The 144179-nt window shown below is 39.5% G+C and overlaps 2 protein-coding genes across 7 annotated transcripts; one reads left to right on the top strand and one right to left on the bottom strand.

Moving 5' to 3' along the window:
- Nucleotides 1-37862: 37862 nt before the first annotated feature.
- Nucleotides 37863-65326, top strand: SLC1A2 (solute carrier family 1 member 2). 2 transcript variants are annotated; one of them, XM_041481178.1, is made up of 10 exons: nt 37863-37998; nt 39153-39305; nt 39930-40180; nt 43696-43855; nt 46818-46944; nt 49374-49607; nt 51893-52087; nt 56006-56140; nt 61529-61760; nt 65252-65326. In XM_041481178.1, exons 1-10 carry the CDS (start codon nt 37869-37871, stop codon nt 65324-65326), a joined length of 1692 nt encoding a protein of 563 aa, XP_041337112.1. In that variant the 5' UTR covers nt 37863-37868. The 2 variants fall into 2 exon arrangements, with proteins under 2 accessions (XP_041337112.1, XP_041337111.1); XM_041481177.1 differs by lacking the exon at nt 65252-65326 and having other exon boundaries at nt 37865-37998; nt 61529-62564.
- A 15303-nt stretch (nt 65327-80629) lies between these two features.
- CD44 (CD44 molecule (Indian blood group)) lies at nt 80630-129619 on the bottom strand. 5 transcript variants are annotated; one of them, XM_041481281.1, is made up of 12 exons: nt 129475-129619; nt 110832-110997; nt 107474-107610; nt 106005-106076; nt 105128-105370; nt 104161-104256; nt 94292-94453; nt 92982-93143; nt 91510-91743; nt 87361-87483; nt 86047-86125; nt 80630-84009 (listed from the first exon to the last, which is right to left on the bottom strand). In XM_041481281.1, exons 1-12 carry the CDS (start codon nt 129539-129541, stop codon nt 83793-83795), a joined length of 1758 nt encoding a protein of 585 aa, XP_041337215.1. In that variant the 5' UTR covers nt 129542-129619; the 3' UTR covers nt 80630-83792. The 5 variants fall into 5 exon arrangements, with proteins under 5 accessions (XP_041337215.1, XP_041337216.1, XP_041337218.1 ...); XM_041481282.1 differs by having other exon boundaries at nt 92982-93140; XM_041481284.1 differs by lacking the exon at nt 91510-91743.
- Between the last annotated feature and the right edge of the window lie 14560 nt (nt 129620-144179).

The following is a 144179-nucleotide window of genomic DNA, read 5'->3' as shown; positions in this document are numbered from 1 at the left end:
GTGAGGAAAAAGTGCAAGCTAGCATTTTTGCAGTGCTAAACAAATACTTTTAATAGATGCAAGGTAGGTATTCTGCTTCTTGGTTACTTTTTAGATCTTAACATTTTGCAACAGCAAATAAAAGTTAATTGCAAAGGAATGTGAGGAAGGTGGTGCATATTTAATTGCAGCTCTCTTGGCCAGCTTTGCGTCACTTATTTGGGTTTGCCAGTACAGATTGCTCTGGCTATTTTCCCTTGTTCTGGCAATCATTTCTCATCAGTTGTAATAGTGGAAAATTTAATTTCAGGATTGCTTTTCCTTCAGTGAGACTATTGCCATTGTGGCTGGCAGCAAAGAAGTGTGTCGGTGGAGTGGAAGATGCTGGTCTTTCTGCTCAAGCCCAGACTTTCATGAGATACACGATATGTGTCACATGTAAATTCTAATGCTTTGCTGGATTACCTGTTACCTGAAAGTCTTTCTTTAGAAGTCCTTGATTCTGTCTGGAAATGTATGGGCTTGCCTTCTGTGAAGCAAGTTATTTGCTAATGGGCCGTGCATGAGCTACTCTGCAGCAATTTCTCACACAGATATGATTCCTCAAAGCAAGGGGAAAGTAACTGACTATACCTTGAAAGTACAGGAGACCCAGCATGCTACCTTTGCCTGTACCACAGTGCATTGCTAGTGCAGGCAAGCCTTTAGAATGGAAAGGCTTTGCTGCCCCTTCAAAAAAATCACATCTTCTTTCAGTGCACTGTGTTTCAGCAGCTTTGTTTGCCTCGGCTTGGTCCTAAACAGGACTGGCCAGATGAGGCCAGGAGATGGGGTTGAAGAATTGATTTTGACTCTGCTTGTTTCTGACTACCAGCTAGCAGTACATTAGGCACTCTGCAAGTTTGAGCCTGGCAGCTAACAAAGCCCCTGGATGTTGTACATGAAATTAATTTGACTCATACTTGTCTTAGAAATAGTGTCAGAGCCACAGGCCTTTCTTTGCGTGTTTCAGATTTTGCTTTGGAACTCTGTGGCACAGTTCCCTTGTGTTGTGGATGTAAAAGAATCAGGACACTTATAAAAAATATAGTGCATGATTGCTTGTGATTCAGTGGACAAAAAAAAATCCCAGAGAGGTAAAGCTCAGTAACATTTTTGTGATATTTCCCAGTTTTCCCTTCACAGAGCATTTTGTTAACAGTAAATGCTGCCATACAGTAATGCATAACCACAAGGACTCAAAAGGCTGTATGGGAGTGTGTAATTAACACTAAAAAAAGATGACTTGAGAAAACCAAACCAAGCCAAATAGATGCTTCCTTAGTGAGGCTGTGAGGAAGGTGCTCACATATGTTAAGTGGATTTTTTTTTCTGTAATGAGATACAGTAAATAGGCAAATGAAACTCCATTTAGTAATACACTGGTAATACAACTTCTAAGTTGCAGTTGTGGAGTGAAATTTTCTTCCTGTCTTATGAAAATACAATTCTGGAATTCAATTCTGCTAGCAGATGGAGAGCAAAGATTCACTATATTAAAAAGATAGAATCCCTAATACTCAAATCTGCTTTATAATAGAAAATATTATATAGTTTGAACTTTATATATATGTGAATTTTTTTGTTTGCTTCCCAAAGCAGAATAGAAAGGTGGTTCATATCATCAAACTCAGCCAATCACATCTTTTAAGAAGAGGAGAAAGACCAGTCTCTGTTCCTCCCTGTTTGCTTAATGCTGCTGCTTTTAGGGTAACATGCTGGTAAAATGCAGATTGGAATGTATAGGTGGATGCTTGAGGTACAGCAAGAGGTGGGCTTGGTCAGAAATTAATTTAGAGAGATGAAACTTAGCTGTTGCCTCTTCATACAGTTAGCCTCAAGATGCAGATCTTTCAGCCCCTTGCTGTGCTGAGGTAGCTCTGCCTCTGCTCTGGGCTGGAGGAATGTAGGGCAATTCCAGTCAGGAGAGTTGTGCTGCTTCATTAGCCCAGTGTCTTGTCTGTCAAATGCGCCTGTGTGCGGTGTCATGGTAACCATTCTGGCCAGCCTGAGCAGGGGCAGTCTGTTTCTGCTTGTCTTACGCTGTGGAGCCCTGGGAGTCAGGGCTGGGGTGCAGCAGCCCTTCTGCAGCCTGACCCCAGAGCACCTTCTCTGGTGGAGCAGGAAGGATGTGGTTGTGCTGACCTGAGATCTGATCTCTGTTAGGCCTTCAAACAAAAGCCTGAACCCAAAGGCCAACCTGCCAAACTAAAATTCTGTCTAGACAATTAGATACTGTAGTGCACTTAAAACTTTTGATGTGGATTCTCATATTCTAGTGCAACATAAGAGATTATGAATTAACTTCTCCTACCTGTTATTCTCTGCTTCCTACTATCTTATTCACAGCTCATCAGAAATATGTGCCTGCCAAGCTTCTCTTTACTCTTCATTTGCCTTTCAGGTCTTAGTCATATGCAGTTTCTCTGAGTTTTGTTTCTCTCCTAGCCTTAGATTTTAAACTGAACCATAGTTACCTGATGGCTTTACTTCATGTTAGCATGCTTATTATCTCCTCTGGATCAGTGTGAATTCAGTGCTCATGAAGGATGCTAAATGAGCAACCCAGAAGATTAGATTTGGGTTGGTATTTCTCCATGGGTAGGAAGACCTCTGCTTTAGTACAGCCTTTTAAGGAGGCCTCCAAAAGTACAAGCATCTGATTAGTGTATGCTTGAAAAATCTCATCTTGCCCCTTGCAAGGAGTGAATCCAGTCCCAACAGACATTTATCCTTTGGCTTCTCCCTGCTGTGTGTGGCACAAGTAATGTTTTTGTGGTTTGTGGGATTGTTTCCTAGGGACTGAAATCACTCCTTTTACATATATCACAAAACTGCCATTCATGGTTGTATGTTTCGGTCACAGCTGAGTCAGGCTGGACTGAGGCCAAGAATGATCCCAATTCCCCTCCCTTAGGCATCCAGTTTCACTCAATTGCAACACCAACACCCTTGACTGTGTAAAATTGACTCTGCCTCTCCCAAAATAAAAGACATTGTGACATTGTGTGTTGCTCCATCCGTCATAGAGGAGTGGCCTTATTAGAGAAGCAAGGCTGACAACATGTGCACGACTCATGCAGTAATGAGTTATGTGTTGTTATAAATAATAATTACTTCAAGCTGGTAAAATGGCCTAATCTACAAGACACTCCTTCTGACATCGTGGTCAACACCACAAAGCAAACCATGTACCTGTCACCATTCCTTCTGTCTTGTTTTTATGCTCCAGGGAACTGAAGGAGCTGTGTAAAAATGTGACGTAGACTTTTCTGGCCAAAGGACAGAGACTGAAGCTGTTCTAACTCAACATTGGAGGTGGTTGTGTGAGTGCATTTGTGTCCTTATACAACTGGTCCTTCACTAGGAGAAACAGATCCTATTATAATGTTAACATGAAACCAAACAGCGCTTCTCCAGGAAGTGTAGTGAGACAGAAAATGGAAACAAAGGGTATTTCTTGTTACTTTCTCTAAGGCAAATGACTTTGCAGATAGTGAGATATATTTTCTGCTTGTGTCCACTGATCATGACTCTACTGACTTCAGTACAGTTCCATCAGCTTATGTCAGCAGAGATGTGACCTTATGCTTGCCTGCAATTCATAAAGACCATTCATCTCTCAGGTAGTTGCAGACTGTGTGTTTTATGGGGCAAGCTCAGCTTCAGTGTACACACATCTACCTGCCCTTTGTCAAGATATACACTCTTCAAATTATTAAGGCTTTTCAGCAGCAGAAAATGCTAAATTCTGTTCCTGATCACTGTGGAGTCGTGTATTTTAATGAGAAAATAGTGCAGGAGTTTGGTAGCACAGGGATTTCATAGTACATCACGTAAGCTGTAACATTTTTTTCTTTATGCATTTTATCCTGGAGATTTGTCTTCCGTTCTCAGGCTTTAAGCAGCTCTAACAGTTTTTCTAACCATTTAGAGACAGAATGGGTTATATTTAAAAGGGAATTTCTTCCTCTGGACTTCAGAATTCCAATACAAAATTTGCTTGGTTTAATTTATTTTATGCAAGATACCTCCTGACATTTAAAAAATTACTATTTTAAATTAAAATTAGGTGATAACTATAAAAATAAAATTTTTGGGGAATATTTCGATGCCCACTAGTTTTTGATACAGCTTTTCTATGCAGAATTGTCATGGTTGCAAAAGTACTGCAGAAGATTTTAAGGGGTTTTTTTGTGCTTTCAATAATCCACAAACTATTTTTTGACCAATACATGTGTAAGGAAAGATTGTAGTGTTCTAATATTATAAGAAAATGGAAGCCATATTGATGAGCTCTGAGATTCTGGTTTTGCACTATTTATTAAGAGTTTTCACACTGGGTTTTACTTGCTCAGATCTGTCCTCTCCTGAACATACTTCAAACATTTTCTTTTATAAAATTTCCTGGAAATTCTTTTTAGGGCTTAGTATGAAAATCATCATGAGCATAAGGGTACAATTCACTTGGAAATTAAATTTGCCAGTGGCATGATTTGAGGGCAGTTTTTTCCACCTTTAATAGCAAGATCAAGGTGTACTTCTGTGTTCTGGAATTGGCATGGACAGCAGCTGTTCTCCAGAGGGTCAGACAACTACTTTAAGCTTACAGAATTTGTTGACACAATGCTTATATTTTCAAAAGGCTCTGAATAACTGCTGTTGTGGGTCTTTACTTATTTAAAACCATATATTAGTGTGATCCTACTTACCAAATTTTGTCATTTATGTACAGCCATGTTTATTTGGTTATTCAGATTTGTCTTTAGTCTTTACTCACTAAGGGATTTGGATGATGACTCCAGATAAGAGACCTCTCTTTCCCACATGTGTAGCTGAGGTAGGGTGCAGTGCATCCCCCTTATGCCTTGTGAACAGGAATTTGTGGTTTTGAGTGAAATTCAGAGCTTGCTGTAGGGATATATGCAGCTTAATCAAAGTCTCACTCCAACCCCAACTTTTCACATTGAGATGTCTGGTATACTCAGACATCACTGTAGACTGGTAATTATTGTTGCAGTCTTTATTAGCACAGATTTTTCCACAGCTCTTCTTGTCCTTTCTTGGCTCTCCGTCTAGGCTTTGATATGCAGGAATGAGACCAAAGACAGGTTCTACACGCAGGGTTTGAAAGCCATATCTGATGGTCTAGAGCAGATACTATAACCTCATCAGCCAAACAGACAAGAGCTGTATCTGCCTGTCTGTCCATCACAAGCCCTTAATGAGGCCTTTGAAAAAAAAGATAGAAGCAAAGAATCAGTGGTGTGGGATGCTTCACTTTACCAAGACACCTGGCAGATGGTATTGATCATTTCTAGGAAAAGCAATAAACTGAAGAGTAGGCAATTTTCTTGCCAGCTATTCAAGTCAGATCATGCTTCAGTGCAGCTTTATGGAGGTAAAGGTGTGATCCCATTTCAGAGGGAATAAGGGAACTCATCTGTTCAACAAGCTGGGAGCAGATCAGGCCAACCAGCTGACATTAATGAGTGGCAGCAGCACAGCAAGTTTCTTGGATAAACTTACAGTTCAAAGCACAGACTCCTGCTCTTTGTCAGGTTTTTGTTAAAAATAAATTTTCTATCCTAGGCTACAAAATTAGAGGGAGAAGCAGAGTTGGCCATTACTGTTACTTCCATGGGAAGGAGAAATAGTGATATTAATGATAGTAAGTTGCCTGTGCTTATTAGAGGACATGCTTCTATATCTAGGAAAAGCAATAAACTGAAGAGTAGGCAACTTTCTTGCCAATTGTTCAAGTCAGATCATGCCTCACTGCAACTCTGTAGAGGTAAATGCGTGATCCCATTTCAGAGGGAATGGAGGAGTTCAGCTGTTCAGCAGGCCAACCAGCTGACCCCAAATGAATGGCAGCACAGTTAAGTTTCTTGGGAAAACCTGTCATTCAAAGAACAGACTCCTGCTCTTTGTCAGGTTTTTGTTAGAAGTCAGTTTTCTGTCCTAGGCTGACAGAATTAGAGGGAGAAGCAGAGGTAGTCTTTACCATTACTGCCATGGGAAGGAGAAATAACTGCTTTGATGTTTTAAGGAGGTGGCCTGTGCTTATCTGAGGACATTCTACTGCTGGGCTCTGAGCTGAGATGTAATACTGCTGGTTGAGACTAATATTTGTACTCTGAAGAAAGGAAAGAATTTATTTTCCTTGGTCCTCCTGAGATATAACTAGAAATATTCAGATTTTAAAAAAAAGGAAAACATGAACTTGAGTTTACTGAAAAAGAATCCAAATGTGTGCATGTATTTATGTATTAATGATGAGATTTATTAGACAGTTTGGGACATTTTATGGGGAAGCAGTGGAAGATAAATTCCCTAAAATTTTAGAGAGCAGGCTGGAAGGTGACTCTGATGTCACCTGAAGGCATACCACCTGAATTGCTCAGGAAGTGCCCAGGTAACCTACTACTTAGGTTATCTCTAAACCTATCTGGTTTAGAGCTTTATTTGGGAGAAGGAAGATCAAATTAAAAAAAAAAAAAATCCAGCTCTCATTTTTCTTCTGCAGTGGGATCCTATTGTCCCTAGGGTTTTGAGACCTTCCACCACACTTGACATATTCAGTGTGCACCATACAGAGGGGGGCACTTGCTTATCTTCAGTTTCTTCATCACTTCATTATCTGCACCACTGCCCCAAAGCCATCTCTTAGCAGGAAAGAAACTATTCCTTCCCATGTGGGGTGCAATCCATGGCTGGAAATGATCTCTTTACTAAGGCCAAGGAGTGACCCTGAAATGCAATCCACTGAAAACTGGATAGCAGGGAGGGAAGTAGGTGGCCTTTGGGGAATGTGTGGGGCCATAACATTAGTAGTGGGGTTGTCCTTAGCAGATATTTTAGCTATTCAGTAAACCCAGATAAAATCCTGATTCAGGAATATTCAAGGCAACTCCCTCTTGCTTGTGACTTAAAATGGAAACATTACAAATCAGGTTGAAAAAAGCAAAGTAAAGAAGAAAATAAAAAGAAAAAAAGGGAAAGAAAAGGATAAACAGAAAAAATAAAAATAAATATCAGTAAACCTTCCTGAAAATCCACAGGGTTTGGGGACAATATGTATTTTTTGCTCTGTGTTGATTACCACTCAGCCCACAGGGGCTGGCTGTAATAAACACATACTGGTTTGGACATAGTCATTGCTTCATGACCAAGTTAAAAATAGAGAATTACCAGAAACCCCAGAAGTTCTGATTGTAGCAAGAGCAATGCTGTTTTTTGCTAGTCTCCACCCATCCCTAACACTTGTATATTTTCCTCTGTCCTGGAGCCAGTTTAGCCATCCCTTGCAGACAGCTGATGGCCACCAGGCTCTCTGAATGTTACCACGTATTAAGCCGTACTCCACTCAGCTGATTTCCCTGCAGAAGCATTAGGAGGATTGGCCAGGGGATTTAAGAGCCAAAATTCATGCCCCAAGAAAGGCAAAATGCTACAGCTAGAGACTGGTTTATAAGATTTAGTCAAATATTTACAAAGACCTTTACTTGCACTTTCAAGGCATTTCACTGCCCAGATTTCAATAAACATCTCAAGCTGAATAGTACATCTAGGTGTCATTTCACCAAAAACTGAATGATCCAGTGTTTTCTTGTACTTGTATCTTAGCTCCCTCTGTGAAATGGAAAGGAAGTTACTTAAGCATGGGGCAGAAGAGTTCAAGCTTGGTTTTGCAATGCCTCCTCTTACAAGCAGTCCCTGTGAGATTACTTGGAAGAATAAAGGCTGCATTCTTCCTGTCTGCAGAGCACATCAGGAAGCTGAAGCCAAGGATTTTTGCTTACTGAAGAAAATCAGACTGTGGTCTGTGCCCTGAGACACAGTGAAATGGGGAGGTGCCTGCCAGAGCTCCCCTGTTTTCCACATGGCCATTACTCCAGCACAGATTAGGAAAACATATTTGGGTCTTTACCTCTACCCAGCTGGGAGTAATTCAGTGTCTATGTTGCCGCTTTCAGGACAGATGGAGTCAACTATTTGTCCTTGTCATAACTCTTTTAGTGTGTGAAATAGTTTTTCTTGTATCCATATGTCTGCAGTGCGTACATGTGTATTTCTGTCTCTGGGACCTCCCTCACACCAGAGAAATTCCTCCTAATTTTTATTGCATACTGTCCAGGTGACCCTTACCTTTATGCCACCTGCAGTAATCATTGCATCATATTACAAGTATAAGGGAAAGGGGCACTCAGAATTAGCAGCTACAAGGCTGTGAACACAAAAGAGGTCTCTCTGTGTGTCTGTTCATCTCTCTCACAGGCCCAGGCTGTGTAATTGCCAGTCACAGACTCCAGGAGAAAGATTTCTAAGACAGTTGGTGGCTTTGGTACTGTTTTTATTATATTAACAAAACTCCACAGTATCCAAAAATGCACCATTCTGTTAATTGAACTTGTATCTCCCTCAGCTGTTTTTTTTTTCTAACATCCTTTTTAGCGAGGCTAAGATAAAAGTAAGAAAATCTGAGCAAGTAAATTTGATTCATGTTTTCCTCTCTCTTTGAGATGCAGTCAGTAATTGCATACAGAGCTAACAAAATCATCCATTGTAGAACTGCTGAAAAGACTGTGGTAAGAAAGAGAATACAACTAAATGCATGTGGCTGCCCCATCTTTTCCAGGCTGCACTAGGATCCCAGGGAAGTGCTGCATGCTGTGTGGTTCTTTCTGTGTCTTCCTTACCCTCTTCTAAAGGTAGATATAAAAGAGGATTAACTGAAAAAGCACTTGGTGTCGTCTTGCTCAGCCACCAATCTAAGCAAAGATTTATCAAGAGATCAGCCTAGTCTGTGGTGCAGCAAAGATTAGTCAGGCTTTAAAATAAAACTGCTTGGAAAAAAAGTTCACTAAAAAGAAACTGTCGTGCTTTTGTCCATGAATAGGTACAAGGACAAAAGGTACAAATAGACACCAGTGCTTAAAACAACATAGAATCACAATCACAGAGCAAAGAAACAGCTGTCTTGTTTTGAGATATGATGAATAAGAATTTTAATACCTCTGCACTAGATGGGGTGTGGTATCCTGGGTTTTTGAAGAAATCAGGAATCCAGCATTAGTTTAAATGACTAAATGGCATCATGCTATTAAAGAAGCACATGTACAGACCTGTCAGTTGAAATCTTCCTGCTAATGAACATCACTGGAATTCTTGTTGCTTAAAAATGCCATGTTCTTTGAAAAGTGACAGGGTGTTTTAGATCCCAAACAACTCAGACACCACTGTTAGGGACTTAGCACATCAAACCTAGTTCACAGAGAGCAGCATGACTCCTTTTCCCAGCATAAACTGTAAAACACATTCACTGTCTGGGGCAGATGGATAATTAGTAAGAGATTAAATGCAATCAAGTAATCAAGGTCCTTTGATCACAGAAGCAAAGAGTGGTTGGGTTGGAAGGGACCATAAAGATCATCTCGTTCCAATCCCCGTGACATGGGCATGGACACCATTTGCTAGATCAAGTTGCTCAAGGCTCCATCCAACCTGGTCTTCAGCACTTCCAGGGATAGGGAATCTACAACTTCTCTGGGCAACCTGTTCCAGTGCCTCACCATTTTCACAGTAAGAAGTTTCTTCCTAACATCTAATGTAAATATCTCCTCTGCTAGTTTAAAACCGCTCCCCCTTGTCCTTTCACTATCTGCCTGTGTATTAAGTCCCTCTCCAACTCTAACTTTTTTGTTTAAACTAGAGGGTTAGCAAAGAGCCACCACAGTTTACTTCCCCAGCCTCCACAGTTTACTTCTCCTGAGTATAATAGTTTTCATAAAACCTAACCTTAGCCTCCTCACTAAACATTAAAGCTTTTTTCTTCAGTCTACTACAGTCACAGATAAAAAACAGTTTCTGTCGCATAGAGCAGCCTGTTTCATAATGGAATGCTTTTCCAATCCCCACTTGGTATTATATCTTAATTTAAATACCTAACTTTTTATGGGAAGAGTTACCTTTGTTATATTAAAGCTTACAAGAGATGCATTACAACTACAAAACAAAACTGATTTTTGTTCCAGTCATAATAAAGGTATCAGTCACTTGGGTTTATAATGTGGTATTTTCATGATGGTTTGCTATATTCAGCATAACCTCTTTCCATTTCACCAGCAGATTAGACTTAGGGCCTCTCTTGTGGGACATTTCAAAAAAAGCACTTGTTTGGTGAGAGCTCTACCTCAGCATCTCTTCAGAGAGCCTCCTTTAACTCCCAGCTCACAACTGGAAGTTATTTTGCTTCTTACTGAAAGATGTCAAGGTGTCTTTGGTGACTGGTCTCCTTGAGCTCTGTTATAGTGTTTATGTGTCTGGTATTTTGGACCACATGAGGTTACAGTCAGTATTCTTCACTGTGTGCTTTCAAAATCACCGACTTGCCTCTGGAGAGAGAAAAAGGAAAAGTGAAGAACTTTGTCAGAGGGGATGAATTGCACTGTTCAGTGGGTCAGGAAGTGTTCTGCATGCTCACCTAAGGGAGCATTGTCATTGGGACAGTAAGGCAAGTGATGTAGTTCTCTTTCTAGAAAAATCTTACTTAATTTGTCTTTCTACATTATAATAATATGGCTGCGTTTTGAGAAGAGTCTTGAGTTGAAACATGATGATTTTCATTGTGAAGGGCATGGCAGAGTCTAACTTCATTTAAGCTTTTGCAAATTTGGGTGGCATATTCTGATTTTCTAAGTTTCATTTTTGCTATTGTACTTAACCACAAATGGGATTTAATTTGCTAGACTGTCTTAGTTTCCTCTTTGTTTTCCCTCAGTAAAGACACCATTTGGGAAGTGTAATTAGAACTAAATAAGAGTTTAGTACATTGTCTGGATTAAAGCACTCTGGTTTTTGATGAAAGCTGTCTAGAATCCTACAATAGAAGGACAGTGATTTATTATGTCTGTGGTAAAGCATGAGAGGAGAATGTTTAGGTGATTATCCTTGGCAGCTAAGTAATCTAATTGAGCAAACAGCAAAATGCTGCATTGTTGATCACTTTAGTTTTATGCTGTTTTAACTCTCTTAAGCTGAATGGTATAACAGAATTTAAACAGAGGGAATAAAGCCTGTGGTAACTCTGGACTAAGAGTGCTTTAATTTTCATTTAGTGTGCAATCCCAGGAGGGAATCCAGTGAACTGATGGTCCATGTTCTCACTACAGAGCTCATTTGACTCCAGGATGAATCTCTGATGCCAGCCTAAGGAGAATTAGGCTTAGCAAAATCAAAATTCTCTAACACTGGTATAAGAAACCTGAGGGTCAGGTAATTTTTCTAGGGTCAATATTTTTAAACGTTTTAAAATGCATGAGAGAAATTTAAATGTCTTTTCTGTGCAAATACCTATGTATTATTGTCATTGTAACATAGTTCCTGCAAATAATTTCTGATTTTTGTTGGGATCAAGCAGCCTGAAACAGAAAATTCCGGATGGGTTGTCATGGAATAAAGTTACTAAGAAGTACATCAAAGTTTGCACTAGCTTCTTAGTATTGTGTCTAGGATTCTTTGGAAGAGAGCACCTAGAGAAGGCCAGGCCACATCTACACAATTGTGCAAATTAAGGGTGTACTGACACTTGCACACTCACTTACCTTGCGTGACCTTCCCATGTTAATGTTCTTTGAGATATAAGGAATGTGAGTCCTAACATTAACTTTGTAAAATTAATGTTACCTAGAACTGATGCCTATGTCAATTCCAACACAGCAGGTTGAGACAGAAGAAGGTGAAAAATGGAAAATAATTCATAAGAAACATCAGAAATTCTCACCAGCATATATTGATAAGGGTTTTTCTGTACAAGCCTTTAATATCTGTTTTCCCTCTCAAGGCAAAAGGTGGGTAGCATAAAAGAATTTGGATACAAATTTGCAGAGATCATACCTGTACTTGAAATAAGTAAGATGTATTTCAAGCTGATTTGCTTTCTGGAAGACTGCTGGGAGGAAGAGGAAGATAAAAGCAAAAACACACTGGCTTTTAGTTTGTGCAGCTAGAATTATGAAGGGATGCTATGCAAGGACCTTAAATGTTGTAGTGATCAGTAGTTGGAAAAGAGTCTGGAGAGAGCTCTGGGCAAGGTAGGGACTACTGAAACAAGTAACTATCACCAGCCCAAGATAAAGACTGTGCTCCTGTGCTTTCTCCTGGGTTTCTATTCTGAGGTTGTTATTTGTGTCATTTTCAGGCCCAGGAGATTGTCTGTGCGAGGAAAGTGGCAGAAGCCTTGAGGCTGTGCTGTGAGTCTCTCAGCATTTGGTGTGGCACTGGGCAGTTTGAGTCATTGCACTGATGGAGGCTGGCATTGTCCCCAGTGTGTGTGCTGCTGGCCTCCTCTGCCAGGGAGCAGCTCCTCCTGCACCCCTTCCATCACACTTCCATGTTGAAGCTAAAGTGAAACAGCAATGGAACCTCTGTAATTCTGTAGTGGCCTCAAACATGTTTCAGCATCTTAATAACACTGTTGTGGGAAGAATTCCTTCCATTTACTGTGCTGGCAGGTGAACGAAGGTACAGGAAATTTTGGCAATTCACCAAAGTAACAGTTAACTCATGACAGAGTCAAGGACAAGTCTAAAGGAGTTATAACTCTTCAAAATGCCACTAATTAACTAATTAATCATTAACTGGCTTATCTCCACTATTGCCAATAAAGCTGAGATGACTTATTACATTTAAATTTTTCCTTAGATATGCCAAATTGTCCTAATAGTTACCAGTAGCACTTATAGCCTGACTTAAATTCACAGCAGAGGAAAAACACTGTTAAAAGAACAGAGTGTATATCTGTGTGTGTTAGCAGATGTCGTGTCTCCTGGAAGGCAGTTGGTGATGCCTACAATGAACTGCTTTCAGTTAGGCTTTTGAAAGAGTTGCCAGGTGTCATAAAATTCCTGCCTGTGTTTCTAGTCCAAGATCAGCCTTCCTGTCAAGTCTGCCACACAATCTCTTTCTGGATGGTTGACATTTTTTCACAGGGTTCATCAGTTGTGAGCTTTTGTGTGGGTTTTTCTTTTTCCTTTGGCTAGATTTAAAAAGGCTGGGCTGATGGGCAGAGCTGCCACTAACTTTAAAGAGAAGAGGATATGATCAGGAATGCAAATCTGCTGCTTTTTTCCTATAGCCATTGTAGCAATGCCTTTAAAGCATGTTGGTGTAGAACATGGAACATTGGGTTATTTTTCTGAGACTGGTTGTTTTTATGTGTTTTTCAAATTGCAAATATACATATATATATATATATATATGTTTTTTCCAGATCTATTGAATTTTGTATTGTTTAATGAAAAAGAAACAAGTACAGAAATACTATTTGTTTTAGAAAGCCAGACTGGGAAATCTAGACAGAAAGAACATATCAGCAAAAAGCTGTGGTTAAAAATATTTCTAAAGGCAAATGTTTTGAATAACCTGCGCACTACATGTGTAACAACTAAATAGGATTTTTTCAGTGTTTGCGGCCTCCTCTTGTTCTGTTTGCAAGAATGCTCCCTGAAACAGGGGGACTGATGGTTCTTTTGAGTTTACTTCAGCTCACATTAATATTACATGCTTTAAAATTAAATCTGCTTCTTCATTTGAAGTTAAGCTATACATTCCCAAAAAGCCAGAAAATATTTAGCTTAAGGAAATAATTAGTTATTTGTTTGACAGGATTGTATGGAACCTTTTTTTCTCTAAGACACTGAACACTATTTTCAGTATCCCCACAAGGAACTTGTATAGCAGATTATTTCCATGCTCCAGTAACAAAAGTTTGGAAATAGAAATATTCTTTAATGGCATTGTAGATGCTAATTGCTGGGGTAAAATAAAAGGTTTCAGGCTCCCCTCTGCATCATATCAGTACTGAATAATGGCTTTTTTTGTTGCTTGAAATATTCATACTTGAGCTAGAGAAAACTGAGCTGGGGAATGTAGTATAAGTCTTTGGAAGATGTGTCACAGGGAGGAAAAGTATGGATTAGTATCTGTGAGATTGTAGGGAATAACTATACTAGACAGGAATAGAATTGCTGCTCCTACCGGTTTAGTCAGTCTAGCTTTTTGGACAGACATGTAATGAATGAGATCTACATCTACAAAAGCAGGAATGGCATAGCTCCTTCTTCCTATTCAGGGGAATCTTTCTGGGCATGTAGCTCAGAGCCAGGAGCCCACATCCTCCTATCAGGCAGCCCTGAGGTTTTAGTGCTTTCTCTGAAAATCACTAAAAGAAATAGGAATCCCCCATTAACTTGAGTGTGGTTTGGCTGAGGTTCAAAAGCATAGAGACTTAGAAGAGCAGAGGTGATCTGGGTTCTGTCTCAACTTGTCTAACCTTTAGCAAACCTCTGCTGTTAGAGCCCTGCAGCTCTAGATGATTGTGCAGTTCTGGAGAGCTGTATCCAAGGGAAACATGCTCTGTTCACCCCTGTAGGAGGGTGCATGCTGAGCTGCCTTCTACACCTGGTCATCTCAGCTGGCTGGTAGAATAATAGGGGCCTTCATTCTAGCTCCTTTCTGCTTCCTTTGAAGAAGATCCTGATTGAAAAAAAAAAAGAGACCTTGTGCAACTATAGCTTTAGATTTTTCATCAAAATATAATCTGATCATTGTCATGCAGCTGGCTGAGAAGGCAAATCAACCACTGTCAGTGCCATGATGGGGCTTGGAGGGGCCTAGCCCATCCCAGCCAAGGATGGCATAATCTGAATCTCTTATACTCCTATAATATTTTATAATATATCAAATGCCCTAAATCTCATACAGTTTTCGTGACAATCATCAATTCTGATTATTGTGGTATTCATTTACTTTTCCTGTCTGTACCCTTTTTATTGGCTGTGGAAAAGGGCTCCTGAGGCATCTGCAAAAAGGGATGCATCCATTGATAGCTGAATGACCTTTAAGGCAGTTTGGGTCAGGCTGGGTGACCAGACAGGCTCCTTTCTAAAACCTTTAGCATTATCATTTCTGACAAGCACGTGAGACCATGACACCGTGTCTTATGTACAGGCTCCAGCATTAGGAAGCTGCACAAAGCTCACAGCCCAAGGACTTGAGTCTCCACGTGCTGAGCTCAGTCTCTAAGGGCTGAGCATAAGGAAGATCTTTCAATTTTCTTTCTCCTTTGACACCAGAGTGAAACTCTGCTATGGGCATGAGCAGAAGTGTATAAAGTAGATAACAGAGCAAAATCAACCTAGTAAAAAGCATCTTTCTTGTAAAAAGCATCTCTTCATTCTTTGAATGAACCCACAGAGGTCTGTAGGAGCAAAATATGTCAGTTCTAGAGCTCACGTGGTCTGGACCTGGGCAGACTCAGACTTGAAATAGTTTACATCAACTCAGAGTTTCAGAGACTCTAGCAAAATATTTTCAAATAGCAGTTGTTTTCCCCTCATGTTTGTTTTTTCTGTTGTTAGTTTTGAAGTGTGAATCAAGGTTGTACCTATTTCTCTATGAGTAACCAAACAAGAGAAGAATCTGCAAAAACCAGCAGCTAAGCACACAGAGTGACCACAGTGAGGGCATGTTGTTTGCTGTCTGCTAACCTTTACCTGAGTGCCAGTCACAGATGCACCTCCTGAAGCATTATTAAAACAGGAGCTAAACCAATCATAGAAAACATTTTGTACTCTCCAGCACTTCTAATTGCACAACATTGCATGCTTTGTGCCCCTCAAAATTTGAGGTTTGAGTGTACCTAGGGAAGTTTGTTTTGGGGGAGTTTTTTTTTCCCCTTGTACATTGAAGTAAGAGAAGGTGTCTTTATGAGGTCTTGTCCTTATCTTTAGAAGTTAATAGCTCCCATTAAAATCTCCCTCTTTCTGTTTTCCTTGTGTACACTCCTTTTATGTCAGAATGCAAAGTTATGAAACTGGAGTTAGGACAGTCACATGCATTTGCAAAGAACAAAGGTGGTATTCATTCAAGTTGTTTGTGGTGTTTGCTTTCCTACTTCTATATTTCTTTATTAATAATCCCTCATTTTGAGTCTTTATCCCACATTTCATACATCACTTTGGTTACGGATTGTTTGGCATAGGTACAGCAGATTCAGCTGTTTAAAAAAATAATTTGACTCCACCACCACCACCTTTTTATGACTGATTGCAGTAAAAAATTAATGTTAATTCAGACCGTAGAGACATTAGGGTGGAAAAATCCCAAGCAAGGAGCAGGAATAATTAAATACATAAGCACTGTGAAACTTACAGGCAATGTAAGATCAGACCAGATGTCCAATCTTCCTTCAGATCTATGCAAATACAGAAGCCCTTGCTAGCCAGATGTTACTTTTCCTGCTTCAAATACCACCTCATATGCTAAAACTCCTCAGCTGAATGTGTCTCCTTATCATTAGGCATAGTTTCAGGATCATGCCTCAGTAAAAAGTTTTGTTTTTGTTTTTTTTTTAAAGCTTCTTTTAGCCTGCTTCTAGGTGAGTGGAAGGCACAAGTGAGCTGCTGCTGCTGCTCCTCATGCCGCTGTTCTCTCGTCTAGCACAGTAGGTGTGTCACAGCCCATGCCAGGGGAGACAAAAGGGAAGAAAACAGACTTTGCATAACTCCAGGGCCATACAGTTGCAGTGCTTCTGTAAGACCTTTCTCATCACTGCAGTGTCCTACATCCTCCTCTGGTAAAGGATTTTAGGAGCAAGCTCTCCTGCCCCAATAGCACCGCATGCAGGCTGATGTGACAAGGCTGCATATTGGCTCGTTGAAAATGTCAACAAACAAGAAAAGTCTGGTTATGAATTCTCTTTCCTTCACATACACGTTTTCTTCATACCACTGGCTGGAGCCATGCTGGCTTTATCAGCAGCTGGCAAAAGACACATGGGGGAGCTGATGTTCTGGACAAATTCACTGCAAGCTTTATGCTAAGGGTCACTTTCACAACACCAGTTGTCATTTCACAACTTCTGTGCTGGGAAGTGTGAATGTTTATTTTGTCCAGATTCCTCTTTAGAAGTTTTTTTCCCATTCTACATTTAAGGGAAGTAAGAAGCATTTCATATTCAAAAGAGGGCTGCTGGACCTGTGGAGGCAGGCAAAAGCAAACAGTGCATAAAAATACCGAACACTGTTTTTGTTAACTCTGATTGTTTACATCCGGCATGATCTTCTGTGTGAATTTCAAGTTGCTGGACTTACATGAGGTTTAACATATATTTCATTTTAAAATCTCAATTGCTATTGGCATTTTTGTTTTGGTTTGAAGTTCATAACTATTCTATGGCTTCAAACTAGTAAACAGAATGGATGCAGCATTTACTACAAGAAAACATATAATCCAGCACAATGACCATGGAATAGAATGGGTAAATGGGGTTCTTCTGTTGCCTTTCTGGCAAGCAGTGGTGGGCCAGGTGAAACCAAAGTTTTGGCTTTTGTTGAATCCCATTTGCTCTTCTCCACAGCAGCTGCTTAGAGAAAGACTTGAAGGACCCAGGTTGCCATTATGTAACTCAGTAGTGTGCTTTCAGTGTTCATTTCCTTCAGTTACGTATGGTGTATTTATTTTGCTTTACCTTTGTGTAGGAAATATGTGGGAAAGAAACTGCCTGCAAGAAGTCAGGGTCAAGTGCAATTGTAGGAGAGGTGGGGAAGTTTCACCATCAGATTGTAGTTTTGTGTTGAATAATTTTCTTGCAAATGAGTTTTCACCTTTGCTGTCCACAGTCAAATACTACTTGAATACAGCCCTATTACATGGTGCATGTAATTTGCATGCTTCTGTGAAAAAATTCCTATGGCCCTTTACTCTGCAAATGCAGAGTTTCAAAAGCTCTTAGAGAAACTGCAAATGCATTTCTGCATTTAAGAATATTTTCTAACCTGTATGCCTTTAATATTTCTCAACAATTAAAGATTTGGCTAGGGGAAAAAAATGTTAAAAGATGCAGACCTGGGACATTGTTTATTGTATTACATATGATTTGAGTTCTTCTATATGTTTGTTACAGATTACAAAGATGCTTATTAGTTTACTTTGGATATATTAAAATTCATTTTTCTATTTCTTCCTAAGTTAGCCTGGTTTAACAACTTCTAATACTATCATTTTTTATGTAACCATTTTTGTGTTAAGGGTGCTAAAACATTTCCACTGTTCCTTTACTTTTGTTTTCTAATAGATTTTGCTTTTGAGGGGAAAAAAATTCATAGGTTTTATGTGCAACCCTCTATATGGATGCTCATAATATGTATCTATAATAAATATGTATTAGCAAGAATAAAAAAAAAAAACCAGCAGCTGTAATTTTCTTTTTTTGTTTTAGTATAAAGATTCACATTTCAACCTTTGTAATAATTAAAGTGACCCCTAGTCAAGAATCTGCAGAGTAGAAATTGTAAATCTGCTGCTAGTTTAACTGCTCTCTGAGGTTATGCACCAAGGAGTGGTGGTATGAGTATGTATCTTGGCAAGTAGTGATGACATGTTTGTTTTGGTATTGCATGTTTGCATTTGATGGACCTCCTGGGATTTTTCTTGCTTATATTTTATTCAAAGAGCATATGAAGACCACATATATATTGCTTTATTTGTGCTGAACAGCTGAGGGGTTTATTTTTCAAAAAGAAAAGCATTAAATTGCATTAATGATGTTGTCACAAACTAAAACATAGGGTTTCCAGAATTCTACGATGTTTCATTTATTTCATACAAATATGGCCCAGGGATGAAGGAAGTTTAAGAAAATAGAGGTAATTTTGTGAATCTGATTTTATAGCAGATATTTAAACTGCCTGGAGGACCTGTCTGAGAAACGAATGTGCAGACAGAGATCTTGGGGCATGCTTTCTTTTCCTTGTATGGAAATCAATCACTTCAAGCTAAACTCAGATCAGAACTCGCATGGCTGGATTATCAAACTGTCACAATGTGGTATTGCTGCTGTCTTGCCAGAGTAGTTGTAATTGGGGTACCCAGATGGTTCCCCATACTTCTTAATAGCCTGGGCTAAAGCAAGCATCATGTCTGGTGATGGGAGGAGTAAATCATGTTAATGTCCCTTACAAAGATGGAAATATGTGTGGACCTTAGGTAATCAGAGACCTTCATTTTAGCATATCTAAAATGGGAACGTGTTCCAAACTTTTGCTGAATTTTTCTCAAGCCCTGAGTTTTGACTAAGCTCTGAATTAGGAGTACCTAGGCAATTGAGAGACATGTAATGTCCCACATGATAAATTCCTTTGTATCTGGGGAAAGATATTGCTAAGATTTAGGTACTCCTAATTTTGGTCATTCATAGAACCAGTCTTCTCCTCTCATATGTAGCTGTACAACCAAGAGAAAGAAATCTCTCTCCTGACAGAAAAAAAAAAAGAAAATAACCCAAGACACTTCCTAAGTGGGCCGAGGCCTTAAAAAAATTGTATAAATATATATCTCTCAATGTGTGAGAGGTAGCAGCTCAGAAAATAAATTAAACATAAGGAGATTAAAGGGACAGGCAAGTGAGAGACCAAAAAAAGAGATGTGCTGACCTTGCTTAACTTGGAAAAGCTAATTAATAAAGAGGAAAAACACCGTTCAGGATTCAGCATGAAGGTGAGCTTTCTTTTAGGTGATGCTTATTAACGGTCTGGGACATTACTGTACAGAATAATGGTCTAAAGAGCTACTATTTCTAGAAGAAGTAAGTGAGTCTAGACTGTAACATGCTAGTTCAGTAACTTGGTAGAAAACCTGTGAATTATTTTGTTCTTAGACTCTTTTAAGCAGAAAAGCTTTTCACTGGGAGGCGTGGAGGACCAACCTTTTATGTTCCAAGGTAAGAGTGAAGGGAGTTGAAATGTGGTCATTGGCATGCACATGAATAAAATAAGGGACATCCCATTTCAATTACATCTTTTGCAGTTGTAATGACAATAACACTTCTTTCATATAAAGCAGGAAATGAGAAAAGAAACAAAATAAGTAGATGTTACCAGGGACACTGAAATGAGTGACTGAAGACTCATTTATGGAGTAATGCATACCAAGTGTGTAGTTTTACCATTAAAAACTGTAGTAACATTCTGGTGAATTTCCCCAACTCTCACCTTCTTTTATGCTACATACACATAAACATTATTTGAAGGTAAAAACAATACTGAATTTAACATGTTTCACAAAATTGTGTCCGTACTATAAAAATATTGTGTTAACAAAGCAAACCAATTTCCATTTAAGGATTTAAAAGTAGATTTTCTGCTAGTGCAGGTGTGCATTTCATCATACCAGGCAATCTGTAACACACTTCTGCAAGTGCAATAACAAGCCTAGTTGTTTTTAACTCAAGGCATGTGTGAGAGGAGGGACAGCAATCAGAATAGTGTGTTTTTTCTTCATATAAACCACCCAGGAAACTGGGTAACAGGTTCTGGCATCCTGTGCCCTTTGATATTACTAGTGCTAAGCAGTGCTAGTAGAGTGGGTAGTCAAGTTCCATGATTCTAGAGGTGAGTAACTAAAAAAAGGAGGTGCTGAGAAGATTTTTATTTGTTAAAAATATGCAGTCAAAATGCACAGGTTCTATATTTTCATTCAAAGGTCAGATTTCATACATTAATAGAAGAGGTTAAGGCCTTGTTTTGTAGCTTTGCTCTCTTGTTGTATATTTTCACACTTACCTGCCTATACCGTATTTGTTCACCCTTTACTGTTCATGTTTCATGTTTATTTTTAAGCATAGGTGAAGAATGTGTTTTCTCATCTAACACCTATGTTTCCTGTTATAAATAATCTCTTGCAAAACACCTGTGAGTCATTATTTGTGCTACTAATAAATTAGCAAGCAAGGCAGTACTGAAATGCGGGGAAAAGTTACGTGTGTAAAAAAGTTCTGCAGTAGTCTTTGCCATGGAAGTGATCAAATGACTAAAACAGAGAGCCAGAGGCAAACATGCAGAGGTCATTAATTGTGGTTCTCACCAGTGCCTGCCTTGTCAAGGCAAAACCTGGTAGGAAACTTGGACTTGAGGCACCATCAGGAGTGGTGGTGTAAGGTGCTGCTCTGCCCAAGCCTCTGCTGCCTTCTGCAAGTCTGCACCAGCTCTCAAACCACTATGGGAAGTCAGGACAGCTTCAAGGAGTGTACCTCCAGCATAACCATATTTTCTAGCTCCTGTCATTCTAAAAGTGGGTATGTCAGATTACCTGGGTCATTTCAGATGAGTCTTCTTCCTTCCAAAATGGTGCCCTTGTGCTGTTCAGGTTACTAAAAAGAATCATGGCCTCCTGCATCAATTGAAGGTTTTGGTTTTTTTCCGTTAAGTGTTTTAAGCTTCAGTTGTTGAAGAGTTTAAAGCAGAATAATGAAGAAGGAGGCAGAATAGGAATAAATCCAAGGTTAAAATGAAGTAAAATGTTTTATAAAATTATTTCATTGCCACCTGTCAATTAAAGCTCAGAATACAAAAACTATAGAGGAATTAATGGGTGTCCCCAAATTTACATTAGTCTGGGACAAAATTTGAGCTCCATGAAGTTCTTAGGAAACTGGATTTTCTTTTATCCCAGTTTGCCTTCTGACACTATATATCAATTCATAAAGTCCTTGTTGTAGGAAAAATGCACCATTTTTTTACCAGCAAAAGGTGTGCCCATTCATCTCCAGTAGACTTCTGCTGTGTTGCAAGAGGGAGAAGAGATCTTTCTCTTTGTGGGTGGTGCCATAATTGCCAGGCAAAACCTTTCTGAAATCTGCTAGAAGTAAAACTTCATAACATGTTAGGAAAGCTGAAGACAATATTTGTTCCAATGGAATTTATCTTTGTGGCAGCTGGTAGGGAGAGTTTGCTGCAAGGAATTGAAACAAACTGTGCTTTTGCTCCTTGAAGGTTCAAGTGAACCTGTCAAGAAATATAATAAATATAATAATTCTGGTAAGAGGAATGATGCATTGGTTCTGGCTTGAAATTTTTCAAAATGTCACTCTTATACACTTCTAGAAGGTGACTTTACCTGAGTTCTGGGAAGCCTGCCTGCGTGTGCAGCATGGCGCAGCTGGAGTTTCTCTGCAGGCAGGTGGTGGGGGACAGCAAGGAATGGGGAATGGCCACCTGCTGCTGTGGAGGAGTGGGGACAGATGAAGGAGATGAGACAGGGAGAGGAATTGGTCAGAGAAAATGCTGAGGGCTCCTCTTCAAGAAGTTAATCCTTTGATATTTTCTCTGGAGAAAATACTTTAATTTTGATGAATCATCTGGTTTCCGTCAGCTGAAGGAACTTGCTCATAATTTTTGGGGATGGTCACAGTGCTTGTGTAAATGTCCTAAGGGACACTTCTGTATTCTGAAACATTCTCTGACTGGTGCCACGTGAAAGATGCAGTGGCCAAAAGGTCACAGGAGACATTTGCTTTGATACTCACTGAGCAGTGGGAGGATATTTGGGCTGCACCAATAGCTTAAAGAAGCATTAGCAGCAGAAGAATCTGAGTTAAGGGATTCAAGAACTGCAAGACTGAGCTGTTTAATTGTGTTAGAGTAAATGCAACTGTGAAAACCTGTAGTTTTAAATAATTAGAAAGTACAGGGTTAGTGTATTAGACTTGAGCTGGGCAGAAAGAGGGAGGGAAAGAGAATTGAACAAAAATATGAGATAACTTCAAGTCAGTGACTCTGTGATGCCTCAGGAAAGACACATGAACGCATGGTCACAGATTTTTCATTTCCAGAGCTTTTTAAATATTTCAGTAGTACAAACTTTGTGCTTTGATTGATGTTACCTGTTAATTAATCTGGCAGAAAAGTGCCAGAAATTGAACTGCAGGATACATGGGTAGGGCAGGAGAGTTTTAAAGAGCATTTGAAGAGAATGCTTCTTCAATTAGGTTTGTTGTGCAAAACATTTAAAATCTTCCCACTTAAATCTGTATACTAAATATGTAGCCAAAGACAAGCAATTAAAGTAGTACATACTGTATTGTTTGCAGGGATGCAAAGCTAGGTCATGTATTCTGTGGATTTTTAATAGCAATTTCTTCACAAACATTAAAGCACGTGCTATAAGGTGCTATATAAAACTTTGCATCATAATTTCAGTTCATGATTAAATGGACACAACCACAGCATTATTTTTAGTGTGTCCATTGTGGCTGCTTCTCCCCTTGTGTTTTTGAAGGAACAGTCTGCTGATGAGGAAGAAGCTGTAAATGTGAATGATCAAGACATGCACTGGCTGTACTGACAGCCAGAGCTTGAGTGAGAGTGCCAGGAATCAGCAGCAGTATGGCCAGCTGGGACTCCAGCTCACTGCTGGCTACAAACAGCAGGACAATGGCAATGAATCATTGTTTCAAGTGTCCTTTGCTATTAAAGCTTTGAAGCAACTAAATACAAATGCAATAAATAAAAGCAATATAAGCTAAAGCCTCCCTAAAGCCTCCTAACTAAATAGAATTTTCTAGATGATCTGCATATAATAAAAATAACCATTAGACCCTTTCAAAGCAGTATTAGTTTCAACGTCCATAAATACTTAGAAACCTAATATTGGGTCATCATTAAAAAGATAAGCTAGGGTATGTACAGCCATTAGTTATAATTTGATATTTAGGCATCAGTTGTTTGCAGTTTAAAACTCCATTTTAAATTGGGGGGTTTTTTTAATGAGAAGTTGCCTAGTAAATTCTAGAGCTGTATCTTCCTGTGGTTCAGTGGATACAGACCACTTCAGCGAACCAGATAAACATGTACTTAACTTTAAGGATGTGTGTAGGAGCTGCCAAGTTAACACACAGCTGTGTCCCAGGAGATCTCTTTTCATTAGATTAAAAGACCAGAAGATCGTGTTTGGGTGTGATATGTTGTAAAGTGAGCCTCCAGTGGTGTGCATTTCCTCTCATGTTGGCCTGGGGACGAGCCAGTGACAGCTGAGCAGTGTCATGCTTCACACAGCTTTACTATCCTGTTTCCAACTCATGTGGAGACATCCATTGCTTAGACCTTTAGTGGTGTGAGATTTTTTTTATTTCTTGGCAATAATTTCCTGCAAAAGTGAGTGAGATTTTCCATAGCTCCAACTTCAGGTAAACATTCAAGTGACTTTAGTAGAAATGTCTGTAAAAACTCAGCAGAAGCCTTAGGATTTACCTTATGGGAGTTCATTATGGGGCATAAAATTTCTGTTCCTTGGACTAAAGCACCCTGCCATACATCACCATTTTGCTGGACATGATGTTTACATAATATGCTTTGGAATTCACAATGGAAAACATAGACATAGTGCATGTGGTTTGGGTTAAGACCATTCTGTAATTTATGACTGGAGATGTAGATAAGTATAATTTAAGGTAAAAGTCTGCAAGCTTTCTACTTGTACAGCGTGTTCTACAGAGGTTCCATCTTAGAAAAGCCATTTTAGTCTTGGTCTCTCCTTAAGCAATCTAGATTATAAAGCTCACAAGGTAGAATGGGGAAAATTGCTTGTGGTATGTCCTTCTGCTTCCTTGTTCTAACTTTGTATTGAAGGAGTCATACAATTTGTGTTGGGATAACACTTGAAATCCTCAACCCAAAGACCGATGAACGCCAGACAGTAAGTAAACTTTGGTAAATACTGTGCTACCTGCTGGTCTTATAGTCATGTCCTGGGTATCTAGAGCTGCTCAGTGTCAGAGATTTCAAACCCAGTTAAATGACACCTCTAGTTTTACCTGCTTCACTCTTCATAACAAAACGCCATGGAATAACTGGAAAATTAAGCATTTTAAGTTTCCACTAACGGAAAAATTCAAGTTTCCATGTTTGAACTTGGCCATGGTTAGAAAATCCATCCTAGTTTTCAGAGAAGCTCTTGGATCCCTATGCAGTGGCAGTAGTTGTGTCATGCAGAAAACCAACTTCAGCATCTCACAGAAATGCAACCTGCTGTTGAGCCTCACAAGTTTTGGATATAAAGACTTGTCTTCAACACTTGCACAGTAACTGTGCTGCTCTGTGTTGAAGGTAAACACCTCTCTAAAAAGGAACCACCAAGTTCAACTCAGTATTTCAATTGAGACTGCTCCAAGTGGTGCTACAGTCCAGCAGACAATATTAAATAAGCAAGAAAAAATAAAGTGTTCAAGAATATGCTTTGTTAGGATAGAGCCTTTTGGAATGCCAAAAAGAATCTTGTTCCTGCTATTGATGAAATTCTCTCAACTCTTTTGCATCTATAGAATGAGTGTAAGCAGACCTGGGTGAGACAGGCAGATCCTTTGATGGAGTGATGCATGTCCTGAGGGTGTCACATGTATAAAGTAGAAAGCAACCCAATCACCCATCTTCAGGTCCATAATCCTAAATATATTCTACTTTCTGAAAGCTATTTTGTATTTGTGAGTTCCCACATTAATACTATGGGTTTTCTGGGTGTAGTTTCCCAACAGACATCTCTGATATATTGGTAAGAGGGAACAATAGAAGCAGATCACCCAAGCAACCTATTTATGTAATATCCATTCCATTTCATGCAGCTACTAGATTAAATTATTAGTTCATGTGAATAGGCAACTTTTCCCTCCTTTCACAAGATTGTGGTCAAAATGTGGTTACCACTCTTTTTCATTTATTTTAAAAGCACAGTATGAAAAAAAGGCTCCAAACCCTACTTACAAAGGCACATGAGACAAAGAAAAAGATGTTTTACACTGGGTGAAAGTCATTGCTGTTTTTAGGACTTCTTCTGTAAGAAGTCCTTTTGATTCCAGTAGATGGCATGCACTCTTCAAAGCTTGCTGTGTGTGATCACAAATACTGCTCCAAGGAGCACACGGAGCTCTCTTTTCAAACTGTATCCCAAGTGACTGTTATGCTACATGTGATTTCTGTAATCTCTTTAATATACTACGAGGAGTTAGTATGTCTTCAAAACGAAGTTTCTTCACTTTTTCAGGGCCCAGCCCAGGAAATTTTTGTTGAAATGTTTTTCAAGAGCATGAGCAGTTTGGCCAAAGCAATTTTGTTGGAGAAATAGTTGTGATGAAAGCAATCTGAATGTCTGGCTACAACAAAAGTGTATTTGCATTAAAAGAGAAGCAGTCATTCTAAGTAATAAAAGCTAAAAAATAAATAAAGAGAAAAGAATGGCAAGGAGTTTATTGAATGGGACACTTTTAAAGCTAAATATGACATAAGGTGAGAGAAAAAGCTTAAAATGTCTTTTTTTTTTCTTTTCACCCTGTGAGGTAATATTGTACTGGTGGACAAACACAATCTGTTTATAATGTTATGCCGTGAGACTTCTGCATTTTTGTAGAGGTTTCTGGCACTCAGAGATTGCAGTAATCAAATTACTAGCTTTATAGTTGTAAGTCAGATTTTGGAGAACAGCTGAGAAAGACCATTATCTGTAGTCAGAGAAGAATTAATATCCATCAGGATACGTAGGAGCAAATTGGGACTTTGAGTTTTCATACACTAATTCAAATTCTGACATTTTCTGCATAGAAGTTCAACTGTTTTCTTGTAGGCTTCTTTTGTGCTTCTTGTAGGCTTTTCTTGTTGCTCTTTGTGCAGTTTCTGACTCTATCCACAAGAGTTTCTGGAAGAGAGCTTTTCCCCACAGGAAGCACTGAGGAGTGTTTTCAAACAGAATTAGTGCTGGATACACTCTTACAGGCTGGCTCATTGACAAACATATCGTGGAAATGAATGCATTTTTTAGTGCGTTTTCGGTTGCTTTTTGTTATCTGAAGCCTCAGATAATATGTACTTGTACCTACCTGTGCACTTTGCAGGGTTTTGAGGAAAATATGGAAATGTGAAAGGTCAGCTATCTCAGACCTTTGCCACTGGCTGCTGGGGAGTAGCTCTGATGGTTGGGATTTTAATCTTGATTTTTCTAGTCTTCTGATTGAATGTGCATAGCAAACCTAGCACTACTCAGTCACTTCTCAGATAACATTTTAGTACTTCGAGAAGCAATTTGTTGGACATATAACTTCTAAAGCATATTAAAAGAAATAAAAAGTTTTAGCATGAGAGGGAGCTCTTGTTTGCAGGTTAAAGCAGTAACACCTGTGGTCACTGTTCTTAGCTGGAAAATACTTTGGAACTGTTTTGAAATCACTTGGAATTTTACAGCACAGCAAGAGTAAGACTCCTCCTGAGGCATTAGATGGGTAGATGGGCATTTTCGTGCAGCTATGAAAACTGTAGGGAATTTTCAAAGTAGATAACAACAGTCATGATGGGATGGGCATAGAGGGTTTTCCTAATTTTTTATATTTTTTCTTCTCATTAATACATATCATACTTTAAAAATAAATAATTAATACACAGATTTGGTGAAAAAATAAACTAAGCAATTGAGATAGTATCCTTTTATCACCAGTGATGTCTAGATGACTGGTAATAACTGTTCCAATTTAGTTAAGACTTGCTTAGTTGTAGAGTTCTGATGCTTAGTGGCCATGGCGAGGGGGAGTTACATGGCCACTAGAAACTTGTCCTGTGTGTGTGACGTGGTCAAAAATCACTGGTGTAGCCACCTGCAGTCACAAACCTGTGACAATTTACTTCAGGAAAAAAGGTGTTTCAAGAGCCATTACTCAAGAAATAAATTAATAGGAGAAACTGCATTTTTTTCCCCTTGTCATGACAAATTAATTCTTACTGTCTATCTCAATCAGAGCTCCTCGATCAGTCTCTCTTTCTGTAGACTATTCTGAATTATACAAAACCCCCCACTCTTCTACTCCTTTTTGTCCCTAGCCAGCATGTCTAGGAGCTACTCCATTTCTGGTCTTCTCACATTCTCACTTGCTTAATCTTTGCTCAGTACCCTTGAAAACTATGCTAATCCCCAGTAATTTCGTAGCCTTTTTCTTTGTGCTGCCTGGCACAGCTCAAGCAGAAGCAAATGCAAGGTCATGATTTTACTTGTTTCAGAGTCTCTGAGGATGTAAGGAAAGAACTTTTTGCACAAAGCACACTGTTATTGTATAATTTGCCATGATGGTAATAATATGATTCATCCTTAATTCTTCATCTCAGCCTCAGTACATAAGTCTTGGGTAATGAAGCATGCACAGTCCCAGGTTGTTACAACACTATAAAGCCCTATCAGCAAATTGGCATATATTCCACATGTGCATTATTACATAAATAAACTATCACCTTTATGGTAGGTATTACACTGTCTGGTCTAAACCACACTTTCTTGCTTTAGACTCTGAATAGTGTGTAGAATAGAATCCCTGGAGGTAGAAATCCACCTTGTTTATTCCAAACAAGAAACAAACTGGTGGCCCTTCTTGCATATGGAACTGATATCCCTCTAAAGTCTGAAATAGTAAACCTGAATCTTGCCAAGGACTGTGGAAGCCTACAAGGACACTTGTCTATGTGAGGTCTGAATAACTACTATAGCTTTGTTCTTACAAACTGTAGCTGAATCTTTTTCCATCAGGCTTTGTCATGACACTTAAGTCAGAATCAGTTAACTCACACACTCCAATACACACTCTCTTTGAGGTGTTCAAGTCAGGTTTTCATAAGATTAGGTAGGAGATGGCTGAAGGCAATGCTCTGCAGGGTCCCAAAGGCACTGCACAGCTGCCACATGGAGGGACACCTGTAAAGCTTCCCATGGCCCACTTCCATCAGACCCACCACCACGCAGTGAGTACAGGTGGTGTTACACATCTCCCCTTTTGCAGCTTACTGCAGAAGTTTCTCTCTCTCATCATTTCTGACACCTAAGTGTTTTCCTGGTTGCTTTATCCCTACCTACCTGAAACTTCCAAGGAGTTTCTAGGTATGGAGGTACATACATGTCTGTATAAAATACACTTCTTTCTAACAAAATCCATGTGATTCAATGTGATCTCTTAGCCTCATGTGGTTTATGGTGCAGGGTTCCATGAAAAGTGAACTTCAGTTCACAATCTCTCCATGGAGACTAATATTCTTTTCCACACACCATGCTATGAAATGCTCCACAAAATCTAAGCTGCAAGTCAATAAGAAAAACTGAGCATAAGAAAAGGCATTATCCATGCATTGTGGTCTGTCTAAAGAGATTATTGAAAGCCATGTATGTGGCCATACACAGGATGTGTGATTATGACTAGAAAAGAATTCCTGCCTGGCAGATCCATCATCTTTACCTCTCTTATTATTCAGATGTGTTGCTGCAGCCTAGTTAATAAATAAGTTAATACATTAGTCAGTCAGATGTAAAGAAACCTTGAGGGGGGAAAAAAGTCTCTCTTCCACAGTGATTTATATGTTTGTGAAAAGACCTGGATAGATATGGAAAAAAGGATCATACACTTGTAAAAAATTAGCATGACATTATATTTCATTTTCCTTTGCACCTGCTGTCAAGTACAGACTACTCTCTCTCTACAGGACAATTTAGTTTCTTAAGCCAGATTTAAAAGCTGAAGAAACTCTTAAAGGAATAATTTAATGACTACAAGTCTCATGACTATTCTAGCAGGGTTTTAAAAGCACAAACAAAATGTAGCATGAATTTAAGGATTGCAAACTCAGGTAGATCATGAAGAGTTGTTTTCTTAAATGATCTCATGGAGCAATACTTTAAAAAAAATCAGAACCAAGAGATGTAACTGATAACTAAATCAGAGTAAGAAGTCAGGTTACACGGACCACTGTTCTTCTCAGGTTCAGTAATGATGCTGCTGATCAGCTATTTGAGTATATAACTGGAGCATCATAGAACTATTTAGGCTGGAAAAGGCCTTTAAGATCATTGAGTCCAACTGTTAAACCTTCATTGCCAACTCCTCCACCAAACCTTGTCCCTTAAGTACCACATCTACACTAACTAATTCCAGGGGTGGTGACTCAACCACTTCCCTGGGCAGCCAGTTCCAATGCTTTTTGGCGAGGAAAGTTTTCCATATTTTTAATCCAAACCTCCACTGCTGCAAGGGGAGTCCATTTTAATTGTTTTATCCGTAGTTGCCTGGGAGAAGAGACCAACCCCCACCTGGCTACAGCCTCCTTTCAGGCAGTTCTGGGGAGTGATAAGGTCACTCCTGAGCCTCCTTTTCCCCAGGCTAAACAACCCCAGCTCCCTCAGCCTCTCCTCACAAGACTTGTGCTCCAGACCCTTCACCAGCTCCATTTCACTTCCCTGGACATGTTCCAGCACCTCAATGTCTTTCCTGTAGTGAGAGGCCTGAAACTGAACACCAGATTCAAGGTGTTGCCTAATCAGTACTGAGTACAGGGGACAATCACTGGCCCATCCTTTGGCCACACTATTGCTGAGCCAGGCCAGGATGCCATTGGCCTTCTTGGCCACGTGGGCACACACTTGGCCTTACCCTGGCTCATGTTCAGCTGCTGTTCTCCAGCAATCCCTTGTCCTATTCTGCTGGGCAGTTTTCCAGCCACTTTCCCTGCTGCCTGTTGTACTGTCTGAGGCTGTGATCCAAGGGGAGGACCCAGCACTCTGTCATGTTGAACCTCATGCAATTGGTTTGGCCCATGGATCCAGCCTGTCCAGATCCCTCTGCAGAGCCTTCCTGCCTTCCAGCAGATCAACACTCCCACCCAGCCTTGTCATTTGTGAGCTGACTGAGGCAACACTCATCCAGGTCATTGATAAAGATATTTAACAGGACTGGCCCCAACACTGAGCCTTGGGGAACACCACTGATGATTGGCCCTCAGCTGGATTTAACTCCAGCCATCTCTGGGCCAGCCATCCAGCTGGTTTTTAACCCAGCAAACAATGCACCCATTCAAGCCATGAGCAGCCAGCTTCTCCAGAATAATGCTGTAGGAAATGGTGTCAAAGAATTTACTTAAGCGTATGTAGATGACATCCACAGCCTTTATTTCATCCACTAAGTTGGTCACCTTGCCATAGAAGGAAATCAGGTTGGTCAAGCAGGACCTGACTTTCATAAGACCATGCTGGCTGGGAGTGATCCCCTGGTTGTTCAGATATGCTTGTGATTGTACTCACTCCCGTGATTATATTAAACTCACAGAATGTGCAGTAAATGCTAACTCAGAGGAAACAACATGGCTGTAAATTGTTCCAGGGAGAAAAGGTCTTTTTCCTGCTACAAAAAGGCAAGTCATACTTGAGGGTGTTGCTTGTAATACTAGTCCCTAGGCCAAATTAGGCTCCATAGTAAATCTCCACTCAGAATTCATTAATGTCTCACAAATAAGAAGAAAAAAGCCTACACAATGCAGTTAAAATTCAATAGAAGGGCTTAGCAGCAGCAAACCGTTTAAAACCCTTGTTACTACAGACTATTTTGTAGACTGAAGCTTATGTTACTCTTGTTTTTGTGTGCTTGGTTTTGCACTTTTTTTATTTTTGTGCAGAAGCTGAGACATGACCAGATTATTTTGCTGATATATAATGCAACATTTAACAACTGAACATTACTTAGCAGGAGTAATGCCAAAGCTAATGTGTATTTTCCACAATAAAAATATTTCAGCTGTTCCACCTGCATGGCCTGTCATATTTTGGCTCTACATACTGAGCTTTACCAGTTCCAGTGTGATTTGAAAAATATATCTAATATAAGAAATGAAACCCCCAAACTATAGCACATGGCATGGCACAGCAGAATGGTATAGTCTGAAACTGTCTCCCTAAAGCAGCTCAGCAGCTGCTGTGATATTATTAAGCAGCTGAAAACATTATTTGAACTCAAACTAGAAGTTTCTTGGTGAGCTCAGGCTTGAGCCCTAATTTCAAAAGAGTTGTGGCAAACAGTTTGGACTCCTTCCATCCAGCTAGTGAAATCCCTTTTATTCTGGTGATGTTCCATATGTTTTCCTGGTCACTTGTCTTTTATCTAGCAACCAGAGCAGGCCCTTTCCTATATATGAGTCAGGAGTAAACTGATCATGGGGTGGAGCAGATTCATACTCCCTCTACAGGTCTCAAACACAGCATGTTATCCTTAATAATTAATGTTATACTGTCTCTCCAGGGAAAGAGGGAGAGATTAGCTGCTAGCAAATATTCTTCAGGGCATATTGAGCTCTCATTTACTCCTATACAATCTCACTGATTGCTAGGAGGAGCTCTGTCAGTGAGGAATCACCAAGGTTGCTATCCTCCAGACTTCATCAGACCATTTTTACCATGGCTTTTCAGCTCAAACTATGTTTGAACCACTTGTCTAAGTACTACGAAATTGGCAAGACAAGATTTGAAGTCCATTCACTTTTTAATCTGAGGTCCAAAAACCTAGTTCAATTTTCTGTGCCTCCTCTTTTTTTCTTCTTTTCTTAGGAAGAACAGTCCTTCTAGGAACAATTGGGCTTTTGTTGCTGCTGTTTACTCATTGCTTCAGAAAAGACCAGTGCTTGGTCTGACAATAAACATGTAGCTCAAGAGAAGTTCTTAAACCCTGATTTTAAACCTGTCTGTCCAAGGTTGTTTTCTCAAGAATTGAGGTAGCTCTTGCTACCTCAATTGAAGTAATTGCTACAAAACAAAGCAGATTTTTATACTGAGAATACCTGCTTGATTAATTGACAGAGCTGAAATACCTTGAACAGAACATGGTCTCTGTTAATTTACCTTGTTCCCAGCATCTGTTTTCACTAGCTTTGTTTGGCCTTTGCCTACATTTTTCATTTAAATGAAAGATTATTTTTTCCCCTTTAGTCTGCAGTCCAGGTTTATGCCAAGATGGGGGAGTATTTGGGAGACAGAGAGTTCTTTCCCCATAACTGGCTGAAAATAAAAGGGCATTGTCACTCAAGCACTGTGTAAATCATTAACCCTTAACTTTTGTGAGGAAAGGAGTTACATTTGGTAGCTAAGGAAAAGCAAAATGCCCCCCCCCCCTTTTAGTTCTAGAAGTTTCAGTGTGAATACAAGAAAGAAAGAAATTGAAGAGATACAGAGAGCAGACTAGCCCAGAGGGAACTGAGACAAAACCTAAGGAAAATGCTTTAGGAGGAAATGGATGAAAAAATATTTGGAACCTTAGTGCTTTAATAAATGATTTTCCTGCATTTTGGCATATTATGTGTAGCAACCAGCAAGACAAACAGACTACAGCCTAAAAAGTGCAGATAAATAGATTATCTCATATGGCACTGTATATTGTACGTGCAAAACTAGCTGTAAATATTTAGATAATGTAAATTCAAATGTTTATGGACAGATTCTTTTTCTTGTACTTTGTGTGCATTGTGACGATGAGGGACAATAGTTAACATCTGGATTATTCAGGGAAGAGGTTGTTTCTTTGGTTAAAAGGGAATAAAATTGAAGTTAATTCTAATACTAAGTTATTAATGCACTTATGTATCACCTTGTCAGGGTAAAGCATATTTGAAATCAGTGAAAATACAGACTGTTAATTTTGGGACAGTTCTGTACTCTACCAAAGTGGACAAAAATCAAATCACCTCTGCTCAAAGGAGTTTCTCTCTTTTCTAGGGAAAGCCTCAAAAGGGAGATGGGTAGGTGGCAGCTAAGCAGAACATCCTGCTAAATTATTCAAAAGCTGCAGCATATGTCTAGCTCTTGGTATGTGCTGTTTGGTATGATCTGCTGTTTCATGTGACTGCTTGCCTACTTATTTTCCAATATTTGGTTCATTTTTCATAAATCCTGTCAATGTTATTAAGCATCTGTAGTTAGCAGTAAATATTATCATCTTTGAAGGTTGCTGTACTTATGAGTTCTCTGTGGAGCTGTATTGGGGCTTAGCTGTTTGGCTGCTTGTCATAATGACATAAGAAAATAATGAGCAGAATTAATTTATGTCTTTATGTTCTGGCCTCAGTGGAGTTAGACTAAAAGATGTTTTGGTCGGATGGGTTTCAGATAAGCATTCAGGATGGGCCCTTTGTTTGAACAACCAACCACAGGAGCTCAGCACAATGGAACAATGTTTATTTAACTAAGGTAATCATTTGCATGTTTGAGAGATCACAGCTGCTAAAATGCATTCTTCACTGTTTTGTGATGCTCACCTATGTACGGAGGTACAATTAACACTGAGATTAAATTAAGGATGTTCAGATGTGTAGGAGAGCCTCTGGTTGTTGGTACACTTCTGGCTTTGTGCTTGAGTACAGTACTGCCCATGAGCTGGAGTGTAGTCAAGCTCCACTCCGTCATGCATCCATTTTTTTTTTCATTAGCATGAAAATGTGAAGCAGAAGAAAGCCTTATACATGTTTAAGTCCCTTCCCTGAATGCTTTAGCATGGCACTGTGGCCTTCAGGGTATGAAGAAAGCTGTGCATGACAGCGTGCAGTGTCAGTGGGAGAGGGCAGAGGAGTAGAACAGATCCAGAGGGATCTGGTCCGTAAGGGCCCATACTCTGCCCTGGCTTACATCTGTGCATCTTCCATTGACTTCAACAGGCACTTCTTGCAGTTATCTCATCATGTGACTGCAGGTTTCAGATGCAAAAATTCTGCATTCTTCTGGAGCCAAATATCATTTACAAGAGGCAAATAGAAGCACAAAACCAGCACAAGGAAGATGTCTCAGTCCATAAGATGAAAATTAATTTCTGTGACTCTGAGATAAACAGATTTTCCTCTTCTAGTAATTGGATAGAAAATTTCTGTTGCAAAATTCTGATTTTGTCATGTGCTACACAAGAAGCTTCTCTTATCCTTCACAAAAGGTTTATATTTCACAATTTTTTCTCTTCCTCTCCTCCCACAACATAGTCAAAAGCCCGGAACAATGCTTCCTCTCTGGTCCAGTGATAAATTTATCATTTTTGAAAAGCAGTGCTAACTCCTTTATGGTACCATTTTTTCATGTTCTGATATTAATCTGTCATCACTTTTTGTAACATGGGTGCAAAGTTAGCATATTTTCCTACTGTGTTTTTTTCTTTAAAAAGCCCATACTTATCCGAATTTCACTCCATGCTGAAGGTTCATCTATAGTCTTGAAGTAGATGGAGAGTGTAAACTTTGAAAAGTGGAAAAGGTTCCAGGAAACCAAACTAAGATTAGCCCAAAGTAAAATCATCAAGTACTTCTGTTTACTGATCCATTTCAGTTCCACCCAATCATTTATTAGTGAGCAGGACTCCACGGTTTTCTTTTGAATTAGTTTCAGCTGTCTGTATTTCAGTTTCTGAGGAGTACATAATTAACCTGTAGTGAATAATAGGTCAGAACAAGTTATATATTCATGTTTGGAATGCGAGTGAAACTAGTTGTAATCCTCAGTTGCAAAGTTTAGATCCCAAGTTCCTTGGGGTTTTGGCATATTTCCACCTGTGATTTCATGGCTTTGGGGCCCATGTGCATGAAAAGTGCAGACACTGTCTCATCTTTCTTGTAATTCCTCAAGTTGTGCACATTATCCCCTGGCTAATCCTTGTGTATCTCTGATACTTGCATGGATAAGTCTTCAAGAAGAAGGCAAGCTTCACACTTGAGCTGTCAGAATGTGCACTGGTATTTGTTATTTCACTGTCAGAAGTACATTTTGTTGTGGCCACTGCTGTGAAATATTTTTAAAATTTCAAAATAAAGAAAAAAAAAGAAGGCGTATTCTCTAATGCATTTTCAAGAGGTGCTATTTTTTTAACCAAGTGTATCGGGAAAAAATGCAATTTCAATTTGAAAGGGAAAATTGTAGAAATGTTTCCATCAAAATGACTGGATTCTTATTACAAGTCTAATAGCTTTCTGCTGAAGAACTTTACAAAGACACCAAGTAGTACAATATTAAAAAAAAGTTTTGATTAATTGGGAATGGCTCAGTACTGAGAACACTGAAACGTCATACATATATTCAGACCTGTTTGACGTCTATGAACTTCAGTCTACTGTTGTAGAGGAAGATTTTCTAAGATCTTATCCTAATCTGGCATAAGACCAGATCTCAAAAAGTATAATTTTCTTGATAATAAAAATTTTGTTCTATTCTTATATTTACATAGCCTTACCATTTAGGGGAAATGTTTGATTCATAGTAGTACTTTAATTTTTTTTCCAATACATTTTAATATTTTGTATATAAAAAGGGAGTCTATTGCTAACAATTTCTCAGCTATTGAGAAAATTAGAGACATGACTTTTTAAGTCCTGCACTCATGAGTGTATCACTTTCTCTTGGGCTTGCATGGCCTGCTTTTGGTAGCAGGGGAGGAGAAGGGGTGGCTTCTGTGAGAAACTTCTGGAAGTTTCCACCATGTCCCCCAGAGCCAATCCCTGGCAGCTTCAAAGACGGATGTGCTGCTGGCCAAGGCTGGGGCAATCAAGAATGGTGGTAATGCCTCTGTGATAACAAATTAAAGAAAAAAGAAAAAAAAAAAACCAACTTATTGCACAGATATCACTGTGGCCAGAGGAGAATGGGGTGAGAACATGTGAGAAGAACAACTCTGCTGACTCCAAGGTCAGTGGAGAAGGAGGAGGAGGAGGTGTTCCAGCCACTGGAGCCAGCAGCCAGTGTTGATGACCATGGTGAGGCCCTGCAGCCCATGGGGACCCACTGGGGTGCAGAGATTCACCTGCAGCCCATGGAGGAGCCCCACGCCAGAGCAGGTGGATGCTTGAGAGGAGGCTGTGAACCCATGGGGAAGCATGGAGAGAGGGGCCCTGTTCCCACTCTGAGGCAGCCTGTCCTTGAAGGCCTGCAGCCTGTGTAAGAGGGACCCACGCTGCAACACTTGGAGGGACACAGTTGCCCATGGGAGGGATTCATGGTACAGCAGTTTTGGAAGGACTCAGTGCCCGTGGGAGGGACTCACAGTGCAGCAGTTTTGGCAGGAGTGCTGCCTGTGAGATGGAGCTACTGTAGAAGTTCACAGAGAACTGTCTCCTGTGGGAGGGACGCTGTGGTGAAGCAGGGGAAGGACTCCTCTCCCTGAGCAGTGGGAGAAGCCTCGGATGATGAACTGACCACAGCCCCCTTGCCCTGCCTCCTTGCACTGCTGGGGCAGGAGGGAAGGGTGGCAGGAAGGTGTTCTTAAGGACTTTACTTCTCATTATTCTGCTCTTTGCTAGTAGTAAATTAAACTCATATCCCCAAGCTGAGCCTATTTTTCCCATGATGGTATTTGATGAACGATTTCTCCCAGTCTGTATTTCAACCCACGAGCCCTTCATTAAATTTTCTCTCCCCGTCCAGCTGCAGAGGGGAGTGCGTGAGCAGCTTTGGTGGGTGCCTGGCATCCAGCCAGCATCAACCCACTATACACTTCCTCAAATATAAACCAGAGCTAGTGAAAAAACTTTTTCCTCTAAGCACTGCCAATTCAATGAAGCCAAAGGTTTTCTTGGGAAATGCATAGCTCTCTAATTAATTTTCAGTGGCAATTGTTCAAGTCTCATTATAACCAAGTTAAAAGTATTCTCTTGACCTTAGCATTCTGATTATATTAAAATAAAATGTTAATGTTGAAATTAGATATTTTGAAAAGACTAAGTGAAATGTTATTTGAATGCTTTCTTTTGCAAATTAATCCTGATTTTTAAACTATTATCCTCAGTTGGAATTAAATAAGGTATTAAAATCTACATTTTCCTGCTAGTAAAAACTTTGTTCTTCAGCTGTCTCTTCTACTTAAGTAAGCAGCCATGGTCTTTGGGGAAACTGAATTTTCTAGCTCCATAACAATAGTTTAGTTCTTGAAACATTTAGGATGATATGTCCAGTGAATTAATTCTCATTGTATCTCAACCATTTGAGAAATAACTACAAAAAATACTGTGAAGGTACACCTTTAGAAGGACACACCACTGCCATTTCAGAGACTTCTTCAGAGCAGTAAATATGCAGTGTTTATGAAATGTGGGAGGTGGTGGAATATGCGTCAGATTCCCCAGTTATATATGATGGAAGTAATCCAGACTTTCCTTTTTGGCATCTTGTGCTATAACTTCTACTTGATTTTCACTTTTTATTCTAGTGCCAACAATATGCCTAAGCAAGTAGAAGTCCGGATGCATGAAAGTCATTTAAATCCAGTGGAGCACAGATCCAGGAACATATGTGTGCAGTTCTGCCAGTCCCTCCACAGGAATCTGCTCCTGACTCTTACTGTGTTTGGTAAGCTACATGTGCTGCTCTGGACACTCTGTGTGTACCTGCATTTGTTCCTGTGGTACCACAGCCCCTGTCTGTGGCCTTTAGATGTTCCAGCTGAACAGCCAGAGAGTAAATAGGATGCCTATGGGCACTGCTTGTGTAGTTTAGGTGAGCAGGGTATTCCTGACACAGCACAGAGCAAATAAATCCACACCACTGAGGTGTCTGATTTGGAAAGAAGTATGATTTAAGCCTCAGGGCCAGTCAGGTCAGTGTCATCCAGTAGAACTGAATGCGCTAAACTTTTTTTCTATCAGTGATTTAGAGAAAGAAAAACAAAAGACAAAAACTCTTCAAAATTTTCTTTTTATCTCCCAGTTTACACTTCACTGGTTTTAAGGTTTGTCTTCCCTTTCTGTAGCTGTAAGCCAGCGCTCCATGATCTCATCCTGAATATTGCCTCTGGCTTTAGCAGCTTCCATATACGGAACAGTTTGACATTTTATTGTGGTTCACTGGCTCTTTGCCTGTTTCTTTTTCACTGAAAGCCCAACAGCTATATGCAGTATATTTGTAGACATACTCTTGTTATTGTTTGAAAAAACAGCTGCAACTGGTCTTGAGCTGCAAATTTCATCCCCGTATTTTCAGCCTGCAAAACCCCATGCTGCTGAAGCGTTTGCCTTGAATCACCTTTCAAAGGTGTACCCAATGCTGTCCAAGAAAAAAAGTTTTAAATACATATATATTTTTCATTGTATCAGAGATACTTCATAGTCATAGTTGCTGCAAATCATAACACAAGCCTTGCTATCTTGTTTTATTACAGTTGGGCTTGGGATCAGGAAAAAAAGGCATAATGGATGTAAACACAAAATACCTGTTCACAAAGATCATGTTATGACAGTAGACATAGCAGTTTTTCCCCCTAATCCATGCTTTAACAGCCTCTATCCTGTGCCGAAGGTTTAAGTTTCATCACTTTATCCACATAAATGATGAGGGGTTTGTTTGTGTTTTGAGAACATCAGCACAAGGAGAAAGATGTAGAGCATCAAAGAAAGGAATAAGACATGAGCCGTAAGAATCAAGTTTTCTTCAAAGATATGTGCATTACTCCACATCAGGCAGTTCCTTCCAATACCCACCTGCTCCTTTGTTTGTTCTTCCTCCAGGTGTCATCCTGGGTGCAGTGTGTGGGGGTCTTCTTCGCCTAGCAACACCTATTGACCCTGACATCATCATGTTAATAGCCTTCCCAGGAGATATACTTATGCGGATGCTAAAAATGCTGATCCTCCCTTTAATTATCTCCAGTTTAATCACAGGTAAGATCCATTAGCCATAAGTACTTTAAGATGCTTTCTACAGGCATCACCTGGTTTGCTTTTTGTGATGTAGGAAGAATAATGGTGTGATCCTGTCAGCATTTTGCAGTTGCAGTGAGTATTTCAGAGTAAATTTCTGGATAGCTTGGTTGGCTTTAGTATGTATATGCTCCAAATTTATTTCCAAGCACATGCACACATGCTACTATCAGAAATTTCTTTATATGCTTTTTTATCTAATTTCTGGATTGGACCTTGCAAATAAAATGGCCTGACACTAGTGAGCCTAGCCTTCTTGAAGGTGTGGGGTCAGCCAGACCGTGACCAGTTTGTAAAAGTCAAGGGCAAAAGATGGTAGAGATCTTCTCTATTTTTCCATGTTTCCTCTGCAATTAGGTGGAGTTTTAAATGCTTCTCTTCAAATTATTAGCAGTAGACATGGCACACATAAGAACTAGAGGGAGAAGCATCAGTAATCTGTCTCATGGTGAGAATATCACAGGGATGAAAGTAGGCACCCATAAGTAGTCATTAAACGTTGAAAATTACAAAGGATTTTATTTTACAATTATTTGATTGGATACTGAGTGTCAGTATATTTGCTTGTATTTTAAACACATGCAGGACTGTCTGGATTAGATGCTAAAGCAAGTGGCCGCCTGGGGACAAGAGCCATGGTCTACTATATGTCCACCACTATTATTGCTGCTGTGCTGGGTGTGATTCTGGTTTTAGCCATCCATCCAGGGAATCCAAAACTCAAGAAACAGCTTGGGCAAGGGAAGAAGAATGATGAAGTATCTAGTCTGGATGCCTTCTTGGATTTGATCCGAAATTTGTTCCCTGAAAATCTGGTTCAAGCATGCTTTCAGCAGGTAAGTCTTTCTACTCCTTGGTAATATTCTTTACATCTTGTCAGGGTTGTCTGTAGAGTTAATGTCGTTGTTTAGGTTAATCAGAGAAATGATGATGTAAAGAGGAATACAGGTCTAAAGTCTTGAGCAGGTAAATGAAACAACATTATTTATAGGTGCCTTGGTTTATGTTGTAGTTATTATTTAAATTCATGGGGGTGTTTTTAATGAAGTTTATTTTAATTTTGTTATTAAGTAATCTTTAATTTTCTCCATGCTTTTCATACAGTATCTATGGTCATGAATGCTGGATTGGTCTTTCACCCAGGTTGAATTTTAACTTGGCCGTTAATTACAGAGGTGATGGTTCTGCAACGCTCTGTTTGGAATATATGGATGAACATCATTCCAGCTCATTGCCAAAAATGTACCCCAAAACCCAACCTCTCATAACCTCTGTTGCTGTGTTAGAGTCCAGATGAGGTGGGGATAGTAGATCCAAAGGGCTGATGCACCTACAGGTGGCTCCATCTCACCAGCTTTGGAGCATGCTGGGAAGGAAGGATGCTTGCACAATGTGTTGCTTGCCCTGTAGGGAGTTAATTTTGTCTGAAAGCTTTTCACCAGTGCTTAATCAAAACACCTTGACTTTAAGAGGTAAAATATGCTTAAGCATATTTCTTGTACATAAGCTGCTTTTACCTCCAACTGAATTGTTTGAAACTAATGCAGACAGGGTTTTTTGGCGGTTGGGTTGGTTTTGGGTTTTTTTGATGTAACAAGATTTGTTGCCAAACCTGTTCTTAAGTGTTCCTGTGTGAAATGGCGTGATAGCTGGTGCTGTGGTTAGAGCCAAAGAAAAAAGTAACGAGAAGGAAGGGAAGGGAGAAGGGGCCAGAAGAGTGGAAGAATGGAGTGTGCCCTAAACTGCCAAAAGGGTTTGGATTGCTTCACTTCTTACATGGGCTTCCACATAAAAACATATAATCCTTGGGGATTTAGAGAAAGAACATTCTCAATATTTCCAAATCATCATGGGAATGTCAGTCATGTGGTCAAACTGTTGGTGGCTAAACATCACATGTAATGTGAAATGTACTTTTGTAAAATTGAGTGGGGGAAAGCAGGGTGCTTATGGTTTTTGCTTGCTCTCCCTCATTTGAACTGTGGAAGAGAGGAAAATTCAGTTTCTTGTCAGTTGAAAGCGGTCAAATATCTTGACAAAGGGGCAAAAAGAGCAGAAAAAAGAAGAATTAAGCTACCCGTGTCAGGTTTTTTTAAATGTTAGTATTATTTTTTCAGTGTGTGTAATACCAATGTTCAGGTTATTTCACTAGTTATGGATCACTAATTTCACCAATTATTTTTAAATGTAATTAAAAAAAAAAAAAAAAAAAAAAAAAAAAGTTTTTTGGTTTTTTAGTGTTTTATTTTAGAAAATTAAAAAAAAAAAAAAGAGAGAGCTTTTTGGCTTTTCAGTGTTTGATTTTAGCAGATTCCAGACTAATTTCTAGTGAAAACCTCTGTCACAATGCCACATTTCATTTGTAAAGTGTGATTAGATGGAACTTTTTCTTCTGTTAGCCCTTAACTCCTCTGTAAGGTGTTAGGCTTTACTTTTCTCTCACTTTAAGAGGAAAATAAACTGCTTTAATGGTGTCAGCATATATTTTCTTTCCTACATTCATACAGTTTATCTCCATAGACACTCAGAGTTTCTGGGTAACCTTAGGTGGAATAAATATTTTGTAGAAATCCTGCAAAGAGTGGTTCTGAAGGGTGCACAGCAATGGTGCTGAACAGCATGGGGGGAGGTTTTTTTGCCTTCCATTGCAACCAGGCAAAAGCCAATGAAGGTTCATGTGCAGCTTTGGAACTGTTCATTTGCAAACTGGACTGTGGCTATCAAGAAATTTGAATCTCTCCTGAATTTTCGTATGGTCCACAAGAAAGTTTAAATTTATAATGAAAATTGCTATTCCAGCAGAAAAACCATGGGACCATCTGTGAATATGACTATGACATTTAAATGGTTTTTTAAATCTCAGATGTGGTCAGAATCTAAGCTTGATGTCAGATTCAGCATTTTTAGAGACTGTGGCCTTGTGCAAAGGACTGCTGAGGACCTTTAACTTAAGTGACTCTAGTGGAATTTATGAGTGTGAAGAGTCTAATATTTTAACTTTAATTTCTATTACTCAGTTCTTATATTCTGAATACCTCACATAAAAAAGTACTCTGTTGACAAAATCCCTCAGATAAAATTTAACTCTGAAAAAAAGTAGACCTGCAAGAATGTTAGGTGGTTTCAGGACAACTGAAGAATTCCTCATGCAAAGCTATGTAGGTTTTCTGTCTATATTCCCCTCTCCAGATTTAGGCAGCAGGTTTCAGAAGGAGAAATGTAAGGTATTTTAAAACCATAAGGTTTAAACCATATGGATCAAATCTGGATCATCATCCGTAGTACTACGATGTCCATGTCAACAAGAAAGAGGTGCAAATGTTTTTTGAAAAGCTAATGCACAGTTTCTGTTATCTTGCTGAGTGTTTCTAGGAGCAAGGGGAGTAGGGAGCAGGTGGGAAAACATGGCAAGCCAGTCATAGCTTCCAAACCATTTTGCCTGTCCCAGGACCATGAAGAGGCGGAAAAAGGATCAAGGTGTGAAGTGGGAGAAAAACATCCCTTCTAAAAGCAGCAAATCACAGATATCTCTTTTTCCACTCCCTCCTCCCTTTTTTCCTAGCTGTAACCTCAAGCTCACTTCTCCTCCTACAACTCCTTCCCAGCTTTTCCTTTACTCTGACTTTCGTGTGCCAGGAGAGGGTCCAAATGCATTCAGAAGCTGATGACTCCTTTTTTTTTTTTTAGGTGTTCAGATTTATATCTGGCAGCATTGGTAATTTTTCTGTTATCTATCCCCCACCATCTTTTAATTAGAGAGCTCAGGGGACTGTGTATGTTCCATTTTGAGTTCTTGCAGTCAAGAGTTCAAAAGCTGTAAATGGTGGAAATCTCCTGAATTTTTGATTCAAGTTAACCATTAAACTGGGATGACTTGAGATGGACAGACTATCTGAATAACAAGCCTTACTGCAGAGCTGCTGCCATAACTGATCTTAGAGGCACTTGGCTTTTGGTGCTAAACAAATGGTATCAGCCTGTGACACACAGTCTGGGAAGCACCCTTTGTGAACTGTCTGGCCAAAGGGACTATCTGTAAAATGTTTCATTGTAGTGATAAAAAACATGCATTTACCATACTTTTCACACTAGAGTCATGAGGAAGACCCCCAGTACTTTGTAGCAGTTGAAACTGTTGAAAAATAAACTTAGTTCTGGAAGAAGGGTTAAGAGATTGTGGAATGCATATCTAATCCTTTAAAATATAATATAAAATAAAATAATCCTTTAAAATAATCCTTTAAAATTCCCTGTAATTTCCAGTGAAGACTTTTTATTATTAATTCCTTGTCTACCATATGGGTGCATTCAGTCTATTTCCATTCTCATCCTCCCTTTTTATTGCCTTCAGATCCAAACTGTCACCAAGAGAGTGCTGGTGCCACTACCTGTTGAGGAGCCGCCTAATGTCACTGATTCTGCTATTGCTATGGTGAATGAGACAGCACCACCTGAAGCCCAAATGGTCATTAAGAAGGGACTTGAATTTAAGGATGGCATGAATGTCCTGGGTAAGAAAATTTTCTGTCTGTCAAAAATGTACATGATATGTATGTCACAGCTTTTTGCTGTGGCTAGGTAGTCAGTGTTGTCTGATCTGGTCTTATGTGCACATTTAGTCTCTCCAGAATATCATCAAGTGTTATCACCTACTGGCTGTCTGTTGATCTCTGAGATATCACAGAAATCAGCAAGTGAATTGTTCTGGATTGGCAGCTTTGTGGTTATGAATTGGAGGAGTACAGTGGCAAAGCATGTAGGAGCTACCCAAAATATCCTTTCATCCTAGAAGCAGCTGACCTAGGGTAATGCATATTGGCAAAACAGTATGGGGGAGAGCTTCAAGAGCCAGTGCTTCACACACGCCCTGATGGATCCAAGTTGTTTCCAGTAGGTGTCTTGGGTGTGCTGAACTAATTTGGCTTGAGGCAGAGCCTGAAGTGAGAGGTGGAGTGTGAACCGCACCACCCAAGAAAAATTCCAGAAAGGCTTGACACATTTCTGAGTCACAACTCCCTCGTTCTTTCATCTTGGCTGCTGACCTTTACCAGCTGCAATTGCCATCATGCCATCTTGTCTGGACAAGCCAGCAAGTGGAGGTGGTAGGAAAACTTTGCCTATCTCTCACCTTTTCCTGAAGCAACTGTTCAGTCTGGGATGGGGGCACACGAGAAACAAACAGCTTCCACACCACTTCTATTTTTTCTTCTGCGTCTAGAGTCCCTATTTTTTCATCTGAGAGAGGAGTGCTCCTCCTTCAACTCCTTCCTTTCTGTATGTGGGTGAAGTCACAGATTAGCTCTCAATTTGTAGCCTCCCACCTACACTTGAAGATGCTCTGTGACAGCACCAAGGCTAAGGCTGACACCTCTCTGTCTACAGGTGTCCACAAAGTGGGACAGTATGTTGGGGTACCTAATCCCCTGCTTTCTCTCAACACTAGGCCATAATCTTTGAAGGGAAAATGGCCTCTTACAGCTGCTGAACAGCTCTTGCTGACACAGTGCTGTCTGCAGGCCTTCCTGAGGTGTTGGAGAGTTGGTTGGCTGCTTTGCTTAGATACAGGAGAGATGATAGCATCTCTAAGCTGGTCTCGTTTTTCTGTGAAGCAGCCTGCTCTACAAGAGCCCTGTATCCTGAGATACAGCTTTCATGGCTCTCGTTCCACTCAGCATCTGTGGGCGGAGGAGCCACTTTCAGAGCTGCAAGTTGGCATTTTGCACCAGGCATGAGGCAGCAGCTCGTTGCCAATGTTGTTTGCCCTCACCTCTTTTTTTCTCTCCTGGAATTCTGCTTATGCATTAAAATGAAACAGCTGTTCTGAGTAAGAGATGCATTACATTTAATGCTGGGCTTGTTTTGAGTAGGCTCTGTCGTGGATAAGAAAAGATCTAGAAGGCTGAATACAATTCGTACAGAAAAGAAATAGACAGTTTAGCTGGAGAATTTGCTGTGGCGCTTTGACCAGTGACTCTCAAATGTTCTTGAGCTTTTTACATTGGTTTGTTGTGGGTTTGATTTTGAATGAAGAAATGAAAATGTTATGGGAATTGCCATCCAGTTTGGATAATCTGTACAAGCCAGGCAAATTCCTGCATATAAGAACCAATCTGACTCCCATGACTAACATAACAGCTCATTTGGAATTAATGAACAAAACTACCTATTAACATTTTCTAATGCAGATTCTGAATTCCAGGAAGTAACTTGGTCTTTGAAAAGCTTTTCATCATTTCTCTATGCTCTGCAGCACACAAACATATGCTTCACTTCCCTATTCAACTGACTCAACAAAGACAGCTTGGTTCTAAAGAATGACTTTGTATACAGGAAACTGGTTTAAAAAAAAGAAGAAAAAAATCTGGTTGCTAAACCCAGTGTGAGGCTATGGGACAGCCTGTCTTTTCCCAGGGTGTTGGCAGCTCACATTCCCTTATCTTGAATGTTTTTGTGTCCCAGTAGGTTTTTTCCATAGGAATTTCCCAGATTAGTTTACACATTTGTTAAATACTGAACTCATATCATGACTGAAAATTTAGCCTCAAAGAATGGCTGAAGATTCAAACCATCTGTCAGTATCAGTTAATAATTCAACTCTGGACTCTGAAAATTTCTGGATATAAAAGGTTAGCATTGAAGAAACAGCTCCAAAGTAATCCATGACAGATGCATCCATTGTTTTTTCACACTGATAGTCCAATACTCCAGATAAATCTACATTTAGGAGCCAAATGTTACGCATTTTGAATGCCGCAATTTTTTATCAACTGATAGCCTTTTCAGTGAGGCTAAGCTGCTTTTTGGGAGTTCTGTGGTTAAGTGCAATACCCACCTTCTCCTCCCACATCTACCTTCTTCATTTAACAGGAATTCTCCTTCCCTACAGAAGATCTAGGGCTACTTTTCCTTTCCCCACACTCCAGGACTGATTGGTCTGTCAAGGCACTTTTGTAAAGCCTGAGAAAATACCTCACGGTTTCTAGCAACTCTTTTAACAACAGAGTTAGAGTGCAAGACTGTGTTACCTTTTCCATTTGTCAGGGCTCATGAGGTTTCTAGTAGCTGAATGGCATTGAGAAGATTACTGTATATGTACTTTTTGATGATCAGATCAATACATGATAACAGCACAAGAAAACTGTAATTCGGTTGTGAAATTGGAATTTAGTAAAACATTGAAGAATCATAGATTTTCTGGATTTGATTATGGTAATTGAGCATGAGTACATATTAAAAAGTCCCAAGACATGTGTAATACCCTATAGTTCTGAAATCCTGTGCCATATGCTCTAGGATGGTCCTGCTTGAGCAGGGAGGTTGGACCAGATGACCCACTGTGCTCCCTTCCAAGTTTACCTAAACTGTGATTCTATGCTTCTGTGAAATCTGGATTTGCAGGTAGCATCAAGACATTGACTAAGTGCGAAAACTTCCTAAGAGCCTTCTTTTTTGTCTTGCAATTTTTCCCAACAGGTTTGATAGGATTCTTTATTGCTTTTGGCATTGCTATGGGGAAAATGGGAGAACAGGCCAAGATGATGGTGGATTTCTTCAACATCCTGAATGAGATTGTAATGAAGTTAGTAACCATGATCATGTGGTAAGTTTGTAGTTCTAACCCACAGAACAAAAAAGTAATTTTTAAAAAGCCCTTATAAAACCTTGCTATAGTGATGCCAGTTTGTTAGTAAACAGTGTAATTGAATAGTTGACTTTCTAAAGCCTTGGAAGTGATATTAGAACCACATCAGCATTATTTCCATTTGGTGAGGATTATTTAGGATCCAACTTGAAACACTTCTGAAGAGATTCTGTTCTTTGTGTGCTGAAATACAACACATGCATGTACCAGCAAAGGCCTCCAAATGCCACATTGATTATGGAAGTTCATTATAGAGGAGAACACCTAAGCAATCAAGAACGGCCCACACAAGAGTATCCCAATCTTCCTGGGAGGTTAGCATAATCCCAGGATATTACCTAGGAGGTATAATTACAAAAAAGCCTGTAGACACACATTATTCATTCTTCTTTAGTGAAAATACTTTAGCATGAAATAAAATTCCAGTACTTTTCAGTGATGTGTAATCCTTTTACTCATAGTTTCTGCAGAATATCTTACAGTCTTGCTGCAATGAGGTCACTGGAAGATATCTGCCCTGTTTTTGAAGTATACCTGTTTGTAATAATGGGGCCTGACTTGCCTTTAAGGAAGTAACTTTACACAAGTCTGAGCCCTTGTTTACACTTATGAGAGGTGGCTACCTCTGACTCTTTTTTTTTTTTTTTTTTTTTTTTATGTTTCTTCTGAGTGCTTCCCCAGAGCTATTTGTATGCCAAGCATGGCCATCTCACATAAAGCCAGTTTTCCAGAACATAAAAATGCATTGCTGTGCTTGGCATTGAACTAATGTGTTTCCTAGATCTTTGAGAGTAGGAATAGCCACTCCAACATAACACACACATCGTCGCTCATTGCTGCCTGGGATTCCCTGGTGTCCCTGGGAGTGATTCCTTGAGTTCCAAGGCTGTCCTCTTCTCTAGAGCTCTCTGGACAGTGTGTGGGAAGGGGAGCAGGGTGCCTGAAGCACGAGCTGTCAGCACCATCAGCGATTCAGAGGGACACTGTTAGGGCAGAGAGTGATGCAGACAGTAACAACAGTGTGGGAATGTGCAGAATATCAGAAAGAACTGGAAGCCATGACCTTGTGTTCCTGATACGCTTCTGCTTTTCTGTAGATGATCTTGCTGCATAAAACCAAAGCTGTTTTCATTCACAAAGCTTTCAATATTTACTCAATCTCCACTTGATGGTTGCTATACCCCCATAACCCTCCAGGAGCTAGAATTTACTCTTGCTTAGCACCATTTGGTAGACCCAAGGCATAATACCCTGCCTACAATATAAACATTCTCTAGTAATCAGTGTTGCAACAGCAGGAAATCTTTTAAGTTTCAAGAAATTCACTGTAAATATTTATTTTTATTGATGTGATTTTTATTTCTCTTCTCATGAAAGGAGGAAATTGGTGTTGGGAATTCCTTTTGTTCATCTCTGTTTAGAATTTTTAAAGATTTGTTGAGGCCAGAAGCAAGGGGGTTTTAGTGTGTGTTTATAAAGAAAAAACCACTTCCTTATGCAGAGTTACATTCTGCTTGGTTTATGATTGCTCAGCACAGACATCTGCAACTCCCATGGCACCTAGAGACTGTCAGGAGCATGGCATTGCTACACAGGCATAAAACAAAACAGACATCTGGCTCTGACAACATGTAATTCTCTGTAAGAACTGCGTTTTGTCAAGTTCATTGAAACAGTGGCATTTTATGATAACTGGTATAACAGCTGGCCTTGCATTTCAAGTGATTGAAGGCTTCCAGGCCTTGGGCACATTGCTTGAGAAATCATGAGTTATTCTAACAAAAACCAGGAAGCACTTTTACTCTGAAAATCATTTTCCTTTGCATTGTTCTAATGATTGAGGAGACAAAACCCCTACCCTAAGTAACAAAAGTACATAATTAATGAAGAACCCATAAATTAAAAAGAATTTGTCTGAATTATTGAAAGAACATAGTGGAAACATTTTCAGCCTTCAAGATATAAGCAGTTAGTTTCAACAAATAGTTTAACTGAATAAAATAATGCAACCTCCTAAAACCACATAAACAATGGGTTGTAAATATTACTTTTTAAGAACAAATCTGCACCATTCTTTATAATGATCCAAGCCTGTGTAACATTATCATATTCTTGTACAATGCTATTTTAGGATTGAGAACTATTCAGGAAAGGCATATTACATTTGATAGGATGGAAAATGAAGTAGATGGGGAATTTGCTGAGATGGCCATTATTTTTAAAAAAGGTGTGACAACTATCCCTTGAATTTCCATCAGTTCTTGACATGCACCTCGCTGTTGAGCCCGAGAGCTCCCTACTCTTCTCCAGTGTGTGTTTTGTTCAGCACAGTTTCTGTGACTGCGCTGCCACGAGAAGTTCTGTCTATGCTTGTTTTCTTTCTCCAGGTATTCCCCGTTGGGTATTGCTTGCCTCATCTGTGGAAAAATCATTGCAATCAAGGACCTAGAAGTAGTTGCTAGACAACTTGGCATGTACATGGTCACTGTGATTGTGGGTCTTGTCATCCATGGAGGAATCTTCCTGCCTCTGCTCTACTTTGTGATAACAAGGAAAAGCCCATTTTCATTCCTTGCTGGGATTTTCCAGGCATGGATCACAGCACTAGGCACAGCTTCCAGGTACACCTGAGAAATACCACGGTGCTTTATTTTTTAGCAGATTATTACGTGTTGTTTAGACATGGTTCATCTCTTGTTCTGACCTTCATTGCAAAATCATTTTATGCCATTCAATGAAAACTATTTTTAATACAGCCATGTTTAAATAAATCAAAATACCACTTGACTTCAGGATTCTCTAGAGAGGCTGTATCTCTGCAGAGACCTGCAGACATCTGGGAGACCTACGTTTTTGTTTTCTTTCCTTTCTTCTTTTGTTTTCTTTTCTGCCATTTGCCTAATCACTTGTGCAAATTGTGTTAATTCTGTACTTGTTTCCTCAACTAGGAAAAGTGATAATTCTATTTATTTTGAGAGCATGTTAATACCAGTCTCACTGCATTCAGGAAAGAAAAAACAAACATTTCTAGGTTACAGAAAAGAAAGGAAACAAACCCCTCTCCATTTGTATTTTAATCAATTTTGGCAAAATAATTGGACTTCAGTGAAAAGATGAGCATTTTAGACTTGTCAATGCACAGAACAGACTCAGAAAAGCATGTAAGTAACGGCTCTCAGTAATAATTTTTTAAAAATCAAAAACTGCTGTCTTGCCTTGGGGCAGTCAGTAGATCTTGACTTGAAAATGTTTTTCAGTTAAATACCATATTTAGAAGTGTTTGCCTTCAATCAGTGTTTTGTTTCTGAAGAAAATTTAATCTTCCATTTTAATTAAAAAGATGAAAACAAAAAACCCTAGTTCAAAATGGACCACTAGAAAACTGAGCATTCTTGATCTGAAGAATGCCTTGAAAGAACTGTAATTCAGCTGTCTCTTTGGGTCAACCCAAACCACTCTGCTGAACAGCTTCTCCCTTGATGAACAAGAGTCTCTGGGGGACCTCACTGATGTGCATAAACATCTGATGGGACATGCCAAGAAGATGAAGTGGTGCCCATTTTCAGTGGTGCCCAGTGACTGGAAGAGAGGGAGTGGGACAAAGTGAAGCACAGGAAGTACCATCTGAACACAAGGAAACTCTTTTTGCTGGGATTTACTGTGACAGTGCATGAATGCTGGCACAGGCTACCCACAGGAGTTGTGGAGTCTCCATCCCTGGAGATTCACTGAACCTGTCTGGGCACAGTCCTGGGAAATGTGGGAAACCTGCCCTAGCTGCCCATGCCTTGAGCAAGGTGGTCGAGATGGGTGACTTCCACAAATGCACTCCAACCTCAGTAATTCTGTGCTCTGTGATAAACAGTGTTAGATTATAGGAGATCTGGTCTGGCCAAGAGTTTTCATAAATGACAATTTACCTGAGGCTTTTGTTCATTGAAGTGTTTGAGTTTCCACTTCAGCAGTATTTTTGGATGGAGGTGGATTTTTTTGAGCAAGTGAATGTAATGACCTGAAACATTCCCACAAAAGCAAGGCACTGTGTATCTGTGCAAAGAGCTGTTCTCTTCCACCCATCTTTTGCATCTTTTACTATCCTCCTACTGTGTTTCACATCCTTTCTTCCTGTCCTCCAGTGTCTGGGAACAATTTTGCCTGGCTTTTTCAGTCCTTAACACCATACCAAATTCTCCATTTAGAGTGAATTCACAATCAAAGAAATTTAAAATTTGTCCTTACACTCAGAGGTCTGTATATCAGTGTTACTGTCTGGTTCTTAAAATTATTAGAAATGCCTCTGCCTGCATGAAGGTGCAAACGAGACTATATGCCAAAGTCAATAGTATGGATTTTATTTAATAGTAAATATGAGAGAGAGAGAAGAAGGGAAGGAAGAGAGAGAAACAGAAAGAGAGTGACATATCTCCACTCTGTGGATCCCACCAGCATCCTGTTGATGCTGTCCATCAGATCTTCTTGGTGGTGAGGGTCCCCCAACAAACACAGAATCCAATGGATTACTGTATGTTCAGGCCAGGTGGGAATGGCCAGGTACTTCCCCCAGGGAGGGAGGCAGTTTGACAGGCTCTTGCAGCAGACTCTGGGTCTGTTGCATCACGTGCAATGCTGTGGTGCAGGACCTCAGCAATGAATCTGAAAAATTCATCCAGGAACTCTCAAGCTCTCATCCTACATCAAGCCACATTCATGTCTTGGCCTCAGTCCCACTTCCAGCTAAATGTAGGCTTAATTTAAAAATTGTCCAAAAAAGACTTAAATCACAGCAGAAAGTGGAAGTAGAAAATGTAACCAATGGTATTAAAATTTCTGATTTTGCTCCCTTATGTGTATGTGTTATATTGATTTTAATTATGACTTCTTTGTGTTTTTTGCTTTCTCTCCCTAGTGCTGGAACATTACCCGTCACATTCCGGTGTCTTGAAGAAAATCTTGGCATTGATAAGCGTGTGACAAGGTTTGTTCTTCCTGTTGGAGCAACTATTAACATGGATGGAACTGCCCTTTATGAAGCCGTGGCTGCCATCTTCATAGCACAGATGAATGGAATTGACCTGGATGGAGGCCAGATAGTTACTGTGAGGTCAGTTCAAAAGAGTCCTTTGTTTCTACAGACTGTAAAATGTGAATGCTTTGGGTTAGATGTCTTAGTAGCTGAGTTGTCTCACTTGGATTCAGTATGAAATCCATGGATTTCTACTAATGATATACAAATGAATGTTTTATATATGGGTCCTGGTTCTTGGGTGATGTGTTTTCTATCATTTGCAGCCATAGTGCACGCTGGTGGTGTTTTACACTTCTGCAGCTAATTGTCATGGTTTAACCCTGGGCAGACACCAAACCCCACACAGTCACTTGCTCACTCCCTCACCAGCGGGACAGGGGACAGAATCACAAGGGTAAAAGAAAACTCATGGGTTGAGATAGCAATAGTTCAATAGGGAAAGCAGAAGCAGTGCCCACAAGCAAAGAAAACCAAGCAGTAAATCCACTACCTCCCACGGGCGGGCAGGTGCTCAGCCACCTCCAGGAGAGCAGGGCCCCACCACAGCTGACAGTCACTTGGGAAGACAAAGGACATCACTCCAAACTCCCCTTTTCTTCTTCTTCCTCCCACTTTATGCACTGATGATTCCACACACGTGTGGTGTGGAATATCCCTTTGGGCAGTTGGGGTCACCTGTCCCAGCTGTGTCTCCTCCCCTGCACCCCCAGCTCCCTCACCACTGTGGCTGTACAAGAAGCCAAAAAGGCCTCGGCTCTGTGTGAGCCCTGCTCAGCAATAACAAAACATCTCTGTATTATCAACCCTGTGTTCAGCACAAATCTAAAACACTGCCCCATACCAGCCACTGTGAAGGAAATGAACTCTACTCCAGCCAAAACCAGCACACAAAACAATGTCAATTGTAATATAAGGCATTCTCTGTCCAATGAAATGCTTTTTTATTTTAGTTTTGGGGTATGCTACAACTCATGAACAGGCCATTCACTTTCTAGAATATATCTGTTTATGTACACTAGAAGAAAAAATTATACCTGAAAAATCTTTCTATGTGTTTATATTTGCCTGTACTTTTTCTATGACTTTGGTGAACAGGAAAAAAATAATGAACTGAGAATAGCCCATCCTGAGGGTGAGATTGTCTGTGGCATGGTCTGGATACTCCCAGACCTTTTATCTCTAACCCAGCAAATATTAACTGTAGTCTTTTCATATCAAATTGTCTTATCCAGAAGAAAGCTGAGTATCTGTAAGAAGAAAAGAAAGTGCCCATTAAAAAAGGATGAGAGTGATTGAAGACTGTTTACTGTAAGGGAGTTTTAACTTGATGAAGACAGCAGGTCTTTTTGACATTTTGACAGGACATTTTGAATAGTTAAAATGGAAACCACAAGTGAAGGCTGCCAAGTTTGTCTTCTTCCTGTCGTTTTCACCCACACAGTTTTCTTTTATTAAACCTTTTTAACACTAAAGAAACTCCTTCAAAGGGATGTCTAATTCTATGTTTCTTGCCCAGCTATACTAGTTCCACACTTTCCATTTGTTTACTTCCTGCCCTGACTCCTGAAATAGTAAAGCCAAGTTTGCGTGAGGTTTTCAGGGCTGCTTCTAATGAAGGCAGATGCTAGACCTGCATGATCTATATTTGTTCCTAAAACTGGAAACAGTAATTTCAGAGATGCCACATATTAAACTAAATTGAGACAAGGGAAATTCAAATCAAGAATCTGCTGTTGTCCAGGAGATTTGGTAGGCTTGAACCTGAGTTACTCATCTTCTCTTCCTCTGAGGGACTGAGCAATTGGCTCTTCCTGATCTCACCAATTCAAGGCTGGTATATCTAGCTTTGTGACTGACATTTACAAAGCAGGGAGCAACTTTGGTCGATTTGCAAAACCACTGCTTTTCCTCTTCATGCATTTTTGCTACAGCAATATGACAAGAACTATCTCTTGAGATTACAATACAAATGAAGGAAAGATTATTAGATTTTGTCTGGAATATGCACTTTGTGATACTGACAATATTCAAATGACCCAGACATAACCTCATAAAGACTTAATTAGCCTTTGACCAGACTTAGTTGCTTCATACTGGTCATTTCATTCCTCTGATTTTCTGTGTTCTTTGGGAAAGGGTGATTTTGGTAGCTAAGACCAGTTCTGTTTAGTTCTGAACAGTTTCAGCTTAATTCCCTTCCAAGTTTGTAAGCGCTGCTGCGGGAAGGCAGGCAGGAGCATTTCCTCACAGAGCTTGCAAGGAATCCCTTACCAGTTCAGGCTGGAAGTGCCTGAGGATCTGGCATCACATGCAGAGCCTGACAGCAGAGCAGAGCATCCTGCCTGCACATCTGCTGGACCTATTTGGGTGTTTAGTGAGCCAGGCTGCACTCTAACCCAGACACCTGACAAACACACTGCAGCCTAGGTCAGACCCAGCCAGACAGCATCTGGCAGCTCTAAATCAGGCCAACATCCTCACAGATGAGTGCTGGGGCTAATGGACAAGTATTTCCTGTAGAGTCTGTTCTCCCTTACTTTTGTGTTGGAAGCACTTTTGTTGGTGTCAAGACGAACAAACTGAAGAACACACTGTAATTAAGAAGGCTTCTCTATATTTATTTTACAGCATGCTGTCTTTTTATACTCTTTCACAAAGTTTATACTTATTCATTGGTCAAAGTAAATCCACATAATATTCCTTGGAGCAAGGCAGCCTGTCCCTTGTTTATCTCTCTCTCTCCTTCGTTTCCACACTGACATCTTCGTAAAGCTCCTTTCAGGAGCAAAGGTGACCCTTACCAGCTCCTTTTCTGTCACTAACCCTCTCTGACTCCCAGACCAGCTGTGAGCCCCTCCCACACGCTTTCGCATTTGTTGGGTACGAGTGGCAGGGTGAGCCCCGGGTCCCCCCAGGAAGCCCAAAGGAAATGACACCTGCTGTGGCACAGTTCGTGCTTTCAGGTGCTAAGGCTCCACCCACAGCCCCATTTCCCAGCATTTATTCCTGGGCAGCCCAGTTGTGGAACTTTTCTCTGCCCTGACTGGTGGCCAGATGAAGTCCCTCCAGAGACAGTGTCCCTCCATTTTCTGCCTCCCTAACACCTGGCATGTGTTAGGGCTCTCAGCATGTATACAGCCCCTTTAGCAGTTTTTCACCTCATGTATAGCATAAAAAAGGCATAAACCTAAATCAAATTGGTCCCTCTCACCTGCTTTCCTTTTTATTTACCCTCCTCCTCTCCCTCTCCTCTTCCCTGTTTTTCTCCCCTTGACTTGCTCTATGACAAATTTATTTTCCACTCTTTATAAGACTGCCCAATGATGTTGATATTTGTTATAGTCCGTGTTATGTTTTTACAAACATTTGAAGCTCAGATGTTCACTGTACTGATCTTCATCAAAATATATGAGGCAAAAACAAACACAGGTTTGGATTTATGAAACAATCAGATCAATTTTGCTTTTTCATCTAGGCTGATTTGTATCTAGGCTTGGTAGAGAACTGGCTTGTATTTTGGGAGTTTTGGATACCAGACTCCTATTCTTCTGTATTTAATAACTGTTTTCTCTCAGCTTTTAACTCACAATTCAGTCTTAAGGTAGTATAAATAAACAGAAATCAATCACCCTGAAAATTCAACCTGTAGTCACCAAACTTTGGCATGTTGGGATGGTCAAAACTCAGGATTCAAAACCTTGGATGAGTTTGTCGAGTTTAGAAAGCACCACAACACAGATTTTGAATGTCATAACTCGCTTATAGACAACTCTCTTCTAACTCTCGGAACAAACCCCAGAGATCTGGCCTCCCCTAATAAATATTTCTAGAGAAACACAAGAGGAAAAAATATGACCTCAGTTTACCTTGATTTATCATGTACTTGTGTTTTATAGGATGAACACATTAAAAATATGACCTTCCTAATGGTCACATTAGTATGCAAGTGTGGGTTCTCTTCCTTCTACTCCCATTTGATTTTTACTTTTGCAGTTTGACTGCCACCCTTGCAAGTGTTGGAGCTGCCAGCATTCCCAGCGCAGGACTTGTCACTATGCTGCTGATCCTGACTGCAGTGGGTCTCCCTACCCAGGACATCAGTTTGCTTGTTGCTGTTGACTGGCTTTTGTAAGTTGTGCTGATGCCGCTGCTCGGTGCAGAAAAGGCAGTGAAGTAATGTTTGTCCACAGTGCTTTACATTGGTCTTAAAGAACTATAAGTCTCTCCTGTACAGATAAACCAAAGGAGGAAATGGGCTATTCAGTAAAGTAGGAGACACTGAAAACAGCTTCTCAGCTGTTACAAACTGTAACAGAGCTACTGAAGTCAGTTTCTGTGAGCCAAGGGTCTTCTTGGCACACTTGTGACCTCACACTTCTATATTATCTCCTCCCTAATGATGCCTTTCCATCACTCAAGGGCAGTTTTCTAATCTTTGCTTTTGTATTTCCATTTGTTATAGTTCTGCTCTAAAATGAAGGATGAATGCTGAAAATGCAAGTTCCATCAGGATGTTGCCAGCAGGTTATAGAGTGATGTGGGCATTTGTAGTATCACATGTTTTATACTTGTAGGGGGGAAAGTTGGTTTCTTTTTGTATATAAGAAAGTAAAATACCTTTAGAAAGAGCCTGTTCCAGGGCAGGACAAAGACCAAAGACAAATAAGAATGAAAACTGAAATAAAGAAGGTAATTCCCTAGTTTCATTTTACTGACAGATCATTCAGACTAGAAAGAATGGCTTTCATTTCCAAGAACTTGTGATCAAAGTCCTCCAGTACCATTACAAGTCCTCCAGCGAGAAACAGCTAACCCACATATTGTTTTCTGAGGCTATTGGTCTTCAGCACTTGAATCCAGAAGCTGTAAGTACAGATAGAGGGTATGCCAGGCCACATCCTTTCTCTTGCTGTCATTTGACAGCTGGGATATCCTTCTGTCATCTGGGCAGAGCTGAAAGAGACTCCGTAGCCCTTAAGTTGTACTGGCCTCTGGAGACACTTTTGTATTGTCCTGTAGTGCTGCAGCACAGTATATTCTGGTTTATTCTGGCCAACAGCCAGCTCTCCCATAACATCCTTTGAAGTAGTAAAGACACTTGTTTTTGTTGTTCCAGCTGTGGTGCCCAGAAAGGGAGACATAAATGTAACTGTACTATTTATGTGTTTTCTCCTACGCTAGCAGCCTCAGCTGCCTGCTTCTGGTAACTTTCAGTTCCAGATAGACAACTAAAAGTATGCAAGAATAAATAGCGGAGTTGAGAATGTACCTGTGCAGATAAAATAGCAGTTTAATTTTCTGTCATTATCTCTTGGCTTATTGAGAAGAATTCATGAACTAAATCAACCCTCTGACATGTATTTTGGGTCTACTGGCATGGTCTCTCTGTCACTAAGAATTTTGAAGGATAACATGCAGCTCTGATTTCTGCTTCAGGGAAGAAAGAAAAAGGAATTTACAACTTGAGGAGGGAAAGGGAAAACTTGACTTACATTGTTTATATATAACTGGATATCATGATGGAGAATGGTGAAATGAGAAGGTACAGCAGGCATAGGGAAGGATGTGATGTTCAGTGGGTTTATTATATTTATGATGTCATAATTGAAAACAGGAAAGTGGTATAGGAATCTGCAGCTGGAAGAAGGCGAGAAAAATATATAAAAATGTATTTTAAATATCTGTTTTTCTTCACTCTCCAAGTAAGGCAAATAGGTAGGTTTCTGCAGCTGGTAGGAGGATGTGACAAAAGGGCCTGTGGTTTGCTTGGGTTTTTTTTAAGGATATATATTTTTGAAATATTCCTGTGGACTGAGAAGATCTGCCTATGCTGGCAAGCCTCAGAACTGTAAGTTTACCAGCAGTTCTGAACCCACTAGTGGGTGTTGCATTTCAGCAGCATTGTCCCCACTGGCTAATCCAACCTTGCTTAAGAAATAAAAACTTCTGTACTGTGCAGCTGTAGCCATGATGAATGTAGGAATAGGAAGGATAGAAATTCTGAAAGAAATAATATGTCTTTTCAAAATAAATAGAAAACAAGAGAACTTTCAGCCTGAATGGTTGGGTTTGGATTCTCATGGACTACTGATCAGCAGTGCCAGTGCAGGGTGATCCAGAACTGAGAGGTAAAAGAGATAAAAGAAGAGGTGAAAAGTTCTGTGTCATGCCACTGTATTTATTAATCTATGTTCAACAGCTAATATCTTCATTTTCCATCTTCCAGTGGCTGTGTTGTGGTAGCCATAATGATCTAATTAACTATGAAAAATGATGCTGCTGACATTGCTATATTAAGAAAAGGCACACAGACCAACTTCTGAGCAAGCTTTTGCACACACAAACCAGATCTAAAGGATATCTGAAATGAAATGTCTTAAAAACACATTTTCTTTACCTACAAACATTAAATAATGTTACAGCAGTATTTCTAACAGAATGTAGAAGAGAAGACCCAATTTAAGACCCAATTCCAGCCACTTTTCTGGAACCCATGAGTAAATGCAACCAGCCATATACAAATACTTAGATCATCCTTTCAATAACATTTCAATTTCAGAATAAAAAGGTTTTAAAAATATTCTACTCTATAAGTTTTTCATTATTTTTTATAAAAGCAAATATCAGAATGTCAGCTGATTTTACAGTACTACCATCTGAAATTGTGGTCTTACCAAAACCAGTTTTGCATGATTTGGTCATTGTGTAACACAAAGATCACTTTATGTCAAATCCTTAAACTTGGCACTCTCTCCTTCAAACTGGAGCTGAAAGGTTTCCATGTTGATTTTTTCTCAAGCCTCTCCAGTATCTGTTGGGTTGTTCAATTTTTCTACATCCCATGGATGCATACCCAGTGTAAGCTCTTTCAACCAGGCAAGTTTCCCAGGATTTCACAACTCTTACAGTCTCTCTTACAGTTTAAAACCAAGGACAACACAGCAGTGACATTTAATAGGACAGCAATTGTATGCCAACAGATGGAATAAAATGAGCTTATTTAGCTTGAGCCACAATCTGGGTACTCTCCAGATGTGAGCTGACAAGCTTAGCAAATATCAGTGGTACCAGATTAGTGGTATTTTGCAGCAAAGAGCGAGGAATTAGGGAAAATGAGCTTGGGCAGCTGATCCGATATTTAAACCTTCATTCAGTAACTCAGAAAAAGATTGCTTCAGTTCTCACTCTGGGTCTGAATATTCTGAATCTAGATCTAAGCCTTGGCTTAGATCTAGATTCAGAATATTCAGACCCAGTTGAAATGTGGATGTAATGAACAGGGTCTAGACTGCAACTTTCCTATATCTGTTTTGTTTACATCATCCCACTTGCCTGGAATTAATTGGTTGATTGGTTTTAACAAAAAAGTAAGTACAATTGACTTTGTTCTTGAAAAGGTGTTCTTTGCCCCAAAAGAGGTCAGTGGCACTTTGCTGTTGATTCCTGACAGCTGAGACTTTTCTGTTTCTGTTGGAAGGAGCTTCCTTGTTTCCTTTGGATCACACAGTGTAACACATTGTGCATCAGTGTGCAGTTTGTATTGCTTTATCTCTCAGCTAGTAGTACGTGTGCATGGGCTGGAGCATCTCCTCAAATGACCCTTTCAGAACTTGAATTCTGCCTCAGTTATATTTATGTATTCTCTCCACCTTGGGTTTTTGGCATGCCATACTATCCCTCTGTCTTCTGGCATCAGTGAGTCCTTTCAAAATTTAATACCACCCATGCAAAAAAATTAAGTAGGTGTTCTTTTTGTAGTTGTATTGCCAGGTTCAGTGTATTTAATGTTTTTAATTAAAAATCACACCAGAAAGTCTTATTTTCCTATTCTACCACTCTGACCAGGATTAAAATAGTCTTCATAGGCATTGGATGAGAACTGTATAAAGCATTTAATTTGTGTGAAGCAAAACTGGAAGGACGTTTTCCTCCTATAGGATGCTGGTTTGTTTCTCGAGGGAATTACTGTAGAGGTTTTCCCCTTCTGGGTATTCTTCTGAAGCCAAAAAAAAAAAAAAAAAAGAAAATTAACTGCTTCAGCAAAGATATTACACCACAAAGTCTGTAAATATGTAAGCATGATAATGTTGAGAGGGAGAGGAGAAACTTGAATGGGACTATAATTCCACAGCTGAGAAAGGAAGATTTACTGATGTGTAGAGCAAAGATGTTAAAATGTGCTCAAAATTTGATATGGCCATGAATAAGCATGAATAATGAATGTTTACCAGTTAAGACATTATATATTTAGATGTTTTCTTCTCAGTGTTCTACAGAAAAAGATGTCACACAAATCTAGTACTAGAAATACTAGAAAGGTTGTTTTGAAATTCATCACTGTCTTGGGAAATGAGGTCTTACATGCTAGCTTTTGTCACTTGGCAAATGTTCACACTGTTCAACCTGGCCATTTTCTGTAAATGAATCTTCCTGAATATACTTCTGAGAATTAATCAGTGTAATTACTTCTCTGACCTATTTGGCAGAGCTAGACTCGGTTGCTTTCAGTCAGTTTAATTTGCAACCCTTGGTCAGAAGGTTTTTAGGAGTTTTATGTTTAGTGCAGATATGACGACGCAAATGAGACTGTAAATATTTTTTTTTTTCCTGCAGCAGGAAAGATAGCAGGACCCAGCTCACATTTTTGCAGAATTTTGGTCAGGTTTGGGGCAGAATTCTGAAGTCAGAGAAAACCCACAACTGTGACTTCACTGGAGCCACAAGGCGGCATGTCTGTTTGATGACATCCTGTCCAGAAAGTGCCAACAAACATATTTCTTTGTAATGAAGCATGTTAGCCTCTGTTGGCACCCTCCTACATCAAGGGGCACTCGTTAGTGAAATGCTGTCACAGGCTCATAATTTTGTAGGCCATGACCTATATTTGGGTTGCTCATATGCCAAGCTCTGGCACACGTAGTGTGAGTGGGCATGCTGCCACACCAACAGATGGCCATCTGTAAAGATGGTGCCAGGAGAGGAGCTTCAATAGCCTCAGCATTATGGAGATATTTCAGGCATTTTTGTTCCCCATAATTTGTTCACTAAGAGTGAAGGGACAGACCTTTTGTTAATTCAAACTAGAAATGAGAACAACTCATCAGAACCAAAATCCTTTTCTTTGCTGCATTAAGTTCAGTGCTCTGATAAATTCAGATTAAACAAAGGGCAGGAGTGTGAGCCTAGCAGCCTGATATTGAAATCTCCAGAAGCAGGCATGAGGGATCTCAGTAAAGCACAGCTCTGCAATTTGGCTGTGATCTAGCATACATTCTTTGCCAAACTCCATGAGAATAAGCCGCTGGGACATGGGAATTTGAACATCCTCCCTGTCCAAACAAGTCCCTTGGGAAAGCAAACTTCTCCCATTTCCCTTGAAAGCTCCCATCTCTCTGTTAAAAAGATACCTTAAGCTTCCTGAAACAAATGCAGTAACTGTACCATAAACAGGGCAGCCATGCCCTGCTTTTTTTTCCTCTCATGCCATTCAGCCTCTGCCTTTTCCTTCTTTTGTAGGGACCGGATGAGAACATCAGTCAATGTAGTGGGGGATTCTTTTGGTGCTGGCATTGTCTACCACCTTTCCAAGGCAGAACTTGACACCATTGATTCCCATCATAAAGGGCATGAAGACATTGAAATGACCAAGACTCAGTCAATCTATGACGACATGAAAAATCATAGGGAAAACAACTCAAACCAATGTGTTTTTGCAGCTCACAACTCAGTCATGGTAGATGAGTGCAAGGTACCTTTCACATTTATGGATATTGAGACATGTATATAGCACTGCATGCTTTATTTTATCTTATTTTTTAACCTGCATGTATTTTTCAAATCGTTCTGCAAATAACAATGTGACAACAAGGTCCATGAACCCCAGACATTTTGAATGTGTTTGAGCAGTTCAAAAGATGGTTTTTTGCACTCTTCTTAAAACTTGTCATTTGATGGGAAAAAATCATGTACTTTGTTTACATATCAAAAGGCAAGATGCAGCGTATTATGGAATATGCCAAGACACAGAGAATATGGCATCACCTTCTATGGACATTTACTTAATTTTCTGTGGCAACAGAGAACTTAATTGCCAACCCAAATGAAGGATGGCTGCAATTCAGATGCAGGTGTTGTCACTTGCTGACTGCCTTCATGATATGCTGTTCAGAGGTCGACATGTTGAACGCGCTTTAGCATGAGAATGCTCCTGCACTCACAGCACGCTTCTGCTTCTCTTCTCTCAGCCATCCTTCCCGAGGCACTAAGGCGCAAACACTCTCTCCCCTCTGTAACCCTTGCTGTAACTAACATGCAATATTAATACTAATAATGATGTCTTGATCAGAGTGAAGTGAGCTTGAGCAACCCCACCAGTTGAATGCGAAGACAGCTCGGGAGGTTAGTGGTTAAAAGTTCACTAAGAACCCACCACTGGGATGGAGCTGTTTGAAATCCAGAAAGAGCTTTTGAAAAGGAGGAGAAAAGAAGGAAAACAAGGTGGAACTTCTCATTTAATAGTCTTTTTGAAGCCAATTCATAGTTTTTTTGGTTTGTTTTTGTTTTTGTTTTTTTTTTTTTTTTTTTTTGCGCTGATTAATGGTCCAGACTGATGCTGTGCACTGTCTTTGAGACAGTGGGTTTGCCAATCAGGCTACCTTAGCCATTTATCCAAACAGATTCTCTTGTACCTTCCAGTTTCCACAACTGAGCCAGTATCTAGCTGTGAATGACTGCACTAAGTTCATTAGCAGATCACCATTTATCTTGAAAATATAATCCTATACTGTCATTTTCATTTGTCTCTGGCCTGGCTGGAAATGTTCTTTAGAATGATTTTTTTTTTTCCTAATGCTTACTTCCTGAGAATGCAGGCCAAACCTGAATTTTTAGGGGCTAAATTAATGTTGAATTCAGGGAAAAAAACAAACAGCATTCATCTTATCTGTAATTTTTCCCTGAATTTTCCAAGGTTTCAATGAAGTGATTTTTTAATCACGGCTCTCCCCTTTCTCTTCAGACCCACTCTTTTTCCATTTGGAAAATTTAAAAAATAAGATCTGAAATGGAAAAAGAATACACGCTTACACAAAACTGAGAATTGCCATTAATTTATATTCCTCAAAAAAGGCAAGGACACAAGAGATTAAAAATTGAAGAAAAAAACAAACTCTCTGGAAAGAAAGATAAAGAGTATGTTCACACACACACTTTTTGGAGAACTTCTTTTGGAATTTTTTAAAAACTGTTTTTAAGTTAAATAGACAATACTGGGTTTAAGATTATGTTTATGGAACTGAATGCTGATAGTTTTATCTGCTCCCAGTTTCTCAGATTTGCAGAGAGATCCAAGTCAAGTTAAAAAGTAGTAGCCTGCTGATGAAATCAATACTTGCTGCACTTTCTTTTCTCCTTCAGTTTCTCATATAATTTCCCTCAGCTGAGGCAATAGCTTGCCTCAAAAGCATGGATTAAAGGTGCTGTATGTCATCCTAAGCTCACCCTTTAATTCAAATTTGGGACTGGTGATTTATGAGCTAGAAATATTTATTCTTTTTAATTGTTTTAGGTTTTCTCTGCTCACAGTCTCAGTTTGCACTTTTAAACTCATGAAAAGAGCCAGGCTTTACTGGATTGAGCACAAGACTGACTCTGAGCAGGTCATTCCTCTAGTCTGTCTGCAAGCTGCCAAAAGGATGTGTTGCTGTGACTTAATTGATGAGCTATGAATATATGCTGGCACTTGCAAAGCATTTGGATCATGTTGAAGTGGTCTACAACTCCCAAGTGTTAGACTTGCAAAGGCAACAGAGAGTAGGATCTGGGGCTTTGAAACAGCCAGCTGTTAAATTTGAAAAGCCATCTCTTCATCCTGTCCAATGTGCTGGTGGGTTGAAAAGCTTACTGCAACTCTGGTCAGGATATGGAAAAGCTAATCTACTAGCATGCCCTTTCTATGTACTTTCTGTAATATATTCCATGTATAACACTAGTAGTTTATAATTTTGCATGGTCAATGTACATAATTAATAAGTAGTTTACCTTTGTATGGGGTTAGAGTGGTTGTTATTGCATGATATTTTTGTATTTTTTTTATTATCATATTTCACGTGACTCTGTGTGATTTTCATTTCTGAATAAGCTGTTCATTCCTGTACTTGCATGTTTTCCCTTTCCAATTATCTAAGAAAAAGCTTGACTTTGTTTCAAAAATCAGTGCATTTTGTCATGTTTCCATGTCCCAATGCTTCCATGCATCCTGTTTATCCAGCATGGGGAATTTCAGCTCTGTCTTTAAGTTTTCATTTGAAGCTGAAGATGTTAACTTACAAGGTAAGTTAGGAAAAAGTAAGCCATCCATTTAGAATTAAATGAAAGATTCTCTCACTTTTGCAAGATCTACATCACTTTTGTAAAGTTAAATTGATATTTCGCCTTTTTTATTTTTGATTTTTTAAAGTCATTTGGCTGGAGATTCTTTCTTAAAACAAGGGTTCATTTATACTGGTCTCTGGAATGGAGAACATTGTCCAGTGTTCACTGTGAGTTGGTAGATCTCTATAGGTCTTTTACTATGCTTAAAACCTAAAAATTCCTGCATATATCTTTACAGGAAAGAGTGAGGTTTTGCTGTACATCATGTGAGACCAGTTTAGCATTACTGTGAATTTTTAATTGGACTGTAGTCAAAATCATTCACTACATTGTTATTATAGTGGTATGATGAACAATACTTTCACAACATGTCTTTTCTTCCATTTCTTTAAAGGTGGTGTAATTGTAGGTGAGTTTGTATAGATACACATCTATGATTATTCTGGCCTTGCATATTTTTCATGTTGTTGCATGCAAAGATGCAACTTTGCTAAGGAATTCCACTGAAAAAAACACTATTTTCTACATTAAAAAAAAATCTGTTTTTGGCATAATTCAGAGAAATCTACAAGAGACAGGGGCAGAATCTGACATATTTATTTTTAAAAAACAAAACCTCAGTGAAGGTTAAGAAAATGTGGAACATTTTTCTACTACTGATGTTTTCTAGTCATTATAATAAATAAATGAACAGGAATCTCACTATTTGAGAGTGTTGTGAATTCTGAATAAATACATTTTACTTATATAATAAGTGACAGTGTATGTAATTCATGTAAATATCATAATCTTCCACATAAAATTCACTACTTTTCTTGTCCAAGTGCCTTGGCCTTTAAGTTGCTTGTTGATGATAATTACTTGCAGGTAACATTGGCAACCAATGGCAAATCTGCAGACTTCAATGTTGTTGAAGAAGAGCCTTGGAAACGGGAAAACTAAACGAAGAGGTTCCTAGCTGCATCCTTAATAAGTCCTGAAGCTATCTTGTGGCAGAAGATACCATGATTAAGAAGATTTCTCTTTTTTTTTTTTTTTTTCCTATTTAACATCTACAGTTTCTGCTTAATTTTGTAACTGAAACTTAGCAAAGATCTCATCAAGTCATTGTAGTGTCTTTGCCAAGCAATGATCCATAGCCATCTGTCTCCCTTGTGTTACTGTTTGGATGATGCACCTGGAGAGTGCTCCATGCAGTGCAATGCGCTCTCACCCACTTCCCCTTTCATTCAAGACACAGAGAATGTAAATGCTGCAAAATGGGAAGATCAAAGTGCCAGTACAGTTCACTACAGGGACTCAGGGTCACAGATACAAGAGAAACATAACACCACGTAAGCCTTCAAGTGTTTTGGTGACTCTTGTGGCATACCTGATCTGTTTATCACTGTATGGCTAAAATACCTTTTGAAAACATCCGTACAGATTTCCATTTGTTTTGACAATAACAAGCACTGTACTTTTGTGCCTAGTTGTACTTTAAACTGAGCTTAGATCCGGGGCAGGACTAATGCATAGAAGTCATAAATTGTCCCAGACATTTTGTTAGATCAGTACAACTAAAACTTAGCATCAAGAGAAGACCTTCAATTTGTATATGCATGTGGCATGGTTTTATCAGATGTCCCAGGGCAGGTACAGCCTTTCTTTTATGCTGGGGCTGTGCTGCTTTGTGACCATGATGCACCATACAACACAAGGCAGTATAATTCCAGGGGTAGTAGTTCCTTCACTAAAATCTATGGCTGAAGTGCAAAATACAGAAAACCATGGACTCAGTTGTGCCATTTTTAATCAAAGTAGGTGGTACCTTACTATTCACCCTGCTCCACTGTTGTCAGAGGGGTTTCTGCCGTGCATGGGATACCCAAGTAAGGTACTACTAAGATTGATTATGGATGTCATGAGGGGTACTTGATAATGAGCTGCAAACAAGTTCTGAACCCATTACTCTTACAGAATTTTTGAATGTGATCCTCAGTAGCATTTGCTATGAAGTGAAAGCCATCTTTTGAGTCTGCCATGTTTCATAGAGTGGCTAAATCCTGAATTCATTGCTAAACCAAATTCCATATAAAGTTAAGAGAATTTGTCCAGGGTTAGGACTGAATAAAAATGAAACCAGAATTTCAGGATTTAGGCCAGTACGTTGAATTACATCTCTGTCTCTTTTGCAGAGTAATAACTATACAACTCCCTAATGTCAGAGAAATGTTTATTTGAGCACATGGCATCTGAATTAATGAGACAATGTTTGATCAACATACTATATCTGACTCAGCCTGTCAGAAGAAATTGCAGTGAGAATAAACACCTTGTGAAATTTTTTTAAAGGTGCTTGTTAATACTTAGCAATTTTAAGATACTGGTGAATACCATTATACTGTTAGCAATGTTCCATAGCAAAGCTGAGCCACGTGGTCTTGGAAGGTTCTTCTCACAGAACAAGCTTTGTGCAATTGGGGGGAGCTCTCAGAAGTTTTCAGAATGAATCAAAATATGAGCATATGGTGGGCTTAAAAATGGCAAGAAACAGAGTTCAAACATTTATGGAAATAGGCATTCAGTGTCTATGTTCAGACCTGTCATGGGTCTAAAGGGGAATAATGTGTTTAACTGTAGTGTTATTTGGCTCTGTAGAAGCTATTGAAGTAAAAATATAATCTGCTTTTGTTCATCTGCATTCATATAAATATCTCTGAAACTGCACACGGACCTAAGCCAGCCAAGGCTGCTTGCATGATTGATGATGTGCAAGATCAAGTCCATTGTCTGAGTATCCCTCATTTAAGCATTTATCGTGGAATATTTTTTCTTACCACTGTATTTTTGTCATCACTTGAATGTCATGGCCAAGCAAATCCTAAGCAAAATGGCCTATATAATTTAACCAATATTGAACCACTGTGAATTCTGTAGGCCTCTAACATGTGTTAGAGGGGGAGGCCTTTCCCAAAGGCCTGCTGAAGGATCTTGAGGATTTAATTTTTTTTTTTTTTTTTTTTGTGAAGGATGGAATTGTAGATTATTCAGAGAAGTGGCAGGCAGGTTGTATTCCCTTTTCTTCAGTCATTGCTATTGCATATCCAGAGTTAACCTCTGTCTAGCTATTGCTTCCCAAGTAGCATTCGCTGGGTTATGGGCCAGAAATGTGCCTGGGATGGTGTGTAGGTACTGTAAAATGTTCCCTACTCTGAGGGTGCTGGCTTTCATCAAGTGAAATTTGCTGTCACTCAAGGGGCAGTTATATCCAAGAATGAACACACAGCATCTACCCCAATTTACATCCAGCATTCTTGAGCTGTTTCGTGACACAGCTCACCCATTAATAAATGATTTTTTTTGTCCTCTTCACCACAGCAATTTCTTAGGAGCAACCACACTGATTGCTTGCATTGAAAATAGCTTTAGAAAATTGGTCCATATACTTTTAGCTGTCATTTGAAACTGTTTAGCAGTTGGAAACAAACAGGAATGTCAGCAACATGTGACTAGGCAGCTCCACAAAATTACATATTGAGAAACACTTAGAATATGCTTACAGTTATCCACTTGGGATGTAATGCCCTTTGAAGAGTGTTTCTTTGGATGGAGACTAGGGAAGGAAGGAATGCAGTGCTAGAGAAACCCCACCCACAAATGGGAGGATAAATTTGGATCTTTTGATAGGATTAGAATAGCAGACTGTGATTTTAAAGTGGTAATTCTGTAGATACAGTAACTCAGGGATTTTTCAAAATATAATTATGACAGTATTTCTCTATTTAAATGTGGATGTGGGAGAAGGAGAAATGTTGGGTTTCGTATATTCCTCTGCTTGTAGCCTGACTGAATATTTAATATAGTGTTACTCCAGTGCAGCACTGTATTAAATCATCAAAAAGCTTTCCATTTATGTGGGAAAATGTAACTCACTCTTGGCTTTCATTTCTCGATTTGCTCATTGCACGAGGCCGGGTTGCTACTTAACTAAATAAACAGAAAATAACCCAGGGACCACCCACTTCAGCTAATCCAAGGTTCACGTTTCAGCAGGCAGTGCTGGTTACTGGCCAGCCTCCTTTTACTTTCACTAGGAGTCTCAATGCATTCATTTGCATCTGGCAAATTTTTTGTATCTGCTCACAGTGCTGGGTTGGCAAAGTTAAAGTAAAAGCTCAGTGAAAATTAATTTGGTTTCTGTGTAGTTCATATTAACATTGTTTTTCTGCATGTGCTGCTCTGTCAGTTCCCCTCACCTTTGTCTGTGCAACTGTGATATCCTTTGGCCTTTGGATTGCTGGCAGCACATTGGCACACAGAAAAGTCTAGACAGGCAAAGACTCAGTTCATTGCATACTAAGTGACATACATGCTTACACATTTGCTTCATGCATTTGCTGCTGAAGCTGGGTCAGTACTCTCATTGTATCTGTTCACTAAAAGTAAAGCAGGCTGTGTGTTAGATCTGCAGGAGAGATGGAGCACTCTGCCACTTCTTTCTTTATTGCTTCCCTTGGAAAACAACCTCTGCACCAGCCTTTTAAGAAATGTGTGTGGGTCTTACACACAGAGATTCTTCAAACGGGTAGGGCAAAATCCACTTAGTCCCTATTACAAGATGTGCTTTTTCCATTTGAATTGGTGAGAAACTCATTATGTCTTTGAAAAAACTGTTTGCAGTAGTAAAAACTGTGCCTGCAATGCTTTGACTACGTGAAAGCCCCACTGAAATCTGTGGGAGTCACAATGTTCCAGGAAAAATCAAGTCTCTTCCTGACTCTGTTAAGTTATAAGACATTTCACAATCACATCCTAGGAAATAGTCTTTGTCTGCTATCTATAATGAAGTTGATTCTCACATGGAAAATGTTTCTGCCAAGATACTTCTTTTATACCTAATTGTTTCAGTGCTACAAGTCCAGCACTGAATTTAAACTCAGCATAAAAATAAGGATCACTCTCATTACAGATTTTTCCCATGTTTTTTTCTGAGATATAGCTGATCTCAATTTCTTTCTCAAAGCACATGGAATTCTAGACTTTATGCCACTTTTAAAAGTAGGAGTAATATAGATTTCTAATTTGTTTTCCATCACTCCCAGGGCCACTAGTTTTCTGGCAGTAGACATGCAGAAGTGTAGACTGTTCGTCTGAGAAGCTGAGGCATCAGCATGTGAACAGATTTATTCTGGTGACTTGCCTGCATTTTCTTTGCTTCCTTGCCTTCATTTGTGTTATTGCAGCCTTGTTGTAGCAACACAGGAGCAGTCACACAAATCCTCATAACTATGAGCAATATTAAACCTCCTCTCTAACATTCACTTCTCTTTCTATCTTTAAAAAGGCTCTGAGCTTTAGTACCGGGCTCAGAAGAATCCTTTTGTGAACTGTTCCTCATCTCTTTAATTTCCATTCGACTCTTTTTATTGCTGCGTTTGAATTAATTTACAGAAGGATAAATAAGGGCACTTTATAAAAATGTACTGTAATATTATTCTGTTATGAGCCTGAAGACTATCTTGATTTTATTACTGTGACTTTTAAGGCCACAATTAAGATATTTTTCATATTAGCCATTATGATAGGTGTATAGTCCATTGGGACAGTTCACCTCAGCTATAATTCACCATATAAGATTATGTAGAAGCTCCTGTTCCCAGCAGAAAGCATTCTTCTCTTATTTTCTTCTCTCCAATAATACTGGTGACTTTGAAGGGAAAAGATTTACCCAGTTTCCTTTGCCTAAAGAATGGTATAAAGAGTGTAGTTTCAAGTACTAAAAAGAACAAACAAAGGATTTACAGTAGTGGAGTGTCAAAGAAGGCAGTCAAGTTGTAAATGAATTGTTCAGCTTTGCCATGCTGTTTTTCAAAACGTCATGTTCTTGCTCATTATTTTCCTGAAACAATGTATTTGGTGCATATTCCTTCCAAAGTCATCAGTCTTTCTTCCCCCGTGGGCACTGAGGCTGTGTCTCCCCCCTGGCAACGCACAGACCCGAGGCAGGAATCCTGGAGAAGCCCCCAGCAGCAGTGCCTGCTACAGGCTCTACAGTGGGTGCCTCCCTCAGTTTTTCCTCCTGGTCATACTTTATGTTCCGTGGAAATCTGCTGCTATGAATGAGTCAAAGCGCTGCTGATGTCCAGGTCCTGGTAATTCTTTTACTTCTCTTTTGAGTGGCCTCCCTGGCACAAGGTTCCAAGGAACTGTCCCTCACAGGTGCCCACCATCCCAGAGACATCATCTCCTGTTTAGGGGAAACCCAGTGACTCCCCACTAATGCTTGATACAAATCTAACAGATAAAGTGGTTATGCAGTTGCAACTATGAGTCTTACAAAAAAGCCAGGTTACAAACATTGGAAAAGCCTAGAGCACACGGCTGAGCCACTGAGTAGGTCTCTACTAGTTCAGGATGGAAATAACCAACAGCCTAATGCAAGATCTGGGGAGACAAGAAGACTTGTGAGGTTTCTCACTTAACCAGAGCTTTGATCTCCTTTCATTTCTAACTCCATCCTGCTGCAGAGCCAATGCTGATCAGTGCTAGAGCATCCAGTCCTTCTAGTCTTCTACTCACTATTCAGGAGTCTGCTACTGTTTTTAGTGATGCTCTGTGGCACACACCATTGCACAAAGGGAAGCTGTCACAGGCAGCATCACACAGCCTGGATTGTCTCGTACCTGTATATTGCTTTGTACATAAATAGTGTAGTCTGCTGGAATTTTTGTATCATTCTATTCCATTCATTTTTCCTACAGTCTTTCAGAGACTGTAAGCAAACTGTGCTTGCATATTGATTTTGCAGTCAGTATTGTAGATTATAGCATTGCCATGTTGGTGTTTTTTATGGACTTGTGAGTTCTTGTGTACTACAGGTTGTCCTTCCTACTTAAAGACAACTGCATACACTTCCATCCAATATATCCTGCTCATTTCTTAAATATATCTTATTTCCTATGATCTAGTATGAGCTCTTGCTTGTAGAATGCATCAGAAAAAGTTGAATATGTATTTATAGTGTTAAATATTGTGTGCTCAACACTGATTTAGTTAAGAATAATACAGGTTTTAGGGGTTTGTACTTGTTCTCTGGAAACTACAGTGTAGACTGAATTAAATTACCTAGTATCTGTAATTTACAGACACACAAATATTTTCTTAGAATGTTTTGTATGGGATCATATTAGGTAGGGAAATAATCCTTTAAAGGTGATCTATACCTTAGAAGAAAATCAGTTTTCTTACGACATTTAGGATCAATTAAGTATTTTTGTGTTATGTTTGGTGATGAATTATAGACAAAGCACAAAATGCAAGACACAAATAGGAATTTCAAGATGTCCTTAAATGCTGCAGTTCATCATGGAACAATACTATAATAATCTGAGCAATCTTCTAGATTGACTGTCTTGGGCAATCGTCCCTCACTTTTATAATTTTTCCTGATGTTACCTTTGCCAAATCCTGCAGTTCTTCCTTAGGACCTGTTAATGTATAACTGACTGGCTCAGAATGCAGTTTATAGAAAATAGATCTGGGTAGGCAAAAAAAGAAATGTTGCCGGGCCCCATCCATCTTGCTACAATACAGTGTGTGTGAGTTCAGCCTGTGGAAAAAGTTCAGGATTTTGCCACCTAATTTTGCCTTCTTGAAAAAGGACCAACAGAGCCACCATGGGACCAATGTAACTGGGTAGCATCCATGCAAATACCTCCTGTGTTCTTAAGTATTTTTAAGAGAATAACCACTATATTTTTCAACCCAAATGACAGTTACTTCTCATTTTGGTAATTTCTTCCCATTAGGCAAATACCTGTTGGCATTAAGGTCGTGGCTATAATAATTTCAAATTAATTAAAAAGAACTGTTTCTAGAGGAATAAAAATAAAATAATATAAGTATTCATAACAACTATATAACAAACAAAAAAAATCTATGGCCTATTAGCTCTTTGACTGTAATTCAAAACAAAGAAAACATTGAATAGGAAGGACTGCTGTCCCAGTGTGACTGATACTGGGTATCTCTTCAGCTATTCAGAAATCCGTGGGGCCATGTTATTCTGCTGAGGTTTTGGAGCCTACGTTTCTAGTAGATATATATGTAGGAAGTGTGTTGATATACCCTTGTATTTTGATCTATATTGTATTTTAAATCAGATGTAACAGGTATTAACTTAATAGGAATTGCAGGTAGAATAGTGCTGAGTTACTAATAGCTGTAAAACCTTATTGATACCAGTTTTGACATTTTGTTGAAGCATGATGTCCAGTGCCTCTCTGCACTTAGTGTAGATAATGTAGCTATCAACACGTAATTTCAGTGAAATGGTGTATACAGTATGTGTAGCTGTGCTTTAAATTAATTTAATTGGTTTCTGTGTGTTGAGCCATAGTAGAAAATTAGACTGTGTTTTAAAATTTTGTTTGACTTTCTGTTTTTCATTTGTATCTGGGTTTGTTTCTTTTTGACCATTCAACTGATTAGATTTCACAGCTTAGTCACTACTTTATCTGTCTCTTATGGAGTACCCAGTTTTAATAACATTCAGACTCGTGTGTGCAGCCAGCTCATTGTAAATATGTTAATTTTAGTTTTCAATATCTAACCAGTATGGTGTGTGTTAGAAGCTGCATGTGTGTAGTTCCCTGGCAGTGAGTGAAAGTGATCCCAGCATAGATTTGCTGCCTGGTGAATACACTTGTTATGACATAAAGAATTAATGTTCACCTGGAATGATATGTTTCTGTTTTATTTTCTTTTTGTTTGCTTCAAATGTTTGGACTCTTTATCACCAGGAGCTTAGTAAGTCACCGTTTAATTTGGCACAGTGAATGAGGGGGAGTCCATCTGACTGCATTCCTGTTGGATGCCCGGGCTGCTTTGGCTCTGTGCATCACTCAGCCCTTAGAGCCCTTAGTCACTCACAGCATCACAGGATCCCTCTGAGTCACTTCCAGTCACTCTTTGACCACAGATGCCAGGAAAGCAGTGCAGTCCCACACTGGGACTGGGCAAGCCTGCAGGCAGCAAGGGGCTGCCAGTTCTCTCCAGAGTGCCTGAGGAGTCCGAGTAGGAACCTCTGCTTCATCCCCCCTAGCAGGAACAGTCTATGAGGAAGATGAATACACTCATGGGCAATGGGGCACTGTTTCTTTCGTTGTTAAAAAGGGATATTAGCATTTATTGGAAAATAAATGCCAAACTAAATGCTTCTAAAGCTACTGTGGTTGTTGTACAGGCCTGTTATTTACAAAAGTATGTCTGATCATAAAAGCAGACAGATCAACTACATAATCAGTGGCAAAAATCTTCTGATATCAGAGCTACAGTTAAGATCCATGAGAAAATAGAACCCTGGAGCAAAAAGAAGCTGATTCATTCCTAGATATTCTGGACCTGGGTCTCATAAATAGAATCATCCCCTCTAGGCAGAAAGAAATAAAAATTAGGCTCCAAAGCACAGAAACTATCCTGCTTGGTGAGTCCCATTATGATGCTTCAGGATGAATTGCACACTGGAGTATTCTGTGCTGCCTGCTCATCATCCCTTGCCCCTTCTTTAAGGTGACCAGGCATGAACTGGAATGTTTTGTGATATTCTATTGTAAAAAGGATAAAAAAGAAGAGGGAAAAGGCTGGTCTTTACACTCAGAAAGTTCCTGAGATTTTGAAATTACATACTGTACAATATCTATAGCACAGTTTGTTTAGAAATTAATAAATGCAGGTGGTAAAATTTCTCCCAACCCTGGGCTCTGTTCTTGTATATTGTAGTTGGAATGCCCTGTAGACTGATTCTATTTTTGTAGTTCAGATCCTTTCCTCTTTACAAGGATTGTTAGTAATTTGCTTTTAATGCTTTCTTACAGAGTGAACTGATTTCTGTAACTTTCATGTATAAAACAAACTAGACATTCTTTCTATACTGGAAATAGTCATGAATATAATATTTCACTAAGTGTTGTACCTCTTATGTACATATCATCAATAAATGTTGATTCATAATTTTCACAGCTTACATCTGTGACTTTTCATTTCAGCCTGGGCTCAATATGGGAATGCTTTAGGAGTTTAGATAAAGCAGTCTGATAAGAGAGGCTGCCTGTTCTGAGAACTACACGCAGGGTAGAAGATGGACCTGACTTTGCTAAAGAGTTAGAGATCTCGCCCCTCTCTTTATCCTTCAAATATTCCAGGATGCTGGCTGCAAATGAGCTCATTTTCCACAAAGGCCAGGATTCACTAACTTCAGTTCTTGGCAATGAAGCCTAGAGAAGTGAAAAGACATTAGAAGAGTAGGAGGACACAAATCAATGGCTGCAGTTGCTTTAGAAACCTACTTCCCTCCCCTGGCTGCTAAAAAATAAATCTTTTATTCATAGCCTTTCTAAAAAAAATAATAAACAAAGCCTGTAGCGGAACTTCTGAGTTCTTTATAAAGAAATCAACAGTATTTAACACATAAATTAAGAGATCTCATGGAGTGAACCGTGGCCCAGTGGAGTGGCAGTTGCCAAGTATGGAGAGAAAGCTCCAAGGTTTCTGCATGCTCGGAATAGCAGGCGCTGCGGAAATAGCACAGCTACCGGTGTGTGATAAGGGCACAGCCAAAACCTCCCCTGTGAGCACCAACAGTCTGCACAACCCTGGGCCTTTTTCTTCTTAATCATCCTCTTGAGAAATTTCCAAAGAAATCCAGGCATGGCAGGAAGTGGCTTTGGCAGTGCCTCAGCTGGCAGTCTGCCCTCTGAGTCAGTAACGAACTAAGTCCTGATGTGGTGCTGAGAGAATCTTTGGGCAAAAAGTAAATCTGTTTTACTGAAAAAGTAAATCTATCTTCTGCCATTTTGATACCAGAGCAAAAATGTCCTCATCTGGCTTCATCAACAAGTGTTTTTAATAAATGCATTCTGCTAATATAAAATTCCTTGTTCAAGTTTTTCCAGAATGCCCATTACTCACATACTTAAGGTGCACTCGGTACATTCAAATTCCTTCCATAAAAGGAATCTGTCTGCTCTTCTGTTACACATCAGAATAAAAGTTTAAAATTAAAGGCTGACACCAACCTGTGTACGTCGCTTTTTTGAAAGCAACGTTTCTGCAAAATGACTTAAAATAACCAACCCGTGCAGGAACCAGTACTGCAATTATACGAAGCTGACCTTTCTGAAAATACACACCCCAAAGGCTGATTTTCTAAGCCCTTGCAAGCTCCTTTTACCCCTTTTCTCCATGTCTGTAGCCTTAGAGAAAAAGATTATTTCAGGAGTGTGTTTGTGTCTGGAATGTGTTTCTCCCTACAGGAAAGAGTCTGCCAAAAGAGGATATAAAAGCCAGTGAGTTATGAATCATGGACCCATATTAAGAGATATTTCTGTATCTCCTCTAAGGCATGAAAGAACAACTGAGATAATACTTTGGGGTTGTTAGATTGGAAACAATCTTCTCCTTTGTATTAGATAGTACAGGTGAACAGGACAAGGTAATGAAAGAAACAGGTGACCCCAACGTACAGTGCTTTAGGAGGAAAACAGCAGTAAAAATTCCACTCAGCTGGGCTGGGTTATTTGCAGCAAACACTTGCATTGCAATAATGTACAAATACCCCAGCAGGGCTTGGAGCCATTTTGCTTCCAAAGCTGTGCAGAGCCCTGTGCAGGCACCAGAGCTGAGGCAGCTGCCCAGGCCAGGCAGGTGACTGCCTGCTCTCTCACTGGTGCGGCATGCAGAAAAGGCAGGGAGGAAAACAGATTGCATGCAAGATAAGGGCTTGTGGTCCTGGTGGTTGGGGCAGGCACATTCTGTGGTGATAAACAAGATGTGTCTGTGCGCACAGATAAATGACAAAACTGACTGCTGCCCACCAAAAGTACAGGAACAAGGTCTGGAGGAGCAAGGCCTCACACTCTTGGTAGGGCTTCTGGAGCTGGGCATTTGGAAAAGCAACATAGGGTCTGTTTCACACAGTGTTGTGCTCTTCATTCTCATTCGTGGCTGAACTAAAAATGTCTGCTTTTCACATAGTCATTTGTAAAACAGATCAATCTCCCATTTGCCTGTTTTCTTACTGGGATGCCTGAGAAGCTGCACGGATCACTCTCCTGTGATCCCTGCACAGCGCCTGAGAAATGCTGCTGTGCAGATGTGCAAGGGAGAAAAGGCAGCTGACTCCCAGTGCACTGAAGGGACAGGAAGAGGGACCAAGCCAGGAAATGCACTCAAAAATCATTTCACTATTTCACCCAGGTCACTGGTGTTATCTAAATTGACAGGATCATTTCAGCTTTGTTTCTGAACCAGGCTTCTCCCATTCTTGACTGGCCAGTAAACAATGGGCAGGCTTTATACCTGTCCTCTTCATGGCTGGAGAGGGGAAGTCAACCTTCTTGAACAAAGGGTAAGATTGTTTTTAAGTCACTGGCTGAACAAACAAATATCCCTACCTTGAATTCATTTCAGACTTCCACTTGTTTAATGAAAGAAAGATTAACTAGAAAATAAACCACTAAAGAACTGCAGGGAAATACCCAAGAACTACAAAGCTATTGAATCTGAAGACCTACTGCTGGAAAACAAAACCTGCTGAACTGAGGACATGCTTGTGAAGCAGTTTTACAGGAAGACAAACTCCAGGTACTTGCACAGAGGTTACAGATAGACAGGCAGTGCTTGAACAAAGCCAAAACAGAGGATAATTTGTGCATCCAAAAAGTAAAAGGAGCTCTGAGGTTTGTATCACTGATGGCTATAGTCCACAGCATGTGCAGGAACACTCTTCTCTCTCTTGGTGTGCTGTTGTCAGCTGAGATCACTGTGTCTTGTGCATGGGGCTCACCTGCCATGGACTCACCTTAGATAACTCAGCTGCAGGAAACTCTCTCCCTAAGCTAGCTCTGGTAAGGTGCTGCTAGCAATCTGCAGCAGCAGCCCTGAACAGGATGCTTGCTTTTAAAAACAATTATTTGATTAAATATAAATATAAATATAAATATAAATATAATATAAATATAAATAGTATAAATATAAATTATATAAATATAAAAGTCTAAATATAACTGTAGATATAAATATAAACAATATAAACTCAGACTTTAACTCCATCATGGGACAGAGCTGTTTATTACTGTTTCTTATAAGAATAAATGGAAGTGTGGAGTCTCAACTCATGCAAGGGAAAATGTGGTCACTGAAAATTATCTAAGGGGTCTTCTTTTAGATTTACCCAGGGAAGAAGAGCCTTCTGTCCTGCCAGAAACTAGATGATGTACACATCATGACAACAAGTAAATTTAGAATTAAAGGTAAAACTCAGCTGTACCAAAGCCATTTGGTACCAAGCGGTACCAAACAATTTATACACTTCCACATGAGACTGCCAATATGGGTGTTAAAGCAGACTCCAGCCTACCACAACTGGCCAAGGCAAGGCTTTCAGATGCCAGGTACAAAATGTAGAACCTCCAGAGTAGTGGAAAATGCCTTATTGCATCCTCCTCTGCCCTGGGTTGCTCTGAGAGTTACAAGGACTTCAGGACAAACTCAGCAGACCTGAAAGTTTCTGGATATACAGAGTCTCCAGTGCCTATGAGCCGTGTGCTGATTTACCACAGCCAGCCTACGTACCCCTAATCTCAGCTGTGCCTCAGCTTCAGCACCAGCAAAAACTGCTGCTGACCTAAATTCCAAGTTAAGTGGGTGTTTGAGTGAGACTATTCCTTAATTTTCTAAAAAAATGCTGGAGGTTTTTCTGATAAATGCACTTAAATTAATGACATCTTAGACTTGAACAATCCTGTTTTGTTGTAAATTTGCATATCTTTTTTTCCAGTGGGACCATAAATTACTTCTAAGAATTTCATTTTAGTACAAAGGGAAAGCTATACTCTTTTACTCATACAAGGTACGGAGAATCTTCCCTTCATTTTAGTACAAAGGGAAAGCTATACTCTTTTACTCATACAAGATATGGAGAATCTTCCCCCACCAAAAAAAAAAAAAAACAAAAAACCAAAGAAACCCCACAAAAACCCAAAAAAACCCCCCCAAAAAAAAACAAAAACAAAAAACCAAGAAACCCCACAAAAACCCCAAAAAAACCCCGCAACCAACCAAAAAAAAACCCAAAAAAAAAAAAAAAAAAAACCAAAAAAAAAAAAACAAAAAAAGAAAAAACCAAACCAAAAGCAAACCAAAAAACAAAGAAAACCCCAAAACAAAACAAAAAAAAAAAGGAAATTTGTACAGCTGTATCTTCTATCTGGAATATTAAAACTAGCTGAAATGATATCTGTTTCTGAGGAAAAAAAGTCATCTTCTTTTTTGACTGTTTTTGTTTACTTGTTTTGATCCAAAACTTCATAATTTTAAAAATTTTCTTTTAAAGAAAAACTAAACACATTCACATCAGTGTTCAGTGCACACCTTTTTGTGGCAGAGAATGTATATAAAGGTGGGTCTCATTCCCCCACTTTTTCATCCAAAACACTTTTTCCTGTAGAGTAGGAATAAATAATTTCTTTTTAATAAAAATTTTAAAATAAAAAGTCTGAGACTCCTTGAAGGTGTCACTCAGACAGAACCTTCCTATTGGTTGCTGGAACCATCCAGCCAAAACTGAAAGGCTGTGTTTAAAGCGCAGGTAAACCTTTCACTGCCCTGCTTTACCTGCACTTTAACAATAATCAACTGTCTTGAGGTCAGGAGAGCTGCTTTGATGGTGGATTCTCTTCTAGAGTTTTAACGTTTAAAAAACCCAATGCAGCAGCTCATTTGTCCAGTGTGAAGATCTGTATCGGTCTTGCACTTTCAAAACAGGAAGATACGCAAGGAGCGGAATTGTCCCGTCCCACTGTAAGAGGAGTCAGGGAGGATTCATTTGGTAGATTTCTGGGATGAAAATAATGCCCAAAAGCAGCAAATACCTGAGAACCATTTACTGATACAGAAAGGATATGGTTCTGACCAGAGTGGGATAGAAAAGAGACCAGAGAGAGAAAAAGAGAGATGGAGGGAGTAACTGCTTTTATCTGCCAAGGCTGCTCCCACAGCTCCATTTCCCAGGCATTTTTTCCCAGGCATCCTTGACACCTGGCATGTGTCAGGGCTTTCAGACCTGTACAGTCCCTGCAGTAATTTTTCACCTCACGTGTAATATATGTTAAAGCATAAATAAAAATCAAATCAGTCTCTCTCAGAAATGTTTTTGAAATTTTGCCTTTACTAACCTTACTGCAAAGGGGTGAGAAGGAGAAGACAAAAAGTACAGTCTGTGCTGTACAAAACACACTGCTACTCATCTTTGCTAAATTTGCCTCTCCTCATTGCCACAGCTGCTTGCCCCAGCATGGGGGATGTCACATGCAGCAGGGCACAGCAACAGTGAGAAATAAGTTACCAGGGGAAATGTCAAAATCAGTTTGCAAATGAGGTGGTGGATGTAGAGGACGACTTGGAGGTGGGGGAGGTTCACAGGAAAAGGTTCTTTTTTCCTACTCAGAGTTGTGAAAGATTCGAGTGCCACGGTGCTGGGGGTGTTGAAGGTACTTTCCCAGTTGTAGTACAGATATTTCACTCTCCCTTTACATCCTTTCCCAGAAATTGTGCTCTCCCTCCATCCTGAACCCCCCAGAGTCATGCCCAAAACACCTTTGCACAATTTTTTCCACCCTTAAGGAACAGGAATTTTGTCACCTACTCCCACACAGCTGGAACCTCACCCCAAGGAACAGCCCTTTTCCTGCCACCTTTGGTCCTTTTCTCCTCCACAGAGAAGAAGTAATCAGAACCTGTGGTTACCAAAAGGGCTGGTATTTTACCAACCAGAGCTCTTGCAGAGACTCAGAGGCATTAGGCCCTTGAACTGTTTAATAAAGCTTAAGAAATAATTATTGTCCAATGGCCTAATATAGCTTAAAATAAACCCATTAACTGCTGACTTACAAAATACCCTGGCATCTTTGTATGTGGAGGCAGAATGCAGTTGTCAGAGGATTTATTTCCTTCATCTACAGAAAGAATAATTAGGACCAGCCCTAACCAGAATGACATGGTGTCTCTAAAGAGACACTTGGTGATTGTCTCCTAAAAATATTCCAGGCAAAATGCTTCAAACTAATTAGTACAGAAGCTGTTGTTATTGACAAGGGACACACAAAAAACATCCCTATCATATGAAAAACTGCAAAATACCATTTTGGAACTGGTATTGTGGAAAGGGTTTCACATCCAGAAAGGCAGACATGACAGCTGCACATCCTTTCTCTGCTTTAATAATATATTCCTTTTCAGAACTTCAAGAAAATACAGATAAAACAATCAGCCTGCATTGCTTCATGAAAATATTACATTCCCATAAAACACAGAGACTCTTTTAAATATGCTTGCTGCTTTAGGACAGTATTCCACTGGTCTGGATCACATTTATTTGAAACTTTTTAGACAAAGGAATAACAGAAGCTGATCGCAGGCTCCTTAGCATTTTTAGGAGAGATCCTCATTCTTCTTAGGCACAAAGCAAGGACGGACCAAGAGACAGTGAGATGTGTCAGTCACAGCTGATTTGTCTGTCAGCACCCAGAAGGAAGGGCTGGATCTTGCTGGGTGCTGCACTCTTCAAGTGTTGGTTCAGTGAGCCAGGAATGGTTGTCAAGATCTTACTGAGTTGTCCAAGTTGTAGCTGTGTCTGCTTCTGGGGTGAAGCTGAGCTCATCACAACTCCCAGAGCATCTATGGAGCCTATGGGAGGCCAGCAGAGCAGACAAGGTCACACAGCATCCACCTCAGCCTGGCTTGGAAATTGCAAGCAGAAAAAATGATCACAGCACTCAACATGACTATCCAGCTGAAGACTTCTCTCCCACTAACAGCTGGACTTATGTTTCATCTTCAGTGTGGAATCAGGTTTATTTTGGAAGCTTATTTTAAAGTCCGATGTGTTTTTAGCAATACTATTTCTAGTTACAATTTAGAGATGGCATTTCTTTAATTCTGATTAATCTGTTAAATAAATATGCAAATATATCAAGTGCTCTATATAAAAATACATACACACAACAAACAACCCCTCATAATAAAAGCATGATTAATAAAAATATGTACTGTATTATACATATGAAATGGCCGTCTAGTTTTGAAACTATAATGAAACAATTACACGTAAGTCACAGGACATAATCTAAAAAGAATCAGCATATATAAAATAATGGCTTTGCCTCTTTAGCATCTCTCATTTAAAAATATACAAAGAACTCAACCAGTGTTGCCTGTGCTTTTATAGCTATTAACTTTAGGATAAATTATGAAAAAATCTACGGATTTCTTCATTCAACATCTGAATAGGATATGAATAATGTGCCACAGATTTTCTTGGTTTTTAAAAGAGAAGTTTAGCCTCCAAGACAGTGAAATATGTTCTTCTCACTGACACCCATGATCAGTTTGGATTTAAAGAGAGGAATAATTCTTACTCTGGATCTCCATACTTAGTGGAATGAGTACCTAACACCAGTTTAATCACAGCCTTCAACAGATAATTTTGATTTCTAATGACAAATAGAAAAGTGTGCTAAAAACATTAAACAAGAATCAATGCACTGTTCACAGATGAAATATCTGACCTGCATAAAGTCAGAAAACATCCTGTGTGTATTTTAAAACATCACCTTGTCTTGGGACTTTTTGCCCAGGTGTAAATTGCCCTGAGGAGATCTGCCAGCAGATACCAGGGCACTTGAGCATTTCCATGAAGCACATGGGAAACTGCTGGAGGGCTGTGACTCAGAAATATAATCAACAGTCTTGTGCTTTATGTTCCAGTAAAGATCAGTGCTAGCTAAAGTCAGTATTTAGCCAGCTGAATATTCATCCTCCAAACTGCTCCAGATGGAGAATATAATGTAACATACTCTGGCAGAACAGTTTCAAAGACAGGGGCTATGGTCAGTGAACAGAGCTCCTGAATAACCCTGCTACAGACCATCCACATCCCACAGCTGACACAGAACAACGTTTTTCCCTGCATTTCCTGGGGGGAGTCCAATTAGAAGTTACAATTCTCCCTCCATTCCAATAAGCTTTCTTAAAAATGGCACAGACCACTGGTAGTAAATAATTGTTTTCCTGACAATTCATATCAATATAATGCACAGCATCATAGCTCAATACAAATACTTTACATAACAGACACGAAAGGACGTAACAGAAGCATGTAACAATGCAGCTCAGCTACTCTACTATATTACATGGCTGGGAAGAGTTTCCTTTCATTTGCTTTGATCTTTTCTGTAGAAATTGGATTTCTGGTACCAAAAAGCAAGCAATCTTTCTTTCTGGTGTTTTTAAAAAGCTGATGGAAAAATGTAGATGAAAAAGAATTCAGAAGAAATGAGCGAGATCACAGAAAAGCAACTTTTAAAATATCAGCAATCACACTTAATATAATAGTTATAGGGGAAAAACATTTAATAGGCTCAGCATCTCCTCAGTAAAACAGAGCAGAATATAGAGACCTATTTTCAGGAATAAAATACTGTCAGCTTCCCTAGTGATCTCAATTACTTGATTTGTGCATATGTGATAGAGCTGGGGTCATTTTGTTTCATTCACTATCTTAACTAACAGGCTCATTAAAAACATGCACAAACTTGGACCAATGAATGAGGCGGGGAGAAGAGCAATGAACACCTCAAAAACAGAAGGATAGTTATACAGGTTGCTAGGATAATAAAGAATAGAAGTTTATTATGTTTCAGCTCATGTTTTCATGCCTTTATTACCCCTCCCGAGAAGACTTGCTGTATGTCCATAGATATTTAAAAATAGAGATAAATAAATTTTGTCCTTCTGGGCTTCCCTTGTTGCAGACCAAGCCACACATAATTACAAAATGTCACTTTTTGTTTATACTGGCAGATTCTGAATGTACCCACTGCTATTCCTGGCTGGAAGGCATTTCTGAAGGATTCTGCTGTTGCAGACATTGTAGAAGATGCCTTTTGGGTTTAAACTTGATTTTTTTACTCTTGACATTTGTCCTCACTTATTTCTGTACCATGGCATGTTTAATACTTTAAATATCTGTAAGATGGAGTGACTGGATACTTCTTTAGCTTCACACAGTGAAGACCTTCCATCTGGGGAATAATGATGCAAACTTGTACGCCTCCTAACATCCAGGACACAGTGAGAGTCCTCTGTGAAGGGACTGGGAACTGAAAGCATTACGCAACTCTTGGGGGTGTATTTCAGAAAGCACATGTCAATTTTTAAACTCAGGCGTCATTGCAAAGTGATTATAAGGAAACAGAACTCATGCTTATGTTCAAAAGACATCAGTAGCACAGTGCATCTGTGAATTCCTGTTCAAGTTCCACATGATTTTGGTTTCCCCAGCCCTGATCTGCTTGGCAGTGTGGTACCATTACACTCCAGTCTTCATGTCAAACTCGTGATGATTTTGTGTTTCATTCACAGTCAGGAATTCATCACATGCTTGTGTTCGGTCATTTGACTGTTCTTTATGAACCAAGTGCACCATTTCTTGTGATTTGCTGATATCTCCATTTAATTCACTTGTCTTCCTGTCCTCCACTGCCCCTTTGCCATTGTTAATCACTAGCTTTTTCTTCTGCCCACATCTAGAAAGACATAAAAAAAAAATATTATAAACAGAGTCTAAAAAAAAAAACCCAAAAACTGAAGGTCAATATTTAGGAAAAGGTGACTGGAAATCAAACTTGTGTCTGCCAGTGCAGACTTATATCATACAACACATAAAGTTTCTCCATATTGCATATTTAATTTTTGAAAGCATCCACTACTATATGCATAAAATTTATCAGGAGCTCACTCATCTAATTTATATTTATTGTTACTACATATAGCAATAACATTCATTACTGATGGCTAGAAATTTTTTTCTACCATTTGAATTTATCCACATTTATGAACCTTGTAAATAGCCCCACTATGAGGACACCTTCAAAATCCAGGCTTGGGACCACAGCTTTGAAAATGCACAAATTCTTAAGCAAGCAGAAAATCTGGATCAAGCTCTCACCTCATTAAACAAGACAACTATTTTAGCATGTCAAGCTTAGAAGCCAAACAACAGTAAGGAAATATGGAGAACTATTCTTGCTGCCATCTGCAGCAGAACTCCTTGGGATGTTCAGGAAGAAAAAAAGAAAGAAAGAGGTACTGTGCTTTTAAAGTTACACTCACTGCAGGGCTGCCCAATAAAACTTATATGTAGCTTTGAATTAAAACACACGCACACACACAATCTTTTAAAGAGACACCAGTCCAAAGCTGATGCACACTGGTTATCATGGGCTGGGTATCCTTCAGTGTAGTAAAAAAGCACTACGTACACAGCTGTCAGATTTACTGTTTAGATGACTGCCTGGCTACACAGTGCCGGACATCCTACTTGTCCTCAAACAGCCTTGTGTAAAGTGAATATGCAGAGCCCAGCATGCCTAAAAGTGACAATGTGAAGTTGGACTTTGAAGTCCTTTCTTCTTAAATGAAGCACATTTATTCCTGAAGGACTGATTTGGCTGTTCAATTTTACTAATATGCTTCTAAATTGGAATTTTTTTCATGCCTACTGACTCACAGATGAGGGTTATTTTATCTGAAGTAGCTCAGTTCACTCTGCTTATGCTACACACACCCTTGGGAATGATTTCCTGCTCTGCAGCCATAAAATGCCAGAAGACGCCAGCAAGGAGCTGTGGAGCTCCAAAGCCTCTTTAAAGAGCAGCTCAGAGTGCTCTGCAACCAACAGACTAGGAAAAAATGTGCTCACTGCTTCCTGCACAAAAATCTCCACATATTATATGGTCATTCTCATGAAAAAGGAGTTAAAATCCAACACTCAAGTAGCAAATAGTTACTCTGTTAAAAAGCTCGATTTTAACATTGAAGTAGCAAAAAGCTGTTGAAAACAATTGGGAAGTAACCTCAGAACAGGCCCCAGAGAAAAGAAAGAGGTAAGAATATTATAGCCCATCCTTTAGGCTAGGGTTTTCCCAATTTCCCAGCTAACTTTGCACAGATCACTGCATTACTTTTCACTCCTCAGCCTCCTCATCTGTAAAACGGAGTACATAAAGCTACTGAGAGCTCTGAGAGCAATGTTAGCATATAAGTCACTTGTGACTGCCAGCTGCAATACTGGCTCTTGTTCAGAAGAAACGAGAGCAGGTTTTCACAGAATCGCTGCGATTGTCTAAGACAGCCCTTCACACTGCACACAGACAATGCTTTAGTGGGGAAGGATTGTTGCTGGCTCATCCTGTGGTTCTCACTGTCTGTGTTCATCTCACAGCTTCCACTCTCTGTGAACACCCAAAGATTTTCCCATTAATAACTAATAGACGGAGGGTAATCAATTTTCTGTGATCTATATACAGTTAGTTTCCATTTGACAGACTAAACAGTTCAAGTAGCTGCTGTCCTCATGTGAGCAGTTCCAGGTGAGTGTGAAGGCTGATGTGTGACCTGTGCAGGACATGGTGACCTGGGTCCCCACACTACAAGCCACAGAGCTTTGCAGAGGATGCTCATTCCTGTGCTTTGCTACTCCGCTCTTTGAGAAAGCTTTGGAGACCCTCAAGGAAGAGAAAAGTAAGGCAGTGTGTTTTGGAAAGGTAAAGGGGTGGCCTTACCTCCTGCGACTGTTGACAGCAATGCACACTGCCAGGATCAATGCAAGCACCACGAGAGCAGCCACGATGATCAGCCAGTCTGTAGGGACAGATGAGGGAGGGCAAGAGCGTGTGAATGCATCTCATGTGGTTTTGCCATTTCACAGAACTGCAGAAACACCATCTCTTCTACTTCCTGTAACCTGTCACACTCTTTTCCTAGCTTCCATGAATGTTTGTTTGGTGTACAAAGTCTTTCAGTGCAAATCAAACACATTTTCATCATTCAGCTATACACAGGCTAGCTCAGATTAAATGCCCCATCACTGTTGTCACCTGCAAGCACTTTGGGGAGCATAGGTGAAGAACTGTGTCACGGATTTACTCCAATGGCAAAAGAAAAGGCTTAGCATGACACGCCTACAATCTCAGGCACAGAAGCAGCATGAGTTTTAGCACATTTTTAGTAAAGCAGGTTTCACAACCTTCCCAGCAGCCTACTCTCTACTACCATTACAGATGGGGGTCCTCTCCCAAGAGCTATGTCCTGTATTTTCTTTGTTCGAAACAACTGTTCCTTATTTAACAAGACTCACACATTTAATTTGCAACAAACTACCTGTTCTAATTAGTTAATTATTAGTACTCCATGGTGAAAAACTGATAGGCATTCTTTTAATAGTATGCTCTTATATCTCCCTTCAGTTTTCCCTGCAAATGATGAGTTCTTCTAAAGGTGCGTCAGAGGTTACCTTCCCAAAATTTTCTGTGTGCTCTTCTCCACTTTTTTTCCCATGTGACTAATGCAACACCTTGAACTGAACACAGAGTTTCAGCTCTGGCCCTGCTAGGCATAAGTACAGTGGGATAATTACTTTCTGTTTTAAAAATGACTTTACCACTAATAAGTCCCAGAATATATTTGCATTCTTTTGCAGCTGTATCATGGTGTTGGCTTCTTTTTATTCTGTTTTAGTCTGCACGCTCTCTTCTGGAGAGCTTGTATTAGCTGTTATTTTCTCTGAACATTCTCATGGATATGATACTATGCATATAACTTTACCAAGTTTTGCTTGATTTAATTTCAGTTTATAAAAGTTAATTGAATCTTAATCCCATTCCCCAAATGCATGGTTTCTCTCATAATATCGCTGAAAAATTATATGAGTTACAATATGCTCCGTCTTTCAGACTACTTTTGAAATGCTGAATATTACCTGATTCAGAACAAAGGCTGAACAACTGCATTTGACCTTCATTTTCATCTCTTACTTCAGTTCATATGAAGAGAATTCTGTCCTTGGATTTTTAAAATATTTGACTTCAAAAACCCACCTGGTACACGGGCCGACCTTGGTTGTGAATCTATTTTTGTTGTGGCGGTCTCTCCAGGGGAAGTCGTGGATTCAAAATGTTCCTTGTGTGGTCCTTGGTTACCATATACACTAGAGGTAGAGCCTAAAGAACAAAAAATCCCATCCATTAGGCCAAATATGCTTGATGGATATTTAACAGCAACGTAGGAAGACTGCAACTTAAACAATGTAAAAATCATACTCTGGAAATTCCATGCTGAAGCAAATAATGAGTGTTTATACTGAAAACTATCACATAGACTATAAGTGTGACACTCATCTGAACTATGGCTAGCTTTAGTATTTCGAAAAGCAAAACTCATGTCTTTCCCCTCTTGTCTCCCTCATACATTTCAATTCTATTCTGACGCAGGATAAAACTGAACACCTACAACTCCAATGCTGTCATAAAATTGAACAATAGTTCTCTGAATGCTTGTGACTTTAGCAGCTAGAGTGGCACTCTAAAAATTAAAAGTATTCTCTTCCTAATAGAAAAAAGTGTTCTCTGCAAACTTAGATGTGGAGTCTCTCGTCCTTTTTAATAAGTTGTGTAATTTGGTTCCAAGATGGTATTAGATCTTAAATCAGTCTCTTCTATTTTCTAAGCTGGCTATACTGCTTAAACTTTTAGGCAATTACATTCCTTGCCCATGCTATTACTATAAGGGTATCCCAAGTCTAAAATTATAAGCAGACTATAGATACAGTAATTTCATTCGGGACTGCTGCTTCATTATCACTACAAAAAATATATTACAGATCTCCACCTCTCTGAATTCTTTCAGACACTAAGAAATTAAACACTAACTCTGATCAGCTGTAAAGTTCTTTTTCTTTAACACGCATTACAACTAATTTCTGTCCAGTATTTCTGATCTCATTTCCTAGTAACAGCTGGCAAATGCAAAACTGAGAAGCATGTTTTATTCCCTCTGTGAAGCATAGCCAGCAAGCAGCTCATGAATTTTCCAGATGTTTTTATTATTTTTATTAACAAGAAACTTATTGACCGGCGTGTTGTTTGGTGCTATCACACAACAACAGACAGAAGACAAATTCAGCAATGAAGAGTCTTGATCCAGCAGCAAAGAAAGCTGACCACGACAGACCTACTAACTTGTCTACACTACGTCTCAGCAGATTTTTGAGCTTTTCCTCCACAAAACACCTTAGAAAGGCATTCAGACATTTATTAAAATTTGTGTGCTTAGAAACCTGCTACATTTGATTCTCCCCTGAGCACTGAGAAGAAGCAGCAAGGGTCAGCCACGTTCCCTGCAGTTCTGGCTCTGGGAAGGTGCTTGCAAATGGTAGGGAGGGAACCTCAAAAGCCCTCCACATTTCATTTTGGTAACACACCAGATTTATTTTTTTTTATAGACAGTTATTTTTTGTGTCCCTTCAGTGGACTGACATGATTCTGTGGGCACTTGGACACTTAGAGTGGTCTGACCACAGCTTAAACATTGCTGTAGAAAAAAAAAGCAAGTGGAAAAAAAGTGGTAAAGTGCATCAAACCATTCATTTGATCAGAGAAGGCCTTTAACAATACATTTGACCAGAGAAGGCCTTTAACAATACATTCATGAATCTTTTCCATTCCATTTCACCTATACTGGGCAACATTACAGATGAATGAACCCTTCAATAAGCTTTTTGATGACAATGGTATTGGTCTTAGTAATTCCTGTAGACTGTGTTCTTAAAACGCACCAAGGTAAATGAAAAGAGGAAGAGTTTGGAGAAAATGGCCTTCTGAGCCTTTTGCCAGGGTACTGACAATATTCCCACTGAGAAAGATATTCCTGCTGGAAAAGATTCAAACCAGTTCTTACAGGTTTTATGTGCTCAAAACAGAAAGGTAGCGAACATTTTTTCATAGTGTATGTCTGCACATAAAATTAAGAAGGCAGTTTAAATTAATTAAGTGAATAGGGCCTGTGAAATGAAAGAAATGAGTTTTAGTAGGAAGACATTATTTAAAACAGATTTAGCTTTCCAATAAAATTCTGACAAATACATATTTTGCATTTATAGTGCTATGCCTATGTCAAAATACTACAATCAGGCAATTTTGTTGGAGTTGAATTTACTAGCCTATACAAAATTCTTGAAAAATAATTAGCCCAAGCTCTACCTCACAATATATTAATTAATATTAATGAATTACTAAAAGAATTAGCTTTCAAGTGTTTTTTGTATAATGCTGTAAAACTATAGGTACATAATCTTGTTTATACGCAATGAATGTCCACAGAGCATTGGCAAAATTCTGCTCTGGAATGGTTCCACTAACTTCCAAGAAAGTGCATGAAAACATGGATTAGCTGAATTGGGAAAAAAAACCCTTACTGTTAGCATGGTTACTTGTATGGAAACTACATTTGGGAATAAGGAAAAGTCCCTTCATTTCCCATATTATTAGCATGGGACCACACATAAAAAAAAAACCCCGAAGGCTGTATGTAGTATAATAGGCAAACACTGTTAACTGCACTAACTTCATCAGAAGAATAACCCTTTGAAAAACAAGGCTGTTCACAAATGAAATGTCAGTTACAGCCCAGTAACAGCTACAATTAATCACTGGAAAGATTCCAACAGCACATATAGCTAGGGGAAAAATGGTGCCAGAGAATTACCTTTCGTACCTATTCAGCTACTTTAGAAGGGTACAAATGGGGAAAAAGTGACAGATAGTTAAGGGTTACATAGCTGTCATTTGTGCTCAGCAAAAAAAGAAAGAAAAAATGCTATCACAAATGTATGGGCATGAGCAGAAAGTTTGCACTTCTTCATTTCAATAGTTGTGTTACCTCATGCTGATAACGGAATAAAAGAAAAGCTTATTTGCAAAACACTATTTTCAGCCTTCAGCTATGCTTTTACTAGAAAGTGATACTATTCATGACATCTTATCAGCAGGTTAAAACCAATAACAAAACCCAAAAAGGAAATCATAATATGACAACTATTTACAATTATGCTTAATAAACATTTTTGGACAATAGCCATTGTAACAACTTACTGATGGATAAATGAAAATGTTTATAATTCATTGTTCTTACTGGTAGTAAGAGGAGTCTGCAAGGGAATAAAACGGTCCTCAACGTCAGAAAAAACTCCAGGTATCCCATGGACATGGAAACCATCTGTGGTGTTTGCTGGTTCACCTTCCCTTCCAGGGGTAGTGCCAGATGTCAGTGGCTCCTTGGTTGCTTTCTCTTGGTCAGCATCATCCACGGACTCTATGACTGCCATAATGGTGGCATGACCAAGAGCACTCACAAAAACCACCACCCACATCATTTCCTGGGCTACAGCAAGCCAGAAAGCACCTTCACCTTCCTCATGCAAAGCACAGAAGGAGGGGAGAAGACATGAAGGCCTCTCCTTCTTCTTCCACACTGTCACTGGCTTCTGAGAGACCCTTAAGCTCCACATCTATGCTCAGCATGTTGGAGCAAGATGCTGGCGACATATACAGATCCCAGTGACAGATGGAAAGGGGAGACCTTTAGAAGAAGAGACTTTAGCAGCAACAACCTGACCCTGTAACTCAGGAGTGAGCAGCCTCACCTCTGTCGGTCTTGCCTGGCAATACACACGGGAAGAGAAGAAACTGATGGCAGAATTTAAGGGATGTAATTCTTCTATGAACGCACTGCCCTCACCACTGGGACACCACTGCCCAGTGATGGTGCTGCTGCTGAGTTTCAGGACCAAGTCATCTGATTAACCTGCCAGAGCACCTCCACCACAGCAGCCATGGTGCCAAAGCATATCCAGTCTGATCCCACTGATGCACAAGAAAGGAAGACGAGGCTGGGGATTCAGAATCACCAAAGTGCATGTTTCACAGAACATTTGGGAGATCACCCAAGAACATGCTTCAGCAAAGGTCAGAAACCACCAGGTGCACCAGCAAAGAGTCCCTTATGCCTTGTTCACAGATCCTACGACAGATTTTTCACTGCAAGTCCACACTAAGAATGAAGATCCCCAGGATGAGAAAGATAGTGAAAGAAGTAATCGTCAGCAGAGATAATGTCTCATTTCACACCAGACATGAGAAATGAGAATGCTCCATTATTCTTACTGGTACCCATCAGAAGAGAGTCATTACCAGCTTTGGTCACACTGGCTGTGGTCCTGTGGAGGACTTCATCTCTGTGCATATCCGTGGGATTTGTGATGCCCTCAGTGCCCTGAACTGGCTCATCATCCGAAGGCAGAGGTGTTTGAGTTGGCTCTTTGTGGTGGGCACCACCAGGAGAGGAAGCAGCTGTTACCACAAGGTGAGGTGCCCATACTTCCTGGGTTATATCTTCTGGTGCCAGAATGTCAGTGGAGGCTGTGACTGTTGTGATGATGGCCAAGTTAACTTCAAAAATATTTTAAAAATGCACCTTACGTATATTTATTTCTAGTAAACTCTACCTTTTTAATTTATTTGCCTACGTAGACTATGCAGTGAGAAGAAAAACAAAACAAAACAAAGCCTCAAGCAAAGAATATCCTCTGCATATGACACTCTTTTTGGCTTGTCTCTTCCTTCACTAATATTCACAATGCAGCCTAAAATACTGGTCTTGAAAATATCTAGTGAACACTGTTCAGAAGTGAGAAAACAGCAATATTATTTTCAGAATGAGTATAAGAATTCCTGTTGTTACACAGGAATCAGATTAGAATGACTTAATTAATAACATCTGAAAAAAATGCAAAATCATACGTGGGTTTTCATCTTTGCAACTGACCTGTCAAACCTCATAAAGCTTGAAAACAGTGAACTGGGGAACTTTACAGAATCTCATTCATATTTAGAAAACATGAGCAGATAATAGAGAACACAAACTTTTTAATCTACAAACTGTATTTATAATCCACACAATTTGTATTTTTTATAGCTCTCCGTCAAATCCTAAATGTTGAGGATTAAATAATCCAGATAAAAACTCAAAAGTTTAACAGCTAATTTTTCCTCAGAATGTCTTTTTTAGAAAATGGAGGAAGAAAAGATTCAAGAAGTTCCAAACAACTACAGTATGATAAAAAAAAAAAAAAAAATCTTATTGTATTAAATAAAAAAGCAGTATTTTGAATCAGGATAATTTTAAATGGATAACATGCAGAGTTTGGGAATTTAAGATAGAACCTTGCAGAACCACATGAAAAAACTCCAATAAATTATTTTAAATTTTACAGTATTAAGAGAGTATGTTGAAATATTAAGACCAGGAATGACCAGGCATGAAAAACAAGCATTTACACTACCAGCCACCTCCAAAAAGCAACTGCTTTCTCAGTTAAAAATACACCTGAGCAGAGTCATGGGACATAAGAAACAGGGCACATAGGAAAAAAAAAATCCTTAAACAGACAGGAATTCTTGTTGGGATATTCACATGCAACAAAATCATAAAAACATTTGCACTGCAATTTCACAACAAGAATGCACACTTTAAAGATGAGAAAGACAAGGAAAGAAGTCAGTTTCAGAAGAAATAACGTCTCATTTCACACCAGACATGAGAAATGAGTTTTGTGGTAAAAATCCATTATTTTTACCACAACCCATCGGAGGAGAGTCATTACCAGCTTTGATCATAGTGCCTGTGGTCCTGTGGAGAACTTCATCCCCAGGGGCATCCGTGGGATTCGTGATGCCTTCAGTGCTCACTTCTGCTTCATAATCCCAAGGCAGAAGTGCTTGAGTTGGCTCTTTGTGGTGGGCACCATCAGGAGAGGCAACAGCTGCTATGATGGTTTAATAACAGATGATTTAAACACAGATTATTTAATAGCTGTGAATTCCATGTGTGTGCTGCTGTGGCCTTCCCATTACCATCCCATCTGAGCCTCCTATTCCCCTTAAAGCACTGTTACACTTTTCTCTCCACAAAAAGGGCAGAGAAGGGAGACCTTGTGTACATCATCACTGCTCTCTCACAGTTCTGTAAGACATATCCATATTCTGTTATTGTCCACTTTTTTTACTTAATTAAAAAGATTCCCAAGGGCAGTGGACCCAGGGAAAGACACAGAGGCAGCAGTCAGAAGGATTCCCTGACCTGCATCCCAGGCTACATACAGAGTCTCAGCTTCCTTGGCGCTGTCACTTGCTCTTACAGTGTGTTTCACGTTACAGGTATCAATACTGAAACACTGACAGTCAAGAAGAAATGAAGGTGTCTTCTTCTTTCTCCACACTGTCACTGGCTTCTGACAGACCCTGAAGCTCCACATTTAAGCTCAGCATGTTGGAGCAAGATGTTGGCAAAATATACAGATTCCAGTGGCAGATGGAGAGACCTCCAGAAGAAGAGATCATACCATGTTTTTAGAACACTATTTGATGTTAAAAATACTGTGTTATATGAGAATGCATCATGATGCTGTGTCATGCCAGTTTTATAGATTCCTGCCTCTCATCATTCTATGAATGAACCAGAGGGATAAATATTTCAATAAAATCTATGAAAAGAACACTCTTTCTCTAGGTGAATATTCACCTGGAGAATGGATTAACCTCTTGAGGTACAAATATGCATAACTATGGATTCAACTTCATGATAAAGACAGTCTGGCAGCACCAAATAATATAATTTATGTAACGAGCTGAAATCAATTTCACAGCCATCCTTCACTAAGGAAAGAAAAGCCCTATAAGGTGTGTTGGCAAGTAAAGAACAAATGTTTTGTATGGAGCTAGCTAAAATTGAAATCTTCTGTTTCACCACCATCCAGACAAGGCACAGAGAAAATTAATCACTCCACAGTTTATGAGATTCTTTTAAGAGATCAGTAACTACTCCCGTCTACAAGTTCACGCAATATCTTTCCAGGAGAGGCCATCTGAGAGACAAAAGTGATGCAACATACATAAGAGACATTACTACTAGTACCTGTAGTGGAAGACTCTCTTTCATGATTGCTCTCTCTGGAAGGAATAACTCTATCCATTACAGCAGGCTGTGTGGCATAATCCTCTCCCTCATCCCAGCCTGGATACACCACTGGGTCTTGCGCTGAGTCGTTCTGTTTGGCCCCACGGCTGGGGACCATAGCTGTTATGATGATGGTGAAGCAATTATGAACTCAGTATACAAAGATCCATTTCTCACATTATTCTCCTCTTCAGTTCTTGTCTCTATGACAGGTCTTGCTCACATGCCTACTACATTTAATGGCAAAGAGAAGTAAAGTAGATTTGCTTCTCATCCTGGTTCATACTTAGAAAAGCTGCCTACTGTCATCAGTAGGACCAAATCCTTCCTCAAACTGAGCATATGCTTTTCAGAATCAAGGTGTCTTACTGTTTTTCAAAAGTATTTATCTGAATCTTGCTGTCGATTTTGTAAGGTTGAATATTAAACCAAAATTTGCTGATGCAGAAACAAAAACTTCAGACATAAATAACTGCAATGATATGACCCATCAGTAAGACTTTAAACACATAATTTGAGTATGTTGACTATATCCAATTTCTTCTCCTCAAAGTTTCTCTGTTTCATTAGTTGCAGCATCTCCAGGAAAACAGACAAAGAGGTGTGGCAAAGGGTAATGCTAGGTCATGGGTCAGATTTATGAATGGGGCACACAATAAATAAGACAGCATATAGCTGGAGAATATCTGATCTTGTAGTTATTTAGAAAAACACCATCCATGACAACCAACCTGCTGATTTTATTACACAACCATAGCAAAAGAGTACCCAAATTGTGTGAAAAGCATTAAACCTTCTTAATCCCTTCAACCCAGTAAGGGGGGGGGGGAGCTCAAGAAATTTGCCACAGTGTGTTACAATTTTAATTGCAATTAGGCCATTATGTATTGCTAGAGCAGTGTAGTATAACAGATTATCAGAGACCTGTATTTTATAATCCACAAGAGCGGATGATGACTGCATTCACTGTTGGCAGTGCTTAGTACAGCATATCTGTCATAAACTCCTAAGTCTGGTGCGCTCACAGGAGCAGAAATTAAAATATATCAATTTTGAGTTACCACCTTTACAGTATAATTTGATCTTTTATGCTTCAATTGATTCAACCAATGAACGAGAGATGCCTCTCTTATTTTACATTATACTTTGTTTTCTTCTCTTCATCTTACTAAAAGTGGGATGAGAAGACATTTTAGATAATTTTTTTTAGATTAAACTGTCATTAACGAAAACTGGGAAACAAAATCCCAGGGCCGAGAACAGCTTGCAACAGGGGAGTGAACACAGTTGCCAAAGGAGTAAAAAATGCAGCACAGATTATTGTTTTTCCATTTAAGCCTTCTCTGTTTGCTGCAGACAAAACCCTGGCAGACAGCTTGTTGAAAGCTTGTGACTGCATGACACACAACACAAAACGTAGGAGACAGTTAAAGAATTAACCTACTAAAGGTCTTGACATGCAAGACAAATAGAAGAGAAACATCCACGAAAAGTCTGAAGAATAGACTAATTAAAAAAATAATAACATAACATCAAAATTGCTAAGATTTGTTCACAGAACCTGTGTTATGACATCAGAATGCAAAAATGTTAGTAAAACATCCTAAAACTACATCTTTAGAAAACCCTGAAAATTTACTAAAATGTGACCTGCAATATTACCTGTAGAAGTTTCCTTTCCAAAATAATTTTCACCTGCAGTAGTAAATTCATGTTGTTCAATACTGCCAGTGGTATTTGCAGGATTTTGTTCTTGACTGATCCCTCCAGAATGAAGGCTGTGTAATAGTGGATGTTGGGTTGGTCCTTGATGTTTTTCATTTTCACTTGTAACTAGTGCTGGTAAGATTGTGATTGAATCAATAATGATCAAAATACTCAACATCATCATATTTTCCTTATCATTATGGTCTACATAACAAGAGTGCTTGGCTTTTGTGTTTTGGCTTTTTCTTGTTGTTGCATTTCATGTGAAATGAAAGATGAAAAAAAACAGAAGTCCTTTGGAAACCCTATCACACAAAAGCATCACCAGGAGCAGCAGAAGATTCAAGTACACTAGAAAGGATCCCAATGACCAGTGGGAGACAATAGATATCCAAGAACCAGAAGAGCTCATAGAAACAACAGCCTGCATCTCTATTTCACATTTATTAATACAAACTTAATTGTTGAGTTTGTTTGTATTCTGTGTTTTTAAAGTAAAACACTGATGAAACTTTTCTTTTGAGTTATCTCAATTGCATAATTACAAAGCTGGTCCTAAGGAAATTGCAATTTCTTCTGAGATTGGATGAGTTAAATAAGCAGGTTCATATAAGTAGATAAGCATACTTATTTTGGACTCAGTAATAATTAAAGCTCTTACCAATGAAATTAACTCACTATTTACTCTTTAACTTGCTGTTGTTTACACAGCAGAAGATGCAGTCAGAAATCAGCTGAAGTACCACCACCATAAGAGATGTTCTAAACAATGTTTGGAAAAGATGCATCAATAAACCTAAGATAAGCTAAATAACTCAGCTGGAAATATATTTGCCTTAAGTATCAAACATTTCCATGAGTGGTATATAAAAGTAAAGCTAAGGTCCTTAATCAGAGCATGCAAAGAATGAGCTGGATATGTCATATATGTCATAAGTTACCAGAGAGAGAAACTGCGCTATTTCCCAAGAAGAGAAAAACTGGAGGAGTATTTATCTTCACATTCAGGCAATGAAATATTCGTAAAGACAGCGCTCATGCAAATGTAGCTCATTATTTTTAAATTAAACAAAATACATATACATTGTCTTACAAAAAAAGAGGTAATAATAATCAATGCATGAATAGAACTGATCTAACAATACTTCACTAACACTAAAAGAAAGTTATCACAAAAACCATTTCTGTGTGATTACAGAATCTGTTCTAATGCCAGCTGCATAAACTTCTGCTGTTCAAAACAATCTCAGAACCAGAAAGACACAGAAAAATAGCTTGAGAATGCACTCTGTAGCTTCTGCCCACAGAACTGAACATTGTGGTATCTCATCTGGCTACTGGCACTGACACTGGTAGCAAAATGTTCACCTCCAGTTCATCTGGAGGTAATATATTATTCTTTGTAGGACAATTTATGTATTGGAAACACTAGCTCCCTTTTTTATCTTTTGTCTTCAGATTTTACAATAGAACTTTTGAAATGGAAAAAGTGATTTTTTTTTCTCACCAAAAGTTACAGTCTACTCTGTATTATTGCAAACTACTGGCAGTGAAAATTTTAAAATACCAGAAATGTCAGGAGAAGTGGCAAGAAATGAACTTTAGATACATAAGATAGACTTGAAATGACAGATGAATGTTATAGATGCCACCTTTGAGGGCTCTAGTACAAATAATGTAAGGTATTACACTGAACTGATAAACTGAGGCTAACGGTGTGGGAATTACAAACAGCTGCACCCTGAGTGCCAAACTTCACTGAATTATATCAGAAATCTGAATATTATCTGAAATGCTTGATTGCTTTACCCTTGCTAGCAGAGCTAGGATACTGCTCCTCTTCATCAGTAAAGGTGGGGTTCCAATGGTCTTGTGTGGTGATTTCCAGAAATGTTTCGTGTTGTGAGTCCACAGCTGTTGGGACAATGGAGGATACAAAGCTGACTATGCTCTAAATCTACTGTCCATGTGCGCCATAAACATGATGGAAAATGGAAGTTCTTGCACAGCCTAGCTATAGTATCTTTAATCTTCTTATCAAATCCATTCACATCAAACCAGTTGCTCTTTTCTTTGCAATTGACAGATGCAGTTTCCCAAGAAAAATGGGAAAAACAAGCAGCAGAAGAATAATGCACAGTAGAAGCAATGCAAGTTGTAGAAATTTAGAGCAGTTGTAGAAATTTAAACTCATGTTTCAAGAATAATGCTGGACCTAAGGAATATGGCAGAAATCTCTATACACACAAAACATGCTTGCTAAGTACTCGAGAAGCACCATGTTAGAATATCCTTGACTGAGCAAAAAAGCAGTGGTCAGCAAAAAAATGAGAGCACCTTGACAAGCACCAGGAAGCCAATATTAGAAAGTAGTAATACAATTAAAAAGATAAAACAGAACTTCTACAAGAGTCTGTGACCAGAAACTGAATACACTTTCACCCGTGGATCATGCAGACACCACTAGGCTGTCAAAGGTATGGAATGCAGTACACCTGTGGCACAAGTTACCAATTTAGTCTCAAAGATAAATAAACACCAAAACTATCCAAAGCATAGGAAGAAACATAAGAAGTCCCAAAGCAAGATGAATTCCTGATTGTGCATTTTCTACTAAAAATGGAAACTGCCGCTGAAAAATGCAAATACTGCACTACCTTCAAAAAAATAAAAGTCTTATGAACAGTGACTGCTGATTAAATAAGAGCAAAGACAATAGACACACTAAGATGTACTTAAATTAAATAAAATTACAGAAATAAAAGAGATTAATATCTTTGTACAAGTAAGATCATTAGAGTGTAGTCATTAAGAGCAACATCCATGCTAAAAAACCACCAGTGCTGGGGACATTCCCTGGTCATAAAGCCAAGTAGCAGTTTCTGTACTTCAGTGACGCCTAGCATTTACCTTGAACCTTTTCTGGTTTTCAGACAAAGTTATTTCATCTATGGATGGCTTTTGAATAAAAAAAAAAGGGTTCTCAGATGATCACTGTGGGACTATTCATATGAGGAAAACAAGGCTACGTATTAAAACATCTTAGTTGTAATACTGGATGATGCCTAGACATCTGAGATCACGAAACAAATGAGATGATGTTAGAAGACTGCATGGGAAGTGTGCAGAAGGTAGCAAACATGAGACTGTTTTGTTGACAATTCCCAATGAAAAAAGGACTTGGGGTTTGGCCTTTCCAAACAGTGCCTGAGCATCTTCCACAGAAAGGAAGTCTACTATTGAATAGATGAAGGTCACATATAATATGACCTAGAATTATTTTAATACATAAAATAAACTAATAGAAAGAAAGATAAACTTTTAGCCTTGAAAAATCATGAGTAAATACAAACATCTGACTAAACTGAAACTGAGATACTAATTTTAAGTAGTGAAAGAACAGACATTATTTAATCCTAGAGACCTGAGATAATTTTCCAGTCAAAAAGTATTTATGAAGGCAACAGCTGATGAGAAGATCATTCAATTTTCAAGCAACATATGAGCGACAAAGAAGGAGGTGCATCAGGTAGGACAGGAAAATGAAGAAAGTGAAAATCCAAAGAAAAGAGAAGAACCTTACTGGGACTCGGAGCAGTCTCGTCCTTGGCCACACTCCTGCCCCAGCCTGGAAACATTGTGGGATACACAATCTCCTCAGAAGAGTCTTCATCATCTGAATCACTGCCACTGGAGGTCACACCTGCTGTGATGATGTTAAATCTGCCATGAAGCCCTAACCCACAAGGCCTTCTGCTGCTGGCACTTCAGCTTTCCTGCCTCCCCTACTCACAGCCTCACAATCACAGAGAAGAATTTACAGCCCCGTGCTTCCCAGGGGCTGTAGCTGCTCCTGGCCTTTTCACTCCCAAGGGATTCTCCACTCTGCCATGGCCCTGCTGAAGCTGCCCCTCTAGAGCTCTTAGATTCATTTTGGGACCCTCTGCATGCTCACAGCATATAGCAGGTAGAGCAGAGTACTGGTTTGAAATCCTTTCCTTCCTCTCCCTTACAAGTCCTTCTCATTGGAACACTCTGCTCCAAAACAGGAGGAAAGAAAGACCCAGGTCCATGCTTTCCATGATGATTCCCAAACTCATCCCTTTCAGACAGCCAGAATGCCTCCATGGCACACAGACAGAGTGGACAACTGCTCTATTGCTGCCACGTGTAAAATCAGTGACAGGGAGCCCGGGACATTGCTTTTCCTGCTTCAAGCACGGTGCCATGAACAGCAGTGAGAAATGGCACATATTCATCCCCTGTTCCACTTAGAGTTTGTTCACCTTGCTGCCCTGCTCTCTGGTAATTCAGCCCCCAACCAAAGCAGCCTCTGAGCATGGCATTCTTTACCCCTGGTTGCTGGCGTGGGTTCTTGCGTCTCCTCTCCAGGATTCGACCACCACCAGTGGTCTGAGAATGGATTCCACCAAGCTTCAGTGGTGGTTTTCTCCAGGATGTCATGATGAGGCCCTGCAGCTGTTAGGACATGGCTCATTTAACCAAGATCTTGTGATTATTTCTTGAGAAACAACTCTTCCTCCAGCAAAGTCCAGTCCACCAGCACCAGCACCTTGAGCAGGCTCATGCCCAGAGATGGGTGTGAGAGCAGGGTGAATGTATGAACCCGTGGTGTCATTACATTCCTCCAATGCCTAGCCAGATGCAAGCACTTTTGGCAGTCCCAGGAAAGAACATGCTCCCTTGAGAGCAGCCACCAAAAAGCCCTGGGGGACTTTTCACCCCTCCACGTTCCCTAAGGTTAGTGAGTGACTCACAAGTTCAGATAGCAGGAGAGAATAGATAGTCTTTGAAAGAGAGCCCAGAATGAGGAACTTCCACCAAGATTACATAAAATCCCATTCAAAAGAAGTATCCATAATGATTTAACCAAGATCTTGTGATTATTTCTTGAGAAACAACTCTTCCTCCAGCAAAGTCCAGTCCACCAGCACCAGCACCTTGAGCAGGCTCATGCCCAGAGATGGGTGTGAGAGCAGGGTGAATGTATGAACCCGTGGTGTCATTACATTCCTCCAATGCCTAGCCAGATGCAAGCACTTTTGGCAGTCCCAGGAAAGAACATGCTCCCTCGAGAGCAGCCACCAAAAAGCCCTGTGGGGCTTTTCACACCTCCACGTTCCCTAAGGTTAATGAGTGAATCACAAGCTCTGACAGCAGGAGAGAATAGATAGTCTTTGAAAGAGAGCCCAGAATGAGGAACTTCCACCAAGATGACAAAAAATCAAAAGATATAAGAAGTATCTGCAAAGCCAGTGCTGCCAAGAACCTGAGGTCAGAACTGAGGCCATTCAAAAGGCACATGCACTCCCCTTATCCTGATGCTGGCTGCTAATTTTATACCAGAACCACTTTCCAGGCAGGCATTAGTATGTCACAGGGAGAGAGGCCCTGCTTTACTCCTTTCACATTACCAATTCACAACATTTCCTCACAACACAGCATATCAGACATTAAGTTCTACAGGTTTGTGATAGATATTTCTGAATGGAAAGACATTTCTGCTTTGAAAAATTACAGGATCCTACAGTCTTTTCTTCCACTATGCATTCAAATAAGTATAGATACGCAAATAGTTATAAATGTGTCTATCATACATGGATGACAAAAAATCAGTCTGAGTTACTGTTCATGTAGGTAGCTCATTAATCAATAAAGAGTCTTACATCTGATTCATGGCACACCTAGAGGTGAATCATAATTTGCTAATAACAAAGAGTGAAACCTGCTTGGGCATGGAGAGAAGTCAGTGGTAAAGTGATGATGTTGTATTAATCTGGCCCATTAACTTGATGGAGCACACCACCAGTGATGTCCAAATCCAGCGAAATAATTAATTCTGTGTCATCTGAAGAACAAGGACCTGTGCAAATTGCTCATTTCAATCCATAGCACAGAATTCTTTAGATTAAGCTATCTTCTAAAAAAACTTTAACTTTACAAATTGTAGTACAGTGGAGAGCCACCAATTTTGTTTCTCACTTTAACACTCTACAGAATTAGATAGATAGATAGATAGATAGATAGACAGATTGATTTTCAGCCATCTATCTGAAGATACATGACAAATACTTTTCTTTACTTTTTTCTTATTTTTCTACTTCCCCATCTGTGGGATTTTTCTCTGGGAAATTAAATTGTGGCCAGGATATTCCACTGAGCCTGCACTGCTATACAAACTAAGTAACAGATATTGGGACATGGCTTTATTCCTTCTATTTTGGACTGCTATCCATGTCACTTTCTGTGCTACTGAACATTTAATGACTTCTCAGAGAGATGCACAGGTTATACTTTATGTCTTTCTAAAAGGAGTGCTAGGTTACTGATTCATCTATAATGCAGTAAAATTAAACTAAATGAGTCAAATACTTCTGTGTTAAAGTGATGTTGCTGGGTAACAGCCAAAGCTATTAGAAACGCCCAGGAGCATTACTTTCATTATTATTTTTTTTTTCTCCAGAGAACCAGTTTATCAATCCTAACCCTGTAAACAAACATGCCAATGTTATCACTTCTATGATACACATTTATCAGTATTGACACATTTTATCACTTTGCCCTATAGTCTCTTTGATCTTTTCAGATCTTAAATATCTCCAGTTTTCCCTCTGTAAAACACTCTTGTCCATGAGAGAGAACTGCTAGCAAGAGGAAGGGACATACATATTTAGGACCAATACATTTGATAATCAAGTATTAAAATGAAAACAGAAAGCTTTCCTGTACAGAAACAATGCACAGGTTTTTGCAGTGGGTACAGAAACACCAGCACAAGGAAACATTAAGTCACATGTGCACACAAAAGCAAACATATAGGAAGGAAAAATCACCACCAGAGTCACCAAACTCCCCACTACTCTGAAATCTCCACCCCTTACAGGCAACATTTTGTAACAAAAGCTTTCACTGGAAACAAGTACCAGAAAATTCTCTACTTTTTTTCAAGGTTGGGGGTAAAATCAACCTATTATTTCTTTTTCTATCTATATACTTATAAGGCGCTACTAATCTTCACGTCTTCTGAGAAAAGATGCTTGGGTTTATTAATTTATGTGTTTTAGCAAAGTTTTTGCCAACTGTAATGCATACAATCATTCTTCCTCTAAATACAGTGATGAAGGTACCATTTCTCCAAGTCACTCAGACCAACTATCAGCAACCTACAGACAACCAAGCAACATGGATTCCCCTCATGGGGAAACAAAAAGGAAAAGAGCCAGTGAGAAGAAACTTTCATTTCTATCAGCTTGATCTTTACTACAACACGCCTCTGTAGATTTCCTCTGTATAATTAAAATGTTCTCCCTTTAGGTTCACTTTATTTTCTGAGGCAAAGATCTTTATCACTCTAGCCATAAGAACTAGTGTGAACATATGTACATTATTTCCACTTTAAAATGTGGAAGAACACTTCAAAAGCTTTTTATTTATTGCAGCTGCTGTGCACTACATATTTGATAAAAACATCACAAGCAGTTTTTCCAACTCAGTAAAGCTATTTAAGGACAAAGAAGAGAAAATGGCTACTGTTCTTTTGGGTCCTCAAAGACTGTGGAGCCACAACAGCCCACAGTTTTTTCTTATGCCAACAGCAAGGATGAAATTTGTTTTTGCAGTGCACAAATGGCTTGGTAGCTGGAACTACCATATAAAAGAACTTTCTTGGCTAGCAGAACCAAAGTTTTGACACAGATTATCTACATTCACAACCACAAATGTATTAGAATAACTGCATAAATATACAAAAATATCCTTTTTTACCTCAGAAATAAATTGACGTCAAGTGATAATAGGTTGTATTAATTTGTGATTCCTCATAAAGTGATAAACCAGCTGTGGGAAACCCGAACCAGCAATCTTTCTGAGCGCAGGTACAAGCATTAAAGCAAACAAACTGTAAATTATTTTGCTCCTCTTGTCTTAGAGAGTGAAGTTCATTTCCCCCTTAACCAGTCTAGAAAGTAATCTATTTCAATGTCTTTCCAATTTTTGAGATGTTGTATACTTCACCACTTACCAGAATGCCTTTCTGGAAGAAGAAAGCAGATTTAATGTGATCAATGTGTAATGTAGTTATTATGAAACATAGATCTTACTAGTACTTGCAGGATACTGTCCGTCATCTTCTTCATGGAAATCACCAGCCACCGTCGCGAAAGAGATGTCAGGTGATACAGATGTAAATTCATCATCTGTATGGTGATGGATAAATCATTACTATTTCATGAGCTCAGCTGCAATACAGTACTCACAAGGACTTTAACTGTTCTACCCTGCAAGCTTCATTCCTTCATTTATTGGTCCAAGAGAGGAGAAAGATGCAGACCCCACATAAGCTTATCTCACTAACACAGTGTATCACCCAAACAGATAATTTGAAGAAGAGAATATATTACAGTGATAATGAATATTTTGGCAATGATCTGTTTATGTGATACAAGCTTTCATTGTACCTGTACATGGTGAGGACAGGGATTCTAGAGCAATGAGTGAAGCTATTCCCTTCTGCTGAGATATGTTCTGAGGTTTAGCCCAAAAATCTAGACTATGCATGCAAGCAGACATGGTAACAGTTGTAACAGCAACCAACAGAAACACACAGCACACACCTTGGGGAATGTGGGGAATGTTTCTCATCCTAGTTTCTTAGTAAGACAGTCTTAGGCTTTACCTTTCATGGTACTAGCTACATGTCAAAACAAGCAAAACATGCCATGAGTACACCACCAGTGAAAATTAATTTTATAATCCTGATGCTCTTGCTTTTTTTTTTTTTCGTTAATTTCAGTATGCATTGAGGATAGTGATGTAAAATACTGGTATCCTTCACTGGTAATTTATTGGTGATTTGATAAAAAGCCTGTAGTCACACAGTAAGCTTTACTGTACATAGAGGATGACTTATATCTGTATCCCTAATGTTCAGTGGGAGCAAGTCTTTCAGACTTCTGATAATTTCAGTCATACAAGCAACCGAAAAAATTAAATAAAATTAGTAGAAAAGAACATGGCATTTGTATTTGGCAGGGCCCCATGAAATTAGTGTCAACCTACTGTCCTTACCATAGTCTTTTCCAGGAATTCCTTTTTCACCTCCTCCAGAAGAATGATCTGGCAGCTGTGAGACTGGAGTAGGACTTCCATAATACAAGGGGCTGGACCTGCTGATGGAGGCATCCATGGGAGTTGTCTCATGAGTTGATCCACTGCCTGCATTTTCATCATCCACCCCAGAGGTGGAGGACTCTCCACCGGTGTGACGTGTGCCGTCCGCGTTGTAACGGGAGCCGTCTGCGTTGTCAATGACTGCGGAAACGGAATTAAACGGAATTAATGCCAAGGAGCCACACAGCTACAATAAAGACTAATGCCTATGGATTAATACCAGTTCACCCGTTTTTGCCCTCCTATCTAACCTAGGTAATATATCACTAAAATATGTCTAATGCATATGTGCTAATTTATATATTTTTTGCATTTGTGGGGCCTGATTTGCATCACTTATTTTTATCAAACAGCTTGATTTTAACAAAATGTCTTGGCATTTGTAAAGTCAATCAGCATTTAGAGTTGGAAGAAATAATTTATTATGAGCCTTTTTTCAGCTTCCAGCAGCTTTTCTAACAACAGCTCAAATCAGATGTATGAAGGTTGCAGTCTTAAGCAAATTCTTTATGTCAAAGGGATGTTAGCAGCCCTGAGGTGCCAAAAACATCAAATGCCTATAGAAAAATGTTTCATGTACCCTGAAATAAACCAAACTCCATAGGCTTTAGGGGAAGACAAGTGACTAGTTTCTTTAATTTCTATTGAACATCTCTTAACTTCTTTTTCTTATGTTTGGCTTGGCTTTTTTAATATTATTGATTGTTTATGTAAAAATAAGATAACAAGTTATTAAAAAAAGAGCAAGTGCATGTCTTTCTAATCAGTACAGTACCTGTTTCATCCTGATTACTGAGTAAGGAAGTATCTATTTTTACAACTGGCTCACATGTTTTTTCCTCTGTTTCTGTGAAAGAAGGAAAATAAAAAGTATTAATTTGAAAAAAATGGATTAAAAAATCACGTGTATACCTGCATCAATTGTACATAATGACAAAACCTCAGCTTCAGATGAGGAGGACTGAAAGCAAATTTCCAAACAAATGTTATTCACTGATGTACTACCTTCCCAGGTGGGACACTTCAAGATTGTTCCGTCAGCTAACAACGAGATGCTCCATTTCCATAACCATTCCAGAACACATCTGCAATCAGTGCCAGCTAAAACAGCCTTAAGACATAGTTTCAAGGCAGTCAGACCCACTGTCATTGTGGCAGTGGCAACTCTAATCTTTTTTAGCTGGCAAGACTCCGTCCCCTCCACGGAGGGCTCGGCAGAGGCAGCGATGCCCTGCTCTGGTGAGCACCGCTGGCTCCTGTGGGCTGAAGCGCCCCACTTGGGGCTGGTGTGCAAGCTACCTCCTCATACTGCTGCTAGGGAGTAATCCCTGGGAGGAGTTATAAAGATCTGGAGGAGATGGACAGCATCTCCTTCAGATCCTGTGAGAGACAGACAATGGCAATTCACAGGATACTATGCCAATGCAGAGATTTTTAATTATACCACTACCAAGAACAAAATTTTAAAAAAATCACTGCATTCAAATGATCGATGAACTTTTCCTGCAGCTTTCTGTAAGAAATCTCTACCTCCACTACGAATGTCACAATCTACTGAAATTCAAGATCCTTGAAGTTAGTTTAGGTTTTATTTTCAAACAGTGTGTTCAGCATCTGTCACAGACTATATACACTTTCCTAATAATTCGCTACAATATCTCCAACTATTAAAAAGTTCAAAAGCTTAGATGAAAACAGTCTGCTGCTGACACACGTTGCTGTCCAGCTGCCTCATGTCTCAATGGATATTTGCCTGAGCAAATACAGAATGAATCTGCAAACAGGAGAGCAGCAGCCGCGTCCATGGGTCTGGGATAGCCATCTCAGGCATTGGAGCTGCTGCAGGTGGCAACCACTCCCAAAACACAAAAAACTGCTCTTGGCTGTAAAGCTCATGTCTGCATGAACAGAAGAGCTGAGTGCCAGGACTGACAACAGTTATGTCTGCCACATTCACTGCTGCAGTGGTTCACTTCACTAAGCCATTATAATGAACTGTTCTGAAGCTGCAAAGTTTGTCCCAAGGCCAGAAAAGTGATTTAGCTCCAAACACACTGATAACAAAATGGTCGTTGCTGACGTGACAGATATGCTTCCAGAGGCTGACAAAATGTACTTCTTCTCAGCTGAAAACCAGGCTATGTTTATTATATAAGCCTTCATCCCAGTACCTCAAATAGGAGATTGCATATGCTATTTTTAGTTAATCTGTTTCTAAAATGCAGCATAAAATCATCTCCTTACCTGTCGCATTGTAACAGTATGCATCATACCGGGCAGTTGTGTTTGCTGAGAGTTTGTAAATGCCAGTGTTATTTGCTGCACAAAGATGATATGGATTGATCCGGGGGATAACAATATGCCCCACCACGAAACCATACCTGTGAAGAACAGAGGCAAATAAACCATATTATGTACCACAGCAGATATCACCTCGAACATTAAGAAGCTACAAAGAAGCCATTATTTTTTAAAAATGCATGCATTTATTCATACTGTTTTGTTGCTTTTTTTGCTGCTTTTTCATTTGAGTGTTCCTTTCTCACATGCAGCTACATCAGTCTCCCATCACTCAACATAATTTTGTGTTTAATTTCTAGAACTGAATCCATCTAAATTAAATATGTATCTTATTAGCTAGCTAGAGTGATCAGCTCCAGAGCAAGGGAGTGAAAGTAAGGGCGGCGAGTGCACTTTTTGTTCAGTGTGAGTTTGTATTACCTGACACTAAATTCCCATTCTTTAGGAATTCATATTTTCATTGCTCTAACATAACACACCAAAACATTTCACACAGAAATGTTGAGGGCTCAATTTACGGTACCTGAGCAAGTTTAAAGAATGATTGCAATACACACAGTTTTCTGCAAAAACTGACAGCCTAGTAAAATATTCAAATATAAGAATCATTCATCCACAAATTCTTACTGTATCTTTCAGTTGAACAGTGTGATTATTGTGCACAGAGCTCACATAATTCAGTGAAGACTGTGATTACATAAGGTACAATACATTACTACTGTTTTGCAATCCTGTAACACCGGATTGATTCCAATGTATTTAACTGAAGATATGATAGAATGGTAACAAGAACTGGCATTTGGTTTGGGTTTTACTTTACTTCTTGAGAGGAATGATTTACCAGGGAGGAGTAAATGTCACAGCTTTGCAGTTTTTTATCTAGGAACATCATTCGAGTTTCATGTCTAATGTGCACATACTTGCAATTCTGAAACTCTTGTAGGTGGAATTATAAATTACTCTACTCACACTCCCAACTAAGCTTACAATGCTGACACTTTACAAACAATTACTGACCTACTTGTGTTGTGTTCTGTTGATTCATCTTATTCACTTACTGTTGGATGGTTATATGCAGCGTATTTTCCCTCTCCTACTCACGTTTAATAAGAGCTAAAGCTTATTGACAAGGACTACTTCCAGCACAGGATCAACAAATGAAAGCAATACTGTGGGAGAGTTGGCCAGAAGGAAGGGAGGAAGAAATTCTATCTACATGTCTTACGTGTCCAAATCTGCCCTCTGGTAAATTGTGAGTTAGGAAATTGTAACACTAATTAAAAATTACAGTTTCCCCTGGGAAAAAAAAAAAAAAAATCCTTCGTCTTCTTTCAAATGCCTTCATATTTTAGCTTTGGAAAATACTTTCCATAGTTTAGCATACTCATAATTGCTTGCATAGAAATCTCTACCCCTATGCATTATTTAGGATTTGATCTCTAAATATGGTGTAGTGCTGGGCAATTCAGAATGCTGTGTCTGTTCATGTGCTAATGTCAGAAAAAGAACAAGCCTACTGCGTTATGAAGGACCCTCCCCTCAGAGGAAAGAACTGTTTCTAGTCTTTACATGATACAATTCTAAATTACATTTCCACTTCTGATGGAAGAATCCTCTAAGAATTCTCTGTTCACATATTCCACCACCACAGTACTTGTGAAATGAACATGCAGGAACAGGAAATAGTTGCAAGCAGTATTGATGTCAGTACTATTTCTCATGGTACCAGAGTGAAAGTCTTGAAATTTTAGAGAAATGTCCACTGAATTTTTCTGTGCCAGTCAGAAGATAAATGCCATTTCTCCATGTTTGCTGTTTAAGTTAGACTGCAATAAAGTTGAAAATCTGCTGACATTTGTTTAAACTCCATAGTGGTGTGCCACCATGGAGCTCCTGGGCTGCCGTGATCATGCAGTGGTGGAGTCTGTAGTCCTGAGAGAAATGGGCGAGGAGAAGAGTGAAGTCAAAACCCTGAATTTTAGGGAAGTAAACTTCCAGCACTTCAAGAAGGTAGTCAATAGGCCCTCCTGGAAAACTGCCCTCAGGGACAAGGGTGCAGAACAGAGATGGCAGAGACGGTCTTCAAGGATTCCTTCCACAGAGTGCAAGAGCTCTTGACACTAGTTTAAGAAATCAGGAAACCAAACCAAGAGACCAGCACAGCTGTTTTAGAACTAAAGCACAGGAAGGAAATGCACAGGCAGTGGAAGCAGTGTACCAATACCAGCCGGGGCACAAACACACTGAGAGCAGCCTGCCCAGAAAAACCTGAGGGTACTGCTGGAGGAGAGGCTGGACATGAGCCAGCAGTGCCTGTCTGCAGCCCAGAGAGCCAAACTCGTCCTGGGCTGTGTCCCAAGCAGCATGGGCAGCAGGTCAGGGGAGGAGATTCCCCCTCTCTGCTCTGTTTTGCTGAGACCCCACCCGAAGTGCTGTGTCTAGCTCTGGGGTCCCCATCACAAGAAGGACATGGACCTATTGGAGTCCAGAGGGTCATAAAGTTGATCAGAGAGATGAAGCACCTCTGCTATGAGGAAACACTGAGAAAATTGGGATTGTTCAGCATCACATAGTTTTATTCACTTAATTTTTTTGAATTAAAAGTTTTCTGTAACCTCTAGTCTCTTGGTCTAGTTATTTTTTGAGAAACTGGGGGAGTCTGTATCATCTACATTTGCTGTCCTATACATCATTAATTAGAACAGGTAATTAGGTCACTTGACAACATGGTTTGGGGTTTTATTAACTGCTGTAGCTGTCATCTGAAACATCTCCATTCATATATTACAAGAATGCACTAGTACTGTGGCCATTTTTTCCCTGGGATGACAAGAGTTCACTCCTCACAGTACCACCTTCTGCTTCTTACTGTTCCTTGGCAAGACTGAGTTCCATACACTGCATACACCATCCTCAGCCTTTGACCTCACACTGGGTCCTTACTTTGCACATACTTATCTTACCCATTGTTCAGTGGCACACTAGGATCTGAACATCTTCCTAATTAGCTTATTACACTGTCAATCTTTTGTTCCCTTTATATTTATCTGTGTGAGGTTATGATTTAAAAAAAAAAACAAAAGGCAAAAACTAAATGCATCAAGGACTTACTTATTACTGGACTCAGAGCAAGCATACACATTCACAAAGGTATTTTTTCATTACAGAATATAACTTATTTAGTTAATCATTGCATCTACAGTAAGTCAAATGTAATTACTACACTAGAGGTGTCATGATATACTATCTTTTATCTATACTATATATCTCACCATACTATACTTCTCAAGAGTTTCTTTACCTGCAAGTTTCAAATCCAAGCTCATGAGCTTTCTTCAGCTGCTCTAGTGTTGCCAAGGTGCTGTTGAGAGCTCTGCAGAGTTCAACTGCTTCAGATCGTGTGAGACTGTAGCGACCATTTTTTTCAACGTGAAAAACTCCTCCATATCTGCAACTTACATTGAATTCTGTTATGAAGGAAAAGAAAAAATGGTTAAAAATATATACCTACTGCTTCACTGAAACCTGGTAATCAGTTGTTTTCAAGTATAATGCTTTCAAAGCAAACCCACAACAACAACCCACTACCAATTCATTCAGAAAAAGCACTGCTACTTTCAATCACCTTTTTCATACTTTCCCTCTATGGGCTGAGGCATGAGCCAAATCTCCAGCCTTCCCAAAAATAGCAATACAGCATGTTTTTGTAGGTATCTAGGACATTTAACATACCATTAACACTAATGCGTAGAAGAATGGGTTAATAATAATAATATCAATACAAATAATAATAATCATGTGCATAGAGAGAAATGGGGAAACAACAGGACACTTCAAAGCAATGTGAATTAATTTTTCTTCTGCCCCACCTTTCCCTCAAGAGAAAAAAAGCAGTTGCCACTCCAGACTAGAATGACAACTGCAAAGCACACTTCATAGGAGCAGCTATTATTTCCAGTGCAAAGAGGAGCATGAATCATTTTTATCTTAATTTTAATGGAAGTTCCATGTGCAAGAAAGGGAAAAATAGAGCAGTGTGCTCCAATATTAAAAGGGTGTGTCCTTACTGTCTATGTGAAAAAGAAAAAGATGACATATAGAAACTGTTTTTCTAAAAGACAGATGCAATTCATGCACATTTATATTGACACATTATAAATAATAAGCAATTTTCCAAATGTGATTTTTACTTGACAGTCTATTTTGTTCTATAGCATAAATGTGAAAGCAAATGATAGTAATCAAGGCATGCACTCTTTCTTTAACTACTTTTGTCCATTTATAAATTGATGTTATTCTGTGTACAGGGTATCTACTCAGTGTAAATCTCAAGGAACTTTCCATAGCTCACAGGAAACTCTCAAGGAGACAAAATACCAGATTAGATGCAGGCTGGGTGATGCATGAGAGGACAACCACTATTCACAGCATAGGTAGGAGTCCAATAGTATTGATGCTTGCTTGTCCAAAGGAGCTCAAAAGCTGTGTGCAACCCATCTTGAATGCTTGCACCATATGCAACAGAATTAATCATTTTTGTTACTTGGATAGCCTTTCACAAAAAGAATGGAAAAAAACTTCTTCTCCAACATTTCCACCTTCCCCAGTATATTGGCTGACAAAAAAAAAAATTAGTTTAGACAAAATTAGTATTTCAGAGCTGTTTAACAGTCTTGCTGATTACAGTTCTTCATATTTTTAATATTTTGTTGTCATATGTCATTAAAAATCATGGCCCTTCTGGACTCCTTGACTACTGCTAGGATGGAGCTGCTCTCACATCTGCCATGCAAGTGACTTCTACTTTGGATCCAAATATTTCATATTCAAAGCCTGATATTGTCTTGGAAGTTGTCCAGCCAGTAGCTGTATTAAGCATAAATGACCTAGACAAGAAAAGTTTCTCTTTAGTTTTCCCTTGATTCTCTCTTCCTAAAACGTACTCTGTGAGGCCCAAGACTTAATGTTAAATATGGGGATAAGATCACAAAGTTTTACTTGATTACTTTAAAGTAACAAGCTCAGTGATTTTGGAGATAAATTTTCTCGGAGCATCAACATCTTTTCTGATAATTTTGGGCTAATTTCTAAAAAGCTTTTGCTGTGAAAGCAGATACCACGTACACTTGCTTCAGGTTCCATTTGATTGCAGTTAATCCTAGATTCACTGAATTATAAAGTGGAGTTCACTTTTGTTTAGAGTGAGTTGATTTAGCTATCATCAAACCTCAGCCCATTCCTGGTTTTGAACATTACAATTTATGCTCTATTACCACTCTGAGATTCACTCATAGTCAGGATTCCGCTTAGAGAGTCAATTACTTAGACTTGTGCTGTTTAAAAAGTAGGCTTACCTACACAGACAGGCTCAATGGAACTACACGTGGGCTACATGCCTTCACATGTACATTTTCCATGGAAATGCCCAGCCTGAGTAGCCCCAGCTCACCAGGACACTGCTGGGAGGTACCAGGCTGACTGCACGTGTGCTGCCCAGCTGCACTGCATGCGTGCCCAGGAGCAAAGCCAAAGCTCCCAGGAAGCCCTGCTTGTGCAGCGTGAGAGATCACGTGGGTGTCCAGGAAACCCCAGGCAAAAATGTGGCAATCCAGTTCTCAAAACTGGCTTTGAGGCCATCCAATTTGCTGGCACTGTGCCCTTAAGTAATGCTGAGACAGCATCTTTGTCTTCACTTTGATGACATCTTCTACGCCTACTATTCCAAAAGTACCACTGCTGTAGCAGAGACACTCTGTTCATGAAGAGCTGAGTATAGAAAAAGGACCAAAGCAGTACCCAAAACTCACATGGAATTTCACTGTCTAAGCAAATTGCGTAAATTCAGCATCTAGTCTTTGAAGGCAGTAATTACCACATTTTAAAAATTACAAAATACAAACCCAGAGCTATCAGGGAACACAGCATTTTTACTGTATAGTCTCAGATTTTAATGTTCACACAATGGAGACCCTTAATTGAATTAACAAAATAAATTCTGATCCCACCAATAAATACCATACCAAAAACAAATTATGGGATCTAAATTAAATTAATACCTTAAATTTTTTTCCCATGCTGAGGCTTATAATTTTGAATTAAGGAAGAAACATGACTGTAAATTTAAATCAGAACACATATTTCACCTTTTCCCACAGGGCAGGAAGGTCAAATCCATTAATTTTATATTGATGTTACTTAGCTGGCTGTAACAGATGCAAAAGATGTTACTTATGCAAAAGATGAATTTTTATTGTGTTCCAAGAGCCAAGGCAATGTAAAACTCATTCTGCGTGACAAACTATTGCTGATCCTTTTAACATTTTTGAAGCTTCAAAGGGGCTGACTCAGAGTGGACTCACAGTGAAATCACCAACAGCACGCAAACTTTCCCTCCTTCCCCCTCCTAGAGCTGTCTGGCTTTGGGGCCTGACAGGACACAATCCTTCCTTTCTTCCTTCACTCACATGATTTGCTACAGCTGTTTAATAATAGCCCTTGAAGAAGGCAAACGGTACGAAATGGTCTGAATTGTCATAATCATTAATCTCACCCAGACCATGAGATTGGGTGACACAAACCAAAGCCATGGAGTGCTCCTGTCTGTGCTGAGCTTTATGAGCATGGAAAGCACAAACTTCCACATTTCTCCCCATCTTTGCTGGGATTTCTGGTGCCCTCTTTCAAGCAGCTGCATGCAAACCTTTCTCTGCCATCCTCATTCACATATCTAAACCAGGTTCAATTAATACTTGTCAGCCAAAATCACTAACTTTGGTTCCCCAGACAATTTGCTAGCTAGAGCTCACTGGTGGGGTAGAAGCATCTCACACAGACTAAAGAGCATTGTCCTGTCAGAGAAGTGTGAGTTACACCCTGATAATTAACAGGAGAGGCTTGTTAGAAACTGTCACTGTAAGAAACCAGGTGCAATTTCCATTTCCACCCTGATTCTGCAACCCTTATGTATAATGAGTAACACTGACTCACGCTAACTCTTCCCACTGGAATTAATTTTCCATGAAGATTTTTGGTATACTGTATGGATGTCTCATGCACTACTCCCCAATTTTCATTGTTTTCAAGACACCACCTGGGGGTTTCATTCTCAAGGTGGACACTGTCTTTTATTTGAGGGGAAAAAAAACCCAAAAAAAGCAGCAGATCTTTAGCAACTGCAGAGACACATCAAAGCAAACCAAGTGGAAGATCTGCGAACACCCTGCCCACTTGAGCGAAAGCAAGTGTAAGACTTGTACGTGCTAACAGACTTCTTGGTAAAACCGCACGCCGAGCTGCATGGCAACCAGGAAATGTTAGGGGGATGTTTTGGTGGGGATTTTCCTCTTCAGTTTGTGGTTCAAGATGACTGATAGCTCACCAGGATGTGCTAAGCTGGGGCTGACAACAGGGACGGAACTAGAGGATTGACAGTGCATACAGTTTTCATTCTCTTTAATAGATATAGGATTTACTATATATTAACTTACTGTAAGAACTTGGCTCTATATTTATTAAACTGATTTCTAGCTCTAGGCAGACATACACGGGTAATTGTCTTTTTATAATCACAGATTATTGAATTTTGTACTGACACTTCTGAACAGGAACAACCAGCAGCTTAGCACTGATACCTACATTATGAATATCACCACCTGCTTTAAATGCATGCTAGTAATGAAGTAGCAAAAAGTAACATACCAGAAACAGATTAAAATATATTTAAAAGAAAATCCTAGTCATTACTCTTCAGGCAAATCTATGAATTGGGCCATATGAGTCCTAAAATCTGAGGAGATCTGGACAATCCAGATCTTGTCTGTCAGTTCAGACCTATCTCTAGTTATACCTGGTTTTCTAATTGTTTTTCAAGAAAACTACTTCATGGCTAAATAAGAATGCATATTTTATTTCTGACTTAAGGAAATGGCCTCTGAATACAAAATTTCATATGGGATGGATTCATAAAACATTTCAGGATCCAAAACATTTTGTCAATGTATATATTACGTAAGTCTGATTACTGCCATTTTGACATCTGTGAGAATTTAAAATGTACAAAAAATATTACTCAGTGATTACCTAATACACTACAATACATATGGGCCTGGAAAGCACTATTTGCTGAGTATTCTACCTTTTTTTTTGTCTATTAGTAAAAAACTTCACTCAAGCAACTTTCAGCCCAGGCAACTGTAACAGGATACAGAGGCTTTTACCTTTATGTCAGAAGTTGGACTCAAGCCCAAGTCAGTGATGAAAACCACTGGATAGCTGTTTGCTAGGTTATGTAAAATGATTCATTAATCCCAGCCACAGCCACTAATAGACACGTGTCGACATCATTAAAACACACCTATACTTGAATCCCTCGGGGCGTGATGAGGAAAGGAAAACTGTGCTGGGAAAATAGGACTCAAAACTGGGATGACTACACACTGATCAAAATTCAGAAGTCAAATTTGCAAGATCCACATGAATGAAGCCAGCAGTCCTTTACCATCCCAACACAAAAGCGCCAAGGATCAAGCCACACGATTCATAATTAAGTGTGGCTGGTTTTGTGTTCCTCAAGTTATGATATTCTTGTTCTGCTAATCACCATTCTCTAAAGAAAGCAGAGAAACAAATCTAGTAATAGACCACCTGCACCATAAGCAAGGCTTCTCCAAATAGTGACAGTGAAAGTAAATCTTCACAGATTCTTGGGAGTTGTCTGATTAAATACTTTCCTTGGAGTATTGCCAAGTTGTGAAACGTACAATGATTTATAGGAAGCACATTTCCAGATTTAGTGGCAATAAACTGTATTTTTGGTTTTCAAAGTATCTCTTGTGGATACTTAAATAAAGAAAAATAAGGGGTTTGTTTTTCAGTTTTAAATTACCCTTAATTATGAAATTAAAATAATTGATTTGCATAAAATAAAATAAAATAAAATAAAATAAAATTAAATTAAATTAAATTAAATTAAATAACTTAAGAAAGTTAGGTTTAAATGTCTACATGGCTGCAATACATGTAGATGGTTCAAGGAACCCAGACAAAAGTTTTCCTCAGGGATTTTTTAAAATGTCATATTTTCATTTCAGTTTGGTATAGAAAAATGTTCTAAGCCTTGACAATTTTCATGGGAGAGAAAAACCCCACATAATTATATCCCTAACAGATGTGTGATATTCAGGGAGGGAAAAATTCTCTGCACACCTGGCTTTTTAAAGACAGCAATGTCCAGGAAAACACTTTAAAAGGGATTTACCTGCATGTTTGTAAGGCGTTCTTCCTATAAATAGAGACAACGTATTCTTAGTAGTTGGGTGTGGTGACAAGAAAGTGAAGATGACTCTCCACAGATCCAAAGGTGTAAAGTCAGAATTTTCTTTGAAGTTGTGCCTAAACTCTTCCTACTACCCAGTTATATTTGGGTACCTAGTAATTCAGTCTAAAAAAGCAAATAAGAGTGTAGCTTTCTCACTTTCCTGTGTGCTGCTAACTGCATGAAAAGTCAGAGACAGCCATGCTAACCTTGAGGTCCAAGTGGGCTGACGTGGATCTCTGCAGTGAAAAAGAAACGTGGCTGGACATATGCACAGAGGCCAGAGCGGGATACAGTGCTGTGGGAGGTTCTCTTTTCTCCAACAAAAACTAGCAAGTATTCCTTGCATTTCTGTCCTACTTCTGGGAGTGCACACTGGAAATGGGATGCGAGACAAAGCTCAAGCTGCTGGCTTTCTTCTAAATTGTTGTTCCTAATGAATCTGCCTACTGATCATCGCAGTCTGATACTGTCTCTGTATCTGTTTGCTGACGGACAAAAATCTCCAGTCTCTTAACTGACAGCTCTCCTGGCTACTGCTTTAAAACAACGGGTGTGGGAGTAGTGCTATTAATAAATCAAGCATTCACAGAGTCACTCAAAATGCAAGTAAGTACAAGAAATATGCTTCAGTCCTCAGCAGCTGCTGTAGGAAGAAAAGAATCTGCTAACGCATCTTCCAATCATACTTTATCTGCGTGGCAACTGTTGCTCTGGTAAACATCCTGAGTGAGCCTATCCTGTGTCATCACTTCTGATAAACCTCCTTGCTGCTGACATTAATATTAGTCTTTTTGTAATAGTCTCACCCAATAGGGAGCTGAAAGTTTTCAGACTCCAGCAGAACGTGGTACAGCTGCGCAGCACCTCGGGGGAAAAATTGCAGGCAGTGATATCACAGTCTGCAATTAGTTATCTGATATGCCCCCCTCGAAATGATGAAAACATAATCAACATTGCCGATACGAGGAGAGCTCCAGGCTGTACAGTGAGTAGTCTAACCCCAAAGGCTGAGTAACAAGGGCTCTGAGGAGAATCAGCTGGGATCAGTTCCATGCAACCCAGGGGAAGAAACACATGAAACAAAGCTGGAGAATAAGAGCTGGAGTCTGACTTTCACTGTTAGACCGACTCAGTTATTTGGGATAAAAGCAGTTGACACTCAGAGTGGCTCAGCAGACAGATCCCCAGCCTGGAGCCCAAAGGACCTTTCTCCTATTTGCTGCTCTGTCACTTATCCAATCCAAGAAAGGAACCTCGGGAATCTTTTCAAAAGCACTGAAAGCCAGCCAGTTAAAACAAAGATAACATTACTCTGGTAGACATACTGAAGAAAGGAAGGCTGCTCAGAATGTGCCTCACAATGTAGGACAGAATCTGTAGAAGTCGAAGTTCTCATGCAAGCTTCTGATGATGGAAGAGAATATTTTCACACCCACTACTCCCTTTGTTTTTCCCCTAATACAAGAAGGACGGGGATCCCATAGCCTGTAATCAGATTGCCTAGGCCAGCAGGCAACTTCTCCTGGAATTTTTGGTGGCAAAATATTTCTGTTTTCTAGAGTCTTTGTGGCTCTATCCACACATATACTAGGGTTTCAAGAATCTTGAGATTTATATTGAAAATGCTGACTAGGAAGCAACTTTCCTAAGATGTATGCAGGTTATTCATACACTAAGCTACATGAGCAGTTAAATTTCTTTAATAATTCTCATAGTTTTAGTTATGACTCTTTTCAAACTGGTTGCATAAAAAGGCATGTTTAATAACTAGAGTTTGCAATAAACACTAGGATGTACACAACACTATTACTATCACAAATATGGTGGGAATAGTGATATTTTTCCTATTTAAAAAAGTTTATCTAAATATAAAAATTCATTACAAGCAGTGAAGATTCTCTTGCTTGAGGGAAGAATGAGAAAGAGGCACTGGCAGTGTGGCCTTGATATTCTGTGATTTCAAATACTACATTAAATCCTACATATATTTAGGCAGTGGAGATACATAAAGGCAACGCACTACTGCTTGTATGTAATCATCCTCAAATATTGAAGCATCATTGTTTCCCAAAAGTGCTGGAATCATTGTGAAGCCAGTGATTTTGTTGTGATGCTCATTGAATCTAGTAACTTGTTTTAACAAGATATAGCTGGATTTTACAAGAAGATCCAGAGCTAAATCCACATTTAAATGGTAAATTATACAATGGCAGACCTCAGTTCAGGTACAGTGAGTTCTATGACATTGGATTCATTTTGAGCATGAGTCAATTCAACCATCAATTTGGGAATATGCTATCTTAATAAATACAAAATTTGAGACAGTTACTAATTATTAAAGCACCATGATATTTTTCCTCACACCAAGGATATTACTTGAAGCAAAATTCATTAAGTGGTTTATCAAGAGCACTAGACAAAGCATTCGTCCAGGACACAAGAGTACAGGCTGGGAGAAAAACTCATTGAGAGCAGTCCTGATGAGAAGAACTTGGGATTTGTCATGGATGAAAAGGTGGACATGAGCCACCTGTGAGCACTCCCAGCACAAAATGCCAACAGCATCCTGAGCTGAATCCAAGGGAACATGGCCAACAGGGCAAAGAAGTGATTCTTTCCCTCTACTCTGCCCTTGTATGACCCCACCTGGAGTGCTGCACCCAGCTCTGGAGTCCCCAACATAAAGACATGAACCTTTTGCAGCAATTCCAGATGAGAGCCATGAAAACGACTGGAGGACTGGAGCACATGTCCTACAAAGAGAGGCTGAGAGAGCTGGGATTCTCCAGCCCAGAGAAGAGAAGGCACTGAGGAGGCCTCACTGCAGCCTTGCAGTACTTACAGGGTTTTGTTTAAAAGAGGGAGAGTTTTTTGCACAGGCAGATGGTGATAGGACAAGGGGGAGCAGTTTAAACTAAAAGAGAAAAGATTCAGATTCGATGTTAGGAACAAGTTCCTTACTGTGAGGGTGGGAGGCACTGGAACAGGCTGCCCAGAGAAGCTCCACCCCTGGAAGCATTCAAGACCAGGTTAGATGGAGCACTGAGCAACCTCATTTAGAGGGTGGCATCTCTGCCCATGGCAGGGGTTGGAACGAGGTAATCTTTCAAGTCCTTTCCAACCCAAGCCATACTGTGATTCTGTGGTGTCTTAGAAACAGCAGAAGTAGCTGATGCAGTGAAAAATCACTTTTCCAGGTGATTTGCTACACATCACCATGCACAGATCCTCTTGTCCTCCTTGAACAGCCTAAAAACATGTTTTAGACACACCTTGCTATAACAAATGGCTAATTGACCTGAACTCATAAAACTACTTTCTCTGGAAGGGTGGGAGATATTGGGCTACTTCCAATGTAGAAATCAATTCAAGGTACCAAAACCAGTAAGTTAAAAAGCAAAAGATATATTTCAATTAGTCACGTTGCCACGACTATCACTGTGGATATATTTGTATCACATCAGGGGTGGAAAAAAGGTGTCAATACATTGCCTTGAAATTGCTGTGAGTCAACAGTGATGTGATTGTGGCTGTGTTGATAAAATGGCATGACCAGAGCACTATGAGTAATACAGTCAGACCGAAGACTGATACTGTTAAGAAATTCAGTGTAGGTCTACAAAAAGTTGGTTGTATTGATGCCTTGAGAGGTTACCTGGAAGAGAGGCTAGATGGAGTTAAAGGAATAAGGTAGGTATTTATTAGAAGGACTTCAAAGGATACACCTTGGGCACTACCAGAGTCCAGCCATGACTACACCCAAGATGAACAACAGGTCATGATTTTTTGCACTTTTATAAATTTTGGTCCATTTACATATTGGGTTAATTGTCCAGTTACAGCTTCAGGTTATGAAGTCCCATCCTCCCTGACTGCTCTCCTCAATTCGCTGTTGTTTATACTTTTTGGGGCTGAAGCTGCATTGGTGTCCTTGGTTCTCAGGGTGGAAAAGGATTGTTTTGTCTAATTAAACTGTGAGGAGAACTTGCTAACACTTTATGTAAAGTTGAGAGTTATGTACTAATGCAGAACAGAATCTGCAAAACATGAAAGCTAAAACTTAAGGCATCAGTATGGGTGTTTCAAAAATTAGGAAAACACTTACTCTTACTCATAAGGGGTATTTTCTCACACATACTGTTTGGCTGAAGGAAGGATTGCACAACCAGACTCAGTGATGGATTGCTAAACAGTAAACTGAAGAGAGTTTCCTATTTTTACGGTAACAGTTTTCAGAGAATGCTCTGGTCCTCTGTGTTCTTGTTCACTTCCTACCCAGTAGAATAATATTTCCACAAGCACATTTTTCTTACAATTAATCATAATGCTTCTTTCATCTGAAATAGCACTGCATGTGAAATGATACCAGCTTTCTGAAACTGAGGCAAAAGAGGCACTGATCTTATTGATGGGACAAGGGGCTTTGGAGAAGATGCTCTATTTACAGCTACACTGCTGTCTCTCTGTTGTCCTACCTGTGAGGTGGGGATAAAAACACTGATTTCCCATGGGCTACAAAAATCACAAATCATTATTTTCTGCTGGCAGCATGTTTGTCAGTTCACTTCTTTCTCACTAGTTGGGAATATTCTTTTTCTGTTAAATACTACTCTATTTAGACTTCAAATTTTAAGTTCTAGGGTAATTTAAATGCATTCAGCCTGACTCCAGCTTTGCTGAAGGTGTTGATGAAATCCACCAGATAAGGTAACTCCCTCTTGACCAAATGTTGTAACATTTATGTAAACTCCGTGCAATTGGGGGGGGGGGGGGGGGGGGGGAAGGAACAAAATTTCAACAGAGATACCATCTATTTGCAAAGTGATACATTGAGAAAGGCTAAGATGGCAAACCTGTTTCAAGAATTCTTCTACAATAGTCAGAAGAATCCAGCAGATGAAAAACAAAAGGAATACATCTCAGACATGTGCTGGTGTTGAAATTTTTGAATGTTTAAGGTACTGTAGGATATACTGAGGAGAGACCACTTGTTTTTGTTACTAACGTCTACCATGAGCTTTGAAGATGTGGATGTGTATCAAGTAAATGTTATCAATAAATACTTTTGTAGGTTATTAATGGATATAAACCTTGCTGGGCCCAGGACCTTCAGTGCTGTGTCTATGTTTTCAATGAGCCTGTGATAACACAGATGCCATTGAAGCAAATAACACTGTTTACATTTTATTTTTAAGGATAGCCTAGTCAGGCAGAGAGAGCTTTTTTAATTTTTCCTCATTTTCTCAGCAAAAGAAGTTAATTAAAGAGTTTATTCATCTGCAAACACAAAATTTTGGATAGAAATTCTACTGTTCTTTAAAGGGTACTGTAGAAACATCTTACCAGTCTTGCACTATCCTTTAAGCAATATATTATTTATGTTGCACCAATGTACAATAGGTCTGGTCCCCACTGGCACGTATATATAAGTAATAGGAGTTGTTAAGAAATATAAAAGAAGAGGAAAAATGATTTCCAGCTCCAGAAAGAAACACAAACTACTTGTTATATGTACTACCTGAATTAAAATAAGCTCCCATCAAAGCATTATCAGGAAGCAAATTCAGATTTAGTCATTGGTCTTAACAATCTCTTACTCACAGGATTTGTCTCCTCCTGGAGAACTGGACAACTGGGCTTTTTCTAATCCCCATGAACCCACAGAGACAGAAAACACTGTCTAGCGTATATGCCTAGAGATGCCCCTGAATAATCACCTGAATAACTGTGCTGATCTCACTCTTTCGTGATGCTCTAAATTGCCCCTGTTTCACTGTTTTAAAGAAACAGATAATGCTGTGCTCTGTCCAGTGTAAGCACAAGCAATATCACTACTGGATAATGTGTGAGACTTGGCAGGTCAAGAGTATGTTGAGAAAATAGAACAAAACTACTGTAATCTTTTCCCACCCAAAAAGCAGCCAGGAAATTAAGCCATAAGAATAAAAGCAGAAAAAAAAGAAAAAAAAAAAAAGAGTGAATAGAACTGATCTTGTAGAAATGTCACAAGACGCAAAAATCATCACAGACATTCTTAAAAGCGCTCTGCAATATTTTATACCACAACAGGGAGCAAATGGATTCAGGGTTTTACTGAGGCAAGCCACAAATGCAGGAAAGAAACTTTTCTCTAGGCAGTCACCATGGGAATGTGTCTCACATGCTCAAAATGTCTGGCAGTTACTGCTTTTAATACAAGAATTGTCAATGGGATAAGTGCTTCTCTAAACCCTTAGCTGTGCCCACTCAGTGATGACCTGGAACCACCAAGTGTCTCTTCTCAGCAGTCTATAAAATGATTTAGCTTAATTCTGGAAAAGAGGAGTTTAAAAGCTTGGAGCTTAATACGCAATCTCAAGGAGGACATTTTTATTTTCTGTGCTAGGACAGACTGTGCTCCTCACAAGACAAAATTACTCTGACTAGAGCAATGGGAAGAGTGGTATTTTTTTAATATCAACCTTCCAAAGTCACTGGACACTCCAGCCCTACATCCTTTCCCAGAGCATCACGCTTTAAGTAGAAATACCTCCAAAATCTCAATAAGACAGTTGATATTTATCACTAGGAATACTGCTTCAAACATGAGCAAAACTTGACTAAATTTAAGATGCTATTCTTCAGCTAAGTATTAAATAAATTTTCAAGTTCTTGAACCTAAAGAAGTGTTCATTCTGACAGCAGAGCAATGGATGTAAGTCAGTTATCACTTGGCAAACTGCTTTAAACATCACTAATCATAAAAAGATAAGCATGGAATAAGAACTCTTTAATGAAGCTCTACTTTGCATCTGCTGTTGTCTAACAGGAACCAATTGCTATTGAACTGAAAAAGGCTGCCAGTCCTCAGTGTGTATATAGATAGCAAACACACAAGTAAACAGGATAAAACTGTCGGAGCAATAAAGTTTTATCTGATTTTTACAGCACAGCTACTGGTGAAATTGATTTAAGCAAAATATGTATTATTTCACTTCCATGTTCTAAGGGTTTCTACAGGTCAGATTTATGCATAAACAACATATAGGAATGGAAAACAAAGCCCTGCATTTATAAATATGAAGACTCATTAGCAAAATAAGCTTTTTTCTACATTTACACACCTGTGTAAATGATGGAAAAGGGAAAGGACGTGTAAGTAATGAAGGACACCTAATCAAGGAGGAGGAGGAAAAATAAGGAAGTGAGTGAAAGATGCGTTCAGGCCGCACCCTCAGTGTCTCCATTATGAATGGATCATGTTTCTTTATAATTGGCAAATACTACTTTCCCTTGAACCTGCCTGGTTAACTACTCCATCTTCCTTGTGCAGAAGCTTCATCCAGAGCACCAGGATGGAGCTGGGAAGACCTGGCTGTCCTTAGCAGTGAGATATTTTGTCACCACAGGGACACTCCACCTTGTCTCAAAGAGGCGAGCTGGCCGATGGCAAAGCGCAGGCAAAGCGCTGCCATCAGAGCCAGCCCTGCAGCACGGCTGAGCCGCTGCAGGAGGAGCACACTGCAGCCTGTTCCGTCTGGTTTCCGTGGGCATGCGGGCTCAAACAGCCTCGCTGCCCTGGCACGCACCACCCCATCCCCGGCTGATACGCCTCCCTGCTGGGAAGCTCTGTTGCAGCTCAAGGCTGGTGCCCAAATTCACACACCGCTTTGGCCATCAAAGCTGGTGCTTGCTGCCTGTGCTCTCATCTGCTGCCCCTGCTCACACCGGCTCGCAGGGGTCTGGGTGCCCACAGAACATCCACTGAGCTTCAGTTAACCTCTTCTTCTGTATGGGAACTCTGCGAGAAACTATTCATTACAGCTACCCACACACACCACACCCTGCTTCTTTACAGACACCTATCCATTAACAAAAATAACAATAAAAAAGCCCCCTAGGGAAATGTACTTCTGAGAACCTGTTTTGCTAACATGCTGTCACTGTGAGACATACATAATTAACAAAAGCTATGCCATGGCAGTTTTTTTCTTACTATTACACGTTCTGTCAGAGGCAGCATCTTATTTAGGAAAGCAGGTATTTAGTAAAACATTAATTGTGAAGTTGAGGATTGCAGGCTAATGCCCTTTTCCTAGGCAGCCATCAGTATGTACCCTGGCAATCTCTTTTACAACCCTCTCACACTGCTTTTGGAAGAGTATCATTAGCAGAGGGATGAAGTTTTAACACAGCTGCTGCATGTCTGGCGTTTTTTCTTTTTTTCTTTTTTTTTTTTTTAAGACACAACACAGTCTCTTAAGAGTTTCCAGCTACTACTAAGCTACATCAATCATCAACAGAAAAGAGGAAAAAAAAAGTGAAGCAAAGTATTTTTCAAACTCCAAATGCAAGTAGAATTCAGGTCTTCTCTGTGATTTTTACTTTGAATTAGCATACCCTGCTTGTGCTTTCATGTTTTTAACTAAACAGGCTAAAACTGTAGATTGTTCTTCAACTCCTTTTAGGGCGTTTTGGGGTTTTTTTGTTGTTTGGGGTAGGTTTTTTCTAATGTTTCACAATATGAGAATTGAAGGTTATTGTACCAAAATAAGACAGCTGCATTATATAAAGTTGCCAGTGTTGTCATGTAGAGGAACTGGAAAGTCCCAAAGCCATTGCTTACAAAAGAAAGTTCAATTATGCTCCTAATTGAAAGCACAGACTCAAAAAATGACTGCAGGTTTCGTTAGGCAGGAAACAGTCACGGAGGTTTGAACTTTAAATTGCAATTAGCTGAACTTTCTGTCTGACTGGAAAGATTCTCCAAGGAAAACCCCTCTTTTCCTCCGTTGCCACTTCACATTACCGCCTGCAGACTCACTCATAGGATGAGCTGGAGCTGCTCTGCCGTCCTTGGGCGGGGGCAGCGCCGGCAGCCGCGGCAAGGGAGGGAAATCACAGCCAGCTGCTACTGATATTGCTGCCGAGGCACTGCGGGGAGGAAATGATAAACACACAGCACTGACACAATCCTCTCTGCCACTGCTATTAGCAGCACCCATCATGGCCACTGATAATTACAGCGTCTGATAGCTTTGAAATTGTGATTACCTCTCTGGGAGGGAGAGATGGCTGTCTGTTAAGAGATGATGGACTCCTGGAAAATGACCAGCAGCTACACCAAACTGGTTTCCCGCCCACAGTCGTGGATAACACACAGAGAATGGTCCAAACCACCAGGTTTATCACACAGAAACCCTGACAGGTAAAGGCAAAGAACACACTAGACTGTGGATGTGTTCTGTTTTCTAGCAAGTTGGAAGTTTCCATTTCTCTATGTTGAGAATTCAGTTTAATGCTGACAAATTGAATCAGCATGCTCCCAGATGCCAGCTGATTCTAAAATATGATGTGTTTTGAGCACCATTAATTGTTCCAGTACAATGTTGCATTGTTTTCAAAGTAGGCAAGATTACTGTGATGGGTCATGTTTGTTTCACAATTATCTTCTCTGTGAAGTTATATTTCACAGATGTACATTGAGCCTTGGTCCTGGAAAACCCAATTTTATAGGTGAGTTTTGCAGAACTCCTTCCCTTGCTCTCTCACATAGTATTCTCTTGAAATAAAAGGCCAAACAGTGATATATGAAGGGGAGAATTATCATCTTCCATATCGACTGTATTTTCAAACACTTACCCCTTAGTTCTGGAACAAAAATGTGATGCAAGAAGACTAGAAAGCAGACGGAGAAACCTTTTTACAGCATTTGGAACGTCAAAAAACTTTTAATTTCCATGACTGATTTACCCTCTCCTTATAAAGGAACTCTACATTGCTTTATCTCTGCTTCTCTACAACGTGTTTTGCTACCAGTCAACTACATTCAGAACTAGCATTATCAAATACTATCACATCTTTTCAACAAGTATTTTAGGAGTAATGAGCTCATGATTCTCCCTGGTGTTTATCTGTCTATCAGCATGTCGCGATGTCTCTGACTCCTGGCACATTCTTGATACAGTCAAACCTCATTCATGTTGAGGTGATAGATGAATAATTCACACTACCTTCAATTCAGGCCTATAAAAGTCATGGGAATTCTTCTGGAAAGGAAGAGACACCACATATGGATGAGCATTTTGTTTAACCTTGGCTAGGGCTACCAGTGGTTTTAAAAGCATTTACTTAAAAAAGTTCTTCCTCATTTGTACGATGGTATCTCTCCTCATTAAGTCTTTCTCTGACTTCCTATTTTCAAGGTAATGGCTCTTCATTGTGGTGAACACCAGTACCTAAAGAATCTTCCAACATTTCTCCAAAGATTGCAAAACAATCCCCGGCCATGCTTTGTTGGCTCTGCGTGTGCGAGTGTTTCCAGGATAGCTCCACAACCCCTCCACTGAACAATGATGGAAAGTTCAAGTGAACTCTTAATAAAGTCTAGTTACTTTGTAGATTTGGGAAACTGCCAAGATACACACTGTAAGGACTGAGTGAAAATAAACTAGCACAAAGAGCTTCTTCAAACTGCTTTATTTACAAATTTACAGGAGAGATATGTAAACTGAGGGGCAGGCAGGTCTCTTCCTTTGTGACTGACCAGCAGCTGCAGGAGCCCTGTCTCAGAGCCTGACCTTGGAATGGGGCTCTGGCAGCCTCTCCAGGGCTAACTCCTTCCTCCCATAGGCACACTCATTCTCCCTCTTTCCATTTCATCCTTACCACTACTACTTCTCTTCCAGTTTCTTCCAAGTTTGGGGGTCAAAATTCTAGGATTTGCTTTGTGTTAATGAAGGAAAACTTTGAGAAAAATATTTCTACAAATACATAATGCTTACAGGAGAAAATCTCCTCTGAAAACATCATTAACCAAGATATCAGCACCTACATGCTCCAGGATCCAGACTCCTTAGACAAGTCATGTCAACACCAAGAGTAAGAAACATATCAGTGACAGTATAGTCACACCACCACAGAAATCAGGATGAGTAAGTTTTCCAGCTTTCTCTGTATCTCATTTTTCCTTCTGAATCACATTAAGAGTAATTCCCTGAAATTCTGTACTAAAATAATCAAAATTCCAGTTCAGGAGTTTCCCAGCAGCAATAGCCATTAGTCTATGATACACAGCAAAATCACTGTCTAAAAATAGAAAACAACACCGTCAACTGCTGTTTTGAAATCATTACTGACTACAAAGTCATGCTGGAATGTACTGTATACCAAATCAAATAAACTGTAGCTATATTCTAATACCTTACTAAGCCAGTAAAGAACCTTCCCTGGAGGGCATATGTGAAGTTTGACACACTTTTTATAACTATGTTCAGGGCTCAATAATGGGGCTTTCTGTCTCACTGTAAAAACACATTACTCCCAGAGTCAGTGCAGACCCTGCTCTCTAGGACACTCCAGGCAGCTCACAGATGTAAGAATCAGTCGAGCAGTTATAATATTTATACAGTGCACAGACGTGGACCCAGCCAAGGATTTAAACACATCTTAGACATACCTTACTTGCCTACAGTAGCCCTGTCCTTTCTCTTAAGGCTTTGTCTATATACCTGATCTTAGCAAGAGCATTTTGGTACGATGTACATATGATTTTAGACAGAAAAGCTATGAGACTGCTTCAGCTATCACAGAAGCACTGGGAACTTGTTCCCCCCGACACACCCATTCCCAGCCTGGCAGCGCTGCAACCATTAACAGAAGTATCTCCTGCTGCTCAAGCAAATGAGACTCATATTTGCTATACACACACAGCCCTTGGGCGACAATGGCCATGAAAAATGCATTTTGTTAGACTCCTGAAACCGATGAGTACAAAAACAATATAGAAGCACATCTGTTATCCCTAACCACAAAACGCCTCAAGGCAGTTGCAGTCACAGTGAGAGTCTGCTAAAAGTATGGTCATACCCCTAAAACATGGTTGAGCCTGCACCATGTAAAATTTCAAAAGCTTTCTGTCACTTCAGACATAAAATCTTTATTTTTAGTCTGTATTAACGTTAGATTTTTAAATACAAATATTTGAAGCACATAACCGAGCTGCAGGAAGGTAAGTGATAAACAACTGAACTTTGTCACTTCTAACCCCCTTTGTTCCAAAACCTCATCAGTCAGCCCCAGAGAGACCTTAGAAAGTCAGAAGCAAGCATGCTTGGCATAAAAGCTCTCCAAATTTCAGCAGAGACCCCTGCAGTTTTTCTCTTGTGCAGCAAGGCAGTGCCCAAATGCAGTTTGTTTCAGCTGTTGTTTCGGCTCATGTGAGCTGCAGAATGCAGCTGTGAGCTGGGGGGGCTCACCCCCTTCCTTCCACCCCCTTCTCGCTGCAGTCCGAAGGGGAGCCGGGAGAGCAAACTGCGTTTGTAACAGCAGTCACATTGTCGAACTGAGCTTTACCAGAGCCATTCCGAATTCCCCAGTGTAGTTCTGTTCCTAGTTTAAACTTCATTCTTTAATGTTCTGCAATTCAGTTTTTACAGATTTGGAATTACCCTTTACAAGCAATACACAGCTTTCCGTGATTGTACAGACCAGCACAACTGAGATTACACTTCTAAAACATCTCTGATAACACTTGAAATAATAAAAGTTTATAGATGCAAGAAAGCTGTTAGCTATCTAGCAGAAGCACACTCACTGTCTGAAGCATTAACTTAACAATCATAAGCATCTTCATTCATAAAAATCTTACCTGTTTCTGCTAGACAGAGCTTCAGCAAACATAATCCAAAAACTGTCCATAAGGAGAAGTTGGCCATTGTTTTCTTGGAACTGTTTTGCAAAATCCAAAGATCCTTGCAAGCTGCAGAAAGAAGAAAAGCCCCGACGCTTGTTAAGCCTGCAGTCAATGAGTCTGAAGTTTGCTGCACTTTTTATTCTGATTCAAAGGAACTGAAGTAATGACATAACTGGGAGGGGGAAGCTCCATCAAAAGTCACACCCATATTGCAACAAAAGTTACCCAGCAGCAGGAGAAGGGGGAGTGGAAGGAGAGCTAGGACTGACTAAGCAGGCACACTTGAGTTTTAAAGAGCCACTAAACCTTCTCTTCTTACACTAGTCTAGTCAAAAGTTATACTTAGTGTGCTCGTAGGAAAATGTGTGTAATCTCTCCTGAGTTCTCTCAGAAATGCACTGTTCGTTACAAGCTTTTCATCCTGCATTTTAAAATCTCTCCCTTATTACAAACCAAGTGAACATAAAAGCACTAGGGTTTCTAAACCCTGGTAAAGCACCTATAACTGCCTAGGTATTTCCCAAAAATATTTTGCTTATTTATTCCTATCTCACCATTTTCTCTTTGTGCAGTTCAATTAAGTGCAAGTAAAATGCCTGCTCTGCAGTGAAGCCTTCTGCCATGTTTTTGTTCACTGCTGGAGGATAACATCATGCAGAAGGTAAGTTGAGGCTGTTCAGTTTCCCACAGCCCCTTCTACTCTTGATATCCCTGCACAGGCTGCTCCAAGAAGAATAATGAATGAACAAAAAGTAGTGAATAATGCCAGTGCCAGGAGTGATACTGAGGACTAAGGCTGATACTTTATTCTATTGATGGCATAAGGTACAGAAGGAATTTTTCCTCCCATTCCCAATTCAGAAAGCAGAGAAACAGGATGAAAAGGTACCAGATCTTTGAGGTTCAGACAAGGTCTCAGTTCCTGAGGGACATATGTTCATTGCACTGTGTGGTTTTGTTTGGCTCTTCATGAAACCCCTGGTGAAAACCCCAAGGCCTCTGTAGATAAGCAAAAGGCTTGTCTCTTGTGTGCCTTGGAGATTTCCTGTGTGGTCTCCATGCACTGGCTTCTCTTTAGAGCTGGAGAATTGGAACAGTGCTTCGTGTGCCGTGGCATGAGGGGTTGGTCAGGGATCACCGAAGCCAGCACTTCTCACCTTTACCAACGACCAGAAATGCCCTGATTTCAGTTCCCTTGCCAAATCTGGAATGAATAGTCCTATATCAGATTACCATTTTGTCGATCTTCCCACTTGAAAGAAGTTTCTCATTAATTTAATCTCCGTTAACACAAACAATGGAAAAGTACAGACAAGTCTCTCCAGCCACAGGCACAAGAAGGTCACATAAAGAGGTTTTCAGGACTTTGCCCTCTTTTTGCCTTTTGACTTAGAAATGGCTGGCTATCCTTTCCTCAACCAGCCAAATTTTTAGCAACAGGTTCCAACAGGCTTTTCCTACAGGTCTAGAATATCTGATGGGACAAAGTTAAAGTAAAAATCCTTCCTTTAAACACAGGGAATCTTTTTATTATGAAGCTAGCAACTTTGAAATTATGGATAAAGCACATTTTCTTTAGCAAATATGCTACCTTTTTTTTTTTTTTTTTTTTTTTTAAGAAATGGCTTTAAAAGCAATTAAAAGGCAATCTCCTATATACCTCATTCTCTAAAGTGGAAAGAGAAATAGTTCTGTAGAATCCTGTACATTTATATCTATAAATGCTTTGGCATCAAAACCCATGAATAAAGTTTAGTGGGATTTCAAAATGCTGGCACACAGTTAATGAATGTTTTAAATTTGTTAAGTATATCTTTTTCTTCAATTGCTAAGTTACTTTTAAAATTCACGTTCTATGGATGAAACAGTATAATTAAACATTTTATTAAAATTCAGGAAATTTTGAGTCCTATTTTTGATGAACATGAATTGCCTCTCCATTAATATCCTGCATTCATAATGGTACAGAATTAAGAAAAATAAAAAGTTTTCTTTGGCACAGGTAAAGGGAGAATAACATCCATTTCAGGGATAGAGGCAGAGTCTTAGATAACCTGGAGTGGAAATTCCTAGTCTCTTCATGGTCTGAAGTTTCTAATTCTAGCCATTCTGCCACCTGAATATGAAAAGGTTGTTTTCTAGATACCAAAATATTATTTGTTATTCATCTCAGTCTTTTCAATACTTCTGCATGTGTTCAGCAAGGGTGGGTGGTATCCTGCTTTGGAAAGACTCTCTCTTGGTTGTTGCCCTGAAAAATTGGGCAAAGATTAGACACATTTAGACCACGTGCATGGAGGTGCTAGTACCTAATGCAAAAGGAAAAGACAGATCTACACAAGAAAAATAATTGATAACATTTTGTCATTTCATGTAATAAATTACAAAAACAGCTAATGAGCTGTTTGTATGCGACATGAGTTTGGCCATTCCTCGTGCCATCAGCCTGCCTTCATGGCAGCCTAGAACACACACGTGCATTCCAACAAAAAAATGACACAAAAAAATTTCCTGCTTTCCCACACAAACAAGGTCAGCTTGTGTCAGTCTCAGGTAGCCAGCAGTCCAAATTTAGTCGAGCTGCAGGGCATAGTGCTGCTCAGAAAATTTAGTCAAAGCAGATGTACGACTCTGGAAAACTGTTGGGTTTGGGGGTTTGTTTTTTGGGTTTGTTTTGGTTTTGTTTGGGGGATTTCTGTATGAGAAATACATAACTTCTGCTTTTGTTTGGGAAAACCTTATTACATAGGAACAGAAATTCCTGAAGCAAATCTTCAGCTGAAGAAATGCAGCAGAGCATCCCTTTTGAGCCTGTCATTACAGTTAAATATCTGAGATCTGCAATTTTCTTACTTCCTTGGCAACAAGAAGCTAAACTACTGGCATTAAAAATTTATAAAATGATTAATTAATTAAGTTTTCAAAAGAGAATGAAACAATAAGACTGAAAAAGGATAAAACCCTGGAATTTAAAAGAGTGTTCTTTTGTGAAGCTTTTATTACAGTGAATACTGAATCTGTGATGGTAAAATATAGTACAGAGACACCAAAATAACTAATTTGTGATTTTATCACATATGTGAACTGTAGGCAGCACTAATTAATTTTGATAAAAATTCTAATAGGGAGTACATATGTTGGAGTCCTAGAAAATGAACATGAATGGCTTACAGTGATAGAAAAAGCTGGGTTTTTTGCAGGAATTCACATAGAGGATAAAATTCCGGCCTAGCTTAATTGAAAGACCAAAATTCCATTAAACTCAGTGGCACAGCCTCTCCCTAGAATGAATATTTAGATTTTATTTTGTGGACAGACAAGAAAATGTATGTACCTGAATGCACCTGTACTTATGATGGGGAAAAAAAAAAAAGGTATCAATGGAGATTGATTTCACTATTGAATGGGGAAAATTGAAAGAAGGATAGAATGGAATTCTGTTTCTGTGAAAATAGCTGGCATTTGTCTTCTGAAACCCCAAAATTTCTAAAAAAACACAGCTCCTATTTTTTTTTTCTATTATCAGCAGAAATACTATTTTTCTAACATTAAAAAAATAATTTTCTGAGCATAACTTGGTGAATATTTCAAGCTTGTTATGAGGAGTTGAACAGCAACTGGTCTTAGTGAATTTAAGAAGCACAAATGTCATTAGGTACTTCTGGTCATGGCTGTGTGTGTTTTGCCTAGACTACGGGTGATCTGTGAGACTGGCTGGAAATCAGATTTGGGGGAGTAGGAAGGATTTCATACCCACTTGTCTGTAATATCAATAAAATATGCTATTTTTAATAAGATTTCCTCCATGTCCCTAGACTGCAATCTAGTTTCCTGCATTCAGACTGGATTCAATTTCAGAGTAGATTTAATTTTCATTATCAATCCTGAAAACAGGTTTTGCAATGGCAACGGCTGTAAATGCTCCAGTGTGGCAAATCTTGAACTGCACACTTTTCTTGGGCTCTGAGCGCTGATGGGAAGGCAGAAGAAGAGCCTGTGCTGGTTTAAGCAAGAAAAGCTGCTCTTTTGGCTGGAGGGCAAAGCACTCCCTTGGGAAGTTGAGCGCCCGGTTCTACTCCCATCAAGCTTTTGTTGCTGGATGTAATTTACAGCCTGTGTCCTGCAGAGAGTTAGGAAGATGAACAATGGCTCCTAGTTGTTTACTCCTGAAAAAAGCAGCAACCCAGATTGGCACCTACCGTGTGGATTCATCAGCCTGTTCTACTGGTTTGCCCCAGATCCCTAAACAACTCACTAATCCAAGCCAGGCAGAAAGCCCCACAGCCGACACGGCTCGAGCTGGCTCCAAGGAATTCTGTCAGACCAGGCGGCCCCAGCATCTTTCTTCAGTCCCTGGCTGACCCTCGTGTGCCAGCAGCGCACAGGCAGCAAATCACACCCCAGTCCCCACGGACAGCTCCAACACCACTGCCCCCCTGGGCTGTTGTTGGGATGGAGCTGGAAAGTGTCCCCAGCAGGGCCACCAGCTGTCCCAGCCCGCAGCAGAGACGCAGAGCGCGTCGGTGACCGACTGAGTCAGCAGCAGCTGCGCGGCTGCGGTGGGGAATACAGGGGAAACCGAGGGCAGAAGGGCACACTCTTCTTCTCTCTCGGTCATTTCTGTCTGTCTCTGCCCCTCCTTCCCCTGGCTGGCCTTCCCAGCACGCACCGTGCAAGAAATGCCTGGAACTGATGCATCCGAGCAAAAGAAGTGAAAGTGGGAATGCAGAACGCTGAGCATGAGCTACCCTCTTTGTGCCCAGCATTCTGTATTCCCACTTTTATTTCTTTTGTTTGCAGTTATACAAGAGGTGGATCAAGCTTACACTAAGCCACTTCCTGGATGTACTCTTTTGTCCCTACTGTCTTTCCATTTTCTTCTACTTGATTTTGCTTCATGACTTCTACCTTGACTTCCCTCTGTCATCTCCACTAATTTCTCCTTTTTCTTAGCCCTCATTCTTTCTCATCCATTCCTTGCAGCATATTGGAATTATTAAATCAAACATTTAAATCCCCAGAAGAGCAGGTGAGCTTTACAAAAGGCAAACATTCAGGAAACTCAGGAAACACTTCATATTTGCATAACCAAACTGTTAACTGTTATATAAAGATAAATGCTTCGGGGCCCTTGTGCCTAATACAGGCCTGACCAGAGCCATCCAAACTCAAGGGAGGTTTTCCATTGATTTTGAGAAATTTTGAATCAAGGCAGCTGCAAACAATGTTTAGTTCAGTCCCAGTATCTGCCTACTGCATTATGCCTTTCCTCTGTATATATATATATATATATTCTGAGAGGATATATATCTATTCTGAGGGGTTACGTCAGATTTATAGCCACAGATAAAATATTTTGCTATCTAATGAAAGTAAACCACGAATTTTAGCTGGAACAATTTCTGTTCACACCAGATCTGTTTGTGCCACTCTTGCCATAGCCACACACAACATATCCACATTTAGACTGTGTCTTAAACATAGCAATGTGGGAATGAGCAGCCAAGCCTATCTTTTCCAGTTACAAAGAGTGTTAAAACCAGACCCTGTCTGTATATAAACAGAAACTTACTAAATTTCAGTAGTCTCCCTGTTAGTCAGTTTTATGATTCCTTTGAAAGGTGGAAGGGAAGGAAAAGCATCTTAATTTTAGACCATAATAAGCATGTTTGTTTTGAGAGGCAAGGGTTCCAGCTGTTTCCAGTGTGGCTCTAGGAGGGAAGGTGCAGGTGTGCACACATCATAGCATGAACAGGGTGAGGAGGCTGACAGGCACAGCAGGCACAGCTAGGTTTGGAAATGCTGAACTCGCTGGGTGAAACGCAAACAAAGCAGTCTGGCCCTCCTATACTTTTAGGGAATACATTCCTCCAGCAGTGGCATCTTCTTCCTCAAATGGGCAGTCCTTTTGCCTTGTTGCATGTGCAGACATCAGCAGCAACCAGCATTTCCCCTAAAGCCTGTAAGGTGTGCAGGTTGAACATAGCCAGGAATCAATGAATTGGTGCAACAGCAGCAGCCTGTTTCCTAAGGTTTGATCCTTTCCACCTGGATATACCCAGACAAAGCCAGGAGCGCTGTCTCCCTGAGCTCAGCTGGAAAACAGGGAGCCTGAGGAGCTGTCTCATGTCCAGGTGGCACTAAGTGCCCCTCCATGGATGGAGAATGCACAAGGCAGGAAACCCCTCCCAGCTTTTCCCCTTGGAGCCTTATTTCTGAGCTCTGCATAATGTGTGTTGGAATTGTCAAGTAGAAGATCCCAGGACTTCTGAGGGAAGTTCCCTTCTCTGTAGTGTAAACGAGCGAAGGAAGGTAATTCTGAGTGACTGAAGGCAGGAGACTTGTGTGAGGCTGGGACAGAGGCACAGAAAATAGAATTCATCAAATTAGTGAGACAGAAACTCTGGTTTTGCACATTTTCATGTGCCTGGATTTCTGCTACGGAAAGGGGTAAGGGAGGAGCTGAGTGCTGTTACCAGACAGTGAGTTTTTCTTGGAACTTGTAATTGTCACACTAGACTGCACGTTCATTGCCTACTCAACAACTTGGCTTAAGTAACAATGAAAGCCAACATTTTAGAAACTAAAAATAAACACTCATTTGGGATATTATTACATAGTTGGTAAAAGTTCAGTTATGGATTAAATTTCTTTCATTAGCAAGAAATTCATACCTAGAACAACACAGCTGTGTTTGAAAATGTACCTTTCTTACTGACCAAAATATGGTTTATTTGCTTTGCTTTTCTTTAGTAATATTGAGTAATGATAACTAAATTTAATAAAAATATTACTTTATTTAAATATTATTTATTTAAATATTTAAATAAATAATATTTATTCAAATATTTAAAATATTACTTTATGATTTTGAAAATGTGCTTGCATTCACTTACAGTCCTTTTGGGTTACCTTGTGAGGGATGTTTGACAGGATCTATCAGCAACAGATATTAGCCAGACAGAAATTCTATATAGAAAAAAAAGAAAAAGAAATTCAGTGTTTTATACAATTGTACATTACAAAATTTGCATTACGCTGGTGATTTATAAAAATACAGTAATCATCAAATTATACAGTAGGACATGATCGTCATAGCTGAACAAGTCCATATCATCTTTTGGTTCCTGAAAACTCCTTTTTCAATAATTTGTGCTTCACTGATAAAGAAAATATTTGCTCACGAATTCATCAATTCTTCAGAATAGTGCTTGTCTAAAATATTTGCAATGTGTTCACAACCATTTCATTTGCAGAAATACAACTGGCAATAAATACATTATAAGCTATTAGTTCACCTCTAAAACATTACTTATATTGTCTAAATATTTTACTGAAGAGTTGGAAGAATTAAGCAGGTCATGTCTGAACAGCTTTTTGAACAAGTCAGATCTGGAAAGCTATTAAGACTCCTTCAGACGTTAAAGCTTCAGCCAACTTGCACTGAATTTACAAGAAATTATCTCTGAGTCATCAGATAATTCAAAGATACATGATACAAGACCAAATTCAGTGATACACAAATAGATATGAACACTAGCGAGAGAATCTGTAGTTTATCTGCTGTCCATTGTACCCAAAGTCTCAGCAACACAAAGTCCCTCTTCCTGCCCTTTGCAAGACACATTAAGATAAAGAAGTCTGTACACATGAAGATTTATCTGAGGTTCATACTCCCCTCACTTTGTTTTCTATAAGCAACCCTTCCATAATTGTTGCAATAATGAAAAATTTCCCTAGGGGAATGGGTAGAGAGGCAGAGATAATAGAAAGAATAAAAAAACTGTTCTGTTAGTCTGATAGATCTGGTGCTATAATAAACTCCACAGACCCCTATCTAGCAAGCAGGAACTGCTAGACAAGACCACAGAAAGTGAATCACATTAAACAGTTTTTTGAGAGTCTTGAGAGAAAACGGAATGTGTTGAATGCACTTCTGCAAAGATTCTTTCCCGTATGCAGGAGGAGAGTCACTGTTTGGTATTAGCTGGTCCTGGAAGGACAGATCTGCATCAACATCAACATGATCTCTGACAAATAGATTACTCCCTACGTGATGAATTATACAAGGCATATCTCAAGGGGCACAGATGTGAGATAGGCTATGAATGTTCAAGAGTCTAGTTCAAATACAGATATGAGGATACTAAAGCTTATCTCAACTATTTAAGGATTCCTTTTTAACTCCCTATTCAAATTTGGTTCTTCAATCCCAGTCTAGCTAGTTTTTCCTCTCTTCTTAATCACGCAGTTCTGTACAGACAGATACATCTGAAATACAGTTCACATGGCCCAGTCCTTGCTGAACTTAGCAGTTCCAGGATGCTTTACACTTTTTTCTAGCTTTAGAGAACTAACTGAAGCACTCATGGAAACCTGAGAAATAAGAATGTAAAATATAGCACACACTGCTAGTCATAAGCAGTCAGAAGCCCTTACTGGATGCTTGGGGAGGCTGAGGCTGCCTTTACCTGCTATAAACATTCTAAGCACAGCTGCCAGTGGACAATTGGTCCCCTGGGTGTCTCCTGAGCAGTCACGTTGAAGTTGCTCTATTTTGCTTAAACAGAGAGATATTAGGCCAGAGAGAGAAGCTGAACCTATGGCTCATGGCTTTGTTTGACACTCTTGTGTGAGAATCGAGATCCTCCTTCCTTCAGGGAGTAGGCAGCTTAGCGTCTATTTACACATCTGCATAGCAAAGGCAGCTCTAGCCTGCTGTCAGCCGAGCCTGCCTCAGAGCTGAAAACATTGTAGCCTCACTTGTTTGGCATTGCTTATGAGCTAATTAGCCTTGCAGATAAGCCTAACTAGCTGGGACCAGCTACACTCTGGTAGTGATCTATGGCTTTCAGGAACTCCTGTCTTTACATACCTGGTAATTACAGCATGTGGAAGTACCAGCTGGGTACAGCTCTTCGCCCTCTTCTACTGCAAACTGAAGTCATGTCCCTCATCCCTTGAGGTGAGCTTACCTCAAGAACACATCTCATTGCAGGATTTAGTCACAAGTCACCTGTAAGAGAGCTTGTCACCTGTCAGATAAGAAAGACTGTATGAAAGAGCTGTCTGTGCTTTCCCCACCTCCCAACTCTTTTTCTTTGGCAAGGATCTGCAGGATTTCAGATTTCAGAGGTATGGATTTCAGCTGAAGCCAAAATCAGTAACAGATTTAAAGCCTAAAGCCAACAGATTGTAAAGCCTATTCAGTAACAGATTTTGGTCTTGCCAAATAAATTCTTTGCCAAGCAGGAAACAAGTCTAGAAAGCCAAGCAAGACTAGGAAAATTTTCTCCTGGGGCTTAACTGGAGTAAGCGGTAAAATTAATACAGGAAAGAAATAAATCTGAACATTAGAAGGGTCCTGTTGTGATACCAGCTACATAGTGGAATAGCTTTTGAGAACATGCTCACCCCTGCGAGGAATAGATGAAATGACTAGACCTTTTTAACTATGACTCTGTGAGTCACTTAAGAAGATCCCACATCTCAAGTGCTGTACTTGGAACATCTGAACAGTCACTGAAACCAGTACTAGGAATTAGTCACACCGTGGTAGGATTTGCCACTCCTCAGAGACTTTGCTGCAGACAGTGGGTGCTTTCAGTCATACAGCTTTCAGACTAAAGCTCAGCTAGTAGCTTTTTCTGTTTCTTGAAACATAGGTTAATTATTTTATGGGAAGGGACATTTGTATTTTAACCCATCTCTTCTGTATTTGTGTTATTAATCATCTGGCAGACATCCTACTTTTACATTTCTCAACTATCCATTAAACATTCCTGACGGATGGGATATTATCAGTAGGTAGCAAATTACTGACTGAAAAATTAGAAATAGTCTGTGTATGAATTTATGAGATTAATTTTTAATCATCTCTTACTGTTTTACTCCAACAGAAACACCAACTTATTTCCACTTTACTCCACTCAGTGCCATTGTCATGAAAAGAGGGCTCTGCAATGCCATTAGAACCTCACAGGATCAAGATCTTAGAATAATTTCTACTCCCTCACAGATTCAGTAATTGTTTCTACCACAGAGAGAACATGTGGGTTGATGCATGACTGAATGGAAGGTTCAAAACACAGGCATTTTAAAGAAAAACATTTGTACAAAAAAGAGTTCTCATAGACATGTGTAGTGATCTCCAAGGTCAAGTACACTCTCATTGCTGTGCTATTATTGCACATTTGTCAGTGCTTTGCATGCTGAGTTATTACTTTGCAAATAATATTTGCTTTTTAGAATGGCAGGCAGTGCTAAAGGAATATTGGAATTAATAACTGTGCAGCTCTGATTTGTTTCAGAAATTCCTGTGAGTGGAGTGGTACAGAGGGAAAGAAATTATACATGAGAGGGACACAGGATTTGAAACAAGGGAATAAGGACTGGGCTGAACACATTCTTTTCTTATTAGCATTATTCTACTGAGGTCAGTGAATCCCTTCTGAGCTGCAGCTCAGAAACATGAAATATATCATGATCTCTTGCTATAAGTATGGTAGTAGCGTAAGGAAAAATAAAAGATCTGTCAGGAGATATGTTGTCACTGAAAACATCAAGTCTGGAGAGACAGAGATCTGAAGCAAAATGTGCTCATATAATGTTCTTCAGATGACTCTTTACAGTGATCATTCATGAACAGTTTCACCCAGGCAACACCAGTCATACAAGCAACACTGAAAGAGCTGGGAGTCACAAGAGAAGTTAGAGAAAACAGGGGGGAAAAGGAGGGGAATTACAGAAGTTCACATGATGGTGGCTCCTTTTTCTTGAGGTAGACCGCAGGCTTACACAGCAATACTGTCCTCAGCCCTTCTTTGCTGTAGGCATGGACGCAAATTCACCAGATTTTTTGTTCCAGCCTGTGCCTTCCCTATTTCTAAATAGTCCCAAAATGAGCCAGAGCTTGATCCTGTCTATGTTTAGGCTTTGGCTCCTGAATGTAAAAACTTCAGGACAGATTTGTCTTCTTAGAACTAGAAAAGTAATTTTTGGTTTGAGTAAAGATTCCTTTTCCATGTCAGTGTAAAAATACCTTTTTTCCAAGACAAACACCACCATTTTTGACACTTTGAACCCTTTCAGCATTTTGAGATCTGGGTACTGTCTTTCAGCCAGTCTTCAGGCGTGGAAAGCAGTCTGAATTCAAAATTCTGAACATCAGCAGATGTTCAGCCTGTCTTCAAAAATATTACTCCCAACCCAAAAGGTAACCAGTTGTATCTGTCAATGACCTCAAGCATAACAATAAAAGGAGAATAAGATACAAATTAAAGTCTTAGAAATTTGGCTTGTTCCATGCTGAAAGTATGAAAATCAAGGAGTTTGTTTTCCCTATTTCAGCTATAAAGTTCAGTTTTATTTAGGAACTGAAACCTATGACTAAGGCTGAACAAGGTGAATTTACTTACAAATGTAGAATTATGTTCAGTAAACCAATCTGCTTCACTAGGCCAGATACTATGTTGACTTTTCTCCCTATGTATAGCCTGAAACCTGACAGATTTTAGAGGGGAGAATAAATTCCAAAGTCTCAAGAGTTACTAGAAATCCCAGTTTGCCTTCTCTGTTAAATCAAAGACATGAGTGAATTTGCATCTCTGGTGATTGTTGTGAGGTGGAAAGAGGTGCAAACTGAAGGAGATGTGCAGAGCAGAGAAGAGGGGAGCCTGGAGAGAATTCAGACACCTGCTACAAGTCATAACATCTCAAGATCCAGAAAGGAACAAAAACCACGAATTGGACAGGGAACTCATTTCCACCCAGCAATTAAGCCAGTGTTGTCTTAATCAGTAGTCATTAGCATGTAACCACCTCCTACCCACCCTAATTGTGGATAAACAAATCTTCAATTATTAATTTTATTTTTTAATTCAGCATCAAACACATTTGCTTAATTATTCTAAAAAGTTTTTGAATTGGAATCAGAAGCCATGCGTGGGGTTTATAAAGAAACTCCAGTTTCCAAAGGAACAAATACTTATTTCTCAACTTCCACCTTAGTCCAATAATTTCTTTCTTCAGCATGTAGGCACATGAAGAATAAAGGAAAGTCATAAATAACATGCCAGGTATTTTGCAATGAGCTCTCTCAATTACAGTCAACAAATTGCACATCAGATGAGAAGCTGCAGAACAGTGTGTTACAGCAGGTTTGGGGGTTTTTGTTGAGTTTTTTTGGGGTTTTTTTTTGGTTTTTTTTTTTTTTTTTTTTTTTTTAGTTAGGTTTTTGTTTGTTTGCTTATTTGGGTGGTTTTTAGTTACAATTTACTTTAAACTTGAAGAAATTCTCAGCATCCTCTTAAGGGAGACAAGAGTCTCAGCTATGCAAGTAGATTACAGAGAGAGCCAGACTGGCATTCAAGGATTGGTTGGTTTAAATATTGCTCTGTATTTCTCTGTGCTCATAGCACAGTTCCTGTGCTGTTTGAATTCCTGTGCAACTATTAATGGTGTTTCACTTTTATAGGGACATTTCTTTTAAAAGGATGAAAACTATAGCAGAAATAGATTTGGTTGCAAATGTCCATCATATTAATGATCCTTAAAAAAAAAAAAATACAATTGTGATACCAGGTCTCTTCATATCTATTTTCATTTTAAGATGCAAATAAAGGCTGAAAACTTTACAGTAGCATGTGATCATCCAAGTATACTTGTATATGTGTATATATATATGTGTACATATTTCTAGCACTATGTATGTTTGTGTGTGTGTGTGTGTGTGTGTGTGTGTATAAAACAGGAAACTTTGTGAATCACCCATCACATATTTAAAGAGCAAAACTACAAGAAAAGCAGAAAAAGCAAAAAAGCATGAAAATTCTGAAGGACCTCATTAGAATCCAGCATTAACCCAAATCTAGGAAACACTTCTCTGTATCAGTTGTGAATCCCCATTTAGGATCCTGCCAGCTGTGCCAGTTTGTCATGAAAGAGTGTTTAAGGTTGCTCAAAGAACCACTATCAGTGGTATTAGTGAAAAATATTTTAATGGAAATTTATAAAAATGCAACTTAACAAAGCTTGATGGCAAGGTTCCATCTATTGCTTTCTACATGGATGAAATATACAAAGGAAAATGGATTTAGCATTAATTTAGAACTATTTACACAAAGACAAAAGATGCAAAAGGATAAGGGAGACCCTCTCATTGAGTCACAAAGTTCAGAGTAGAACCCCCTTGTTTTCTAAGCTCCTGATTAAACTTAGGTGTGGCTTAATCCAACCCGTATATCTCAAGGAATTGTAATGATTAAGCCTTTATTTCTGCCACTGACTCAAAATACAGTAAAATAAATTTTCCTTTTGTAGCACCACATTACTGCATTTTTTCTGCTGTCAGAAACTGAGTGTTTAGTGCAGTGGGAAGCATGGAGAATATCCCTGTGTCTCACCAGAATCTATAATGCCACAGTAGCCATACAAACTACATGAAAGCACATGTTTGGGGCTTATTTTTCCTTTTGTCTAAAAGGTCTAAAATCTGCATTCTTGTCCAGTGACTCTTCTCAACAGCTCACTGAAGGAACTTCTGATATCTCATTATTTTAATTTTTGAATTTCCCCTTTCTACCCCCTAAAAGGCCCTGTTCCCCACCCTCACCCTGTGACAAGTAAGAGTAATCTCATCACTTCCATCACAAAAAGTACCCAACATTCTTACCTAGATTTAAGCAGTCAGTGGATCATAATTTTTCAGTCTTTAATTAGGCTTTACCAAACTCGAGTTAAACCTTTTTTTCTTTTTCTGGCAGGAAGTTAGGTTAAAAATTGAGTCCCTATAAATTCTCTTTGGAAAATTCTTTTACATTTTTAAGAGAACATGTATTCAACAGTGAGCTGCACATATTCTCCAGTGTTTCCACACAGTGAGCAACCTCACTTCAGCATGTGGTAATCCTGAAGATCTCTGCAATGCCAAGGTACTGGGTACAGAGACATGTCCTGTCACATTCCCTCTGGAGTGCAGCTTCCTGTATTCCTGTACAGTCATCAATGGCTCATGATCCTGGCTCATCAAGTGCCTATTTCACACTCCAGGCAGCATTTATTTGTGACTGCTGCTGAGAAACCCTTGATGACTGCACATATTATTCAAATAAAAGTGCTCAAGACAAAAAGAAATTCCCAAAGAGAAAGACAATTGTTTACCTGCTAAAGAATCTCTGAAACATTACTCTTTGCTACCTTTCATAATATCACCTTTTACAAGAAGGTACTGTGCTTCCTGCCTGTGCTTCCACTCATTCAACAATGGCACAGTTCTTTTTTTTTCTGATTTACTCATTGGATTAAAGAGAATTATGTCAAAAGAGAAAAAAGGAGAAGCTGCAATAACATGTTAGTTCAGAGAAACATTCTGCCCAGTCTGCTGCCCTTTTATCTTCCTGATTAAGTAAAAATTAAAACAAAGAATCTTCTCGCATGCCCTCACTTTTCTTTAGATATGTACACAAGAATTTATCCTTATTATTTGGGACACTTGTAAATATTGAATAGTATAAAATGGGATCCCTCCTTTATCACCATGGTCAAAAATAATTTTTTAGAAAGACAATTTTTCCCCACTATATTTTCTCACAGCACTTCAGGGCATATCCATTTACTGTATTTGCACAGAATACATGGTCAGAGAGGGAGTTACTGAAGGT

This window comes from Pyrgilauda ruficollis, unplaced genomic scaffold (assembly GCF_017590135.1).
Source record: "Pyrgilauda ruficollis isolate IOZ18807 unplaced genomic scaffold, ASM1759013v1 scaffold55, whole genome shotgun sequence".
In the NCBI taxonomy this organism is placed as follows: Eukaryota; Metazoa; Chordata; class Aves; order Passeriformes; family Passeridae; genus Pyrgilauda; species Pyrgilauda ruficollis.
This window is presented reverse-complemented; position numbering and strand designations above follow the sequence as displayed.

Excerpts from the sequence above, each read along its gene's own strand:
- CD44 (XM_041481281.1), bottom strand. The coding sequence starts at position 129,541 with ATGGCCAACTTCTCCTTATGGACAGTTTTTGGATTATGTTTGCTGAAG. Across the intron at positions 87,484-91,509 it reads AGCCAGTGTGACCAAAGCTG|GCTCTACCTCTAGTGTATAT; the intron begins GTAATGACTCTC and ends TTTGTTCTTTAG. Across the intron at positions 84,010-86,046 it reads GCTGTCAACAGTCGCAGGAG|ATGTGGGCAGAAGAAAAAGC; the intron begins GTAAGGCCACCC and ends ATGTCTTTCTAG.
- SLC1A2 (XM_041481178.1), top strand. The coding sequence starts at position 37,869 with ATGCCTAAGCAAGTAGAAGTCCGGATGCATGAAAGTCATTTAAATCCA. Across the intron at positions 46,945-49,373 it reads TTAGTAACCATGATCATGTG|GTATTCCCCGTTGGGTATTG; the intron begins GTAAGTTTGTAG and ends TTCTTTCTCCAG. Across the intron at positions 49,608-51,892 it reads GCACTAGGCACAGCTTCCAG|TGCTGGAACATTACCCGTCA; the intron begins GTACACCTGAGA and ends TTCTCTCCCTAG.